Source organism: Erythrolamprus reginae, chromosome 7, assembly GCF_031021105.1.
Source record: "Erythrolamprus reginae isolate rEryReg1 chromosome 7, rEryReg1.hap1, whole genome shotgun sequence".
NCBI classification, from domain to species: Eukaryota; Metazoa; Chordata; class Lepidosauria; order Squamata; family Dipsadidae; genus Erythrolamprus; species Erythrolamprus reginae.
In genome coordinates this window covers 59,748,028-59,892,206 of record NC_091956.1, presented here as the reverse complement: position 1 = coordinate 59,892,206, position 144,179 = coordinate 59,748,028, and the positions used below count along the sequence as shown (strand labels likewise).

The 144,179-nt window shown below is 38.5% G+C and overlaps 5 protein-coding genes across 6 annotated transcripts in view; 4 read left to right on the top strand and 1 right to left on the bottom strand.

Moving 5' to 3' along the window:
• The window catches only part of TRPC3 (transient receptor potential cation channel subfamily C member 3), a 62,322-nt gene extending 16,270 nt beyond the window's left edge, over positions 1-46,052 (top strand). Inside the window, exons 2-12 of the mRNA XM_070756629.1 lie at positions 734-1,505; positions 16,914-17,099; positions 25,751-25,915; positions 28,415-28,631; positions 30,786-31,019; positions 31,990-32,254; positions 33,930-34,125; positions 34,749-34,958; positions 39,504-39,587; positions 42,531-42,606; positions 44,583-46,052. Of these exons, the coding sequence (XP_070612730.1) occupies positions 734-1,505; positions 16,914-17,099; positions 25,751-25,915; positions 28,415-28,631; positions 30,786-31,019; positions 31,990-32,254; positions 33,930-34,125; positions 34,749-34,958; positions 39,504-39,587; positions 42,531-42,606; positions 44,583-44,725 (2,548 nt within the window). The 3' untranslated portion in view covers positions 44,726-46,052. The remainder of the gene's footprint in view (positions 1-733; positions 1,506-16,913; positions 17,100-25,750; positions 25,916-28,414; positions 28,632-30,785; positions 31,020-31,989; positions 32,255-33,929; positions 34,126-34,748; positions 34,959-39,503; positions 39,588-42,530; positions 42,607-44,582) is intronic.
• A 3,814-nt stretch (positions 46,053-49,866) lies between these two features.
• Positions 49,867-78,190, top strand: BBS7 (Bardet-Biedl syndrome 7). Its single transcript, XM_070757659.1, has 19 exons — positions 49,867-50,046; positions 52,945-53,010; positions 53,807-53,869; positions 54,098-54,273; positions 54,690-54,876; positions 57,506-57,578; positions 63,949-64,065; positions 65,459-65,589; positions 66,803-66,887; positions 68,387-68,486; positions 69,700-69,892; positions 70,424-70,498; positions 70,833-70,898; positions 71,919-72,058; positions 72,384-72,548; positions 72,844-72,953; positions 73,097-73,200; positions 76,787-76,910; positions 77,932-78,190. The coding sequence occupies exons 1-19, from the start codon at positions 50,011-50,013 to the stop codon at positions 78,066-78,068; spliced, it is 2,148 nt and encodes a 715-aa protein (XP_070613760.1). The 5' UTR covers positions 49,867-50,010; the 3' UTR covers positions 78,069-78,190.
• Positions 78,191-79,457: 1,267 nt separating this feature from the next.
• On the top strand, positions 79,458-95,402 carry CCNA2 (cyclin A2). 2 transcript variants are annotated; one of them, XR_011559626.1, is made up of 9 exons: positions 79,458-79,918; positions 81,512-81,764; positions 83,779-83,885; positions 87,507-87,730; positions 88,652-88,856; positions 90,992-91,105; positions 93,125-93,258; positions 94,136-94,884; positions 95,028-95,402. XR_011559626.1 is itself a non-coding variant. In XM_070757658.1 (8 exons), exons 1-8 carry the CDS (start codon positions 79,772-79,774, stop codon positions 94,185-94,187), a joined length of 1,236 nt encoding a protein of 411 aa, XP_070613759.1. In that variant the 5' UTR covers positions 79,458-79,771; the 3' UTR covers positions 94,188-95,402. The 2 variants fall into 2 exon arrangements, 1 of the variants encoding a protein (XP_070613759.1); XM_070757658.1 differs by having other exon boundaries at positions 94,136-95,402.
• A 121-nt stretch (positions 95,403-95,523) lies between these two features.
• EXOSC9 (exosome component 9) lies at positions 95,524-116,808 on the bottom strand. The gene is made up of 12 exons (XM_070757657.1): positions 116,584-116,808; positions 114,010-114,104; positions 113,150-113,269; positions 110,864-110,966; positions 109,007-109,144; positions 107,919-108,001; positions 105,898-106,030; positions 104,820-104,908; positions 102,957-103,103; positions 101,768-101,949; positions 99,736-99,811; positions 95,524-96,151 (listed from the first exon to the last, which is right to left on the bottom strand). Exons 1-12 carry the CDS (start codon positions 116,647-116,649, stop codon positions 96,079-96,081), a joined length of 1,305 nt encoding a protein of 434 aa, XP_070613758.1. The 5' UTR covers positions 116,650-116,808; the 3' UTR covers positions 95,524-96,078.
• Positions 116,809-127,853: 11,045 nt separating this feature from the next.
• On the top strand, positions 127,854-128,039 carry SMIM43 (small integral membrane protein 43). The gene has a single exon (XM_070757656.1). It carries the CDS (start codon positions 127,854-127,856, stop codon positions 128,037-128,039), a length of 186 nt encoding a protein of 61 aa, XP_070613757.1.
• Positions 128,040-144,179: the final 16,140 nt, after the last annotated feature.

Genomic DNA, 144,179 nt, shown 5'->3' with positions numbered 1-144,179 from the left:
CTTCCTTCCTTCCTTCCTCTCACCGGCTTTCTTGGGGCAGCGCTGGCGGCAATGGCAATGGCTTCCTTCCCTCCTTCCCTCCCTCCTTCCCTCCCTCCTTCCCTCCTTCCTTCCCTCCCTCCTTCCCTCCCTCCTTCCCTTCTCTCCCTCCCTTCTCTCCCTCCTTTCTCAAAAAGCACTTAAATACTGTACTGTACTGTGTAATGACAGAATAAAACCCCCCAGCCCTCAGCTGTGTTTGATTTTCATTCACTCAGTCATTCATTCATTCATTCATTCTTCTTTCTTGGTCGAGATTTTGGCCAATCAGCAATGGCCAGTCAGTTTGGTGATGACGTATGACGTCATCGGGCGGGAAAACCGTGGTGTAGAAAAAAAACCCGTGGACTTATTTTTTAATTAATATTTTTTGAAAAACCGTGTTGTAGCGTTTCGCACTAATCGAGACCGTGCTAATCGAGGGATCACTGTAATTACATTTATGGACATCTTACATATTAATATTTTTGTCTTTTTAAGTAGTTTTTTGGACAATTATTTCCGGTAGATCTTTTATTCATACAAGATCTTAAAGTAATTACCATTACAATTAAATATTATTTAGAGGTGACCAAGTGTCAAAATAAAGTGTGAACAGTAGATAATTGAGTAAAGGATCTGGTTTTGGGAAGCTGGTTTAGATTCTGTAGAGATTCTGCCATTAAAAATTTCCATGACTGTTTTTGCTCGGTAGGTTCATTGATGGAAGCCCTTCTTCGAGACGAACGACTATGATGAGAGAAAAAGGAAGACGGCAAGCTATCAGAGGTCCAGCTTTTATGTTTAACGATAGAGGCACAAGCCTCACAGCTGAGGAAGAGCGTTTTCTGGATGCTGCAGAATATGGAAACATTCCTGTGGTGCGCAAAATGTTGGAAGAGTCAAAAACATTAAATGTGAATTGTGTTGACTATATGGGCCAAAATGCCTTGCAGCTTGCTGTAGGGAATGAACATCTTGAAGTGACAGAACTTTTGTTAAAAAAGGAGAATCTGGCACGAATTGGAGATGCTCTGTTACTTGCCATCAGCAAAGGATATATCCGGATTGTGGAAGCAATCTTGAATCATCCCGGGTTTGCAGCTAGTAAACGGCTGACTCTGAGCCCCTGTGAGCAGGAACTCCAAGACGATGACTTTTATTCTTATGATGAAGATGGCACTCGCTTCTCCCCAGACATCACACCCATCATTTTAGCTGCTCATTGTCAGAAGTATGAGGTGGTACACATGCTGCTAATGAAAGGGGCAAGGATAGAGAGGCCCCATGATTACTTCTGTAAGTGCAATGATTGCACTGAGAAACAGAAGATTGATTCTTTTAGTCATTCTAGATCAAGAATAAATGCATACAAAGGGTTGGCCAGTCCAGCCTATCTATCCTTGTCTAGCGAAGATCCAGTCCTCACTGCTCTAGAACTTAGCAATGAGCTCGCAAAACTGGCTAACATTGAAAAAGAATTCAAGGTAAGTCTCCTTTCATGCTATCTCTCTTTTTTTTTGGCTTTATACTATTCTGACTTTATATAATTTTTCTGCACTTTGTCTGAAGTCCGTTACTGTCTTTTGGTCAATTAGTATATTTGGAATTATGACAAACTTGTATAAAACAAGGTCTATGCTGGGTTTTCTGAACCAAACAGCTGCTCATTTACCAAATTTTAAGCTGGTACAATTGCTTCCTACTGATAGTTAAATTCTATTCTAGAGCACGGGTCTCCAATCTTGGCAACTTTAAGAGTTGTGAACTTCAACTCCCATAATTCAGGAACTCTGGGAGTTGAAGTTCATAAATCTTAAAGTTGCCAAGGTTGGAGAGCCCTGTTCTAGGGTGCTTGCACCAGACTTTTTTTTTTTTGCTCCGGCAAGTGGCTAGGTTTTTAAATCAAATAATGGTCTGAAGTTCCCAAACATTCTAATTTTCTAAGAATGTCCTTGAGGTACATGCAAGGAAAAAGCATTATTTTTAACCTGGACAGATGACTGGTATTTTGCTTTTTAGCATACTACTTGCAGTTATTTTGGGAGATTATGATTCCGCTATATAGAGTGCTGGTGAGACCACATTTGGAATACTGTGTTCAGTTCTGGAGACCTCACCTACAAAAAGATATTGACAAAATTGAACGGGTCCAAAGATGGGCTACAAGAATGGTGGAAGGTCTTAAGCATAAAACGTATCAGGAAAGACTTAATGAACTCAATCTGTATAGTCTGGAGGACAGAAGGAAAAGGGGGGACATGATCGAAACATTTAAATATATTAAAGGGTTAAATAAGGTCCAGGAGGGAAGTGTTTTTAATAGGAAAGTGAACACAAGAACAAGGGGACACAATCTGAAGTTAGTTGGGGGAAAGATCAAAAACAACATGAGAAAATATTATTTTACTGAAAGAGTAGTAGATCCTTGGAACAAACTTCCAGCAGACGTGGTAGATAAATCCACAGTAACTGAATTTAAACATGCCTGGGATAAACATATATCCATCCTAAGATAAAATACAGAAAATAGTATAAGGGCAGACTAGATGGACCATGAGGTCTTTTTCTGCCGTCAGACTTCTATGTTTCTATGTTTCTATTTTTGTTTAAAGTAAGGTGAAGAAGGATACACATTGCCACACAGTTGCCACACATCCAAGACTCGAGTCCTATCTAATGCTACTTGTGTTGCTATTATGAAAAATAGCTTTGCTTGAAATGAAAATAATGTGGTGCTTGACTTGGTAGGTACAAAATAAAATAATGAAAAATGAGCTGTCTGAACATCAAATGAGTATCCATATTTTAGGTCCTAAATGACTAATGATTGAAGTGTTGGACTTGGATACCCATAGTCCCAGATTCAAATCTATTTATAAAAGCCCCTGGATTTCTTTAGTCCAGCCCAAACTACATTGCAAGGTGGTTGTTGTAAGGGAAATAAGAGGAAATGCTTTGTTAGTTCTGTTGAGCTCTATTATGCAAATCCAGCAAACAAATGAGTTTTCTAATGTCCATTCTCAGTTTTTGAACATTGTGGTTTATATAATAAAATATTCTGAATGCTTTTATCATTTTCCCATCTAAATAATATTATGGTCTGTGGTATAATAGAAATATATTACAATTCCATGATTCTATTAAAATTTGTATAATTGTTTTACTTTTCATTTCCTCCCCAAGTTTATATATTTTAATATCACAAAATGCTGATTATACGATTTTTCTGGATTTGTTTATCTTCACTGTTTATTTGGCTCCTTTTTTGTAATGATTTGTTCTGATTACATATCAGTAGTATATAAAATAAGAATTCTACCCCCTGAAACTCTTCATTTACTGGGGGGGAAAATGGGTCAGAAGAGACAGATTGTGAACAAAATTAGTTATACAAATGACACATCTTTCCAACTGTAACAAACATTTCATTAGGGTGTTTCAGGGTCACTGTTAGATTACACTTTTTAAATTAACTTTCCCTTAAATTATTATGAGGCGGCAGAAGACACATTAATGTGTGAAACTGTTCCAAGCCTAGAGAACTGTGAAGAAAATACATGTTGATTTGTGTATGAGTATGTATTTGTGAGGTGATGTAGGAGCAAAAATTGGTGTCATTGCATATGTTTGTTGGATTGCCTTAAAACATAGAAATTAATCGGTCTATAGCCATAATATGCAGTTCAGTTCAGTTTCAAAGATATTTATTATTTGGATACAACTGCTGTAAAATTAAAACTTGACCTATTTGCCAATCTGATGTATTGTAAGATTGATGTTGTACAGTATTCAGATTTTTTGACGTTTAATCATTTTGTTATGTGTGAAATGATTAAAAATTTGTATGATTATACAAATTTTGTATATGATTTATATTATAATCTCATGGAACAATAGGTATATATGGATGACCTTTCTGCAATATTGTGAGTGAAGTACTATATTGTCAATTTATAGCAGCTTGGCAGTTTTTCTTATTATATATATTGTGCTAAAGTGATCCATTATTGTATGTATGTAGTTTAGAACTGCCTTTGCTGTTAGATAATTTATGTATCTGGATACTGTATAGTCTGGTAGCAGTTAGAATTACAAAAATGGTTTTGGAAGTGCTAAAAACCTGAAACCTAAAAACCTCAATCCTAGTGGAGAAAGGGAGTTAAAGACTCAAAGACGGAGGCCTTGCCCTTTCTTATGCATTGTTCTGCATAGTTATGATTGACCGAATCATGAACTATGTTGACTTTTTTTGACATCCCTGTAGATATTCCTGCTGACAGAGGTTGTCTCAGTGAGAGTGACACTTAGAACAAAGTTTCCTGAGATTAGGCTTTTAACCGACTAACAGAGTTGGAATGGACCTTGCTTGGAGGCCTTCCAGTCTAACCCCCTATTCAAGCAGGAGACCCTATACCTGCAATGACAAATCTATGGCACACATGCCATAGGTGGAATGCAGAGCAATATCTGAGGGCACACGGAGCTTTGCCCTCTGCCAGCTCCAGCATGAATATACATCCTAGCCAGCTGATTTTTGGCCTTGGGGAAGGCCATTTCACCCTCTGGAGTCTTCAGCTTCCTGAAGTCCCAGAGTCCAAAAACGGCCCAACGGTCAAACTGAAAGGTTTGAAAAAATGGACTTCTGGTTTCCCCGTTGTACTGTTTTTTGCACTCCGGAGCTTCAGGAAGCTTCCCTAAAGGCTGCGGAGTGTGATAAACCGCACAACGGGCAAAATGAAACTCAGCTTTTCCAAACTTCCAATTTGCCCGTTTGGCCATTTTTTTCAGCGCCCCATGCCCCTTTGGGCATGCAAACCAAAAAGGGTTCCCCATCACTGCCCTTTACCATTTCAGACAAATGACTGCCCAGTCTCTCTTTAAAAACCTCCAGTGATGGAGTACCCACAATGTATTGAGGAAAACCATTCCATTGATTAATTGTTGTTAGGAAATGTCTCCTTAGTTCTAGATTGCTTCTCTCCTTGATTAGTTTCCATTTATTGTTTCTCGGCTTGCTCTCAGTTGCTTTGCAAAATACCTCGACTCCCTCTTCTTTGTAGTAACCTTTTAAATACTGGAACACTGCTATCATGTCACCCTAGTCCAGGCTGGGGAATTCTGGGAGTTGAAGTCCAGATATCTTCAAGTTGCCAAGGTTGGGAAACACTGCCCTAGTCCTTCTTTTCATTCATACCCAATTCCTGCAACCATTCTTCATGTTTCAGCTTCCAATCCCCTAATATCTTCATTGCTCTTCTCTGCACTCTTTCTAGAGTCTCAACATCTTTTTTATATTGTGGCAACCATAACTGGATGCAGTATTCCAAGTGTGGCCTTGCCAAGGCATTATGAACTGATACTACATTTCCTGTGATTTTGATTATATCCTTCTATTAATTGGGGGGGGGGGTTTGGCAGCTGTTGCACAGTGCTGGCTTATATTTAAACAGTTGACCAGTAGCACTCCTAGATCCCTCTCGCAGTTACTACAATTGAGGCAGCAGTGTGCTGCAGCCACCAAAAAAGCCACCTATTCTATATCTATGCCTTTGTTTTTCTTGCCCCAGTATAATATCTTATTTTCATCAGCATTGCATTTCATTTTGTTAGGACCAATGTTCAATTCTGTTGAGATCCTTCTAGAACTTGAGTCTATCTTCTAGGGCAGGGGTCGGCAACATTAAAAAGTCAAAGGGCCATTTGGACCTGTTTCCCAGAGAAAACAAAACACTTGCTCTCTACATGGGGCTACCTCTCAAGAGTGTTCGGAAACTTCAGATCGTGCAGAATGCAGCTGCGAGAGCTATCATGGGCTTCCCCAGGTATGTCCATGTTACACCAACACTCCGCAGTCTGCATTGGTTGCCGATCGGTTTCCGGTCACAATTCAAAGTGTTGGTTATGACCAATTAAGCCCTTCATGGCATCAGACCAGAATATCTCCGGGATCGCCTTCTGCCGCACAAATCCCAGTGACCTGTTAGGTCCCACAGAGTTGGCCTTCTCTGGGTCCCGTCGACTAAACAATGTCGCTTGGCGGGACCCAGGGGAAGAGCCTTCTTTGTGGCGGCTCTGACCCTCTGAAATCAACTCCCCCCCCGGAGATTAGGACTGCCCCCACCCTCCTTGCCTTTCGCAAACTCCTCAAAACTCACCTCTGTCGTCAGGCATGGGGTAATTGATTCCCCTGGGCTGCTTTTGCTTTATGCATGGTCTGTATGAGATGTATGACTGTTTTTATATTAAGGGTTTTAAATTGTTTTAGTATTGGATTTGTATTGTTTTTGTTGTGAGCCGCTTCGAGGGGCGGCATACAAATCTAATTAATAAATGAATGAATGAATGAATGAATGAATGAATGAATGAATGAATCTCTCTCTCTCTCTCTCTATCTATCTGTCTCCCTTCCTCCTTGCCCATCTCTCTCCCTCTACCTCCCTCATCTCTCTCTTTCTCCCCCTCTCTCCCCTTCTCCCTCTGTGTGCTGAGGAACTATTGCCACTCCCGGCTTCTCTTTGGGTGACCCTCCTCCCCTTCTCACGATTCCCTGGCTGGCTGTGGCATATGCAGGGAGATCCTCCTCAAGACACAAAGGTGCATGCAGAGGACAGGGGTCTGCTTGCTTAAGGAGCTTCTTTCCTGTCTTATGGATCCGGCCATTACCTTGCCATGTCCTGTCCCATCTCCCCTGCAGTTCTTCGGTTGAGCAGGGAGAGTGTTGCCTCCAGCCTGAAGCAGCCTGAAGTGAAGGCTGCCTTATGCACACATTTGGCATGAAGGCAGCTACAGGGCTGATTCTCTCCTGACCTGGGGATCTGGCCATCGCCTTGCCATGCCCGTCTCCCCGCAGAGGAGGAAAAGGAGGGGGGAGAACCTTCGCTTCCTGCTGCTTTGAGCTGAAGCTTACGCCCACCCCACTCAGCCGAAGAGCTGCAGGGGACAGGGGAGACAGGACGGGACATTGCAATGGCCAGATCCTTAAGCCACATCCAATGACCTTCCTTAAGAAAGCAGTCCCCGCCACCTGCCCTCCAAATGTGCCTTTGCTGCATTTGGTGCTCACTTGAGGATCTTCCCATGCATGCACACACTGCAGCTCTGACCCCGTCACAGCTATCCAGGGAGTTATGAGATGGGGAGGACAGTCACCTGAAGGGAAGCTTCAGCCGGGATGGCTATGTTCCTCAACCAGTGCCAGAGAATCAGCCACAGCCGCTTCTCCATTCACGCCATCGTCCTTACCTTTTCAGGCCAGGTGAGGGAAGGAGGGCGAAGCCAGACAGTGATGGGACAGGGAGCCGCAGCAGGGGGTCAGTCCTGTGGCTCAGGAGCTGCGGGTTGCTGACCCCTCTTCTAGGGTGTTGTCTGCAAATTTGATGAATTTCCCTCTATTCTCTCTTCTAATTCATTAATGAAGATTTTGAAGAGTACTGGATCTAAGACAGAATCTTAGAGTACATTGCTGCACCTGTCCCGCCTCCATGTAGATGTAGCTCCATTAGGGGTTACATGTTGAGTGTGGATGTAGCTTCATTAGGGGTTACATGTTGAGTATGGTTTGTCAGCTGGTGGTGATGCTGTATATTCCTCATTTTTCTAACTTACCGTATTTAGAAATAGAGGTTTATTTTGTCAAATGCATTGTTGAAATACAAGTGTACTACCGGTATCTCCACAGCATTTAGCTAGTCCATTAATGTGGTCACTTTTTCAAAAAATGAGATAAGATTTGTTTGGCATGATCTGTTTTTGACAAACCCATATTTTAGTACTGCAGTTTAAATAAAGCAGGTTTTCCTCATTTGAAGAAATAAAAATGGATAATTTATGAAATGAAATTCAACAAAAAAATTTTTTTACAAGAAATATGGTATTTCTCATCTCATATTGGGATTTTTTTTAAAAAATGGGTTTAGACAAGGAATAATATGGTTTGTTTGTTATATATGAATCTGGCCATTCTTATTTGACATGAATGGATAGTCAATCCAACTATTTTAGTTGAATGAACAATCCATAGTTTAAATCAATGCTTAGATTATATGAATGTAGTAATTATTTACTCACAGACAATGGTATAGAAATGTCATATTTTTAATCCAGGAAATGTTCAGCCAAGTGCAGCTAATTATATTTACAAAGCCTTAATAAGTTTTCATCCTTTGTTGATCTAGTAACCTGCAAGTTGTTCTTACTTACTAGCATCAGGCATAGCAGTAACTGTCCATTAGGGTATTTCTTGTGATTATTAGATGTTAAATTTACGAGAGCTATAGAAAAGAGCAATTACTGAGAGAACACTGATTAAGAAGCAGAATCAATTAGTGATGGAGAGAATTTAATTTGCTTCATACTCTTGTACCAATTAACTGTACATTTTAATTGGCTTTTATCATTCCTTTCTCACCCTATATTGTGCTTAGCAAAGCTGTTTTTTAAAACTACAATGACTTTAAAGCAACAGCAGTTTTATATACTGCAGATGGTAACTGACATAGAAAGTTTGTTTTCAATCTTGTAAACTGCTCAGAGCCTAAATTAAGCTGTGTGAGATGGCTGTATAAATGATACAAACTAAAGAAATAAAATAAGGCTCTTGGCTAAGTTGAGGCCTTTTGCCGGAGAAAATAAAAAATAGGCACGCCAGTGGGTTGAGCATTACATTTTCTTCCTATGTTCTCTTTCTCTTGCTTGGGTGGATACAGCTTTCCTGTGTGCCATAAAATGCCTAGGTCTGATGCAATGGCTTTTTGTTGACCTGTTATACATTTTAGTTAAAGCAGATCCAACTCAGTGGCAGGCCCTTTGAATCCGCTTTCAAACCATTTCCTAAGTGAAGGAGAAGTGGTTGGTCTCAGTCTCTAGATCCATTGCTATAGGAACATGATAACATAACAGTTAGAAATAAATTGTCACTGTTGATAGCAATTTAACCAACCAGCTCTACATTTCTATAGGCCTTGTAGGTGAGCCTTCTCGGTATATTATTTGCAAAGTAATTTTAAAATGTATTAGCCATTTTACAAAGATCCTTGCTTTATGTAATTGCTCGATTGAGAGTTGATGTTAGGCTCCTATTGTGGAACATAGCAAGGTATGTATAGAATCTATGGTAATATATGTTATACATTCTGGCATCTTTATTGTGCTATAGTAATTTCTGGGCAGTTTAAATCGTGGCTTTGATTTAGCAGCTATGGTGTAAAGAAGCCTTTAGCTATAATGACATGTATGTAAGTAGGCGGAATTGTACGATCATACTCAAATGTTATTTCAGCGGCTTCAGATCTCCTACATACTTATTTGCTGCTGTGGCTATTATTAGAACTTTCCCATATGTACTGGAGAGCCAGGTTCGGCTCTGCTTTTTGGTATGTTCAAGAACACCATTCCTTTTCCATGTCTTTTTATTATCTCCATCTGTTTGGCATTCATTGGTGGGCTGGACTGAAAGTTACATCCTAATAGTTTCAGTGCTGGAATTGAAATTCCTGTTTGTTTCAGCACTGTGAAAATTTATTTATGTATTTATTGGATTTGTATGCCGCCCCTCTCCGTAGACTCAAGGCGGCTAACAACAATGATAAAAACAGCATGTAACAATTCAATCCAATACTAAAATAACTAAAAAAACACTTATTATAAAAACCAAACATACATACAGACATTCCATGCGTAAATTGTAAAGGCCTAGGGGGAAAGAATATCTCAGTTCCCCCATGCCTGATGGCAGAGGTGGGTTTTAAGAAGTTTACGAAAGGCGAGGAGGGTGGGGGCAATTCTAATCTCTGGGGGGAGTTGGTTCCAAAGGGCTGGGGCCAACACAGAGAAGGCTCTTCCCCTGGGTCCCGCCAAACGACATTGTTTAGTTGACGGGGCCCGGATCAGGCCCACTCTGTGGGACCTAACTGGTCGCTGGGATTTGTGCAGCAGAAGGCGGTCCCTGAGATAATATGGTCCGGTGCCATGAAGGGCTTTAAAGGTCATAACCAACACTTTGAAAATGTTTTCCTCATTCAGTGGGTGGGCTTTGACAGCTTCCTATATCAAAAGAAAGCAATTACATTGTTGAAAGTCTTAATGCAATATATAAACCAGACGTGGGTTCTTCCTGGTTCGGACTGGTTCTCCTGAACTAGTAGCAAACTGCTGGTGATGTCATGTTGATTTCACAGAACATGTTTAGTTGGTGTTAGTGAGGGTGCCGCCATCCTATTTTGGAAACTTTTTTGGATTTTTTCGGGGGGGAATCTGTCAGGAGTAAATACATCCTGAGATAATATTACAATGCAGGAAAATGGTCTGTAACCATTTGATAATAAGGTAAAGATTCTTAATACCATTTTTCGGGGAGGGGGATTGTTTTCTGGGTGCTTTTTCTTCTGCGCATGCACAGAAGTTGAGTTTCCGGCACTGTATAGGAATTGCCATCTTGGTTTTGGCTTTTGGGGGAGAATTCTTTTGGATTTTTTGCCACTATGTGTGCGTGGGAAGAACCAAACTGGAAACAAGGTAAATTAGAACCCACCCCTGATATAAATCCAATTATAATGGCTTATAAACCTCTAATATTATAGCTTATAAATACCCACTGCAATGTGCAGATAACTCACAGTTAAAACATGAATGGCAATATAGCATTAAAAGATTATTCGTTGAAATTTCAAAAAAAGGCATCTTTAAACAGTAAGTACAAAGGTGACTGCTGTATTGCTGTTTCTTTCCCCCTACTAATCACAGCAAAATTTGGGGGATTACTGTCCAGTAGCAACTACAATGAAATTCACTCCTGATTTGAATGGGATCTGGATTTTGCAAATATATTTTAAAAATAAAGTGTTTTAGGGCATGTTCAGAAACAAAATGCTGCAGGTTTCAGAGATGTCCGAAAGATTCTGAATGTGATTGAAATACTAAGCCAGGCATCCCCAAACTTTTTACACAGGGGGCCAGTTCACTGTCCCTCGGACTGTTGGAGGGCCGGACTATTTAAAAAAACTATGAACAAATCCCTATGCACACTGCACATACCTTATTTTAAAGTAAAAAACAAAATGGGAATGTACCATTTGGGGGGGGGGGAAGAAGTCTGAAATTCATATATGTTTAGGTTTTGTTTTTTAATTTTTTTTGTTAACATCTGATTGTAGGTTTTCTTGGTTTATAGAAAAATGTATAAAGAAAGAAGGAAGCACTTTGGCATAATGGTTAATAAGTTAGAAATATAATTGGTGTACTTTTTGAAGGAACATTAAGGAGGGAATTTAATTAAAAGAAAATGAATGTAACTGGATGACAAAATTAGAAAAAAAAATTTGCAACTTTTTTGATAATTGATATTAGTTACTAACAAAATACCGCATTTTATTCATAGAAAATTAGATGGAACACTGTGTTGTGTCACTCACCCGTGGGCCGGATAAATGGCCTCAGCGGGCCTCATGTGGCCCACGGGCCGTAGTTTGGGGACCGCTGTACTAAGCTGAGGCGATGCAGTGGTTAGAGTGCAGCACTGCAGATTACTAACTGCTAGCTGTAGCTCAGGAGTTCAAATCTCGTCACCGGCTTAAGGTTGATTCAGTCTTCCATCCTTCCAAGGTGGGTAAAATGAGGTCCCAGGTTGTTGGGGGCAATATACTGATTGTGTAAACCGCTTAGAAAGGGCCTTAAAAGCACTACGAAGTGGTATATAAGGCTAAATGCTACATGCTATTGCTAAATAATATAAAAAAGATAATATTTGCGTCTTCGTTTTATTTTATTTTTTTCGAATCTTATTTTCTTGGAAATAAGTCTAAATTATTTTGCTGCTATTAATTCTTTAGAAACAATGCATGGAATTGCAGTATTTTTCTCCCATTTAGAAGCTTGGATTCAAAGTTAGAAATGAAAAATATTTAAAAATGCAAGGTTTAATATAGCATCTTAAATTAAGTTACTAAGATTAAAATATTTTTAAAAGATTAAAACTCATTTGAAGACAGAGAGATTACATTCTTTAATCTAAAAAAGCTTCAGGTAATTTCATGATTATACATTAAAAGGAAAGCTGCAGGCTATATTCAGTTAAATAATATAAGTATAATTGTGAACAGTCCTTTGTTCTTTAAATAGTTTTTAAAGAATTGAGGAATTAAGGAATATGAAAGGAGAAATGTTAAAGAGAAATAATTTGTTTTGTTGGAAATAAAATGCTGCTGTTGCTAAGCCTAGCACATAATTCATTGTTTTTTCCATTTTATAAGGCTACCTCATAGCAAGTAATTCAAGGAGACGCTAAGCATAAAATCGTCATTATTTCAGACACAATTAAAAAAAATAAAATTTATAATTGACCTGGCCTAGACCTGCTAGAAAAACCAGGTTTAAAGCTATCATTAAAAAAAATGGCTGGAACTATTAGGATTTCCAAGAATGCTATCCAGAGGGCAAGAATAACAACAGAGAAGACATGCCTTTGGGGTCCCATAAGATTTTTGTTGAAGAGTCTGTATCAACCCATTTTACAGAATGGGAAGAAATGTTTAGAGAAAAATTTGATTTGATTGGATTGAATTGGATTGGATTTGTATGCCGCCCCTCTCCGTAGACTCGGGGCAGCTAACAACAGTAGTAAACAGCATATGACAATCCAATATAAACAGTTAAAAACCACTATTGTAAAACCAAACATACATACAGACATACCATGCATAACATTGTAAATGCCTAGGGGGAAAGAGTATCTCAATTCCCCCATTCCTGGCGGCAGAGGTGGGTTTTAAGAAGCTTACGAAAGGCAAGGAGGGTGGGAGCAATTCTAATGTCTGGGGGGAGTTGGTTCCAGAGGGTCGGGGCCACCACAGAGAAGGCTCTTCCCCTGGGTCCCGCCAAGCGACATTGTTTAGTTGATGGGACCCGGAGAAGACCCACAAATAGTCCTATGAATATCAATCACTGTAATCAATGAAATGCTTTATAACTGAGAATCAGCACCTTGTATCACCCCCTGGAAGACAATTGCCGCCCTTCTCCTTGGACTCAGGGTGGCTTACAACATGTTAGCAATAGCACTTTTTAAGAAAGCCAGCATATTGCCCCCACAATCCAGGTCCTCACCTCCAGGTCCTTCCACCTCGGAAGGATGGAAGGCTGAGTCAACCTTGAGCTGGTGATGAGATTTGAACCGCTGACCTACAGATCTACAGTCAGCTTCAGTGGCCTTCAGTACAGCACTCTACCTACTGCGCCACCCCGGCTCTTGCCTTACTGCATTCTGAACCAGTTGTATCTTCGAACATCAAGTGGATATTCTCTCTATCCAACACTGCTTTGAGAGTTTTCATTTATTTCATTTAAAGAATGAAAAGCCATGGTGGCACAGTGGTTAAAATGCAACATTGAATGCTAAATCTGCCCACATAGCCAGGAGTTCAATTCCTTTGATCCTGACAAGCTGAAGGTTGACTCAGCCTTCCATCCTTCCAAGCTCAGTAAAATGAGTACCAAGATTGTTGGAAGCATATGCTGACTTTGTAAACCGCTTAGAGAGGGCTGTAATGCACTGTGAAGCAATATATACAGTAAGTCAGTAGTGGATTCTAAAACCCTTTACTGCTGGATTGCACAAGCGCACACGCATGATGCTACTATGCATGTGCCAAAACATCCTGGGTGGGTGGGTGGAGCCTCCTGCTGCCTGCGCTACCAGTTCTAAGAACCAGTCCGAACCGGGAGCAACCCACCGCTGATATAAGTCTAACTGCTATTGCTATTTATCCATTTTATTTCTGTAACTTCATGCAACATTTGCGAAAATGATTTTTCCTCTAGCCAGAGTGACTGTAAATTATAAAAAGATCTAAAATGTATATTTGGGCAATATCTTAAACATCACCCGAAATGAAACAAAAGTGTAAATTGTCGAGTTTTACCAAACCTTTCTTTGGATGAGATATTATAGAATGCTGCAGATAGGGAACAAATTGGGGGCGGGGGTTTGTTTGTCAAAAAATTAAACCAGAACTGACAGCCATGAGTTTTCCTTAAAGACTCAGTTCCTGCAATCCATCAATTAGAGCTTTATAACTTATGACAAATAAGGCTATGTGGAGCTGACCACAGCACTTTAGTCTGAGATGAGTTTGCAAGCTGATTCATTGCCAGGTTTCTTCTCTTGCCAAGGGGATGAGATAATATTGGGGAATATAACTAAAGCAATGAGTGCATAAAGTGAAACAATTGTTGAACATAAAGTTATACTGGACACTTCGAACTGATCTGGATACAGTCTGCATACATTTTAATCTTTTTGGAGGAGGAGTGGTACTAATTTCTTCATCTTTAACCTTCTATAGACAGGAGCCCTTGCTATTCTGTGACCAAGCTTATAGTGAGTGATGCAATGGTTCAGCAGTTAAACATACTGAACCTTTCTGCTGAAAAACTGTCAGCCTGGGTTTAAGACCTGAATGCTGAGCGATGGGGCGAGCTCCTGTTACTTGTCCCTTCTCCTGCCACCTAGCAGTTTGAAAGCATCCAAATGCAAGTAGATAAATAGGTACCACTTTGTGGGAAGGTAACAGCACTTCATGTGCTTCAGCTTATAGCAGTACTTCTCAATTATTTTCTGTTATTCCCTCCCTCCCCAGGAAGAAGTAAACATTTTGCTCCTCCACAACTCTCCGATTTGGGCCCCGATGGAATTTTAGTGTTAATATTTATTATTTTCTTATTATTTTCTTAATATTGCAAGCAAACTATTGGCTGGGAAAGGCTGCTCTGCCCACTTATCTGGGAGTAAGCCACACTGAACTCAGTGGATCTGCTTTGCTTTGCTTTTTTTAAATATATTTTATTTGTGGTTTTTTACAAATATGACATACAAGACAAAAGAAAAAACATACATAAAAACATACACATACAACATTTGGGAAATGAAAGTTTCCCCACTTTTTGGATGTTTGATCAGAGAATTTCACTTCTTTTACATAATATTAATTTTTGAATTCTTTTATTTGACGTGTTGCTTCGCATACATTTTTATTTATTTCTTTATTGTTCTTTTCTTTAGCCAATCATAGAATTTTGCCCATGTTTTGTAATAATCTGATTCTTCTTTTCCCTCTAATCTTTTGGATAGCCTGTCCATCTCCGCACAGTCCGCTTTTCAGTTAGGCAGGCATAGGCTACCATGGTTAGGGCCCTCTTGACACTGGCCCCGGCCAGGCCAGCTTAATCAAGCCAATGTTTTGGGGTTGCTGGCATGGCTCATAAGCGGTGCCTCCGCCGAGCACTCACAACGAATGGTGTGGAAGGAGGCTTTAGAGTGCCATTTGAAGCTTTTGCCCAGCTGCAGAGGATGCTCCTTCTTGTCCAGCAGCAGGTTTGCCACTCTGCTTTTGGCTACCGTGGTACCCGCTGAGAACAACAAGAACCCACGCAGCCACCCCGCCCCACCTGACCACCTTCTCTTCTTGGCTTGGAGCAGAGTGCAACTGGGAAAACACTCCCTGTCTGGGGGAATTGATTGAGCGGGACCATGCATGTTCCCTGGGGTCACACTTACCCCCTGGTATTGCTCAGTGCCCCCCAGAGGGGAGCGCCCCATTATTTGAGAAGCACTGGCTTATAGTAATGCTGGCCGCATGATCATGGAAATGTCTTTGCTGGTTCCCATTGTTAAGAAATGGAGATGAGCACTACTTCCTAGAGTTGGATATAACTGGAAAGGAAAACCTTTATCTTTAACCAGGGTTTTTCCCACTGAACAGAATAACAGGGTTGGGGGTCTTCTAGTCCAACCCTCTGCTGAAGCAAAAAGTCCTATACCATTTCAGACAGATGGTTTATTTATTTATTATTTATTAATCGGATTTAGTTAATTGGTTGTCCAGTTTCTTCTTAAAAACCTCCAATATTGGAACACCCACAACTTCTGGAGGCAAACTGTTCCATTGATTGTTTTAACAGTGAGGAATTTTTTCTTTAGTTCTAGGTTGGTTTTCTCCTTGATAGTTTCATTGCTTCTTGTCCTGCCATCCAGTGTTTTGGAGAACAGGTTGATCCCCTCTTCTTTGTGACAGTCTCTTAGATATTGGAACACTGTTATCATATAGCTGTTACTTGTTTTCACTAGACATACCCAATTCCTACAGCTGTTCTTCATATGTTTTATCCTCCAGTCCAGTGATGGTTTTTAAACAATTTTGCTGCCAATTTGCCAATGTGCAGAAGTGTCTTGGGTGGCTGGGTGGAACTTCCCATTGCCAGTGCTACAGGTTCTAAGAACTGATCTGAACCGGGAGCAACCCACCGCTGTTCCAGTCCCATAATCATCTTTAACACATCTTTTAACACATAACTGTGGTACAGTTGAATTTATTAAAGTGTATTTCTGCTGTAAGCTGCTATTAAGAATCTTTACCTTGTTATCAAATATAGTGATTCATCATTGTAAATGCCTTACAATGGACATGATGAGCCTCTAATGCCTCCTTTACTTTCCTTAATATGTAGTCTACAATACTGTATAAACTTTTAAGCTAAAAATCCTTGCAGGGCTGAAGCCATGTTTATCTTTCCAAAATATCTTCCATCACTATATATACCATAATTTCTCACACCTACTGAGACATCATTCTTTTGCAATTGTTGAAAGTTTTTCACTAACAAATAATGTATTTTACCTGTAGATGTCTTTCTCAATTATCTCTCATAGGTATATGCTTTTCTGTGCAGTGTAAAATATCATTTAAATAACATGAAGTAGGCAGACATGGTATCATTTATAAACATGTAATCTAACTTGGACAAAATGTCCAAGTTAGGAAGATAGATAACCATGAAATTATTTAGGGCAATGCTTGTATGTGACTTAAGGGCTCAGAAGCTGTTTTATTTCTGTCTTCTAGAATGATTACCGTAAGTTGTCTATGCAATGCAAGGACTTTGTTGTTGGTGTTCTTGATCTCTGTCGGGATTCTGAAGAGGTGGAAGCCATTCTGAATGGAGATTTGGAAGCAGAGCCAGTTGAAATTCAGAGGCACAGAGCTTCACTGAGCCGTGTCAAACTGGCAATTAAATACGAAGTAAAAAAGGTAAAGAATTATCTTTCAAACAATGTATCTAGTGGACTCTGTCATAAACCTGCATGCATTAATAACCTTAAACATTTTAGTGTCAATTTTATCTTTGTGCTCTGTTGCAATAATATGCTGCTGCTAAACAGATGTCAAAGATAAGAGTGAAATTGGCCTTTTAAAAGATGATAGCACTGTCATACATAATCCAATTAATACTGTTCTGTATGTCTGTTTTTGGCTATTAAAACCTTTAAAGATAAGAAAGAACCATATTATGCTTCTACTTTCAGGATCTCTAACAGGATTTGTATTTTTTTTAATAAATAAGAGGATGTTGTATTCTTGTTTTGCTTTTAATTCCATTGCTTAAATTCAGATGTTAAGATTTGCATGTGATATAGGCAATGATTTGTACAATGATTTCTATTCCATTTAAATGCACAGATGTCAGAATAATACAAGTGCTAAATGTAAAATAAGATAGGTAAATGGCTATTTATCCTCAATTTTCCCCTATATATCTCTATATTTCTCCAGGTCTGGTTTTAGACTTTGGTTCCTTTGCATAATATGTCTCTCGGTTGTCTAATTTTTTTTCTTTCCAAAGGTTTTATTGTGATTTCCAGATTGGAATATTTTTACTGCCTTAACTGAAAGTGGAGAAGACAAGCTTATAGCTTTTTATCCTTACCATCCTTCTTTTTTCCTCCTCCTCCTGCTTCCTTTCCAGGATTATTAATTGTGGAATCATTAATGGAAATTCTTATCAATGAGGAACTTTCTTTAAATCCTTCCACTCACAAAACTACAAGGATCTTACAGTTTTATTCATTATTTATTTTTCATATCTGTATCTCTTTCTTCATCACACAGTAAAAATGATCAGGACAGCATTCATCACCAATACTCAATCAATAAAAACACATGATAAAATATAGATAAAATATAATCCCAAATAATAAAATACAAATACACACACACACACACACACACACACACACGCTTATATTGACATTTTGTCTATGTAAACTATGCTTAGATTTAACTATATATCATATAATAATAATAATAATAATAATAATAATAAGATATAACAACAATAATAAACAAACAACAACAACAACAATCTAATCTAATAAATTGAATAATAATAATATATTATTATAGGTTGACTCAGCCTTCTATCCTTCCGAGGTGGGTAAAATGAGGAGCCGGATTGGGGGACAATATGCTGGCTCTGTTTAAAAAGTGCTATTGCTAACATGTTGTAAGCCGCCCTGAGTCTAAGGAGAAGGGCAGCATAAAAATCAAATCAATCAATCAATCAATCCAAATTGGTGCTTGTCTTGAAAAATGCCCAATACTGTTATAGCAAGTATTGTGCCACAGTTTTCAGATTGGAATGCTGCATCATGCCCTTACTAAAATGCAGCTGTATTATTTCCACATTACTTCCAGAAAACAATTCAGGACTGAAATGATGGTGTAGATCAGTGTTTTCCAACCTTGGCAACTTGAAGATATTTGGACTTCAACTCCCAGAATTCCCCAGCCAGCGAATGCTGGCTGGGGAATTCTGGGAGTTGAAGTCCAGATATCTTCAAGTTGCCAAGGTTGGGAAACACTGGTGTAGATCATCTTGTATTTGTATCTGTTGTGATGAGATATATGGATTATTTCTAGATGAAAATTGAGAAACCAATCCTTGCTAAGGATAAGTTTCTATTTTTAGAAAAGGAACAGCTATATTTTAAAAAGTTGCCAATGCTTTCTGGATCACATCATTGATGGAAAATTACCTTGGATCACTACTCCTGATATTCTACTGGCCAATTATTACAGGATGAAACTACAATGACACTTAGATTTATTTTTACTTGAACGGGTTTGCATTCACCACTATAGTGTATTCTCAGAGTTTCATGGCTCCTGATATAAATCTCAATGTGTTAAAGCCTGTCACTTTCTGAGATGCCTAGCTTTGGTTAAATGATGTGGATAATGTCCTTAGACTCAATCATTAAAACAGCATTTGATGCATTTTTAAAATTCTTGATTATATATTATGATATTCAAGGACTTTCTGTTTTGAGAGGAAGTGTGCTAATGGAACACCTCTGATTCTTTGACTAACCATACTTTTTTCACCTCATCCTATACTGTTTCTTTCCTGCTCATATGTTTAGTAGAGTACAATGGTCTGTAGGAAGCCAAATTCAATGGTGCAAAAATGCTGATCATTTCTTAATGATTTGCATTTGGCAAAATAGGGTAAAATTAAGATGTTTAGGCAGCAGTAAGATAATATGAGTTAGTTCATAACATAATCACCCCTGCATGAGTTTGAAAGATACTATTGTTATTGCTAACATGTTGTAAGCCACCCTGTGTCTAAGGAGAAGGGCAGCATAAAAATCGAATAAATAAATAAATATATTAGGATTACACATATTTATTTGTATTGTTATTTTTAGCATTGTTTAAAAAAAGATTGTGGTCAGGAAAAGGGGGAGACATGATCGAAACATTTAAATATATTAAAGGGTTAAATAAGGTCCAGGAGGGAAGTGTTTTTAATAGGAAAGTGAACACAAGAACAAGGGGACACAATCTGAAGTTAGTTGGGGGAAAGATCAAAAGCAACATGAGAAAATATTATTTTACTGAAAGAGTAGTAGATCCTTGGAACAAACTTCCAGCAGACGTGGTAGATAAATCCACAGTAACTGAATTTAAACATGCCTGGGATAAACATATATCCATCCTAAGATAAAATACAGAAAATAGTATAAGGGCAGACTAGATGGACCATGAGGTCTTTTTCTGCCGTCAGACTTCTATGTTTCTATGTATGGAGTGAGAAGAAAACTGCAAATAAAACTAACTGGCATGTATGTATTTATGACAATTGCACTGATCTGGGTCATGTGATCACCATTGTAACCTTTTCTGCTGGCTTCTAAGAAGCAAAATCAGTGAGGCAAGCCAGAAAACAACCTCATGGTTTGCTTAACAATCATGGCAAAAAGTGAAAAACGGGGCAAAACTTAAAAACATCTGTGCTTAGCCATGGAAATTTTGGACTCAATTGTGGTTATAAAGTTAAGAAATACTTGCAGCTGAACCAAGTTTCACTCTCTTTTCTTGTCTAATTATCTCTTTCCCTCCTTTCATAGCTATCCAGCTCCCTTCCTTTTCTTTTCTACCCTGGGGCTGTTTTGAAAGGAAATACAGTACAAGTGTGTACTTGTGACATTCTATGTGTGACAGTGGTTTTGAATGATAGCAGTTAAAGGCATATTTGTGAAAAGACCAACAGCTGAAACCCTAATGATGTCCCTAGAACAGTGTTTTTCAACCAGTGTGCCGGGGCACACTAGTGTGCCGTGAGACATGGTCAGGTGTGCCGCGAAGCTCAGAGAGAGAAAGCAAAAGAGAGAAAGAGCGAGAGAGAGAAAGAGAACAAGAGAGAGAAAGCAAGAGAGAGAGAAAGTGAACAAGAGAAAGAAAGCAAGAGAGAGAAAGAAAGCAATAGAGAGAAAGAGAGGGAGGGAAGGAGAGAGAGAGAAAGACAGAGGGAGGGAGGGAGGGAGAAAGAAAGAAAGAGCAAAAAAGAGAGGAAGGAAGAGAAAGAAAGAGGGATGGAGAGAGAAAGAAGGAAGGGAGAGAAAGAGGGAGGGAGAGAAACATAGAGCGAAAGGGAGGAAGCGAGAGAGAATTTTTTTGTCCAAACTTTTTTTAGCCCCCATCCTCCCCCCGCTCAATGTGCCCCAGGGTTTCATAAATGTAAAAAATGTGCCGCGGCTCAAAAAAGGTTGAAAATCACTGCCCTAGAATAGGTGATAGATGGCATTAAAAAAAAAATAATGTAATAATTGCTGCTTAAAAATACAGGAGGAAAGAAGGAAGTTCCATTGTCAGAAATGAGAAAGCATTCTGATTTGTTTTAGATTGAGTTTGAATTGCTTTGAGAAGACAGGTTGAATCCATTGATTCTTTTTTCCTGTCTTTTCTGCTGATATTCTCTATTGAAGCCTATATTACGTGGCATGTTAATACAGGTCAAGGAGATGTTTTTCTTTTTCTTTTGCTAGTTTAAGCATAATTATTAGGATTGGGACAAGTCAGTGGAATTTTAAACCTATGTATGCTGGCTTAGAAAAGTTGACTCCTTGAAGTATGAGGAGGGAAAAGAAGGAAAAAAATCAAGAATTTTATCTTTATTTTAAAACTGCTTTTTAAGTGAAATGGAATTGGTTTTGCCATAGAAAGAGAGTGGAAAATTAATAGATTCAATTTGCTTCTTTCAGTGCTGTTCTTGACAAGGCTAGCCCTCTCCCAAAGAGTTTTGCTGCTTGTTTGAACATTTTAAAAAAGGTAGATATAGAGTAAATTGGGAGTGGATGAGAGATGGGTTCCTCCCGGTTTAGACTGGTTTGCACGAACTGGTAGTGACCTGCTGGTGATGTCATAATGACTTCACCGAACCAGATCATTCGGTGCTGGTCTGTGGGCATCACCAACTTTTTTTAAAAAAAATTGGAGTTTTAAAAAACTTGTGGACTTCAATTCCCAGAATTGTCCAGCCACAAGTCTTAAAGTTGCCAATTTGGGTACAATTTGGGTACAAGTACAGCTCCAGGGAACATATTTGAGAATTAATTCTTTTCATTTGCAAGATAATTTGAACTGTGCATGTGCAGAAGCACTTGTTTTTGACTTTAAAAAAAAACAGAAGGGTTTTTTTTTTGCCCTATGCATACGAATTAACTAAATTAAATGGAAAGCTGAGATTTTCTTGCAATGTTTGGACTGTGTGTATCTCTCTGTCTGTCTGTCTGTCTCGCTGTCTAATCATCTATTTATCAAGTTCATTTGCACAAACACACACATCTATGGAGTCCTTGGTTCTCTCTAAGCTTGGTTATTTGCCTGCAGATGTTTCATTACCAGACTAGATAACTATAACCAATGCTTCTTCTCTGACATTGGGGAAACTCTTCTACTGAACATGTGCAAAAAGGAACACACACACACACACACACACTTACTTGCCTGTCTGTAATAAGATTTCTTATAGAAAAGCCATCATAAAATGAAATATCATGGATAGGAGATTAAACAGGAATAGGGCACAGCTGTCTACAATGCTGAATTGCAACATTTTGTTTGAGGTCTCACCTGCTCTTTTGACATATGTTTCCTTGTTGCACATGAACCAATGTCATTAATTTATAGGCAATTACTGTCCCTTACATGAGAAAAAAAAATCACATAATGACTGATGACCAAAATAACAAATCTATTCGCACCCAAAGAAAGAACAACTTTATATTTTAGAGATTTCCAATCTCATTTTAGCTTTTTGAAGTGTTATTGTGATGCTAAATAAACGTATCTAATAATAGGATAGAATGGTACAACAATAAGAATTAATACAGTAGGAAGTCTTTAATAGCTTCAAATATGCCATTTGGACAACCTTATAATTTAATGCACTTTTCCTCAAAAAACTGTGTTAGATTTAAGTGGCAACATGCAGATTTATTAATGTATAGTTTTAGAAGCTAATAATCTTATAAAACCACCAACTTGTACTGGCAACATAATTAAAAAGACACAATTTTTCTTTCATACATAATTCTCAGTGACAACGTCAATATTACTTAATGTGAAGAGCATCAGGCTTGAAATCTTTCTAATTTTTATAGATGCCATGAGTTATAAATGTAATTTATGATGGAAATTAAAAATAATATCTGAACCTTGTTAGCTGTTTCATTATTGCTTTGATGGAAGATATTGTATTTACTGGACTTTTGTTTTAGTAAACAATCTATAACCAAACTTGGATTATGAATCTGTCAATATTATAATATCTAATGAGTTTCTCATTAGGCTGCTTCTATTCTTTCCGGATGTTTTTGCTAGTATTCTGAAAGAAGGACAAAATATTTTCTTTAGACTGTTAATTCAAACGGACGTAAATAGTTCTTATGCTACACGATATATTTGCTGAAATGAGATTGTATCCTCCAGCCAGCAGACAAATCTGCCTAGACAGCACCATACCGTGGACAGCTGTGCTACCATGTTCTACATTCAAAATATATACAGTGATACCTCGTCTTACAACTGCCTCATCATACAAACTTTTCAAGATACAAACCCGGGGTTTAAGATTTTTTTGCCTCTTCTTACAAACTATTTTCACCTTCTAAACCCACTGCCACTGCTGGGATGCCCCGCCTTTGGACTTTCGTTGCCAGCGAAGCACCTGTTTTTGCGCTGCTGGAAATTCCCCTGAGACTCCCCTCGCTGGGAAACCTCACCTCTAGACTTTCGTGTTTTGTGATGCTGCAGGGGAATCCCAGCAGCGCAAAAATGGGTGCTTCGCTGGCAACGGAAGTCCAGAGGTAGGGTTTCCCAGCGAGGGGAGCCTCAGTGAAATCACAGCATCGCAAAAACACAGAGGTCCGGAGGTGGGGTTTCGAGGACTTCGGTGTTTTTGTGATGCTGCGATTTCACTGAGGCTCCCCTCGCTGGGAAACCTCACCTCCAGACTTCCGTGTTTTGTGATGCTGCAGGGGAATCCCAGCAGTGCAAAAATGGGTGCTTCGCTGGCAACGGAAGTCTAGAGGTAGGGTTTCCCAGCGAGGGGAGCCTCAGTGAAATCACAGCATCGCAAAAACACAGAGGTCCGGAGGTGGGGTTTCGAGGACTTTGGTGTTTTTGCGATGCTGCGATTTCACTGAGGCTCCCCTCGCTGGGAAACCCCACCTCCGGACTTCCGTTGCCAGCGAAGCGCCCATTTTTGCGCTGCAAAAACACAGAAGTCTGGCGGTGGGGTTTCCCATGGAGGGGAGCCTCAGGGTAATCTCAGCAGTGCAAAAACGGGTGCTTCGGATGGCAAAAAGGGGTGAATTTTGGGCTTGCACGCATTAATCGCTTTTTCATTGATTCCTATGGGAAACATTGTTTCGTCTTACAAACTTTTCCCCTTAAGAACCTCATCTCGGAACCAATTAAGTTTGTAAGACAAGGCATTACTGTATTCTCTCACCCAGATACAGAATTTGAAACAAACCCTTTTATTGCTACATCAAACTTTATATCTTGCACCAGAGCTTTGATTTATGAAAATAGAATTTTAAAATTTTAAAATACTTTGACTTGTTTAGTAACAATGTATTCCTTTGTTTTTGTGTTAATGAAGTGTCTAGGCCACCCTAAATCTTTCCCTGTTATATCAGATATGTTATATTAGAGACTTAATGTATGCCTAAGCCAGTGGTGGGATTCAAATAATTTAACAACAGGTTCTGTGGGCATGGCTAGGTAGATGTGGCTAGGTGATCATGTGATCAGGTGGACATGGCTAAGTGATTGTGTGACTGGGTGGGTATGGCAACTCAATGTCACTTAAATGGAGGGACACCTCGTCTGGCTTCTCCTCGCCCCTCCCCTCCCAGCCAGTCTGTTCCTCATCTTGCATGTTATGGTGAGAGAAGAAACTTTTTAAAAGTCTTCTTCCCTTGATACTAACCAATAAGATGAGATTTTGTTATCAGAAGACCTGATGTACATTTCCAAGTATTGTTTATCAACATTCTCTTGGTAAGTCTGAATGGAAAGATTTATAAAGAATAATAGAGTTGGAAGAGACCTTGGAGGTTTTCTAGTCCAACCCTGCTCAAGCATGAGATTCTATACTATTATGGACACATTTCTTCTTAAAAACCTTCAGTAATGGTATACCCACAACTTCTGAAGACACCCCATTCCTCCGATTAATTGTTCTCACTGTCAGGGGTGATTGCGCCCAGTCCTGTGTTGCCCAGAAAGTCCAGGTCCAACAAAGGATCTGGGGGTGTGGTTTCCTCCCCTCCCTCTTTTGGGGAGATTTTTAAACAAAGGGCTGGGAACCACAACCAAGGTGTGTGTCTACCCTGCCAGAATCTCAGGGCTAGGCAACAGTTCAGCTTTCCCATCTGACTGTGACCTTACCTTCTCCCCACAGCTGGTGTATAGAGGGGAAGATGAGCTAGTCAGGGCTGAGCCATCACTGCTTGGCTCCCCGCCAGCCCACATCTCTTCTCCTGCTCTGATTCTCTGTAACTGCTGGGGTTCGCATGCTGGGGGCTTTGGGGGGCGACCAGGGAGCACCTGTATCGCCCCTCTGCCAGCTGCCCCTCCTTTGCCAGGCAAAGCACTTTGACCAAGCATGGGCCACTGCTGTGAGAATGGTGTGAACCCCATGGGCTGGAAAGTAAGGCTGGCGGCAGGGAAAGAAGATCTACTCTGGCAAGGCTTAACTGCCTTGCAGGGCCTTGCTTTGAGCTGCAGCTTGTTCAATCTCCGGTCCGCCTCTGGTCCCACATTCGTCCCACAACAAGGGAACATGCCGCTTTTAGGTCAGCCCAGCAGGCAGATGGGTGAGCGGGTGAGATTCACTTAATAACCATGATAACTTAACAACTGCAGTGATTCTCTTAAATGTGGAGGAAAAGGTTGTAAAATTCACAAATGTCTCACTTAGCGGCAGAAATGTTGGGCTCAATTGTGATCATAAGTCAAGAATTACTTGTATTTTCAAGAAATTTGTAGTGATGCGAAACACTAATTACAGTGCTGTGTAACTTGATTTTTCTTCTGTTTTCCCACAGTTTGTAGCCCATCCTAACTGTCAGCAACAGCTATTGACCATCTGGTATGAAAACCTTTCAGGATTACGGGAACAGACCATAGCTATTAAGTGTCTAGTTGTGCTGGTTGTTGCACTGGGCCTTCCATTTCTTGCCACAGGATACTGGATTGCACCATGTAGCAGGGTACAGAGGTTTTTTTTCCTTATATTTTTTCCTTAATTTTAAATTAATTAACTCCAGGGAAAATTCCTTTGTATGAAAGCTTCTCTTTAAAAATAATGTAATATTCTGATCACCAAATTACTGTTTTGTACAGCAGTGTAAAAACTATCATGATATTTATTATTATTGATTTATTTCACTTAGTATAGTGAACAGAATACGTTACTTTTCTTACCTTATCATTATTCTGTGCACAGATGATTCTGGAATATATATAGGCTTATTTATATTTATGCTTCTGCACATGGATAGAAATCTCTTCCATCTTCCACAGGGCTAAAGGCAATGAGTCACACTGTATTTACCTCAGCAGCACGTTTGTTCATAAAGGATGAAAGCAACTTTGCATTATTTTTAGTAATAATAAAAAGGTGGCACACCATGTACACACAAACTTGTTCTGCTGAACTTAGAGTTATTAATAGAGTTTTACTTCTGAGCAAGCTTGAGTTGAAACTTGGCTGATTGTAAGATATTCTGGGACTTTGTCCATACATGTTTGCCAGGCAAATAACTAAACGCCCCCTTTTTTTCTCCAGTGGACTAGAAAAGAGAGAAAGGAAACTCCTTTAATAATTAGAAGACCCATTGTTTGTACAATCTTGAGATGCTACAGTATCTTTAAATTTGGAAAAGAGAACTGATTGTAGACGTATCAAAGCCCTATAAATGATGCTTGCTAATGCTTTTTTCCTGTCCAGTAGGATATATTAATTTCCTTAATCCACCCAGTATGAATGGGTTACTGGTTTACCAGGGAATGCCTTAAAATCTCAAGTTCTCAGGGAGTGCTTGCAAAACCCTACCAGACCAACAGTATGGTTAAAGAAGGATAAGAAGATAAACAGAGGATTATAGATACATTGCAATGACAGTTTTGGCAGGAGCACATACAGTAGGTGACATTCCATATATTCAGGAGCACAACTTTACCTTGTATTCCATCTGTACTAGTTCTGTATCCGACCACCCCTGCTGAGAAACAGTAACCTACAGCAGTGATTTTCAACCTTTTTTGAGCCGCAGCACATTTTTTACATTTACAAATCCTGGGGCACACCACCAACCAAAATGACACATAATGACACTTTAACACAGTAGATATTATACATATAGTTAATAATATAGTTTCTAAATGCATTTATACTCAGTTAGTGTCAAACCTGGACCATAGTTCCCTCTAAGCTGAGCAGTGAGCAAAGGCTCACTTAAAAATCATCATCAACTCAGAGTTTTTCAAACCTGCCCAGAAGCCGAGAGGGAAAGAGTGAGAGGGAAAGAGTGCTGCCCAGTCCCGAAGGGACTGCCGCTCAGACACTATACTTTCCCGCCCCCCCCCCCCCAAAAAAAAATTAGAGGGAACACTGACCTGGACCTGTTTCGATGAACAGGCTTCATCTAGTGGTGGCAACATTTACCTCCAGTCCTGACCAGGATTAGAAATTGGGACCATGGGGAGGAGTAGCAGCTTCAACTACTCACCCCGGCCACACAATGACAAGTGCGTGGCAGCCCGAGCGGGGACCTTCCTGGGTGTGGATGAGAGGCGGCCTGCTATTGGTTCATCACTAGCGGTTGGGATGAATCCTAGTGAGCGTTCCCTGTGCCTCCACTCTTCCTGTCGCTGATAGATGGAGGGATTGTGAGGGGAATGTTTATGTTCAGATGGAGGCGGCTGGTGGCAGGCCGGATACAGCCCGTGGCCCGTAGTTTGGGGACCCATGTTTAATTTCCCCATGGCACACCTGACCATGTCTCACGGCACACTAGTGTGCCGCGGCACACTGGTTGAAAAACACTGACCTACAGAACCATATTTCTTATGCACTTCCCTCTTATAAAAAGTTTTTGTGCAGTGTATCTATCATTCTACTTAACTAAAGGACTAATCTACCTGTAAGATGTATTGTTTTATAAAATTAAAATGGAATGGTCAAAAACTTCTTTAAATGTTTGAAATCAAAATGGGTTCTTCCGACTTCATTAGAAGTATTCCATTTTTAATTCCTTACTCAGAAGATTCCCAAGTTTAGAAAAATGGCTGTTTTCAGTTGGATCCCTCCTGTTTAGGTGAGAAAATGCCATTTCAAACTGGAAAACATGGTTTAATTATATGTATGGACAAAATGAAAACGTTTGAAAATCCCAATGTAACTTATACCTTTAGACACAAAGGCCCCTGGTGGCAGTGGTTAGAATGCAATAGTGGTGCAGACTACTGCAGTTCGATTCTCACCAGCTAAAGGTTTACTCAGGCTTCCATCCTTTTGAGGTTAGGAAAATGAGGGTTTGGATTGTTGGGGGTGATATGTTGACTCTTTAAACTGCTTTGAGACAGCTGTAAAGCACTGTAAAATGGTATACTGTATTGTGCTGTTGCTATTGCTGTTCGCTGAAAATGAAAGCATGTATAGATGAAAAAAATCAAAGCAAAAACCACTCCTTTCCTTTGCTTTTTAGCTTGGGAAAATTCTCCGGAGTCCATTTATGAAATTTGTGGCACATGCGGCCTCCTTCATTATTTTCTTGGGACTACTAGTATTTAATGCTTCAGATAGATTTGAAGGCATCTCAGTATTACCAAATGAAACAGTTATTGATTACCCAAAACAGATCTTTCGAGTTAAGACAACTCAGTTCACTTGGACAGAAATGCTGATCATGATATGGGTACTTGGTATGTATATATTATTTCCTTTTTTTAAAAAAAACTTTATTGAGTTTCTATATATAAAAATAGAAGAAAAAGAACAAACAAACAAACAAAAGGAAACAAAAAACCATACAGATGAACACATAAATTTAAACAACGTATAAAACATATTCAATTACAGTATTTTTTTTAATATGGATATAGACATAGTTAATTATTTAGCATCAATTAAGATTTTCCTTCACTACATGCATATATTTATTTGTTATATAGAAGACATAATTTGTCAATTGTACTGTTGATCTCATGATGTAGCAACCTAATGGTAAGTATTAGTATCTGGTGTGTGGATTTGTAGGTTTATTTTCTTTAGTTCTGTATATTGTGTTGTATTCATTTTCCATAGTTGTGAGGAAGATACGGATTCGGTTTTAGGGGTTTTATTTTCCATCGATTTACGGTGCAATATTTCTATATTTTTATTTTATTTATGTGTGCAAGGAAGGAGTATCTAGTTTTGCTTTTCCTTTACATTTTTAATGTATTTTTTCTGTTTGAGCTATTTGTACCAATTTTCCCATATTTTGTAGAATTCAGATTTATCTTTTTCCTGCAATTCCAAAGTCATTTTGGTCATTTCTGCGCACTTGAGGGCCTTAATTATAAAGCTTAGAGTTGCAGGGGCTGTCTCTGCTTTCCCGGTCTATGCCTATAGCAGTCTTGCTGCTGTTATAATATGAAGGATTAAGTAGAAGGAAAAATTCAGGTTTAAAAGGATTGTTTGGGCCACAATTTGCTCTAGATAGCTTTTGATTTTGCGCCAAAACTTTTTTGCAATTGGACCAGAACACCATAGGTGGTAATAAGTCCCTATTTCTCTTTTACATTTCCAACATAGTGGTGAAACATTTGGATACATTTTGTTAAATTGTGCGGGGGGGGGGAGGTGCCAACAGTAAAACGTCTTATATAGGTTTTCCTTGTATGATTTTGCTAGCGTTAGTTTATAGTTTATGCTCCAGATTATTTTCCCATTCTGCCAAATTTTGAGACCAAGATATCATTGTGTGTATATATATTATTTCCTTATTGCTGTGTACAGTATATATATTTTAGACATCTTTGCATGATGCTATAATGATAAATACATCTCAGCAAGATTTTTAGAATAGGGATCCCCAACCCTTGGGTTGGGGCGCCTACCGGGCCGTGACCTATTCACAACAGAGCCATGGGCTGATGCAGATGCATACATGCATAGCTTGACTCACATGAATGTTGGGCCAGCACACATGTGAATACAGCTTGATTCATATGAGCAGTGGGCTGCCATCATAGTTCCCTCTAAGCTGAGCAGTGAGCAATGGCTCACTTAAAAATCATCATCAACTCAGAGTTTTTCAAACCTGCCCAGAAGCCGAGAGGGAAAGAGTGAGAGGGAAAGAGTGCCGCCCAGTCCCGAAGGGACTACCGCTCAGACACTATACTTTTCCGCCCACCCCCCCAAAAAATTAGAGGGAACACTGGCTGCCATGCATGCATGCACATCTCAACTTGAAGTTGAGTTGTGCATGTGCATGCACACACGTGCGTACCGACCTAGCACTCACATAGCTCTATTCTCCCTCCCCCCATTACCAAGCAGCAAAGGTTGGGGACTGCTGCTCTAGAACATGTGGAATTGTTAATATGGAAAGTATACAACAAAATTGTTTGCCCTTACCTTTTAGAGGGGTGATTCACCCAGAATTCTCAACTAAATTGCTTGTAACATTCAATGCAAAGTTGTACATTACAGTGGCCCCCACATATCATTAGATTTTTAGCTAATTGATCTTACAGTGGATTTAGCATAATATTTAAAGACCTTTTACTGTATTTCTTTAATAGTGTGGCTGCTGCTATTATATAATCCAATTCCAACTATTTTATGATGTAAGAAACCACATAATTTATAATAGTATGCAGTGGCATGTTATTCAATGTACAGTAAGTAGGTATAAAAACATCTGCATCATTCTGACTTACGTATGCTTTTTATTTCTGGTCTGAAAGTACAGTCATATACAGGTGTCTTTTTAAAAAGTCAAATTAATCATGTGACTTAATCTCAGATTGGTGTATTTGGGTTGCATCGTTAATTACATTTTTCCGGATTTCATTGCATTTCTTTTTCAGGTATGATGTGGTCTGAGTGTAAAGAGCTGTGGCTAGAAGGACCCCGTGAATATATTCTGCAGCTTTGGAATGTTCTTGATTTTGGAATGCTATCTATTTTTATTGCTGCTTTCACAGCTAGACTGCTGGCCTTTCTACAAGCTACAAAAGCACAAAACTATGTGGACAAATATATCCAGGAGACAGATCTTTCTGTAGTCACACTTCCACCAGATATAGAGTATTTTACCTATGGTAAGTTCAAACACGTTGCCCTGTATCTGGCATATTAAAATGGCTAATATTCTTTAAAGCACAGGTAGCTAACTCTCAGTTGGGCAGAGTCTGAACACATTTCATGTTTATCTCACATGGTAGATTTAGCAATACTTTATGAAAGAAAGTATTTCTGCGGCTGAATATTAGCCATGATAGACTATATACTCCTGCTATTGAATTGTGATTTCTTATAAAATATAGCTATATATTTCTTTACTATTAGGATGTTATTCATTAGTTTTTCTGACTAGTAATAGAATAACAGGATTGGAAGGGACTGATGAGGCAGGAAACCCTCTACAATTTCATACAAATGGTTGTCCAATCTCTTCCAAAAAACTTCCAGTGTTGGAGCATTCACAATTTCTGGAGGAAAGTTTGCTCCAGGGATTAATTGTTCTGTTAGGAAATTTCTTCTTAGTTCTAGGTTGCTTCTTTCTTTGGTTAGTTTCCATTTATTGCTCCTTGTCCTGCCCTCACATGCTTTGGAGAATAGCTTGACTCCCTCTTCTTTGTGGCAACCCTTTAGATATTGGAACACTGCTATCATGTCATCCCAGTCCTTCTTTTCATTAAACGAGACATACCTAATTCCAACAACGGTTCTTTATATGTTTTAGCCTCCCATTCATGTGATCTTCTGTCCCTCTAGATTGTAGTCAGTTTATAAAAAGAAAACTAGTTTGATTTGAAAAAGGACATTAAAGCAAAAATGTTATATATTTTGAATTTCTAAAGAAAATAATCATTGTTCAATTGGTCTGGAAGAAATATTGCTCAGAATATTTATTGACTACTAATTATTTGAAAATATTTACACCGATCTTTAAACCATATATGCATAATCACACAGCACATGCAGCATACAGAACAAAATAGACTAAAAAACTGCTAATTGTGTTCTTGTTTTGACAACGCTACTTGTTTATGTCATTTTTTTTTCTAGCTAGAGATAAATGGCTTCCATCTGATCCACAAATCATATCGGAAGGTCTTTATGCAATTGCTGTTGTGCTTAGTTTTTCTCGGATTGCTTATATTTTACCTGCAAATGAGAGTTTTGGACCACTACAGATTTCACTTGGAAGAACTGTTAAAGACATTTTCAAGTTTATGGTTCTTTTTATTATGGTATTTCTTGCTTTTATGATTGGGATGTTCATACTGTACTCTTACTATCTTGGAGCCAAAGTAAATGCAGCATTTACTACGTAAGTAGCAAGTGTAGAAACAATTATTACTGTATTATTTGTGATCAAATTTGCTGAAAGGTTTGATGATGACATACACAGGAAGGTTTGGAGTTTTCTTGCCAATGATACAGAAAGAGTTTGCAGGGAGGTGTTTGGGGGGTTTTGTTTTTGTTTTGCAAAGAGGTGTAAGGAAAAGAAAAGGAAATTAAAACTATTTGACAATGATTATATTAAGGAGGAAGGAAAAGAAACTATAGGTACAGACATGAGTAAAAAGCGTTAGAAACAATTGAGAAAGAGAGTGAAGAGATTAATTAGGAGCCACACAATGATTGATTCAAAGACACAATATCATATCTGCAGCTGCATGAAAAGGTGTTTATTATTATTATTATTATTATTATTATTATTATTTATTAGATTTGTATGCCGCCCCTCTCCGTAGACTCAGAGATTTATAGAAGAAGAAACAAAACAAAAATAAAAGAAAGAAATGAAAGAATTCGTAAAGGGTTTACCTATATAACTGGAATCTAGAAAACAGCTAACACTTGTCACTTTCATCAATTGAATCAGTCATTGCAAGACTAATTAACCTGGGATCCTTGAAATGTTTTGGACTTACACTCACATTAGATACAGATAGAATAGTTAATAGTAAGAAGTTGTTAAACTATCAAAAGGGCATTAGTTTGTTCACCTTGAATTGTAATGTAATAGAACTGAAAAACTGAGACTACTTTTAAATTGATATTTACCTTGCATTTACCAAATATTTTCTGTTAGGTTTATGTTATGTTTATGTTGTGTTGTGTTGTGTTGTGTTATGTTATGTTGTTATGTTATGTTATGTTATGTTATGTTGACCTGGATTGTGGGGACAATATGCTGGCTCTGTTAAAAAGTGCTATTGCTAACAAAATCAAATAAATAAATTAAAATAAATAAATAAATTTACTATAATTGTTTCTGAATTTCAACGTATAGTACAGTATAGTACTACTATAACATTACAGTTTGTTGGGTTAATGGGCTGACATTAATGTTGCGTTTAGATGGAAGTCTTCTATTAGCATATATCAATTATTATTGTTATAAATATAATAATAGTTATAAAATGACAGTACTTATATAGAAGTTGGTCAGTTAAGAACCTCTTTTTAGTTTCCAAACCATTTGGGAAAAGTCTACTTTTGTTGTTATTGGTAATTGCACTATATCTGTATATGCTCACGTGTAAACCCAGTTACTGTATTTTGGCTTGAAACTTTGGTTTACAACTGTATAAACTGCAGAATCCAACTAAATGATATTTAGTAAAGCATCAATTAATTCTGGTTTCATATAATGTCAAGCCAGATTGCTGCCTCCATTCATTCTTGTGGTACTTGTTGGTAATTTTTTAGAATCAGGAATTATTTTCTGTTTGACTGTGGATCAATATAAATTTTAAGGTATAATATTAATATAAATATCTAATATCTAAGTTATCAGAAATAGTGACTTACTATGTTTAACAATATAGTTCCACATCCACAAATTTAATTGTCCATATAAAATAAGGCATAGCATAATCAGTTTCAGTGAAAATATTTTATATTCTGTATATTAGGCACTCTATCACTTTGTTTATTAAGGCAATTAAACCACAAAATTTATAATCAGCTAATTCTTTTTTCCTCTTTTCATGCAGTGTTGAAGAAAGCTTTAAGACTTTATTTTGGTCAATATTTGGCTTATCAGAAGTTACATCAGTTGTCCTCAAATATGATCATAAGTTCATTGAAAATATTGGTTATGTGTTGTATGGAATATACAATGTAACAATGGTTGTGGTTTTACTCAACATGCTGATTGCAATGATTAACAGTTCATACCAAGAAATAGAGGTATGTCTCAATAGTGGTCATATATTTAGAACTAAGAAATCATTTTGATCTTGATAGTTTCCTCTGCTCAGTTATGAAAATGAATATAGCCTGGTAGTTCTCAACTTGAGGTCTGTGGATCTCTGGGAGGCGCACAATATTGTCACAGGGGATCCATGAAAGCTTGAAGAAATATGATTTAAATCTTGAGTTAAATTTTGGTGGTCTCCATGGCAGCAAGAAGTATTTAAAGGGGGTCCATTGTGAAGAAAAGGTTAAGAACCACTCATAAAATAAATTGATTTCCCTATATCTAATTTTTCTTGTTTTTTGTTTAGATGTATAATTTTTAATATGTACTACCCAGCAATCAGATTAAGATGTGGATTAATATTAGTAAATTTCTATTTTTATTATTTTATCAAAAGGAGTCAGTTGTTTAATGGAAGATAATAAAAAATAACTTGTTTTACCTAAACTTTGGAAATGCTTAGAATATATTTTTCTATAAGTAGGTTTTTCCCATAAAACAGTAGATCTATATATTTACGCTGACAAAATTCTGAAAAGATGAGAAAGTAGCAGCGTTTACTTGATAATAAAAAAAGGAAATTTATGAGTGGAATTTTTTTTTTCTGACATAGGATGACAGTGATGTGGAGTGGAAATTTGCTCGTTCCAAACTTTGGTTATCATACTTCGATGATGGAAAAACCCTACCACCCCCATTCAGTCTGGTACCAAGTCCCAAATCGTTCTTTTATTTGTTCATGAAGATCATTAAATTATTGAGGTGCAGAAGGAAAAGATTACAGAAAGACATGGAAATGGGAATAGGTAACTCAAAATCCATGGTAGGTTCACAATTTTTAAAAAATATAATAATGTTTTTAATTTTTGTCTAATTTGCTGAATTCTAAATTATGGTTTTCACGTAAAAGACATGTTTTCCTGGTTTAAATTCTACATATTTGCAATGTTAATATCTGAAGTCATATCCATTTACCCATCTAAATGAGTGCAAAAAGAGACAACAGGTAGTCCTCACCTAATGACATTTGGACCTGAAATTTTGGTCATAAGTTATTGCAGTCGTTAAATGTGTCACCATATTACCTGACTTGATTTTACGATTGTTTGTACAATGGTAGAAAAGCAAATCACCACGATTTTTAAGTGAATCACTCGGTTAAGCTTGTTAGTTAACCATGTGGTTACATGCTTGTTAAACCAATTATTCTTCCGAATGAGGATTTTCTGCTGGAAAACTAGCAGAAATGTTTTAAATTGTTGCCAAGTGTCAGAAATGCTATTCTGTGATGACAAGTGTGTGTGTGTGTGCGTGCAGCAGTTGTAACTTCAAGGATAGGTTGTAACTTTGGGGCAGAGGATTGTCCTGTTGAACTTCAAACAATTGGTAAGTGAAGACTATATGTAGTGGTACTTCAGTGGCTATGACTCTTCATCACCTTACAGTATAGTGAGCACAAGGGACAGTGAAGTATAGAGATTGAATTTTTCGGAGTATAAGACGCTTCAGAGTACTTACACTACTTACCAGAGCTTACAAAACTTTTGCCAGACCCATCCTCGAATACAGCTCATCTGTTTGGAACCCATATCGCATCTCAGACATTAACACCCTTGAAAATGTCCAAAGATACTTCACCCGAAGAGCCCTTCACTCCTCCACTCGAAATAGAATACCCTACGAGACTAGACTTTCAATCCTGGGCCTAAAAAGTTTAGAACTAAGACGCCTTAAACAAGATCTAAGTATTGCCCACAAGATCATATGCTGCAACGTCCTGCCTGTCGGTGACTACATCACCTTCAACCACAACAACACAAGAGCACACAACAGATTTAAACTTAATATTAACCGCTCCAAACTTGACTGTAAAAAATATGACTTCAGTAACCGAGTTGTCGAAGCGTGGAACTCATTACCGGACTCCATAGTGTCATCCCCAAACCCCCAACACTTTACCCTTAGATTATCTACAGTTGACCTATCCAGATTCCTAAGAGGTCAGTAAGGGGCGAGTACAAGTGCACTAGAGTGCCTTCCGTCCCCTGACCTATTGCTCTCCTATATCTCCTATACCTTTCTTCTATTCCTATATCTCTTCTTCTATTCTTTCATTGATATGTTCTATTACTATACCTTCTTTTCTATTATTTCTTAGATATATTTTACTATGAGTATCTCCTCTATAACCTTCATCATGTATTTTACTTTGTGTATATAGATATATACCCACTAAAACCCTCATTGTATATTGGACAAAATAAATAAATAAAATAAATAAAATAAAATATAGGATGTACCTTAGTTTTTAGGGAGGAAAATACGAAAAAAACCCTGTCTCTGCCTACCAACATCCATCTTATTCATCTGACTGGCGTCCTTAGCAAGTACCCTGGTTAGTTTTGGCATATTACCGTAGTCTGATTCACCACAAAGAGCTGATTGGTAGGGAGATCGGTCTCCAAGAATATCCCCAATCAGCTGTTCCAAGATGTGAACTTTAGCAATAGGTTCTGGGGCAGAAATGCCGCTTCAAAAATGCAGCTGATTGTCGCAGGCGCTCCAGTGAGTACAGCAGGCAAAGTGGGGAACCGGTCCCACAAGGCAGCAGCTGTTCCAGATTGCCATTTTGGCTTCTGCACTTTGCTTTTTCACCCTCCTAAAGTTCCATTTGGGAGGAGTTGCATTTTCAGCTTCCAAAAGCTCTGTTTTTGGGGCAATGATCTGAGGCAATCCCTGCAGCCTGGAACAGATACAAAACACGATGAGTGGAGGACAAAGGGTGGGGGGCGGCAGATAGGTAGGGCTACATTCAGTGTATAAGACACAGCCAAATTTTCACTCTCTGTTGGGGGGGTGGGGGGCATCTTCTACTACGAAAAATACGGTAAGATTTATAGTCTTTATCCTTGTCCTACTCTTTGTCTAATCTCTGTTATTTATAGTACAGGTAGTCTTTGAATTATCACAATTAAACCTAAAATTTATTTTGTTAAGTAAGACATTTGTTAAGCGAGTTTTGCCCCATTTTATCACCTTTTTTGTCTCAGTTCTTAAGTGAACCACTGCAGTTGATAAGATAGTAACCCGGTTGTTAATGAATCTGGTTTCCCCATTGACTTTGCTTGTCAGAAGGTCGTAAAAGGTATTCATATGACCTTGTGACACAGCAATGGTCATAAATATAAACCAATTGCCAAGCATTGTGATATGTGATCATGGAGATGCTGCAAAGAGCCGGAGTGGCGCAGCAGGTAGAGTGCTGTACTGCAGGCCACTGAAGCTGACTATAGATCTGTAGGTCAGCGGTTCAAATCTCATCACCGGCTCATGGTTGACTCAGCCTTCCATCCTTCCAAGGTGGGTAAAATGAGGACCCGGATTGTGGGGGCAATATGCTGGTTCTATTAGAAAAGTGCTATTGCTAACATGTTGTAAGCCGCTCTGAGTCTAAAGAGAAGGGCGGCATAAAAATTGAATGAATGAATGAATGAATGAATGAATGAATGAATGAATGAATGAATGAATAAAGGTTTCAAGTCACTTTTTCAGTGTTGTTATAACTTTGATCACTATATGAACTGTTGTAAGTCAAGGACTATCAGTACTTCTAGTTTATTTTCAGTAACAAGCACTTATTCTCTAATTCTCTTTCTTGTAATTACCGTAAATAGATGCTAAATTTTGTATACCCCTGTCATGTATTCACTTAAATACATTTATTATTAATGTTATAGTTATAAAATCTGATTCACTAATTACCGTAAGTGCTTAGATTCCTGCTAACATTCCAGAGAAAGAGGTACTTTTGTTATACCATAAAAGGATAGATTTGGTATCCTGCCTCCATATCTCTTCCAGAAGAGATATGAAGCTTTATGGCATTAGGAAATATTGCATTGTAAATATATTGCAGTGTAAGTGATACACTACATACGGTATATGGAATAGTATTTCTTCAGCGGATTATTTTTAGGCAGAAGACAAATGAAACTTGATGACAATAATGATCTTTTACTCTTTCTTTGTTTTCAAATGAGATTTCTAGAATAGTTGCGTCCTTTTAAATAAGTAGGTAAAATAATATGAAATACTGATTAATGCACTATCAAAAGTGTTCACTTGAAATAAGGATGAATTAGAAAACTTTGAATGAACATTTCATTGACAGGTATCTTTGGAATTTTCTATGTACCAGCAAGGGGAGTGAAACTCATGAACCTCTGTGTTTACTTCAAAATGTGCAAGATCTCTTTTCAATTCAGCTAAATAAATATAAATGCTCACATATTAGGAATGCTACCTTTATCTCAGGTCCCCATCAGCCACCCTGAGTCCACGGAGAGGGGCGGCATACAAATCATATATATATATATATATATATATATATATATATATATATATATATATATATATATGTATCTATTCCCAGATTTATTTATATACATACATACATGTATGTATGTATGTATGTATGTATGTATGTATGTATGTATGTATATAAATCTGGGAATAGATACGTATATATATATATATATATTCCTTTTTAGCATAGAAATGCTTATAAGTGTGCAAATCTTATGTCAGTTAATCAACCAAAAATATATGAAGGATATATTAAGACATAACCAGTATAAAGGACAAAGACTACATACTTTGTTCCTTATTTCATGCTTATGTTGCTATGTAATATCTTTTTTTTTAGAAAAAAGGATTTTGTTTTCGTTTTTTTTTATGCAACAGCTTGGTTTACTGGATGTCTGGAGAATCTGTCATCAATCAGTTTGAATTATACCTGACTTCATCCTTTATGCTGCCTCTTCTTTGTCTTGATTGAATCAATGGCTCCTATCTTAGCAGGCCCTTGCTATGCTGCAGTAGCTGAACCTCACTATTAATAATGAGGGTTTTTTATTATGCTATCGGAGGCATGAAAAATAACAGAAAATATAAGTTCTACTGCTGACAGTCTAATCACATTTTTCTCGTATTCATCACATTACTATTTATTTTACTATTATAAATATTATTCAGTTATAATGTCCTGTTCAGTACAAGCACAAGATACACATATGGGAGTTGTTAGGCTGTGCAAGATGTATACAGTCACAACTGTTTTTCATGAGTATGCATTCTTTTTATGTGCTTGGTTTAGGATATGGTTAAAATAATATATTTCTATTTAAATGCATTGTTCAATCTAGGAATAGATACGTATTTTAGTAATATGACAAATTGAAACTTGTTTCTTTCAGAATTTTATCCTGAATGGTACTAATATCTATAATCAATCATTAAATATTAGCACCTTATATAGTAGCTGCAAATATTATGGAATATATTTTAATTCATGTGTATTGTTTTTTAGCTAAATCTCTTTTCTCAGTCCAACTCAAGAGTTTTTGAATCACACAGCTTTAACAGCATTCTCAATCAACCTTCACGCTATCAGGTAAGCAGTTACTTGGATAATGTGCATTCATTATAAACTCATATGAAATGCATTAGGATTGTTTCCATTTATAGTAGAAGTCAGGCATATTACATACCTACAACTCCATATGTTTAACTGTAAGAGATTTTCTTCCATTCTCTTGGGAGATAAAATTCCAGTTTTCCATTATATTTCTGCTTGTTTAAAAACTGGTATTTGTTTCCTTCACTATATACTGTAATTACTAAAGCAGAGCACAACTTGGGACCACTCCAGACAATCCCTCTTCCTTATTGACATCACTTAAATGATGACCACTTCCTATAGACAATTCACTACAACTGTCTGCTGGAGGGAGAGTATGGGCATGCACCTGTAGCTGACTGCTATGGGAGTCATAACCCAGACGTTGAAGCCTATAAATCCTATAAAATCAACTTATCTTTTATCCTGAAGATACTGATGCAACTCAGCCACACATCTCCACCCTGTGTCAATTCAGTGAAGCAGTGGATGTGATCTGCCAGTGTCTGGAAGCTGTTAGGGTTTGGATGGGTGTTAACAGGTTCAGACTCAACCCCGACAAAACGGAGTGGCTGCGGGGTTTGCCTCTGAAGGACAATCCCATCTGTCTGTCCATTACTCTGGAGGAGGGACTTTTGACCCCCTCAGAGAGGGTCCACAACTTGGGAGTCCTCCTTGATCCACAGATGAATTTCAAACACCGTATTTCAGCTGTGGGAAGGGGGGATGTTTGCACAAGTTTGTTTGGTGCACCATTTGTGGCCCTCTTTGGACAGGGAGTCTCTTCTCACAGTCAGTCATGTCTTCATCGCCTCAAAGTTCGATTACTGCAATGCCCTCTACATGAAAGAACATTTAAAGAATGTTCAGAGACTGCGGTCATAGTTCCCTCTAAGCTGAGCAGTGAGCAATCGCTCACTTAAAAATCATCATCAACTCAGAGTTTTCCAAACCTGCCCAGAAGCCGAGAGGGAAATTTTATTATTATTTCTGTGCCGCCCAGTCCCAAAGGGACTGCCGCTCAGACACTATACTTTCCCGCCCACCCCAAAAGAATTTTAGAGAGAACACTGACTGCGGTTAGTGCAAAATGCAGCCGCGCAAGCTATTATTTATTTGATTTTTATGCTGCCCTTCTCCTTAGACTCAGGGCGGCTTACAACATGTTAGCAATAGCACTTTTTAACAGAACTAGGCTATTTCTCCCACAATCCGGGTCCTCATTTTACCCACCTTGGAAGGATGGAAGGCTGAGTCAACCTTGAGCCGGTGATGAGATGACTGAAATGGAATGAATGTGGATGATTGGTTTTTTAAAATATAAATTAGGGTTTTTTAGATTAGATTAGATTTTATGGGTTTTAAGGTTTGGATTTCTTCATATTCCATTGTATTTATTCTTGTTTTTTAAGCTGCCCTGAGTGTACGGAGAAGGGCAGCCTAGAAATGATGAATGAATGAATGAATGAATGAATGAATGAATGAATGATACCAGGAGTTAATTCAGAGTACCTTACTTATGTGTTTATACATTTTATTTAACATACTTCAATACGAAATAAATAGCCTAAGTTTAAAAGCTCTCTTGCTTTTATTAAACTGCAACTGCTTTAGAAATATTTAAAGAAGTGGAAAAATATTTCAAATAAGTATGGTGACTTCAGAAGTTTCTCTGTACTTCTCTAAGATGGTCTGGTATCAGTCCTTCTCCAAAGTTAATATAATACAAAATAAAATAATAAACGGGAAGACAGCAGAACAGAAATAGCCTTTGAGAAGAGAGGCTAATACTGCATGACTTTGCAATTAAATATCTTCTATAAAGTCATCTTCTGTACAGTGACTCCCCTTTCGTCAAGGAAAGAAGGGAAATGACTGACAATGACAAACACGGGGAATGGGCAAATTAACAACCAAAGCAATGAAGAAAACATTGGGTTTTCTTTGAAGCCCGCTGGTTCAATGGATTAGCACAGATGTGCCTTTTTTTGTCTAAAGGAAATACAGGTCTTCTATCATTTTTTTTTTGGTCTTATTGGCAGAGGGAAATTTGTGTCAAAAACAAATATAGGTCAGTAGGACAGGCATGGTTAGAACAAGCAAGCATCCCAAAAATTCCCAAACACTACTAGCGAGACATATTATAGTCACCTGACTTTGCCTCCAGACATTGAGTAGAAAACCAGAGGAGATTCTGCAAACTTAAGATTGCAATTATGTTAAGTAAGAAAATCTTGCTTTTATTCTAGTACCAATAGTACCAATTTAGGACTGCTGACTTGTAAATTATGAATAAGATAAATGTAATATAGTAGGAGCACATGGAAAATTAGTGGTGTTAAGTCATGTGCATGTATGCAAATGTGGACAAACCAACATTTCTTTTTGAATGAAATTTGGGGAGAGTTGGGGTATTCATATATCCATGGAGTCCTGTCCACAAGAACTGCTTAGATAAGTGTTTGTTAAACAGTAAGAATAGTTACCAGAGATACACAAATTGCCTTAGGGCAGATAGTTCATTCAAACTAAGCTGTTTTTTCTTGTTTTGCTTCCCCCCCCCCCCCCCCCGGCATATTGTTCTAATTTGTTTCATATAATGCCCTTAATTTTAAAACAGCTATACAAAAGTGCCCATGACTTCTGTTCTCTATTTTGCTAATTGATTTTTATACAAAAATGATTTTATAAAAATCATAATTTAAAAAGTATTTTATATAGTTGAATGTCTAGCTCTAATTATTGTGTAAAAACTTGAAAACAAATATTTTATTGCACTAAAATGGAAGTTACTTCAGAGGAATTAAATCCTGCAACTTGTATCCTATAGCCTTATTACAGATTCAGATATTTTTTGCAGGACTTTTTTGCAGGAGCATGTATTTAAAATTAGGATGGCAAATAAATAAATAAAGATTAAGTTTTTCCCTCCAATAGCAAATCATGAAGAGACTGATAAAACGTTATGTTTTGAAAGCCCAGGTAGACAAGGAAAATGATGAAGTCAATGAAGGTAAGAGCCTGTAGAGTTATTCATGCAGTATTATAAATGCAAAAGAAAAATAAAAGTGTTGGTGTCTGAGAAACCAATGGTTTCAATTATGGGAGGAAATATTCTGTCTTCTTTGGGCTTCAAATCAGATATTTAATACTGTAGATATGGGTAAATAAAATGAAGTGGGGGAAATAGTGTATCTAATATTATATGTATTTTTCTTAGTAAACTAAAGTAATTAATGATTTGTATTTGGATAAATTACTTTTATAAAAATAAACTTTAACTACCGTATTAGCCAAATTATAAAAATACTTGAAAATGACTAAAAATATTAAATCTTCAAAATGTAGTAGTCTTAACCTTTAGACATATCTACAAATTGGATTTACTTCTAAAATTAGCTGATTAAAAACATGACCTAAATTTCTCTAGGGTACTAATGTGCTTTAAGATATGAGAAGTTTGTACAACAGAAAATAATAAAAACAACAGTTAGTGGATATTTTGATAAACACATAAACATACACACAATATACATTTTATATTTGGAGGTGGATGGGTTCTTTTTAGTTCTTTTGTTACTTTTTCTATGTAAACCTAAATCCCTTCCCCATTAAAAACAAGATCCCAGGATTGTTTTGAATTCAGTTTCAAATAACTTACGGGTAATTTATTTTGTATTCAGAACAAAACTCAATTAGGAAAAATCTCAAATTTTGAAACTAATTCTTCTGTGCCATTTTAAAATTACTGATTTTTTTATTCAAATTGCATGCTCTTAAAATGAATGTCAGGATTTTTAGTATAGTTTTATAATGCATATTGAGTACACATTACACTGAAATCAAGCCAAGCTGCCTGCTGTTTACTTTTTAAATAAATATTATGAAGTCTTACTTAGTAAAAGTTCTTTGAACTCAGATTTTTGTCAAATAATTCATAGGACTGTGCAGCATACTGAATTAACAACTTTTTGTTCACATGAATTCCAAATCTGAAAAATCATATTAGAGAGATTGGATATTGCTGAGATTTGACTGGCTTGAATAAATCATATTCCAATAAACATTTATTATATTAAGAATATCTTCAAAACATGTAGAGTTCAAATAACTATATAGCTACAGTTTATAGGTTCATTTAGATGCCCATATCAAGAAATAAATGAGTACATGGAAATTAAACAAGGAGAGAAGGAACTTAGAACTAAGAAGAAATTTCCTGACAGTTAGAACAATTAATCAGTGGAACATATTGCTTCCAGAAGTTGTGAATGCTCCAATACTGGAGGTTTTTAAGAAGATGTTGGATAAACATTTGTCCGAAGTAGTGTAGGGTTTCCTGCCTAAGCAGTGGGTTGTACTAGAAGACCTCCAAGGTCTCTTCTAACTTTGTTGTGGTGGTGGTGGTTATTATTATTACTACCTTTATTAGTTTCTCCAAGTTATCACATTGTCTACTGGTTATTTTTATTAATATCACCCAACTTCCCCCAACTTGATGTTTTAGAAGTGATGGATCAAAACTCCAGAAAACCAGAGAAGAGTAATTTTTAATATGCTTAAACACAATGCAGACTTACATATTTCAAGATCAATACACCACCATATTTTTTTAAACATAACCGTACTTAAAATGGACTGGAGTGTGCCTTTTCTTTGTAATTCACTTATGTCTGTTTTTAAGATAATGAACTGGAGAGGAAATTATATTTGTTTGCTTTTTTGTTTGAGGAATTTTACCTCATGAAGAGACATATAATTTCCATGTCTGTAGGTTGTTAAAGATTCTGGAACGCCAACTTGTCGTGGTCAACTCTCCATGGCCAATTGCCAAAGTCACTGCAGGACAACTCACCATAGTACAAGAGTTACACTAATATCAAAGAGATAGTCAAATAGAATCATTATGAATTCTTATGAACCACTATGAACAATGTAGCAGATGATACTTTATCAAGTTATGTTAAAAATATTTTTATTTTTACACAGGTGAATTAAAGGAAATTAAACAGGATATTTCTAGTCTTCGTTATGAACTTTTGGAAGACAAATCTCAAGCAACAGAGGAATTAGCAATTCTCATACACAAATTAAGTGAAAAACTCAACCCAAATATATCAAGATGTGAATGATCCCAAATGACATTTTTAAGATTATTACCTGGATTTTGACTATAGCACAAGCATTGGCAATAATATTTCTGAATGATTCATACTTGAAAAATGTGTAGATTTTTAGTACTAAATGACTTTATGTACAGCTTCATTTGAAATACAGTCTTAGAAAATTTTATGAATTTACACACAAATAATTTAAGTTTATTTAAGGTATAAAACATATTTTGCATTTATTTAATACAGTACAATTGTATCTTAATAATTTTTCATTGCTAATAGTTCTATTAGTAAAATGAATAATATTTGTAGCAAATGAAAAAAAATTAATACTGTAGATTAAAACTTTAGGATTGTACTGCATGTCTATTCTCATTGTTGTGAACAATTTTTATGAGATACAATACCAAATGTTCAGCAAGCTCAGGAGGGATTACTTGAAATGAATTATCAAGAGTTAAGCATGATCATTTTAAAGATATAAGCTTTCTAAAATTAATGGATTGTTTCAGGAAGTAGTCGTGCCTAGAATAGATCCACTGAAATTAGCTAGAATTGCTTTGAATTTCACTGATTTCAGTGAGTTCATTGTAATGTCTGATCTTATGCATGCTTACTTAGAAGTAGGCCATTAGTAAGTTTAATAGTTTGTACTATTACGTACAGAACTGAAAACATTTTTACTACATCCAGGGATACTATGAAAGCTAGTTTGGTGTTAGTGATTAGGACATCAGGCTAGAAACTGGGAAACTAAATTTAGTCCCACGCTAGGCACAAAGCCTAGTGAACAATCTTGGGCCTATCACTTTCTCTGAGGCTTGGGAAGGATGTAAACAACCTCCAGGGAAACAATACTCCAGGGGAAACATGCCACTTGTGCAGGCCATTTCTCTGAGAATCAAACATTTCAAGGAAAGAAGGAGAAAAATCTGGGTTGCAAAAATATGAATGATTACCAGATGGCAAGAAAAAGACGTTGAAAATCTTAAGTGCTTACAGTCCAGATCTGGTACCTCTAGCTTAATTTCACTGAATCATGTCCACTTTCTTTTTTTGGAGAAAGCTCAAAGCCATGCCATGGGAACTGAATGTCTGACAGTGAAGATAAAATGTAATTATAATATTAATAATGCTTTTACATTTATCTCATATATTTTGTATCATATTTGCTTTCAGAATAGGAAACAAGTTGTTTTTTTTACTTCTAGTTAATGCAACCTACATACAAAACATGTATTTTTTTTTAAATCCCAGATCCTATGCAGGGCTGATGTTTTGTTACATTGTTCTAAATAATGTCTCTGATGCTTACTTGTTAAATAAAATATTCATACTTTCTGGACTTATATTGTTTTTGTACAATACAATCTATGGTTTTGGGGTAGGTAATAGAAGAGAAGTCCTGTTCATTCAAATAAGCAACAGACTACAGTTCCATATTCTAAAACTGTTATCCAAATTTGATACCCAGGATTTTATTTTATATACCATTATATTTATCCTTGGCAAAGCCAAGCAATATTTAATATTTACTAAACAGGCAAGCATATATATTAATAAATCACTATTAAACTGTAAAATGACTTTAAAGGAATTTTAAGAAATTGTTTCAGAGATTTTTCCTGAAAACTATTAAGAGGACACTATTGAGAGTCCTTGAGTTGGGCGGCATATAATTAGATAGATAGATAGATAGATAGATAGATAGATAGATAGATAGATAGATAGATAGATAGATAGATAAATAGATTTTGATAAATGTTTTTGTAGAGATAGTCCTCGATTATAACCATATCTGAGCCCAAAATTGATGTTGCCAAGTGAAACATTTAACAACTAAATTTTGCCCCGTTTTACAACCTTTCTTGCCATAAATTAAGTGAATCATTATTAAGTTAGTACCAGGGTTGCTCAGTGAATCTGGCTTTCCCATGGATTGCTTGTAAGAAGTTGCAAAAGATGATCACATGATTCTGGGACACTGCAACCATCTTAATTATGAATTAGTTCAATTAAATTCAATTTATTAGATTTGTATGCTGCCCTTCTCCGAAGATTAGTTGCCAAGTATCCAAATTTTGATCACATGACTATGAGTATGCTGCAATGGTCTTTTTTCAGTGCCTTTGTAACTTTGAACGACCACTAAATGAACTGTTGTAAGTGAAGGACTACCTGTATTTGTCCAGCTATAATTCCTCAGAGGGACTCATTTTTCATGAATAATGTTTCTTTTTTAAAAACATCTGTTATTGAAGACTGGAAAGATTATAGGAAGAAGGTTAGCGAAAAGTATATAGTTACGCCAGTGGAAAGTTACACAGTGACATACTGTAGGATTTTATAGTGGGAATGATTTGCTTTAAAACTAGAAATGGCATGCAATTGTACAACTGCAACCTTAATCTACATTCTCTCACTTTGAAAGAGATTATAAAATGTATTTAAGACTAAAATAGGCACCAGATCTAAAGAAGATCTTTAAAAAGGAGGATGCTATGAAGACAAAGTTTATGATTGAGTTTGTTCTAAAGGAATGAGATAAGAAGGCTGTTCCACTCTTGTTATGGGGAGGGGGAGACCCTAAAAATATATGGAATGCAGACTCTTGGAGTTTGTTGTATTTACATCCAAACCTCCAAGTTATCTATGGCATTTGCCCCAATTCCAATTTCAACTTTCATTTCTAGAATACTTTTTTCAGTACTACCCCGCTTTTCCCAAAATAAGACATCCCCTGATAATAAGCCCAATTGGGCTTTGAAGTGCATGGTGAAAAGGCCAAGTGCTTATTTCAGGTTTCAAAAGATATAAGATTATTTTTGGGGAAACACAGTGTGTAAGATTCAAATGAAGGGTATAAAATAGCTTGATCTGAACTGATTTACCGTAAGTATTATTTTAAAAGAAATGGTTGAATATTTCAGTTTTTCTGTTCTAATTTATTTTTGTTCTGAATTTAGCTGAAAAACTTCCTAGTGGCTAATATGAAATGATTAATATTCAAATCACCTCTACCCAAAAGGTTTACTATATGAAGATTAATGAGCATCAGCCAAGAAAAAAAGCATTAGAAAAGAAGCAAGCAATGAACTTCAAACATCACTGAATGTTCAATTAGCTGTGTTTGCATAATCTACTTCCAGTGGCCAACTTCCAGTGATTTATTCAATGCAGGTTTTTGGGTGCAGGTCACACAAGCTAACTATATGAGATCTTTGGCAGAAAAATATCTTCAACATACTTGCTGCTGAGAGGAATAGCTGAGAGAAGGAAGCTAAATGGCTCCCCCTATCTCTACTGCAGCCTGTTAAAAGGTGATTACAATATTTTAATTTATAAAATTCAGTACAGGTAATCTTTGAGTTATGACCACAAATTGAATCCAGAATTATGATCCTTAGCATTGCAGTGTTAGGCAGAATGTGGATTGCGCAGAATGTGGATTAGACAGAACGTGGAATGTGGTAGTGGTCCTAGACCAGTGATGGCAATGAAACAGACGTCCATGTGCCGCCTCTATGTTGGTTGAGGCAAGCAGGATTCCCTTGAGTACCATTTGTTGGGGGTCAAGGGAAAGGGAGGGCTTTGCCTTCTCTTTCTCCTCCAGATCCCCATGTACAATTTGTGGGCCACTGTGTGACACAGAATGCTGGACTCGATAGACTTTGGCCTGATTCAGCATGGCTCTTCTTATGTTCTTATGGCAAACCTTTTTTTCCTCAGGTATTGAAAGAGAGTGTGTACCCTATCACACATGCATGAGTGCCCACACCCATAATTCAATGCCTGGGGAGAGTGATAACACCTCCCAGGGGCCCTCTGGAGGCCAGAAACGGCCTGTTTCCCAACTTCTGGTGGGCCCAGTAGGCTCATGTTTATCCCTCCCCAGGCTCCAAATGCTTCCCTAGAGCCAGGGAAGGGTAAAAGAGCCCCCGGAGGCTCTCCGGAAACCAAAAATGTCCACCCAGAGCCTCTGTGTGAGCCAAAAATCAGCTGGCCAGCACACACATTCATGTTGAAGCTGAGCTAGGGCAATGGCTCATGTGCCAGCATATATGGCTCCACGTGCCACCAGTGGCACCAGTGCCATATGTTTGCCATCAGTGGCCTAGACTGCTGAATGCATGGTCATGACTCATAAGTCAAAGACTACCTGCATTCACAGATCTAAGGCTAAACAATGTGGAACCACTTGAATCTTAAATTTATTAGATACAAAAAGTGTACTATGCCTATTCACCAATTGTAGCATTTATGAAGCTGAAGCAGCTCTATTCAGAACTGAAGAAGGTTTTTGGATGAGAAACAAAACGTCTTCAAAGGAAAGCCAGAAAGTCCAGTTGCCTCTTGAAAAAAAAGCATCTTTGGGACATAGCATTTATGGTCACTCTGCTTTTTCTATTCAAAATTCAACTCAATTGTCACAATATTTTTGTATGTTACTGTTTTGAATCTATTCACATTTTTTCTCTATGCACCTTCAATTAAAATACTGTATACAGTACACCTATTATTTTGCCTAGTAGGATGAATCACAAACTAGGACTAACACTAGCAGACATGCTGTATCAGGGGTAGGCAAAGTTGGCCCGTCTATGACATGTGGACTTCAACTCCCAGAATTCCTGAGCTAACATGATTGGCTCAGGAATTCTGGGAGTTGAAGTCCTCAAGTCATAGAAGAGCCAACTGTGCTATACCAATTTATTAATCGCATTGTAGTGAATTGGATAAACCGTAAATTGAGTAAATAACGTTTTTGGGCTAACTACATACAACACGTGTCAATTAACAGGCGCCCGCCTGAACACACGGTTTGAATTATTATTATTTTGTGAAAATAAAATGTCTTTGTCTAACACGGTGTTTCTCAAACTTGACAAGTCTGAAATGTGTGCTTTCCAGTCCCCTCAGAATCCCCCAGCCAGCCTCGTTCCCCTGCTAAATCCAAGACTCCGCTTGGGAAAATTCCTCTCTTCCTTGGCATCCACCAGATTTCAGATGCTCTTTTGAGTTTTTATCCCTAGCTGGGGATTTATTCATTTCACTTGAGTGACAGCTCCTTCTTCAATCACGAGGCGCGTTTAAAGCAAAGCGTCCTGCCCATGAGCGCACCTCCTCCAATAAAAAAAAAACAGGGCATTGTCGGTTTTACGCAAAATCTGCCTCGTCGCCATAGTAACGAGAGAGGGCCGGAGATAGTTTTAGGCCCTAAGCTTTCGCGATACTGATGCCCGCGGAGTACTGCAAAGAGAACGCCGAAGCCGGCCTTGGTAACTTGCCGATTGTCCATTGCCATGGAACTGATTCTGAATCGGATGGATTACCTGCAGGTACAGCGGGCGGACGCGATGCCTATGACGGCGAACGAATGTCGGCTGTTTTGCGCCCCCTCCCCTGGAAGCATCGGGTTTTTAAAAATTCTTCCTTCTCTACGCGGTTGTTACTGCAGACCACCCCTATTCGGACATCTATGGCAGCCTACCCACAAAAAGCCCCGCAAAAGGATTACCTGTGGACAGTATTGGCCGGGAGGTGGAGTTGTAGCCCAATCCATCCAGATGGCACCGTTTTAACAGTGCCTGGCTTGGGAATTAGCAATTTTACCAATGATCGGAGGAAGACAAGTCAGTTCATTTTTTGAATAGTTTGATAATCTTGTGGGGTGAAAAAATGATATGCGAATATCATTGTGGGGCTTTCAGTCTTTTGGATATAAAAGTATCTTATGACCTACACAGTTACCTTTTATCCTTTTGGTTAGTTAAACTTTAATAATTGGAGTTTTTTTTATTAGTAAGGAAGCTTTGAGGGAAATTTCTGAGAGGGCTGATTTGAGAGAGAAGTAATTATCTCATTTTAATTGTTTCTAACTTCAAATTAAAACAAAAAGAAACTATTGTATTGCAAAATAGGGAAGGCATAGCTTATACACCCAAGAATGCATCTGGTCCAATGTAGGCCCTACTAGAGGCATCATTATAAAATGAAATAATGTGTAGCTTCAGTCAAAAAATCACAATAGGTGGTGGGTGGCTCAAAAGATCAAGTTAATGGCTTATAATGAAAGCCCTGCCCATTTTATCATGTATCAGTTGTGCACACATACACACACACACGCATTGAAATTTGGATTGCACAGCCATGCTCACCTTCCCAACTGCTTTGATCCCAGGGATACCTTGGCTTCAGTCCAGTACTTTACTTGCTTGGGATATAGATTCTTGGCACAAACCCCATGTATTAAACAAGTACATTTAAATTCTTATTTTCAGAATCTGGGTCCCACAGAGGAATACAGGAAAATATGGGGTATTGTATCTCTGTTGATCACGGGGGCTAAAAAGAAATCTAGGCTACAAAAGATTAGATGACCACTAATAAGAAACAGATCTTTTTCTTGCCATCTCCTGGGTGTCCATATTTCTGCAACTCTGATCTGGTAAACCTATCATCGTAAAACTATTAGCAGACTTCTTAAAATAGACCTTATATAAAAAATTCATTGCTACTTCATATTTCAATATTTCTATACGTACTTCATTCTTAGCTCCTGTTTTTGGCCTGTTCCCTTGAGCAGCATTTCCTCACTTAAACCCAGTTCACAACTGAGGATAGTTCTCTGGGATATGCAACTCCTCAAGGAACAAGTGATAACTGTGACTAATCCTAGTGTGCTGATAGTGACCATTGCTGAAATAGGACGCGCTGCTTGTAATCACTTATGCTGTAGTCACCAACACAGTTGGATTACTGCAAATGCTTATGTGGGGTTGCCTTTAAAGACCATTAAGAGCACAGGTGAAAAGCTCACGGAGTCACGTTGCCATCATGTGACTTTTGTGACATTTTCTCCTTTGCGGACCAGGGTGGGCATGGCCTACACGTGATGCATCCAACCCACGGGCCGCCAGTTTGACACCTCTGATATAGAGGCTGTAATTCGTGCAAATTGTAACAGAATGAATAATTATAAGGGAACCTCAGTATGTCCATTTAACAGCCCTATATGAGTGTACATACTTGCAGTGGGATTCCTTCAAGGTACTTGTAAAGCTCTTTAGCACATAGGACTGATTTAGTTGTTGTATTCCATGTTGTCTAGTAGAAGAGGCATATTTTTTTGGATGTGGTGCCTGACTTATGGCATGATCTCCCTCAAAATTTGGTTGGCTTTTTTGTTCTTGTTACTTTTTTGTTAGGGTTTGCTTCCTCTTGTGCCACATGCGTACAAGCGCAATGCTGTTTTAATTTTTTTTTTAAAAGCCCAAACCAACATGGCAACACATGCACAGTGCCAAAAACTTGGCTTCTGCTCATGCGTTAAAAAAAATCCTGAGAACCCCCCCCCCCTCCAAAAAAAGAGTGCCATCCATAGACTGGCATCAACAAAACCGTTTTCATGATGTCATTGTGACATCCCCAGCAAGTTTCTACAGGTTCAGGAGAAACCCACCTCTGGTGTAGTGGTTAAGGCATCAAGCTAAAAACTGGGATACCTTGAGTTCTAATCCTACGTTAGGCACAATGTCAGTTGAGCGACTTTGGGCAATCACCTTCTCTCAGACTTGGGATGGAAGCAATGGCCTCCTTCCCAGGAAAGCTGCATGCTTACAATTGAATCATAGTCTCTTACTCTTCTACCCAGTATCATAGTGTCCTCAATTTACAACAACAATTGGGAGCAGATTTTCTGTTGCTAAATAAGGCAATTTTAAGTGAGTTTTTCCCATTTTATGACCTTTCTTGCCTTAGTTATGTATATCACTGCAGTTGTTAAGTTAGTAACACAGTTATTAAGTGAATCTGATTTTTCCATTGCTTGCCAGAAATTCGTAAAAGGTGATCACATGACCTTGGGACACTGCAACTGCCAAAAATATATGCCAGTAGCAAATGTCCAAATTTTGATCATGTGACCGCAAGGATTATGCAAAGTCATAAATGTTGAAGATGGTCATAAGTCACTTTTGTTTAGCGCCATTGTAACTCAAACTGTCACTAAATGAATGGTTTTAAGGACTACCAGTATACATATAAAAAAGCGAAAGCATATGCATACGTACCCAATGATACGTTGGAAAGACAATATCATTTTGGAAAGCATTCATTTTAATCATTAAATATTTGTTTTTCTCTGTAACTTTAATGTACTGATATTTTAATCAATGAAATTTGATTTTAAAATGGATGATTCAAATTTAAGTATTAACATTTTTATTTGAAACTAGGTGGGTGTGACATCTCAGAAAACCATGAAGTTGCTCCCTGCATCAGGACGCAAAGCTATACAGAAGGTATTTATTTATTTGATTCAAATTCCATATTTTGTTCTGGAGCTAAAGGCCATATACAAATGTATTTATTAAAATAATTATATGTAATAAAGATCAGACTTTAAAATTGTGCTTTTTTCTTAAAAAGAAAAATAGTATAGAAAAATATTTATATCTACTTTATGTGTGTACGATCCTAAAATACAAATAATTATATTGTTATTTAATCTCATGTTGTTTATTTTAAAAACTATTAAGCTTACCTCTTAATTTTCTTATATTTTCAACATATAATTTGGCATCACGTCATCTTATTTTTACAATGTATTTGTTTTTTTCCTCATATATCCTTTGACAAGTATCTAATCAATTTACATTTAATTTCATTAATTTCATTGTGGCTTCTTCTACAATATCCATCCTGACTATACAGTATTCCTCTGGTTTCTATATAAACTACTTGTCCTTTTTCCCCCCAATCTCTATCTTTTCTTTTTTATCCTTTGAGTACAATTATAACTCTTCTGCCCATGAGTTAATTCTCAGAGGTTTAGTATATTAAATTGACTATTTACTGTAATTCCCTCCTTGAATATTTGCCTGTGATACTTTCTGTTGCTACCCATTTCACAAAATTTATTTTTTCACAAGATAGCCATTTCGAAGTATCACACAGCATTTTAAAAGGAAGAATTAAATAGAAGAGAAAAATAATCTAGATCAGTGTATAATTTATACATCCACAAAAAGGATTTGTTTTCCTTTCTACTCTTAAAACAATAGTAAATACATATCTTTTTTTTTTTTTACTTTAAAGATTGTTACTGGAGACCATGATGGTGTGATTACCTGCTTTGGAATTAAAAAAGGAGAGGCTATTGTAAGTTTATTGATTTATATAGATAAACAATTAGATTAACAATTAGATTAGATTAATAAAGTAACTTACTATTGTAAAATGTCAAGTAATTTTAAAGATAACCATTTTGAAGGATCACATTTTCAAATGCACTATGACGGTAGAAAGAACTTATATTTTCAGTCATTCAAATCCTATTAACCTTTATTTTGTAATGACACAGAATATACTTTATTTTTTGTATTTTAGCCAGTATTCAAGACTTTGCCAGGAGAAAAGATTGCAAGACTAGAACTGGGAGGTGCTCTTAATACTCTTCAGGAGAAAATTTTTGTGGCTGCTGGTTCCGAGGTTCGAGGGTTCACAAAAAAAGGGAAACAGTTTCTTTCGTTTAACACCAACCTCACAGAAAACATCAAAGCTATGTGCGTAAATTAAACATTGACTTAACAGTGCTTAGTTACTTACTATATTGAGATCCTCTTTCCCCCTAGGCCTTTACAATTCTATGCATGGTATGTATGAATGTATGTATGTTTGGTTTTTATATTAATGGATTTTTAATCATTTCTAATACCAAATTACTATTGTATACTGCCTTATTGTTGCTGTTAGCCGCCCCGAGTCTCCGGAGAGGGGCGGCATACAAATCCAATAAATAAATAAATAAATAAATAAATAAATAAATAAATATTTAACTTTAAAATGACTGAAACTCACATATAGGCAAAAAGAAAATCCATATAATTAAACCATCCTGATGCAAACTTCAGTTGCATATTATAAAAAACCCTCTTAGTTAAATCTGAAAGATTTAATTACAATGCTGTTATTATTATAGGTATATATCTGGATCAGATCTCTTTCTTGGTGCAAGCTACATTTATAACCATTACTGTGACTGTAAAGATCAGCACTATTATCTATCGGGGGATAAAATCAACGATGTTCTCTGTCTTCCACCAGATAAACAGTCTTGCATTATACCAGTATTAGCATGTCAAGATAGAGTTCTTAGAGTTTTGCAGGTAAACCTTTTTTTGTTTGTTGCCATTATTGAAGCCTGATTCATTAGTACTAACCATTATTTATTACAATTAATGTGAAGAGTCAGTAAATATTTTTCCCACCCTCTTTTTGCCTCGTGCAGTATACAAGTCCTCAATGGAAGGCAGGTTGGCAGAAATTGTTTTTTCTGCAGTTCTGATGATCCTCTGAAGTCTGTGTCGGTCCTGTTGGGTTGCAGCACCAAACCAGATAGTTATAGAGATGCAGATGACAGACTCAATGATTCCTCTGTAGAACTGTATCAGCAACTCCTTGGGCAGTTTGAGCTTCCTGAGCTGGCGGAGAAAGAACATTCTTTGTTGTGCTTTTTTGATGATGTTTTTGATGTTAGGTGACCATTTTAGATCTTGAGATATGATAGAACCTAGAAATTTGAAGATCTATACTGTTGATACTGTGTTGTCTAGTATTGTGAGAGGTGGAAGGGTTTCTCCTAAAGTCTACCACCATTTCTACGGTTTTGAGTGTATTCAGTTCTAGATTGTTCTGGTCACACCACAAGGATAGTTGTTCAACCTCCCGTCTGTATGTGGATTCATCATTGTCTCGAATGAGTCCGATCACTGTTGTATCGTCTGCAAACTTCAGTAGTTTAACAGATGGATCATTTGAGATGCAGTGATTAGTGTACAGAGAGAAGAGAAATGGTGAGAGTACACAGCCTTGGGGGGCACCAATGCTAATTGTACATGTATCTAATGTGATTTTTCCTAGCTTAACCTGCTGCTTCCTGTCTGTTAGGAAGCTTGTGATCCACTTACAAGTGTGTTCAGGTACCGCTAGCTGATTTAGTTTGGTTAAGAGAATGTCCGGTACGATGGTATTGAATGCTGAACTGAAGTCTACAAAGAGGACCCTAGCTTAGGTCATTGGAGATTCCAGATGTTGAAGGATGTAGTGTAGAGCCATATTAACAGCATCATCTGTTGATCTATTTGCTTGGTATGCAATTTGCAGGGAGTCTAACAGTGGATCCGTGATGGTTTTCGAGTGGAACATCACTAGCCTTTCAATAACTACAGATGTTAGAGCGACTAGTCTGTAGTCATTCAGTTCCTTGATGGAGGGCTTCTTCGGCACTGGGATGATAGTCGAGCGTTTGAAGCAGGAAGGAACATAGCACAACTTTAGTGATTTGTTGAAGATCATTTGTTTTTTGATTGGGTCTGCAGTCTAGTTAGGAATAAATGTATGTGTTGGGATGAATTAAGCTAATTTTGGATAATTTGATTGTTTAGATAGTTCATTGATTAGTCTTACAATCATATTAAAAATAAAGGTACAATACAAAGTCTTATTTCCAGAAAATTAATAGGCAAAAAATATAGTACAGTGGAACCCCGACATAAGAGCTGCTCTACTTAAGAGCAACTCGAGATAAGAGCTGGGAGGGGAGAGATATTTTTGTTCTACTTACAAGCCCAAATTCGAGATACAAGCGCCAAGGAGCTGTCTCCTGAAGCCAAACGCTAACTTCCGCGTTCGGCTTCAGGAGACAGCTGCGAAGCGGCGCGCGTGTTTTAAAAGGTTGCAGCCGGCCTGGGGGGCTCGGGGGGGGGGTGCTTGCAGCTTTCTTTCTTGCTCTTTTTCTTTCTCTCTTTTACCTTCCCTTCCTCTATTTCTTCTTTTCTTTCTTCTTCCCACCTTCTTCCCTCCCTCCCTCCCTTCACTCATTCCTCTCTTACTCTCCCCTTTCATAAGTTTCCTTGCTTCCTTCCTCTGTTCCTGTCCCTTCCCCCTTTCTTTCTTTCTTTCTTTCTTTCTTTCTTTCTTTCTTTCTTTCTTTCTTTCTTGCTCTTTTTCTTTCTCTCTTTTACCTTCCCTTCCTCTATTTCTTCTTTTCTTTCTCCTTCCCACCTTCTTCCCTCCCTCCCTCCCTTCACTCATTCCTCTCTTACTCTCCCCTTTCATAAGTTTCCTTGCTTCCTTCCTCTGTTCCTGTCCCTTCCCTCTTTCCTTCCTTCCTTCCCGCCCTCCGTCCATTCATTCACCCATTCCTCTCTTGATCGCTTAAAGCCGGTCCCTGGTGCAAAAAGGGTTGGGGACCTCTGTCCTACAGGATTGGGTGGCAGAGAAGTTGAACATATGTAAATTTAAAAGTTTAAGAAAGTTTACAAGTTAAGTGAAAGAAACTTCATTATTCATTTATATGTACATGTACATTTCTTCATTAAAAACATGTCTTTCTGCATAATTTAGACTAACTTTGTGAGTTTTTTGAGGGCTGGAACCAATTAAAATTATTTACATTAATTCCTATGGGGAAAAGTCGTTCGAGATAAGAGCTGCTCGACTTAAGAGCCCAGGTCCGGAACGAATTAAACTCGTATCTCGAGGTACCACTGTAGTATAAATACATATTTGTTAAATACAAAGAACCAACATTCAAATAAACGTATTACCTTTCCCCAATATTCTGATCTCTTCAAAATAATGGATTCTTAAATGTACTGCTTATCTATCAATTTAGCAGTTCTGCTAGTAATGTATACATCAGAGCCCAGGAGAAAATAGGACAGTTTATACTTCTACATTAAAATTAAATGTTAGAGTTTGCAAGTAACAGTATCTCCATTTCATTTTTTTGAGGGTTCAGATTTACTGTATGAAATGGAAGTTCCAGGTCCACCTGCTGTTCTGGCCTTAAACAATGGAAATGGTGGTAAGTAGAATATTTGGAAGTCTTAAATGTTATTAAAATGATTTATTTATTTATTTATTTATTACTTAGATTTATATGCCGCCCCTCTCCTGTTCTGTCTGGGTTTTCCCAGACCTCCACACCCACTGAAAAAACAGCCAGACACTCTGGTAAAATCCCAAAAGTATTTTATAGCAGGAAAAAATAAGCACAAAGGAAAACCTGTCTTCACAGCAGACAGGTTACAATACGTTACAACAGGGTCCTGATGTCCAGTCAATTTCACAAGCTTCTTGCTGGCACCCCCCCCCCAAGGTTTCAATAGTCCAAGGCACAAACCAGGATTGTAGCCACCAAAGTTCACAGACAGGTCTCACGAATCTCCAAGATAAAACTCCACAAGCCAGGAAGGGTGGGGCCGCCTTTTATCCTTTCCCAAGCACCACACCCAAACCCAGCTGTGACCTCTAATGCTGGAAATACCTAGCCAATTGAGTTCGTCTCTGATTAGCTCTCCTTTGTCGCATATCTATGATGTCATGAGCATCTTCCCCCAGGGAATCCAGGCTGCTTGCTGGGGAGAGCTCCCCCTGGTGGAACTCTGGCTGTCCTTCTTCTTCAGCCTGGGATTCCGCTTCCTCGTCAGTCTGCACCTCCTGGTCCTCAGCCTCTCCCTCTGAGCTGGAAGCCGACAGCAAATCAGCCATTCCCGGAGGGGTCCCAGGCTGAACCACAACACCATCCCCCCGCGGAAGGCCCCTCCCCACCTGCCAGCGGAGAGGACGCGGTTTCTGAGGGAACTGGGCGTGAAAAGCCCGAAGAAGATCGGGAGCGTCCAACAACGCCGCTTCCACCCAGGAGCAATCATCCGGATCCCCCTCTACCCATTGCACCTTGTACTGGAAACACCCATCCACCCAACGGGAATCCACAACGTCATGTACCATAGCTTCAGGGAGGTGATCACGAACACACGGGGCAGGAAACACGGGAACATTGGGACGGAGCGGACAATCGGGAGGGACAGGGACTAGCAGCGAACGGTGAAACACAGGGTGAACCCGCAAGTTGTCCGGCAGGGTGAGCCGGTAAGCCACCGGATTAATCACCCGCTCAACGGGAAAAGGACCCAGGAACCGGGGATCTAGTTTGTGCCGGGGTAATTCAGAGGCTACATATTTCGTGGACAACCACACCTGATCCCCCACCACCAAGGGGGGCACATCCCGTCTGGAGCGATCAGCCACCCTCTTGTAGTCCTCCTTGGCTTTATTCAGGTATCTCTTCACCATCTCGTGAACCGCCTGCAGCTCTGAGAGAAAGTCCTCAGCAGCAGGCACCGGGGAATCTAGGAGGGTCAAGGGAAAGAAGCGAGGGTGAAATCCATAATTTGCGAAAAAGGGCGTGAGCCGGGTCGATGAGTGACGGGAATTGTTGAAAGCGAACTCCGCTACAGGGATAAACCGGGACCAATCCGTCTGGCGATCCGCCACTACACACCGCAGGTATTGTTCCAATATCCCGATCACTTTTTCTGTACCGCCATCGGTCTGGGGGTGCTGCGTCGAGGCGAGGCACACGGACACATTCAGGGCCGACATCAATTCCCGCCAAAACCGGGCTGTGAATTGTGTGCCCCTATCAGAGACCACTCGATCCGGAAGCCCATGTAACCGAAACACGTGACTAATAAACATTTGAGCCGTGAGTTGGGCAGTGGGCACCCTAGTGCAAGGGACAAAATGCACCATCTTGGTGAGCATGTCCATCACCACCATGACTACCGTGAAACGAGCAGAGGAAGGCAAATGAGTGACAAAGTCAATGGACACGGCACCCCAGGGTCTCTCAGGCGTGGGCAAAGGTTGCAGTAATCCCGGTGGGGCTCCAGTCACCCCCTTGGCCGTACGACACTGGACACAGGTGGCCACATAGGAACGCACATCATCTTGGAGGCGTGGCCACCAGAATGTCCGAGAGACTAGCTCCAATGTTTTAAACAGACCAAAATGCCCCGCCACTGGACAGTCATGACACTGGGTCATAATCAACCCTCTCACTGGGCCGGCGGGAACATACAGCTGCCCCCGGTACCGAAGCAGACCGTCTTGAAACGTCCATGGGGAATTGGGTGTTAACTCCCGCACTCTCTGCGCTACAAACCCATCCTCACGCTGCGCCTCCCGTAAACGGTGACGCAAGTCTACTGGGTCCTGAGTGGCAGCCAAAGCTGCAGGGGGTAACATTGTCTGCAGAGGGGCCAGCTCCTTCGGGTGCGTGTATTCTGGCTTGCGCGACAAGGCATCCGCTCGGGGGTTCTGGGCACTGGGAGTGTACCTGATGCGGAAATTGAACCGCGCGAAAAAGAAAGACCAGCGGATCTGTCTCTGGTTTAATTTCCGGGCCGTCTGCAAATACTCAAGGTTCCGGTGATCCGTCCGTACCTCGATTTGATGACGGGCCCCCTCCAGGTAATGCCGCCAATGCTCAAAGGCGGCCTTCACCGCTAAAAGTTCCTTCTCCCAAATAGTATAGTTCCTTTCCGAGGGAGACAGCTTCCGGGAGAAGTAGGCACACGGAAACAACATGTCACCGGGCCGATGGGCTTGGAGAAGCACTGCGCCAACCGCTACATCTGAAGTGTCGGTTTCTAACACAAACGGCTGAGCGGGATCAGGATGGCGCAGAAGCGGTTCCGCCATGAACGCCGCTTTCAGGGCATCAAAAGCCCGCTGTTCCGCCTCCCCCCAACCAAATGGGACTTGTTTTTGTAACAACCGAGTCAAGGGCGTGGTTAACGTGGCATACCCCGGAACAAAAGCCCGATAGTAGTTTGCAAACCCCAAAAGACGTTGTACGTCTTTCACCCGTCGTGGAGGTTGCCAAGACTGAAGTGCGGCCACTTTATTCGGGTCCATGGAAATGCCACCTGGAGATAAAATGTGCCCCAGGAATTCGACGGTAGTCTGGAAGAATTGGCACTTCTCCAGCTTGGCATACAACTGCTGCTCCCGCAACCGGAGCAGGACCCGGCGCAAATGGGTCAAATGCAAGGCATGGTTTGGGGAATACACTAAAATGTCATCAAGGTAAATCACCACAAAATGGTCCAACATGTCCCGGAACACGTCGTTCATCAGATGTTGAAACACGGCCGGGGCGTTGGTGAGGCCAAATGGCATCACTGTATATTCAAAGTGGCCGTAATGCGTGCCAAACGCTGTCTTCCACTCATCCCCGGCCCGCATCCAGACCAAATTATACGCACTGCGCAAATCGATTTTGGTGAATACCGTTGCCGTCCGCAACCGGTCCATGAGTTCAGGGATCAAGGGCAAGGCGTACCTATTCCGCACTGTGATGGCGTTAAGGCGGCGATAGTCACAGCAGAGGCGAAGATCGCCTGTTTTCTTTTTCACGAACAAAACAGGGGCAGACAAAGGGGACTTGGATGGCCGAATAAATCCCTTGGCCAGATTCTTTTCCACAAACTCCTTGAGAGCCACAAGCTCCGGCTCGGACATGGAGTACAAACGACCAGCCGGGAGCTTGGCGTCAGGGAGCAGGTCAATGGCACAGTCATACGTCCGATGTGGTGGTAGCCGATCCGCCTCTTTTTCGTTGAACACATCGGCGAATTCCTCGAGGCAACGGGGTAATTGAATCGCGGGAACTACTGGGCCGTGGGCTGCGCACACATGTCGGTGATGGTCCACGCACTGCAAACTGGAGAAGGTGACCAAGTTCTGAGACCACACCACCTGTGGGTCATGTGCACGCAGCCATGACAACCCCAACACGAGGGGAAAATGAAGCCCCTTGGTAACATAAAACTGTAGGGCCTCCTCATGAGTTCCGATGCACATCCGCACCAGCAGGGTCTGGAAAAGGATGGGACCAGCCAACAAAACCCGCCCATCGATAGTCTCCACAGTTAATGGCGGGGTAACAGGACAAAGGGGCAAGGAATGACGTTGGGCAAAGGCTTCGTCTAAGAAGTTCGTCGTCGCCCCCGAATCCACAAGGGCCAACGCGGGGTAAGTCCGAGTCCGTTGCGCGATATGCAAGGTCACCGCAAGCGTCAGGTGTCGAAACGGTCCAAATTCGGGAGTCGTGGAGTCAGACGAAAGTGGGATCCCCGCCCGACCTAGTGTTGCCACCAAGCCGGGCCCCCCTCGTTTCCCGATCGTTCCGGCGACGGAGGACATCCAGACGAAGGCCCCGCCATCGGAGAGTTCAGGGCAGGAACGGGGACACCAGGGGTTGTCTCCTGTAACTGCACAGGGGACGCCATGGGAAGCACGGGAGGGCTGTAGGGTACAGGAACGACAGCAGCCACGGTGCTCCGCCTCTTGTGGGGACAAACGACAGCAAAATGTCCCGGGGCCCCACAATAGAAGCACAACCCAGCTGCCCGCCGACGCCCTCGTTCCTCCGGGGTCTGTCGGGGTCGGGCGTAACTTACGTCCATCGGCTCCCCGGCAGCAACACGATCCATCAAGCGTGGAGGCAGCGCTGGTGAAAAACGTCGGGGCGCAGGGACCGGAGCCGGGGTGCTTACGGTTGACAACCCCCGCCGCGAAACAGGTGTCGGCGGGACGCCTGATGCACGGGGGTTGGACCGTCCCGCTCGACGGACTTCCCTGGCCAACAGCCTGGCCTCTATTGCCAAGCAATGCCGCTCCAAACCGTCCAACGTGCCGGGCATCACCTCATGCACTAAGGCGTCCAACATCGTGTCGGATAGTCCATCTTGAAAGGCCTCGATCAGGGCAGCCTCATTCCACTGGACTTGCCCGGCCAGAGACCTAAAGTCAGCCATATAGTCCACCAGGGGGCGCGAACCCTGGCGTAATTGCTTCAGCGCCCACGTGGCCGTTTGTTCCTGCACCGGGTCCGCAAATTGGTGACGCAGCAAGTCACAAAAAGCATTGTAGTCCTGGAGTAGCGGATCATCCCGGGCCAGGTAAGGTGCCACCCACGACGCTGCAGGGCCAGCCAATAAACTGCACAGAAACGCCACCTTGTGGTCATCCCCTGGGAAGTGCATCATCTGCGCGTTGATAAAAAGCTGCACCTGGCTCTGGAACGCAGAAAACAGCCGCCGGTCCCCCCAGAACTTTTCCGGCATCGCCACAAAACATTTCCTTCTGGGCAAAGGTGCTGGAGGTGGTACCACAGGTGCCGCCTGGGGTGGGGCCGCCTGGGACAAAACCTCCACTTGACGTTGTAATAACAAGACTGTCTGGGTCAAGTGAGCAATGTCCCCTCGCAACTCTGCAAAGACAGCCTGCATGTCAGCTGCAGAAACATCCATGGTGACAGGCAAAAACAGGAAGCCGACAAACAAAAGAAGTCCAACCAGGAACCAGCAGCAAAGAGCAAGGAACAAAACAACCAAACCACCCCTCCAAAATGAGCACCAGGTGTCTGGTGGTTGGTGGAGTTTTATTCTGTTCTGTCTGGGTTTTCCCAGACCTCCACACCCACTGAAAAAACAGCCAGACACTCTGGTAAAATCCCAAAAGTATTTTATAGCAGGAAAAAATAAGCACAAAGGAAAACCTGTCTTCACAGCAGACAGGTTACAATACGTTACAACAGGGTCCTGATGTCCAGTCAATTTCACAAGCTTCTTGCTGGCACAGGTTTCAATAGTCCAAGGCACAAACCAGGATTGTAGCCACCAAAGTTCACAGACAGGTCTCACGAATCTCCAAGATAAAACTCCACAAGCCAGGAAGGGTGGGGCCGCCTTTTATCCTTTCCCAAGCACCACACCCAAACCCAGCTGTGACCTCTAATGCTGGAAATACCTAGCCAATTGAGTTCGTCTCTGATTAGCTCTCCTTTGTCGCATATCTATGATGTCATGAGCATCTTCCCCCAGGGAATCCAGGCTGCTTGCTGGGGAGAGCTCCCCCTGGTGGAACTCTGGCTGTCCTTCTTCTTCAGCCTGGGATTCCGCTTCCTCGTCAGTCTGCACCTCCTGGTCCTCAGCCTCTCCCTCTGAGCTGGAAGCCGACAGCAAATCAGCCATTCCCGGAGGGGTCCCAGGCTGAACCACAACACCTCCGAAGACTCGGGGCGGCTCACAACACGTGGAAACAAATCATAAATAATCTGACAAATTTAAAATATTTAAAGATTTAAAAAATGATGAATCTGATTTTCATAAATTACTGTTTAATAAATCCACATACTATCATGGGTATCTTATATAACATAGAATTATTCTGATCCTTTTTATATAAAGTGATGGAAATGAAGCAGTTTTTTTTTTATTTCCTAAAACTGAAATTAAAAAATTAAAATTTTTAGAATCCACTGAATAGGTAGTAGAATTCTACTCAATACTTATTCTAATAATAGTTTTAACTTATATTTCTAGGTGACTCTGGTGAAGATATTTTGTTTGGGACATCTGATGGCAAAATTGGCTTGATACAGATTACTGGTGTTTCTCCAGTAGAAAAGTGGAAAATTGGAAATGAGAAAAAAAGAGGTGGTAAGTGTTTTTTTTTGTCCTGTAACAGTTTTTAGAACAATTTGGTAAAAAAATTATTATTTAAAAATAGGAATAAAAACAGTAAATACAATATATAACAGTGATATATAACTGTGTTCAGTTCTGGAGACCTCACCTACAAAAAGATATTGACAAAATTGAACGGGTCCAAAGACGGGCTACAAGAATGGTGGAAGGTCTTAAGCATAAAACGTATCAGGAAAGACTTAATGAACTCAATCTGTATAGTCTGGAGGACAGAAGGAAAAGGGGGGACATGATCGAAACATTTAAATATATTAAAGGGTTAAATAAGGTCCAGGAGGGAAGTGTTTTTAATAGGAAAGTGAACACAAGAACAAGGGGACACAATCTGAAGTTAGTTGGGGAAAAGATCAAAAGCAACATGAGAAAATATTATTTTACTGAAAGAGTAGTAGATCCTTGGAACAAACTTCCAGCAGACGTGGTAGATAAATCCACAGTAACTGAATTTAAACATGCCTGGGATAAACACATATTCATCCTAAGATAAAATACAGAAAATAGTATAAGGGCAGACTAGATGGACCAGGAGGTCTTTTTCTGCCGTCAGACTTCTATGTTTCTATGTTTCTATGTGATGGTGCACCTATGGCATGGGTGCCACAGGTGGCACACAGCCATATCTGCTGGCACTCGAGCCGTTGCCCTAGCTCAGCTCCAACATACATGTGTGTGCCAGCCAGCTGATTTTTGGCTGGCATAGAGGCTCTGGGAGGGTGTTTTTGGCTTCCAGAGAGCCTCCGGGGGATGGGGGAGGACGTTTTTATCCTACTCCGGCTCCATGGAAGCATTTGGAGCCTGGGGAGGGCGAAACACGAGTCTACTGGGCCCAACAGAATTTGGGAAACAGGCTGTTTTCAGCCTCCAGAGGGCCTCGGAGGGGGGGGGGGCAGGAGAAATTGTTTTCACCTTCCCCAGGCATTGAATTATGGATGTGGGTACTTGTGCATGCGTGATAGTGCACACCTAAGCTTTTTCGGCGCCTGAGGAAAAAATGGTTCGCCATCACTGGTATATAAGATTCTACTATTTTTCATTACTATTTTTGTAAAAATTTCAATCAAATTTATTTGAAATTTAAGCCATTCAATACCTAATATAATATAACTTATTATGATAAATATAAAGAACTATTTTCTATGAAATTGATGTTTAAAGATTGTATAATGGTGGAACTTATGCTATTTATAACTTGATTAAAATATAACTCCTGTGAGGAATTATTTCATTCCAGAGCCAGGTAGATAGCTATTATATGTATAAAAATAAACCTTTTTAAAATGCTAGTTAAATATAAAAATGAAATTATAAATGTTTGATATAGATACCTGTTTATTCTTTTTGTCAGGCATCTTATGTATGGATAGTTTTGACATTTTGGGAGATGGGGTTAAAGAATTGCTCATTGGTAGAGATGATGGACTAATAGAAATCTATAAATTTGAAAATGAAAAGAGCCCTGTTTTTAAATATGAATATGTAAGTATGTTGTGTAAATCTATTGTTTCCAATTCTAGTAAAACTATGTTTATTTTCCTAAATAATTTGCGCTCTCTCTCTCTCTCTCTCTCTCCCGTCCAATAAATAGGGAAGGGAAGGGAAAGAAAGAAAGAAAGAAAGAAAGAAAGAAAGAAAGAAAACTATTTAGTTTTAGCAAAGGGGGCTGCTTTATCTGAATTTAGAATAATAAAAATATACTGTACCTCTGTTGGATCTTGAGTGTATTTTCGAATTGTGTTGGTCATATCCTCCTTCAAATATCTTTTTTTTCTTTTCTCAAATATCCTCAATGTTTAAAAACCTCAGACCTTTTGACTGCCTACTTTTGCACCTTTTCAGATTCTGTTACAGGTAGTTCTCCGCTTACAACAGTTCATTTAGTGACTGTTCAAAGATACAACAGTAACTCATGACCGTTTTTCATACTTGCATCTCTGTGGTCACATGATAAAAATTCAGATGCTGGAAAACTGACTCATACTTATGATGGTTGCATGTCCTGTGATCACCTTTTCTGATCTTCTGATAAGCAAAGCCAATGGGCAAGACAGATTCATTTAAAACTGTGTTACTAACACCTGCACTGATTCACTTAAGAACAGTGTTGTAAAATGGGTTTTACAAGGTTGTAAAATGGGGCACAACTCACTTAACAAATGTCTCAGTCAGCAACAGTAATTAAGGGCTCAATTAGGGTCATAAATCGATGACTACCTGTATATCATTTTTTAAATGTGGTAACCAAAATTGTACTGTCTGGAGCAGGGGGCGTCAAGCTTGCATTGTCAGGTGAGGTATTGTGACTTTCCTCCCCCTTCGCTAAACCAGGATGGGCGTGGCCAGCACATGACACATCCAGCCCACAGGCCACAAATTTGACAACCCTGGTCTAGAGGCAGAAGTGCCATAGATAGACTTAATATAAGAGAAATTCAAGAAAGAATATACAATGAAGAAAATATAACAAAATAATACCTATTTATGCAATCCTTTTCAAATGTTAGTGATTAAAATCGTGTTTTCAATTTTATTCAATTAACCTTTCATTTTTATAAATATTTTGTAAGTAATTACAAGTGTTTTGTGTTAGGTAGACTTTCTTGCTAACTGCTTTTTCATTTTTTTATTTTGTAAGATTTTAAGCAACAGGGAAAAGTAAATACATATTAAAAGTTCTTGTGTGTTGTTTTAGGCCTTGTCGGAGAGTGTCACATCCATCCAAGGTGGCTGTGTTGGAAAAGAGGGCTATGATGAGATTGTAACGTCAACATTTTCAGGTTAATTTTACTTTTACTTTCAGAGCTTTTCAGGTTAATTTCAAATTAACAAGAATAAAATATTTTTTTTAAACAATCAGTTGCTACATATATTGCCTAATTCTTTTTTGGACACCTATTCAGTCAGTTTGTTGTAAATTCATTTTGGATATGTTTAGACCAGATTCTTTGGGAATTTTTCTTTCACTCTATAACTTCTATAGTTGAGAAATATTTTTAGGTCTCCCTGTATTTACTAAAGACATTTATTTATTTATTTATTTATTTATTACTTGGATTTGTATGCCGCCCCTCTCCGAAGACTCGGGGCGGCTCACAACATGTAAAAAGACAAATCATAAGTAATCAACAATTTAAAATTTTAAAGATTTAAAAAAAACCAACCCCCCCCCCCCCCAAACTAACAGACTCACACACAAGCATACCATATATAAATTCAACGTAAGATATCCCCACAGGTCCTGAAAAATATTTCAGTCTGACTACTTGGAAAGCCATTTCAAAATCTTGTTTTTCTTTTCTCCATTGTTTTGCCAGTATATTAAGTCGCTATTTTGCTTAAATGTCTAATCTCTTTTCAGCTTCAATTTCTTCAGTGACTTGGCGCATTAACTTTTATATGGCTTAAAAGTTCAATTTTTATATGTTTCATCAGTCCAGAACACTTTGTTCTCATAGTTTCAGGCTTACAAAGCTTTTCTTTTGCATATTTTAGATCACAGATCACCAACCACTGGTGGTCCACGAGAAAAATTTGGTGGTCCATGGAGAAATCTTGGCAAGGAAGGAAAGGAAAGGAAAGGAAAGGAAAGAAGGAGGGAAGGGAAGGGAAGGAAAGAAGGAAGGAAGGAAGGAAGGTTGTATGACAATTGAGCACAAAATTTTGCTTGCTAAGCGACAGAGTTGCCATTCCTACCTGAAGCTACACCCACCTGACTTCCAAGCCATCCCCACAGAAACAGTAGGGAAATTTTTTAGATTTCATCACTGGTCTGCAGGATTTAAAATTATAAATTAGGGTCCATGAGATTTAGAAATATGAATTTGGTGGTGCGCGGGATTTAAAATTATGACCTTGGTGGTCCCTGAGGTCCAAAAGGTTGGGGACCCCTGCTTTAGATGACTTTCATAGAAATCAGGAAAAAAAATTATTCTAGCAACTATGCCATGCTGATCATTGTTATAATACTGTATAAGCAATACTACACGATGGACCTTTTCTGAAGGCTGTTTTCAGTAATGTGAGTTTGTAGAGATTTGGGGAACAGTTCTAGCACTTTTCTTCATCTTCCAGTCTTGAACTTCTACAGTTCCATGTAACTTTCAATTCTTAACAATGCGGCGAGCAGCAAATAATTTAATAAATAAATAAAATATTGTTAGCTGGCAAAATGTAGACAGTTTTTTTTAATTTATGAATTCATAGAGTTTGAATAGAAACACCTAAAATTTTGCCTAACAATAGAAATATGAAATCTAAAAATATATTAATCTTTTAGGATGGGTGTCTGGATTAACTACAGAACCTATTCATGGAGAATGTGGATTAGATGAATTAAAGATGACTCATGAAATTCAGAATAAAGTTTTGTCCTTAAGGTAATGTAATGATTTTGTAAAACTGCAAAAATGATACTGGGATAATAATTTTGCCTTAATGTGGCACACATTTTGAGTTGTTTTATATCAGTACACCTTAATTATATACTTGTTACTTAATTGCCTTGAAACGGCCAGGCAAATGTTTGTGATAATTTATTATTAAACTTTCAATAATTGTTTTGCATCAATTAATTTTTTTGTAAACTCTCCTGCAAGACACTTTTTATGCTTTTTGAGATTTTATAACACACTTTATCTATTTGGTAATATTTAATGGTCAACATAATCAATACAAGTTAAATTAACAAAGTTATGAAATTATTATGCATATCATAACCAGATTTGCTTCATGTCATATATCTGATTTAATTTCCTAGTTTAACATTAGATCAGAGTTCCTCAGTTTAAATATAGTGCAAACACTGCCTAGTGCAGTGATGGTGAATCTTTTTTGACTCGTGTGGCAAAAGGGTGTGCATGTGTGTGCTAGCGGGCGTGCATGTACTCACATCCATGCCCTCCCCCATGCATGCACACAACCCCTGTGCTTCCCCCCCACATGCACACAACACTCCACACTTTCCCCCCTTCAATGTTATAGTTGGAATTGCTGAAATTACCGTAAGATCAGTTTGTGGTTTAAAATAAAGCTACTACAAGAAGTTATGAGAGATTTTTAGTAGGCTACTGAATTAAACAGATGATTTTTAATAGAACTTTTATTTGTATACATCCTTTTGAGCATTACATATAATTTAATACTAGTTTGACATAATATTAGGAATAATAATTTAATGATGATGATGATGATAATGATAATTTATTAGATTTGGATGCCGCCCCTCTCCGAGGACTCGGAGCGGCTAAAACTCTAAATCTATTATATATTTCCAGACAGAATTCTACTGCTTACAATTTTAATATTAATTTATTTATTTTACTGTTATGTTCACCCAGATGTTCAGACTGGATTTGGTATTTTTTCTACCTACTGAGTCCTTTCCAAGGGACCTGGGAAAGGCAGATGTGGATGTTTGATGATGTTATTATTTGTTAAATAATAACTCTTCATGGAACTATTCTAGGCAGTTTATACTAAGTGGCGCCACTGTACCTTGTCTCTCTTTTTTTTGTCCCATTCTCATGTACATAAATATGCATACATACACATATAGTAATTTTATGATTGCTAATATTTGTGTTGTCATAGAAATGAATTGGAACAGTTACAGATGAAAGTACTTCAAGAACGTGAAAAATACCAGCAGTCTTCTCAGTCTAGCACTGCTATTTCAACAGTTCCAACATTCAGTATAAATGATAAATTTGCGTTAAACAAAGATGATGCCAGCTACAGCCTTGTTTTAGAAGTCCAGGCAGCGATTGATATTGTCTTGTTACAGGTGAGACTCTGTTTATAGAAACTCAGTAAATCTTGATAACTGGATACTTGTTCATCTTTAAAATAAATGAATTCCTAAATGAATAAAATAAAAATTCCTAAATAAAACTTGCACCAAGGATTAGTCAATCACATATAACTAATTTCTAATTACTAATTTCTAATTTTTTTTAAAAAAAATCTGACAATTTGTCATGCTCTTGTATTAATATATATATATATATATATATATATATATATATATATAATATTACAATATGTATAAATGTTGAGTCACATCAGATACTAATTACTTCATGGGATCAATATCTATTAATCTATCTAATATCTATTTTAATGAATTGAAATATTTGACTGAAATAATTTCAAAGAAAGCAAAGTATGAAACAAGCTTAGGAGCAGCTCCTTTTTAAGGCAATTATATTTTTAGTGTAAGGTTTTACATCATCTTAATTACTATATAAAGAGACAATTGAACTACCATACCTGTATATTCAGCTGTCCTTTAATTTGATACTATTTGTCACCATAGTGTGATGTTCCTATAGACCTAAAGGATGTGGATAAAAATTCAGCTGTGGTCAGTTTTACCGACTGTGAATCTGAGGTATGTGCAATTGCTATAATTCAGTTTAATTCAGTGTATTTTGGCTTTCAAACCTACTTGAAAGTAAAGTTGTTGATCAATTTGAATATTTTGTTTTTAACAAAAATGCTTTTAAGGCACATAACATTTGAGTTATTATTGACTTATTAAATTTCTTCTTTTAAAAAGAAAATTGGTGTTGCTAATTGTCAAGTTCTTTGACAGTTAAGAAATTTTAAATTGACTTTTATATTTTATATTTACATTATATTAAATGTTTATGTTCATACTAGATCAAATTTGAGTCTCTCTTCTAGCTTCTAAATTTACTGTTCCAACTGTATTTTTTCCACAGCCAAATGGTAACTTTCTCCTTGCTACTTATCGGTGTCAAGTACATACTACACGAATAGAACTTAAGGTAATGATTTAAACAAGATAACTGACTCTATTACAAAACAAAGCATATTGAGAAGAGCAGCAGTAATCCTGTAAATTATAGATGGAAAGTTATATTTTTGTTTTAGAATGTATGCACTAATTCAGGTAGATGCTGTGTATAAAAATGAGCTGTAAGTTGATCTTTGAAAGTTAATTAACCCTATTTTATTCAGATGGAATTGCCATCTTCCAGTTTTCAAAGAACTACTTGCTTAATACAAGCTGCTGGGAATTCTGTTGTTCTCAGATCTTTTTGTATACCTAAATGAAATATTTTTCAAAAAGGCAGTTGTGTTGATATCAGTTTCAATATATAATCAGTAACGAATTAGATGAAAACTAGTTGAATGGCATAATTATTTCATTTAAAGAAAATAATAGGCAAAGTTTAAAACTATTGAAATAGGGCTTAATGAATTTACAAATTCATGAAATAGTGAATTATAATTGTATCTAAATATCATATTTTTTTCACATTTTAGTAAAAATATAAATTATAAAAATCTCTTTGTAAATAGTATAACATTATATGTTTGCACTTTGTCAATCTAATACTGTAGTGTAACTAGAGGAGATCTATGTATCAGTATAGTTTCAGACATTTTTTTTATCATAGGCACAATATATAAAAATATACAAGGAATTTTTCACATATTAATTTAATAGAGCAGTTGAAATGCTCTCTAAACATGACATAGTAATGTTTAATAATGTTTAATGGAATCTTAAATTAGGGTTAATATAATTTCCAATGAATTCATTGAGATTTCTAATTTCTAAATAAATAGAATTGTTATCCTTGGTTACAAGTTTTAAAATATAATGAATATTATCTATCTATCTATCTATCTATCTATCTATCTATCTATCTATCTATCTATCTATCTATCTATTTATTTAGATTTACCTCTAATCTCTTTTAGATTGATTTTTATATAGAACTAGAAGTTTTATATATTAATCTAAATTCAGATACATTTATACTGTGCTCCTTGAACAGATTCTGTCAATTGAAGGTCGCTATGGAACTCTGCAAGCATATGTCATTCCAAGAATTGAACCCAAAACTTGTCAAGTTCGGCAGTATCAGATTAAGCCTTTGTCCCTTCATCAGAGGACACATTGCCTTGACCATGATAGGTACTGTTTTAGAGTTCTTGCACACTGAATCTAAATTGCAAGCTAGTATTGAAATGAAGACATTTGAAAGATGTTATAATTTCAAATCTTTACTAAAAAAAAAAGCTGTATTGATTTTAATTTAAGTTATTCTGCATAAATATGCTTAGCTTCCAAATGTGAAAATTACAAGCACCATCCTTATCTCATTCTGGCACTGACAGCAATTTTCTGAGACAATGACTTGAATGACTTCTTAGATCTATGTCCTTGTGAATGAAACAGACTTTCTTTTAAAGATTTTAAAGAACTTAATCTGAATTTGTTTTATTTTCTTGTTATCCAGGCCCATGAATACATTGACTCTCAAAGGACAGTTCAGTTTTTCTGAAGTTCATTCCTGGATTGTATTTTGTTTGCCTGAAGTTCCTGAAAAGACACCAGTGGGGGACAGCGTCAGCTTCTACTTTCAGAACACTTTTCTGGATACTCAGCTTGAATGTACTTATAGGTAAAATGAAACAACTATTGAAACACACTATATTTTTAAAAGAAAGTATGCTTCAGTCCTAAACAGATGAATGAAAACTGATGTTTAATCAAACTTCTTTGAAAAGTTATAACATTTTGAAATTTATCTAAAACTTCTCAATTGGGAAATATTTAAATTAGAGACCAAGCTACTTAATTAATGTTAATCACCTCAAAAATATTTTAAATAATTGTGCTGCTTAGAATTACAATAATTCTCCAAGAATCTTTATTTCAAATTAATATTTAAATTAAATATAACATTGTTTGTTTAGGAAAGGTGAGGGTTACTTCAAATCTGACAATATATCCACAATATCCATTCTCAAGGATGTACTCTCTAAAGAAGCCACTAAAAGAAAAATTAATCTCAACATATCATGTGGTAAGGATTCTTTTTTACATTTTATGATTTCATTCTGCACATAATATATATACATACACACACAAACAAACACACACACACACACACACACACACACATATATCAGTAGCTGTTGAATTATTTCTTTTTGGGTCTTCTTTTAGATATGGATGAAGTATCTGTGAGTCATACATTAAACCTTATCCATCCAAAATTAGAGTACCAGTTGATGTTGGCTAAAAAAGTTGAACTAATAGATGCTTTAAAAGTAAGTCTTTAATAGATTAGTTGAAAATTTTCATTGCTTGTTATGTAACCTTTTTTGTTGTATTTACATGTTCATTAATTGTTTTCAAAAGTATAGGAATTATTTAATAGATTTATATGCCACTCAGTAGCTTTGGACAACTTACAAAAATTTTAATCAGATAATATACTAAACATTATGGTTGATAAGGTATAATATGATCATTCCTTAAACTGGAATATCAAATGGGTCTATTCAGTTTCAGCATCAGATTGTTTCAGGATAGTTGTTCTCCTGGGGAAAAACCATTAATATGCAGCTAGTCTTGATATCTGAGAATTCAAAAAATTAGAATTCAGCAATGCAGTGACAATAAGTAATAGGTATGTGCTTTTATAGACAGAAAATTCCAAATTGTCCTTGCAATTAAAATTATCTATAGGTGGAGCTATTTTTACCTGGAGAACTGCTTCAAATCAGAACAGACAATATTGTGGTCACTGGGCAAACATTCAGAATTAATACTGTATATTCCAGTTTAAAATATTACTACCATAGTTGTTTTCTGACTAGTAACTAGCAAAAGATAGTTATTAGCAAAGAATAATATTGGATTACAAGTAGAAATGTACTGTGTTTACCTCTCTTACATTTTTTTGAACCCCGAAATAAGTGCTTGGCCTTATTTTTAGGGAGGTCTTATAATTTTGGAGCACATGGAGCAAGATGGGGCTTCTCTTGTTGTCTTACCTGATTTCCAGCTCTGTCTCCTTAACCTTAGCCAGAGGAAATGGTGTTTTCAGGGAGGGTTTATTTTCTGGGAAACAAGGTCTTTGCAATTGAAAGAGATTCCAGCACCTCTACATCAGTAATCAGCACTCAGATCAGCATAGATTAACTCCAAGGTTAACTTCAGAAAAAACAATCAAGTAAGCAATACCCCAATCAAGAAACTGCCAAAGAGCAAACAGCACTCCTTACTAGCAATGATGTTATCTCTATCTGCATGATGTTATCTGAAATATCTGCAAGAAAACAAGCAGGCTCAGACAGCGCTGAGGACCCACTCTCCATATTTGCAGTTGTTTGATTGTGGTATTTTAATCCATTCATCTTCATCTTGTGGTATTTTAATCCATTCATCTTCTCCTTCAATCCATTCATCTTCATTTTAAAATATATTAAATATATATTTTATGGCTCTTCTATTTGTTTACTTGTAATCTTCTGAGAATATTTTGGCTGTTGGGAAATTTAGAAGTATTTGAAACATATAAATATCCCAGAATGCTGTGTTTCTAGTGGAAGCCTTGCAAACTATATAAACATGGTTTAAAAATTTATATGAAATAAATTTATATATGAATCAAACAATAAGGTGTTATTTTAATTTATATAGCTGGAAAAAAACAAAACTTTTTTCAAACAGGTTTTCCTGGGATTATGCTGCAGCTATAAAGTGCAGATTAGGGACACTGATTGCAGCTGTTCTAAGGAATTGCTAACAGGTTCAATGTTGTGTAGCACATCTATAGTATAGATGAAATACTGCACAACAGTACTGTATTAATAATTAAACAACAGCTTACATCTGTCTTTTGAGTTTTAACTTTTAAAAATGGGGGAACCTTCAGGTTATAGTCTTAGAAAATTGTGAATTGATTAAAAAGCAATAGCACTTAGACTTATATACTGCTTTACAGCCCTCTCTAAGCAGTTTAGTCAGAAGATTGGCTTGAACAATCTGGGTCCTCATTTTACTGATCTAGGAAGGATGGAAGATTGAGTCAACCTTGAGCTGGTGAGCCTCGAAATGCTGAACTGTTGGCAGTTATCTATAATCTACAGCAGGAGTCTCCAACCGTGGCAACTTTAAGCCTGGTGGACTTCAACTCCCAGAATTTTCCAGCTAGTTTTACTTTGCTGGCTGGAGAATTCTGGGAGTTGAAGTCCAAATATCTTCAAGTTGCAAGGTTGGGAAACACTGATCTACAGTATGTCACAGAAGTAAGTACATTCCCTCACATTTTGTAAATATTTAAGTATATATTTCGAAGTGACAACACTGAAGAAATGACACTTGGCTATAATGTCCAAGTGGGGCCCAATGTGTCAATATTTTGTGTGGCCACTATTATTTTCCAGCACTGCCTTATGGGCATAGAGTTCACTAGATCTTCATAGGTTGTCACTGGAGTCCTCTTCTACTCCACCATGACGGCATCATGGAGCTGCTTGATGATAGAAACCTTGTGCACTCCCACCTTCCATTTTAGAATGCTCCACAGATGCTTGGTCGGCTTTACGTCTAAAGACATGTTTGGCCAGTTCATCATCTTTACACTTAGCTTCTTTAGCAAGGCAGTGGTCATTTTGTAGATGTATTTGAGGTCGTCATGTTGGAATACTGCCCTGTGGCCCAGTTTCCAAAGGGAGAGGATCATGCTCTGTTTCAGTATGTCACAGTACATGTTGGCCTTCATGGTTCCCTCAATGAACTGTAGCTCCCCAGTGCTGGTAGCATTCGACCATGACGGGGCCTGTTCTGAGCGGACCTTGTCCGGTTAAACTGCTGTGTGGTCTTGGCCAGGTGCTGCAGCTCAGTTTCAGGATCTTGGCAATCTTATTATAGCCTAGGCCCATGATGGCAAACCTATGGCATGAGTGCTACTGAAGGCACGTGAGGCATTGCCCTATGTCAGTTCCAGTGCCCATGTGTGCACTGGCCAGCTGATTTTCAGCCTTTTTGAGGCCAGGGGAGAAGTTGTTTCGCCTTCCTCAGGCTTCAGGAAAGCCTCTTGAGCCTTTGGATGGTAAAAAACAGACCCAACAGGCCTACCAGAAGTTTGGAAATGTGAAATCCATTTTTTGTCATCCACAGGCTCCGGAGGCTTCATTGAGCCCTGTACACATGCGCAGGGGGGAAGGTGGGGGATAGGGCATTGCATTATGGGTGTGGGCACGCACACACGCACTATCGTACACATGTGTGTCCTTTTGGCAACCAAACAAAAAAAGGTTTGCCATCCCTGGCCTAGGCCATTTTTATGTAGAGCAACAATTCATTTTTTCAGATCCTCAGAGAGTTCATTGCCTTGGAATGCCATGGTGAACTTCCAATGACCAGTATAAGAGAATGAGAGCAATAACACCAAATGTAACATACTTGCTCCCCCTTCATATCTGAACCCCTGTATTACTAACCAGTCACATGATTCCAGGGAGGGAAAATGGCTACTTCAGCACCTTTTGGACATTATCACTTAAGGGTGTACTCAATTTTGTTGCCAGCAGTGTAGACATTAATGGTCTTGTGTTGTGTTATTTTGAGGGTGCAACATATTTACACTGTTATACAAGCTGTATACTCACTACTTTGCATTGTAGCCAGGTGTCATTTTTCAGTGTTGTCACATCAAAAGATATAAATATTTACAAAATGTGAAGGGGTATACTCACGTCTGTGACATAACTGTATATTATAATGTACATTATATATAATGCATTTATCTGTTTTATTAATTGCATCTATGTGTGTATAACCTTCCAACTATTGCATATTTTAGTTGAACTTCTTTAACTGGCATTTTATTATTATCTGATTAAGGAATTGCAGGCTCATGAAGGTCACATGGATTTTCTGATTCCAGAATACCGCAATATTTTGGAAGAGTCCGAACAGCTGCTCACAGAACACAAGAAACAGCCAACATCTCTTGAAAGACTTTATGGTTGGTTCATTAACCCTTTTCTACTATTACTTCTTATTCTAGCAGTGATGGCCTCTGGGAAAACAAATGTGTTATTCTTATTGAATATTTGTTCTTTGATGAAAGATGTTTTAGCCTTTAAAAATGAAAAACACACAATACAAATGTTTTATGTTAAAGACAAGGCCGGAAATAGTTAAGTGGTGGATATTAGATATGGAAGTGCTTTATATTTAATAGAAAAAAAATAGTTATTATTTATTTATTTATTAATCAGATTTGTATGCCGCCCCTCTCCGCAGACTCGGGGCGGCTCACAGCAATAATACAATATAAACAAATCTAATATTTAAGTTAATTTAAAACCCCAATTTAGAAACCAATCATACATACTAGCATACCATGCATAAATTCTATAAGCCTACGGGGAGGGAAAGTATCAATTCCCCCATGCCTGATGACAGAGGTGGGTTTTAAGGAGCTTGCGAAAGGCTAGGAGGGTGGGGGCAACTCTGATAACTGGGGGGAGTTGGTTCCAAAGGGTCAGGGCCACCACAGAGAAGGCTCTTCCCCTATTGTAATTATAATTTAATGCATTCAAATTAACATAAATACTTGTCTGAAATATCTCAGATCCAGAGATCAGTGGTCGTTTCTATGTTTGGAACAGGTCTTCCTAATGTCTTTGGACATATTTAATACTGCAAGTAGAAGATACATATGAGCTAGTTATATATTCAATATAAATATACATGAAAACTGACTACATAGTAAAACACAGACATGTGAAAATATTGGCTAGAATATGCTGAAGAAAATAAAAACCCTACCACAGATTTCTTTCAGTCTACAGTATATTCTGTTTGTTAAGATTTCTGATCTGCAACTATATTTCATTCAAATTATTCTACATGACCTATATTTATAGACCATTCATAAAATTAATACTTCCCATGGATTCTGTTCTTTATTAAACATTTGTAGTAGTACTTGAAATATTCTGATTTTGATCAATTAATGTTTTCTATATTTTATTTTTCAGGTATGATTACTGATTTGTTCATAGACAAGTTTAAGTTCAAAGGTACAAATGTGAAAACCAAAGTTCCTCTGCTCCTGGAAATTTTAGGAAGCTATGATCAAAATACATTACTTGCATTTTTTGATAGTGCTTCGTGAACTACAAGAACGGAAAAAGCGATGAACTTTCTTTAAGGAGAAGATATCAAGATGCAAATGAAGAAAACTGGTGTTTCATTTATATAGTTCATATATATTACAGTACTTTTATTTCTATTAAATGGTTGTGTTGTGTTGTGTGATACCATGTAGGAGGAAGGGAGGGAGAGGTAGTTCTAAAGTGCCGGTTGCCATCATGAGGCTTGAAGAGATAATGACATATTTATAAATATTCTTTACTTTTAGTGCATAAAGTAACATATAAAGTGGTTGTTCTGCTCTCATGCTTTATAAAGTGGATTGCCTCTGAATTATTTTCCATGCAATTTACTGTTAAATACCAAACTTCTAGGAAAGGATTTTGGTGAGATTATAAAATCTGGCATGTGTGATCATTATTGACAGTCCTTGGCTTTAGAGAGTCAGAGCCCACTGGGATACCTTAGCCATTGTGAAGCCATTTTACATTTTCTCCTTCAGCCCAATTTATAACAGTTCATAAAACCATTTTTGTGGAAGCTGCTAAGGATTCAATTAGGTACAGATGGAAATTGGATAAATTTAAAGTAAGCAACATAAACACTAGTCCAGACTTTTCCAGATCATACTACAATGTGATGATAAAAAAAAATAATTCCCAACGATGGCCAAGTCATATCTGGAGGTAATAATTATTTTCTTGTGTGTGGCAGAAACTCCACAAAGCCCCAGCCACCACAAATTTGTAAGTTTTTTATGATTGGAGAATAAATTGCTCAGATTGTTAAATATCTGGTTTTCAATATTTATGTAGAAAATCAGAGTAATATGATGATTCTGACTGTACCTGACAGAGTAATGATGATTCTGACTGACAGGTACAGTCAGCAGGTACATGTCCATTTAATACTGGACATGTTACAGTTAACAAATAACATGATTAACATTCATTTATAGTCATCCAACGTAAATGGACTTCCAGTAGTCAAAGGAATTCGGCTAAAACATATTCAATATAAACTATATTATATACCAAGAACAGAGTGAGCCATTGGGCGGCACAGAAATCAAATTAATCAAATTAAACTAAATGGATTTAACTGATTTATTTCTCCGTTGAGCCAAGGATTGAATAAACCAGCCTTTCCCTACACGTGATTGATCCAGCAAAGCTAAACAACGTCAGTATGGCCAAACTAGATTCAAAGGTTGGGCAAGACACTCGGAAAGTAACGCTAAACCACGCACATATCATTATCCCCAAATGCAACTATCGTGACAAAAAGTTGAGTCCACCCACACCTCCCCCCAGTTCCGTTTGGTAGTCCAACCGCGCCGAATAGGAAATAGGGATGTTTGAACTCTCCCGCCTAACTGAGCCTTACGAATTGCGATTTCTCGAGGCGGGACTTTTTTTTTTTTGGCCCCAAAATAACAAGGACGGAGCACCACAAAACCCAAGAGACGCGCGATCTCTCCCCCACCCCGCCTCTTCTCGCTCACTCTCGCTGTCTTTCTTTTTGATTCTCAAACTCGACAGTGACGTTTCCGGTGACGTAGAACAGTCGCTTTCCCATTGGTGGATTCAATAGTCGCGGGCTACTTGAACGGAGTAGAGCGGAGCGGGCCGCAGCGCCAGCGAGCGGGTGTATTTTTTTCTCTCCCTCTTTTGCCCCCTTTCCCTCCAGCTCACTTTGTGGGGTCCCACTGTCAGCGCGGCCATCATGCTGACGGACAGCACGGTGGACCTGGAGAACCAGGAAAATGTGCCTCCGGGAGCAAAAGAGGTTCCCAAAGTGGCGGGGGCTGCTGGACACCGACCGGCGCTGGGGCTTCTGCACGCTAACCAACGCCGCTGCGCCCAGCCCCAGGTAAGGCGCTTCTGCCCTTCCCGCCCCACCGGGACGGGGGATGCCCGTCTCCTTGGTCGAAACCGAGACGCCCTTTCTCCCGCCCTCCACCCCTGTACCCGCCATTTTGGAGCTCTCTTACTCGGCTCTTCCTGAGCTGCTGTTGCTTTTTTGGCACTCGGGGCAGGAGCAGCCAGCGTGGTCCTCTCAGGCTTCGGGGCCTTTTCGAAAAAGGAAGAAAAAGACTTATCTGCGTGTTGGCTTGGCTACCGGACCGGGTCGCCTTCCGCAGGCAGGGAGAGACCAGTTAGGCTGCTCGCGCGACCCCAGAAGACCTTCTTCCCGGTTGTGGTTGATCCAGATGGACAGATTCCTGGGCCGCTGCTTGCTGCTGGGCAAAGCGCTTTTTTCCCTTAGCAAAGAAAAGTCTCCAGCGTGGGGATACCTCACGCTGAAAGGCCGTAAAAAAGCCCTTCTTGGGCTTGAGGTTGGATGAGAAGGCCTTTCTTGAAAATCTAGGATTGTAAGGATGGGTGTTCTCATCCTTGTCCCTCACAAAAACTCTGAATTCTTGGGCCACAGGCTAGGCCACAGCCAAGCAAGCCAGTACCATAAATGTCTTCAAACGTGGCAACTTTAAGACTTGTGGACATCAACTCCCAGAATTCCCTAGCCAGCATATTATAGCTGGCTGGAGAATTCTGGGAGCTGAAGTCTGCAAGTCTTAAAGTTGCCAAGTTTGAAGACCCCTGGATCAGGGCCGGATTGCTCCTACCACTGCTACTGGTGCGCAGTTTTGGGTGTCTTCCATGCGTGTGCACATCCAGTGTGTTTTTGCTTCTGTGCATGTGTGAAAGCATAAAAAAAAGCTTTAAATCTCACATATGCACATGTCCCCTTGTGAGATTTGGTTCCTGGTGGGCCACTGTGTGTCATAGAATGGTGGACTCTGATGGGCTTTGGCCTGATTCAGCATGGCTCTTCTTATATTCTTATGGAGTCATCCAGACCATGGCTGTCCCAAAGGTGCTTTTTCTCAAGAGACAACTGAAGTTCCTTGTTTTTCTTTTAAAGACATTTTGCTTTTCGTATTGAGAATAGCATACATTTATTATTTCTTCTGAAGCTTGAGATAAGGTTTGATGCCATCCATTTTTATGAATTCCATAGCTGATGGTGGATTATGGATTATTCAATGTGGGAATGTTGAGCAATGTGTTAATAGTAATCATCAGAACACTGAGCCTTCTAAAGAGCTTCAAAGAAATGTGATCCATTTCATGCAACATGCCAAGCCATATTCTGTGCTCACCCAGCCACTGTGGCTTCCAAAGCAAAGTTTGTGGCATGTTGCTTGTGAACCCAGTTTGGTTTGTGGTGGTATGTAATTCCAACCATTCTTATAACATCTTTTCCTCACCTGGTATTGCATATTCCCATTATCTTCACTTAGAATGGGCGATTTCAATTATATTTTGTAATATATGGACCACATTGTATTCCAACGCAATATCTTTGCTTAGAAAGATTACCTCCCAAAGTTTGGGCAAAAACATTTAGGGGAGCGAAGTACTGTACTAGGTGACTGACTGGTATATTTTTTTCTTCTAACAGGTTCCCCGTAATCAAATACCTTGGAGTACAAATGATGAGAATTATCTTGGTGTCCAAAATGGTAAAATGGGAAACAAACAGGCAGCTTTTACTATCCACTTGGATGAGCCTGATAACAGGAGACAAAAGAAGCACATGTCCAGCAAAAAGACCTCACCCAGTGAAGAGGCTATAGGCTTGAAGGCAGTTGTTGCTGCAATGGGAACCAGAAAACCTCTTACTCCTATAGATAATCCAATGGATCTTAGTTCTGGTGAGGTTAACATTCTATCTTGATCCCTATGACAATCATTAAGCATTGTACCACATAATTCTTGACAAATGTATTTTTTTCTTTTATGTACGCTGAGGGCATATGCACCAAGACAAATTCCTTGTGTGTCCAATCACATTTAGCCAATAAAATTCTATTCTATATTTTAAAACAGATGTATATTGGAGTGATTGATTCTGATTATACTTAAAGCATTTGCTAAATACAGTAGTACCTCTAGATATGAGTTTAATTCGTTCCAGAAGGGAGCTTGTATGTACAGTGTTCCCTCGATTTTCGCTGGTTCGAACTTCGCAAATAGCCTATACCACGGTTTTAAAAAAAATATTAATTAAAAAATACTTGGCGGTTTTTTTCCGATACCACGGTTTTTCCCACCCAATGACATCATATGTCATCGGCAGACTAATACTTTTTGCAAATAAATAACAAAAAAATAATTATTGTTAATCAATAATTATGTTTATAAATATCAGGATCACTAAGTGTCTTATTCCATGGTGAGTACCAGTAGTAATGGTGAGTAAATGGTTGTTAAGGGAATGGGAAATGGTAATTTAGGGGTTTAAAGTGTTAAGGGATGGCTTGTGATACTGTCCATAGCCAAAAATGGTGTATTTACTTCCACATCTCTACTTCGCGGAAATTCGACTTTCGCGGGCGGTCTCGGAACGCATCCCCCGCGGAAATCGAGGGAACACTGTAGTATCTGGAACAAATGGCTTTAGACTTTGCTTTTCCCCTCCGAGATAACCAGAAGCAAGGATTCTTGCGCCACCTAGTGGACGCTCGGCTCGTATCCCGAATTTGAACTCGGGTCTCGAAAAGAAATTTCTCTCCCTTCGTGGCTCGTATCTTGGAATACTCGCATGTGGAGCAGCTCGTATCTAGAGGTACTACTGTACTATATATTGTCTTTGCAGCTTTTTGAACCTGTTGATAGTGGGATTTTTTTGTCACTAATTTTTAAGATTGAGTGTGTCAGTTGCATTCTACCTGCAGTAATCTGCACTCTGTTGATATTTCAGATTTTACTAATATATCTTTGGAGTAGAAAAGTGTTTCAAAAATACTTTTAATATGGTAGTACCGTTTTTGTCACAGGGATTGTGAATGTGGAGGGTTTCTTCTATAGAATCTGTTACTTAATGGATTTACGAAGTAAAATAAGTGTTTTCTATATTTTGCTGCTCTAGTATCATCTGTTCCTTCATACGTCTAATCCTTATTTCCATATTTCCATCCTTTGTAAATCTAATCCTTATTTCCATATCTTCACTACTGAGGGCCATTTTAAATTTCAACCTATTTCCTGGGATATTGTTATCCAAAAGATCAGGAAGCTTAGTTGAAACTCATGGCCCTTCAAGTGTGATCCATTCCTTGCTATTTTCTGAATTCAAATCGAGAAGATGAATACAGGATTTTACATTATATGAACCAAAATTTGATTCTGCAGAAAACTCATTAAAGTTTGCATCAAAATTGGTGATAAATACTCATCCTATTTTGCAGTGAAGAAAATTACCAGTGTTGATATCATTGTGGAAACTGCTAATTAATGTGATTAGAATGTCTGATGGATGGGATCAGGCTCTGTAGACCTGGATTTTAAAAAGCCTGATAAATGGACAGATATAAACTAGGTTGGCATGTAATGCTTAGTTATAATGTAGGTTGCTTGATTTTGACTATAGATTTGCATGAACAAGGCTTTGAGATTAGGAGATAATTCTGGATTATATTGCAAGCACCAGTTATCGTAATTTTAAAAACCATGATAAAACAACAAGATTTGAGTCAGTGTGTATGAAACAAAGTAAAGCTTCTCTAATCTGTTTATCTGTTGATGTCACTCAAATGGCTTTTGACCAGCAATCAAGCAATTTTGGATTTGAAAGAACTTATGGTTGTTTTTTTTATAGTATTCATTGCTTGCCTTATATTTGAGGCTCCATAAGCTTAAACATTTTGCCTGTGACTTTCATTTTAGGGTCACTGAGTATTATGGATATGTCAATAGAAGCAGAACATAAAATTAACGTTAACCATGTCCCAGACTATATTGAGGATATCTATAAGTATCTTAGAGAAATGGAGGTAAGAACTGATTATGCTTATATAATTACCATATTTTTCAGGGTATAAGACGCATCAGAGTATAAGACAAACCTTAGTTTTTGAGGAGGAAAGTAGGGAAATGAATCTGCTTACCAGATACTCATCTGGCTAGCATCCTTAGCCTGGTCAGTTTCAGCACATTATTTTATCCCCTGGTTAGGGCTTTAAAAAAACCTTATTCAGAGAGAGTAACAATGAAAAGAGCTGGGAACATTGTTAGCACCTGGTTAGGGCTGGAAAGAAACTTACTCGGAGCAAGTTAGAATAATGACAAAAACCCTGCAAAGACTTAGGCTTGGAAAACATTCTTAGCAGACAATGGTTTAACAATGAAAGAACCTGCAAGGTAACAGCAGGGAGGATTGTTAGCACCTAGTTAGGGCTGGGGGAAAAAACTTGAGGAAAAAAGCTACATTCAGAGTATAAGACACACCTGAATTCCAGCCTCTTGGGGAGGAAAAGGATGCGTCATACTCTGAAAAAATACAGTAGTGGGGGGAGTGGGATTATCTAGTTGAACTTTAAATATGTGACTATGTCTAGTCTATTCCGAATTTGAGAAATCTTGGGCAAGGATATCTGAGATTGTTGCCCTTTTGTTTGGTCAGTAGAAGTGATACTATAATGTAACTACAGTGTTCCCTCAATTTTCGCGGGTTCGAACTTTGCAAATAGCCTATACCACGATTTTTCAAAAAATATTAATTAAAAAATACTTCGTGGGTTTTTTCCTATACAGTGTTCCCTCAATTTCCGCTGGGGATGCGTTCCGAGACCGCCCGCGAAAGTCGAATTTCCGCGAAGTAGAGATGCGGAAGTAAATACACCATTTTTGGCTATGGACCGTATCACAAGCCTTCCCTTAACACTTTAAACTCCTAAATTACCATTTCCCATTCCCTTAACACCCATTTCCTCACCATTATTACTGGTACTCACCATTGAATAAGACACTTAGTGATCCTGATATTTATAAACATAATTATTTATTAACAATAATTATTTTTTTTGTTATTTATTTGCAAAAATTATTAGTTTGGCGATGACATATGACGTCATCGGGTGGAAAAAAAGGTGTTATAGGGAAAAAACCGTGAAATATTTTTTAATTAATATTTTTTGAAAAACCGTGGTATAGGCTATCCGCGAAGTTTGAACCCGCGAAAATCGAGGGAACACTGTACTATGGTTTTTACTGCCCGATGACGTCATACATCATCGCCAAACTAATAATTTTTGCAAATAAATAACAAAAAAAATAATTATTTTTAATAAATAATTATGTTTACAAATATCAGGATCACTAAGTGTCTTATTCAATGGTGAGCACCAGTAATAAGGGTGAGTAAATGGTTGTTAAGGGAATGGGAAATTGTAATTTAGGGGTTTAAAGTGTTAAGGGATGGCTTGTGATAATGTCCATAGCCAAAAATGGTGTATTTACTTCCGCATCTCTACTTCGCGGAAATTCGACTTTTGCGGGTGGTCTCGGAACACATCCCCCGCGGAAATCGAGGGAACACTGTATTTCTAACTGCTACCTGGAGCATATTGAGAGCTTACAGGACTATTTGCATGCAACAAAGGAAAAGTCTTTATCTTCCAGAAAAGATGTTCACTCAACCTTTTAGGAGTAATAAGAGTAATAATGTGTTCAAGTACAATATATTAAAGGTCCAGAGAAACTGAAGAAAATAATTATTTAGAACAGTGTTTCCCAACCTTGGCAATTTGAAGAGATCTGGACTTCAACTCCCAGAATTCCCCAGTCACCGTTCGCTGCATTCTGGGAGTTGGAGTACAGAGATCTCTTCAAGCTGCCAAGGTTGGGAAACACTGCTTTAGAAGACCAGATTACTTGCTTTGTATATGTGATGGGCTCCCTTGTAGAATGGGTTAAATGTCAACTAGAAAGCTTGCCTATGCAATTCAATTCTGTACAGGTTCATATCAGTTCTTATTCCTTTTATTTATTTTAAATTGCCTTATATCATTCTTTGACTTGATTGAACAACTGTTTTCCCAGTTTGAAAAAGTGTATGCAAGCACTCATTAGCACTCTATACAATGAAACGGGACAAAATAAATGGCTACCATTAAATAAGGACTCAATTCTCTTGCTGCCTTCAATCCAAGAATGGCTAAATTGAGGATGTGCACCTGGTTGGTTTAGATTGGACAAGAGTCTAGTCTAATTCATTTTCTATATACAGTGTATTACTTTATTCCAATATGACTTCTAGTTATTGGACAATGAAAACACTCCTTAGCATCCATTTTAAGTAATTATCAGATTTTATTTTGAAGCAAGGTAGGCAGCAAATAAATTATTATTATTATTATTATTATTATTTATTAGATTTGTATGCCGCCCCTCTCCGTAGACTCAGGGCGGCTCACAACAATAACAAAGACAATGTAACAAATCTAATAATTTAAAATACACTAAAAACCCCATTATTAAAAGCAAGTATACACACAAACATACCATGTATAAACCATATAGGCCCAGGGGAGATGTCTCAGTTCTCCTATGCCTGACGGCAGAGATGGGTCTTAAGAGCTTTACGAAAGGCAAGGAGGGTGGGGGCAGTTCTGATCTCCGGGGGGAGCTAGTTCCAGAGGGTCGGGGCCGACACAGAGAAGGCTCTTCTCCTGGGTCCCGCCAAACAACATTGTTAAGTCGATGGGACCCGGAGAAGGCCAACTCTGTGGGACCTAATCGGTCGCTGGGATTCGTGCTGCAGAAGGCGGTCCCGGAGATAAATGTCAGTTCAATACAATTTCCCAGACCCTACTTAAGGGCATCAGGGTTTCTGCAATGTACTGGAGAAAGGTTATTCCAAAAGGAAGAGGGAGTAATATACACAATCTGGGTTTCATTTTGGTAACATTTGAACATCCAGGGTAGATTTAAGCTCCCCTCCTGAGAAGAGTGTGCAAGGAGGGAGTCCTGGAGATATTTGGAAATCAATCCATCTGGAGTTTTGTAAGCATTGGAATTGTACCTGAGAAACCCATCAGAAGTCCACACAGGGTTCCCAAAACTAGTTGTGTATGGCTACAGTAGAGTTCAGTTGGGCTGTTGCCTTAGTTGAATTTGTCAGGAGGCATCAAAGGCAGCCATTTATAAATCACATCGCCATAGTCTAGATTTACTGTGATAATGACCCTGTCCCAAAGCCGCCTGCTCTAAATAATGGTAATGGAGAAAGTTGGAGCCTACTATTTTCAGTTGATCAAAAATAAAGCTTGTTTTGACTTCCTTGTCTATACATTGTAGTTCTTATACGGATAGTGTGTAATCCAATATTTTTTTCTTCCTATATCAGCAAGCAATTTTATCATGAATATTTTAAACATGTTAATGTTTTCAGCCTTAAGTGTATGTACATTGGCTGGCTGCCACTAACGCAGAGAAAGTAGACTGAATTTCATTTTAAATTAAGTGTAATATGGTAATAGAGTAGAAGTACCAATTAGGATAAATCTTTAAAAGCTTGATAGCATTTTTGCAATTGGGTAGTAAGTTAATTGTAAATCAGTTTTATTACATATAAGACTTTGAAAGTAACAAGGTAATTGCTAATCTTTTTACAGGTGAAATGCAAACCCAAAGTGGGTTATATGAAGAAACAGCCTGATATTACATATAATATGCGGGCTATTCTTGTGGATTGGCTGGTGGAAGTTGGTGAAGAATACAAACTACAAAATGAAACCTTGCATTTGGCTGTTAATTATATTGATAGGTTTCTCTCTTCAATGTCAGTCCTACGAGGAAAACTTCAGCTTGTGGGAACTGCAGCTATGCTCCTTGCATCGTAAGTAGATGAAAAGTTTGGAGTATTAAATTTACTATCATGCCTTTAATGTGTTTACATTAAATACACGTGCAAGTTCTATTCTGCTTGGGAGTATTTTATGAGATACGAGGGTTGCCCAGAAAGTAATGCACCACATTTTTTTCTTCAACAATTATTTATTGAACACAATGAAACTTACACACAAGAAAGAATGATGTTTTTTCAACACTCCCTATTTTTCCATGTAATCTCCGTCCCGTTCTATGGCCTACCACCATCGAGACACAAGGGTGTGTATGCCCTTTCGGTACCACTCCTAGGGGCCTCGCCCTCTGTGACCAGCAACTAAACATACTTCTGTCGACTGCAGATTCTCCATAAACTGTACACAAATGTTTGTGAGTGTTCCCAACAGTTTCCTTCTCCCCAGTGAGAAATTCAATGACGATACACTGCTTGTAAAATACATCACTTACAGACGCTATTTTGAAACACTGCTGCAGCTACGCTATCTGCCTGAAGAAACGCAAAATTTACATACGTACTCCTGACAATTCAAATAATGTATATCTAAAGTTTCGCATTCGTACCATTACTGTAGGTTGAGAAAAATGTGGTGCATTACTTTCTGGGCAACCCTCGTACAACTATAGAGATGCTTCATATAAATCCTGAAGAGCATATGGACTATAGATATTTAAAAATATTAGGTTCATAGTTAAATAAACTTAAACATCCACCACAAACGGATGATTTTCACTTCTAACATTTTCCCCAGCTAAAATCTGCACATAAGCATTTGGGAATAAGAACCTACAATGTAGGATAAAGGCTAACACTAGCTACTATGATCAAATACCTGTATGAACCTAAATAGTTGTGGAATAAGGTTGGTGAGAGTTAGTTGATTATATAACAGTGCTTTTCATCCCACTGTAGAAAGTTTGAAGAAATCTACCCTCCAGAAGTGGCAGAATTTGTTTATATCACAGATGACACTTATACAAAGAAACAAGTTCTCAGAATGGAGCACTTAGTCCTGAAAGTTTTGTCATTTGATCTGGCAGCTCCTACAATAAATCAATTCCTTTCTCAATACTTTTTACATCAGCCAGCCTGCTCCCTAGTGGAAAACTTGGCAATGGTAAGTGCTGGGATTTTTAATTGTTTTTTTTAAAAAGGCAAAAACTGAATATCTCAGCAGTTTTTTAAAAGAATATTTATCTATTGCAATTAGTATCTTTTGAGAATATACTGCTTTTAAAAATAGTTCTAAAGAAAGAAAGACTTTTAAAATAATCCCAGAGAAGTGAAGACTCAGCATGTTGTCAAATTCTTCATGTTCCTATATGCAGAATATAGGTAGTCTTTGACTTAAGATCACAATTGGGACTGGGATTGACACTGTAAGTGCAGTCATAAAACAAGCCATCATGTAACCACACTGACTTACAATAGCAGTCTTAGCACTCCAGACATAATTCTGGGATTGCTCGTTGCCTGCAAAGCAGAGTGCAAAGTGACCAAAAGGGGATACAGGGGAGGTAGGAGTAGGAGACATTTACATGCTCAGCAAATAGGCAAATCTTCCCTACCAAAGCTTCCCCTATGTGGGTGACATAGGGGAAGGTTTGGTAGAGAAGGTTTGCCTATTTGCCGATGACTCTGTGTGCAATAAGGTTGATATTCCTGGAGGCATCTGTAATATGGCAAATGATTTAGCTTTACTAGATAAGTGGTCAAAGTAATGGAAACTGCAGTTTAATGTTTCCAAATGTAAAATACAGTAGTCCCTCGCTATACCGCTCTTCACCTACTGCGGCTTCACTTCATCGCGGGTTTTCAAGAAATATTAATGAGAAAAATCATTCGCGGATCTTCGCTGGTTCGCGGGTTTCTGAGGAAGTCGATCGGCAGATTTAAACAGCCCGCGGAACTCGATCGGCAGGTTTTTCAAAAAATATATATCTCAAATTGTAAATACTGTATTTAAATACTGTATCTAAAATAAATACTGTGTGGGAAGGGTTTATAAACACTTAAAACAATGAAAACTTACCAAACAATTACAATATAAATACTTAAATAAGTACTATCAGTTGATAAATTCCCCATTGCGGATTTCACCTATCGCGGCCGGGTCTGGAACGTAACACCAGCGATAGGTGAGGTCTTACTGTAATGCACTTGGGGGAATCTTCAATCTGAGTATTGTATTGGCAGTTCTGTATTAGCAAAAACTTCAGAAGAGAAGGATTTAGGGGTAGTGATTTCTGACTGTCTCAAAATGGGTGAACTGCAGTCAGGTGGTAGGGAAAGCAAGTAGCATGGTTGGCTGCATAGCTAGAGATATAACAAGCAGGAAGAGGGAAATTGTGATCCCACTGTATAGAGCGCTGTTAAGACCACATTTGGAATGCTGTGTTCAGTTCTGGAGACTTCGCCTACAAAAAGATATTGATAAAATTGAACGGGTCCAAAGACGGGCTACAAAAATGGTGGAAGGTCTTAAGCATAAAACTTATCAGGAAAGACTTAATGAACTCAATCTGTATAGTCTGGAGGACAGAAGGGAAAGGGGAGACATGATTGAAACATTTAAATATTTTAACGGGTTAAATAAGGTTCAGGAGGGAAGTGTTTTTAACAGGAAAGTGAACACAAGAACAAGGGGGCACAATCTGAGGTTAGTTGGGGGGAAGGTCAGAAGCAACGTGATAAAATATTATTTTACTGAAAGAGTAGTAGATGCTTGGAACAAACTTCCAGCAGAGGTGGTTGGTAAATCCACAGTAACTGAATTTAAACATGCCTGGGATGAACATATATCCATCCTAAGATAAAATACAGGAAATGGTATGGGGCAGACTAAATGGACCATGAGGTCTTTTTCTGCCATTAATCTTCTATAATTCTATGTTATAATAAGTATAGGTAGGCACCCAAATTTTGATCATGTGTCAGTGGGAGAACTGCAACAGCCATAAGTTCGGGCACTAGTCATAAGTGCATTTTTTCAAGGCCATTGTAACTCTGAATGGTTGCTGAACCACGGGTTGTAAATCAAGGACTGTGGGTATTTTCCTACCTTTACACTGTAGTTTTCATCAGTAACAAAACATTGGGGCAGGCTTTTAACTTTTATCAATAATAAAACTTCACAATGAACTCTTTTACTTAAAAATAGCTTTATAACATTTTTTTACATTTTGACCTTGCATTGTTAGAAAATTTACAAGAACATTAAAAATGAATATTATGTTTTCTATTTTTTTACAGTACTTGGGTGAACTAAGTTTAATTGATGCAGACACGTATCTGAAATACTTGCCATCACTAATAGCTGCTGCAGCATTTCACATAGCAAACTTTGCAATTTCTGGAAAAACTTGGGTACGTATAGAAGCAATCCCTTCCCTTCCAACTTGTCTGTCAAATTTGCATTAACACAGGACTGTTTACTCCTGCCTATAGTGTAGATAGCAATAGTACTTAGACTTATATACTGCTCCGCAGTGCTTTACAGCATCCCCTGAGAGATTATTGCCTCTGGTTCCTCATTTTATCAATCTCAGAAGGATGGAAGGCTTGAGCTGGTTGGGATTGAACTTGTTGCTATGGGCAGAGTTAGCCTGCCATAATCCATTCTAACCACTGCACCACCAAGTATCATTTCAAAGCTATTGGTTAGAAGCAAAGGATAGCTGCAGACAGTCTCTTTATATATGTCTCCTTCTACATGCAGTGTATTATTTGGTACAATCCATTTTAAGAAATAATAAAAATAAGTTAATAATAATTTATCACTACGTGATTATGAATGAAACATGTAACAGTGATACCCATTGTCATCGGGGCACTTGGTACCTTGTGCAAGAATTTAGAATAAAATAGAATTCTTTATATAGGCCAAGTATGATTGGACACACAAGGAATTTGTCTTTTTTATAAAATACATCAAGAAATTGCAGATTCCTGCAATAACACCAGTGGAACTGCAAAAAAACTATGCTAGTCGGAACATCATATATCTTAAGAAGGTACTTGGTTGACACCCAGGGTGCTGGCAGCAACCCGTATCAACCATTAGCACCAGTCAATGGTATTTGTGGTGCATTTTTGAATGTTCAGTTGACTGAGTTTCATGTTTAATAATAATAACCCCTCTCCCCCCCCTTCCTCATCCTGTCTTCTTTCACCAAGAGGGAATTAGGCTGCTCCCCCCCATTTCTGATTCTGCCTTCTGTCACCAACAGGCAGGTAGGCTGCTTCCCCATCTCATTCCTGATCTTGCCTTTTGCCACTAAAAAGCAGGTAAGCTGCTCCACTCCCATTCTTGATCCTGCCTTCTGCCACCAAACAGGCAAGTACAGGATGTCCAGCAAACCTGGAAAACAGTCACTCTTTGTTGGTCGGTGTTCTGTCTGGGTCACTCCGGAAGCTATGACCCACCCAAAAAGATAAGCCAGACACACCGGTAAAATTCAAATACAGTTTTATAATGTTCAAGAGAAACGAAGCTAACAGGAAATGTCCTTACAAAGCAGGAAAACACTGGAACTCCAAATATATACACGAAGGCAATTGTCCATGCATCAATATAGGATTCTTGCTGCCAAGATGAGGCTGTAGATAACAGACATACACCTCCCACGATTCTTCAAGACTGCTGGGCCACGAGCCAGGAACAAAAACACCGAGAAAACAATGCAGGTTACAGCAACTCCAAACTGATAACACTCCACATGGCTTCAAGAGTTTGCCTGCCTTATAAACCCTTCCCTGCTAATGAGGACCACACCCAAGCCCTGGTGTTCCTTATTCAATGCTGATAATATTTCTTCAATTGATCCTTCCTTTGATCTAAACGTCTCTGTCGCATGTCAATGACAACTTGTGCTTCGTCACCTAATGACTCCAAAGACTCCAAGCTACTGGCTGGGGAGAGCCCCTCCCCGGGGCTCCCATGCTGTTCTTCCTCGTCACATTCCTGACTGGACTCTCCCCCGTCCGACTGCCCAGCCCCCTCCTCTTCGCTGTCAGCCTCCTCCGGGCATGGAGCCAGCAGAGACACAGCTGGTCTTTGATCTGCCTCAGGCTGAACCACAACAGTCGGGAGGATGCCTCAGATCAAACAGAAGAGCTGCCACTCTCCCGAGGGACCCCTCCTTTTTTCGTCACCACTCCAGGGTAATTTTAGCCTCTTAGGGGCCCCCCAACGATGAAGCAACCAGGATTTGCGGAGCTTCGCTCTCCATTAACCATACTGTCGTGATGCCAAACTGGAAGCCCACAGACTTTATTTTCATTAGATCCAGCCTGAATGGTCTCTTCTACCTGGGCAATTGTAATGACAATTGAACATCAGGAACAGAATTACTTAGGTTTTAAATATTTTATTTTCCTTTACAGACAGATTCTCTGGCTGCAATGACAGGATATACAATTGAAAGTATCAAGCCTTGCCTCCTAGACCTCCACAAGACCTACTGCGGAGCAGCACAGCATACACAACAGTCTATCAGAGAAAAATACAAGACCATAAAGTAAGTCTCACCCTTGAATGCAAGTTATGTAACTCAGCCATAGGGGTATGTTCAGAGGTGGGCTACTAAGGTGGAACGGTGATGTGTGCTTGCCCTGTGGCTCTGAGTGCTAGCAGACTCCAGCGCAATTACCCTGCTGCATCTGGGCAGGTAGCAAAATCACACATGGATACGCAGGGGCGCCCAGATGCAGTAGTCACAATTCAAAGTGTTGGTCATGACCTTTAAAGCCCTACATGGTATTGAACCAGATTACCTCTGGAACTGCCTGCTACCGCACGAATCCCAGCAACTGATAAGGTCCCACAGAGTGGATCTTCTCCGGGTCCCGTCGACTAAACAATGTCGTTTGGCAGGCCCCAGGGGAAGAGCCTTCTCTGTGGCGGCCTCGGCCCTCTGGAACCAATTCCCCCCGGAGATTAGAACTGCCCCCACCCTCCCTGTCTTTCATAAACTACTCAAGACTCACTTATACCGCCAGGCATGAGGGAGTTGAGATATTCCTTCCCCCTAGGCCATTACAATTTATGCATGGTATGTTTGTGTGTATGTTTGGTTTTATAATAAGGGTTTTTAGTTGTTTTAGTATTGGATTGTTACATGCTGTTTTTATCACTGTTGTCAGCCGCCCCGAGTCTACTGAGAGGGGCGGCATACAAATCCAATTATTATTATTATTATTAATAATAATAATAATAATAATAATAATAGCGCTGGACTCCGCTAGCACTCAGAGCCATGGGGGCAAGTACATGTCACCGTTCCATCTGAGCAGCCCACCTCTGGATATGTTAGACTAATTTGTGTCTAGAAAAAGCCAAACATATACTTTGTCAGATATCAAAAATAATATTTGTGTCACTTTTATATTTTTCAGATACCAGGCGGTGTCGCTCATGGAGCCCCCAGAGACACTAGATTTATTATAACAATATAAGTGAGATTTCAAACCTATATATTGTCCATTGTAAATGTACAGTTTTAAATGTATTTAGATTTCAATCAATCTGGTATATTACCATAGCTAATTATGAGGTTTTATACTTTTGTAACGTTTTAATGTAAACTTCTGTACATGCAAATCTTGTTCGATGTGCTTAGATGGCGCCCTTTTAAAGCTGTGCAGAAAAAAAGACTTTAAACCCTGCAGGTATAAATGCTGAGTGGCACTGTTCAACTTTTTTAAATAGTATGACCAGTGTGAGGATTTTCACTTTAAAAATTGCAAATCAAGATAGTTCAATAGAATATCTGCACATAATAAAGCTACCACAGTGTATTTCAGATTGTCAACAAGTTCTCAATAGCTGAACTTGAGAACTGCAGTGACACTTTTTGCTAACAAGACCCCCTCCACTTTACTTGAAGGCTGTATCAGCTATTAAGGATCGTGATTTTTCTTTTCTTTTTTTTTAAAAAACGCCACTTAAGTAGCTTTATAAACCGAATTAATAGCTTTTATTCAAACGAGTGAGTCTGTAAAGGAAGAGCCTCCAAACAAGGAGGGGTAAAAGTAGTTCTTACCATTTAAAAAAATCTGCTTAAATTAAAAACCTGCTTTCTGCTAACCTAGTTCATGAATCAGACTAATGTGTTTGCAATTGAACGATTTCCTGACCCTTAAAGGCAGGGGTCTCCAAACTCGTCCATTTTAAGACTTGTGGACTTCAACTCCCAGAATTCCCCAGGCAGCACAGCTGGCTGAGGAATTCTGGGAGTTGAAGTCCCCAAGTCTTAAAGTGGGTGAGTTTGGAGACCCTTGCTTAAAGGAAACAGCCATGCCCTCAGTAGGGTGGTGCAGAGTTCCTACTGCTACATGGCAATTCCAGCTAAGTTGCTGGAGCAGCGCACTGCTCTGCATCCTGGCTTCAGGTAGTTAGGATCCTTAGGTTGAGTACCTTTTCTACTCTTGGTATAATCTTGACATTCAAATAAAGGATTGAAGCAGTGCGTTGGGCAAATACCAGATTTTCTATGTTACAAGGGTTAAATTTTATCGATGGAAGAGACTTTTATAATCATATTTGAGAAAAATTAAATTCCTATAAGCAACTAATGCTTGAGATGCACTCCCAGTAAATAAATGCATGGAAAGACCTAAGTGTAACCACCTAAAAGCTGGTAAATAAAATCCTCCAAAAGGATCTTGGCAGTAACTTGGTTTATAAAATTTATTTTGTATATTGAAAAGTCAGCTTGCTACCTATGTACTGTGGAACATCGGTCCTTATATATGATTAGATAAAACAGCAGCAAAGAGGAGTCAAATACAACTTAGTTTTATTTTAAGGGAGGGGGGAATCGATGGTCAAACAACAAAAAAAGGCATATATGGTCAACCTACTTCATTGAGAAGTTGCAATAAGAACATTTAATGTCAAAGAATGGAATGAAAGATGTCGCCCAGTTCAGCTTATTATTGTAGAAGGAATGGCCAATTAGCTGATGTTCATTTTCCTGTTTTCTCACCTTCTGAAAAATGTCTGTTTCCTCTTACTCTTTTCCAAATTACTTTTTCACCAGTGATTAAAAAAAAGTCATAGATATTATCTATTTGAGAGACATGAGAGGGAAGGAAGATAAAATATTCCACCTCTTACAGCAAAATGTTTTGAATGATCCAAATGTAAGATTTTGTTTATTAAGTAGCAATCACAAAGACAATTTGCAAAATCTTTACCCCAGCATTATAAAGTTTATTAGAAAAGTATTCATATATACAAAGACACATACAGTATTCCTATGAATTGCATAATACAAATGTTTCTTTTAAGCAGGAAAAGTTTAACAGAATACACAAAAAATAAGATTTCATTACTTTTAACAAACTGTTCGTTTTTTCTTATTTTTGCCAGCTGTTTTTTTCTTTGTGGTTTCTGATTTCTGCTTTGTTCTGCGGAAATTAAGTAAAACAATTATTTCCATTCATACACTTGAGCTCATAAAAACAGTGTCATACAAGACTGAAATTTTGTGTGTGTGCTCTAGGCACCTTTAGCTGTAAAGTTGGCTCCAGTAATGGCTACCGAGACATTTTATACGTAATACAAAGTACAGATTCTATAATGGCAAACAATTGCAGCTTTGCTTACAATTTAACAACAGGAACAAGATTAAGCTAGAAAGTTGGTCCCAAAACTTACATTTGGTTAAGTATCCTGAAATGATTCAATGTGATTTGTCTCAAATGCCACCAAAATCTCTCACACAGCCATTCCCCATTTAGTGACAATTTGAAAATACAAATTATAATAAAGGTCTAGTCAATTTCAGGTACAGTAGCATTGCTAGCCCTTGGAAGGTTATAATGAGGTTACAGAGGTGACTTTTTAAACTTTCATGGTAATTAGTATTTTTTGGGAAACTGCTGTGTAGAAAGATATAGCTTGTTTACCCAACATTTCTACTTTGGGGGATAAAAAGGAAACAGGGCAGGCACAGGACACCGCACAAGATAATTTTTATCTGAATATGATGGCAGCATTAATCTGCAGCATTTCCATCATGCTTAATGACTATTTAGTTGGGATTTGCAATTGCAAATGAAAGAGTGTATATATACTCATGTAGATATGATTATTGTATTCATTTTTCCATTCATGGAATTTCCTGTAAAAATATCTTTTAATAATTGAATAATTTAGTCCTGAATATAACTGCCCTAATTCCCACATTAAATCTATTAATGATCATTTATTAATTGGAAATATTTATTTGTTTTTCATCTGAAAGAGCTTAGTTTGTTTTAAAATGGGAATTTAGATTCCCAGTTCACTTAATACAATTTTGAAAGATTATCTATTGGAGGAAGCTCAGTAATCCTAAACCAGCAAATCTACGGATTCCAATCTCTTCCAAGCTCACACTGCACAGAGTTCAAAACAAACTTGGGACCGTATGCGATTACTGCCTTAAATTTTGTCTGTCATCGTCTCAACAATATTAACTTAGAGAAGATCCACATCCATTAATTGTTCCTTGTTACATTCTATGAACATGTTTTCTTTCTATCCCATCAGAATAAAAACAATTGGCTATGGCCTTCTGGACTACAGGTAGGTTCAGAAATTGGTCTGGCCTACTTGTCAACCTTTGCTTATTTCCTCCCCAGTCTTGCTCATTTTATACTTTATTTATTTATAAATTTGTTGGACAATCTTGAAGCTATGGATATACAGTACAGTGGTACCTCGTCTTACAAACACCTCTTCCAACAAACTTTTTGAGATATAAACCCAGTGTTTTAAGATTTTTTGCCTCTTCCGAACTATTTTCACCTTATGAACTCAAGCCGCTGGGATGCCCTGCCTCTGGACTTCCGTTGCCAGCCGGAGCACTGGGATTCCCCTGAGCCTCCTTTGGCTGGGAATCCCCGCCTCCGGACTTCCGCTGCCAGCCGGAGCGCCCATTCTTGCACTGCTGGGATTTCCCTGAGGCTCCCCTCGCTGGGATTCCCTTCATTTTTGCCAGCACTGCTTTGAATCCCAGCGAGGGGAGCCTCAGGGAAATCCCAGCAGCGCAAGAATGGGCGCTTCGGCTGGCAACGGAAGTCCGGAGGTGCGGATTCCCAGTGACACAAGGCAAAAGGGGTGAGTTTTGGGATTGCACGCATTATTTGCTTTAACATTGATTCCTATGATACATTGTTTCATCTTACGAACCTCATCGCGGAACAAATTAAGTTCGTAAGACTTACCGCTGTATATCCATTTTTACTTGCTTTTCATACAAAGGTTTATGCATATAGTCTAGTCTTCCTAGACTCACAACTGATCAAGAAGCAGATGGGAGTTATGGTGTAGGTGGGCCTAGACTGGTGTACCAACTACATGTTCCTGGATGGGCAGTTCCTGCTTAGTCACTCATGCTCTAGTTGCCTCCACACTGGAATAATATACTCTACATGGACTACTTGAAGAGTATCCCAAAGTGTCAGCTGGCACAGAAAGCAGCAATGTGGAGCAATTGTGTACATTCCTAGAGCAACACATATTACACCTTTACAAGGTGCATTGGTTGTCGTTTTGCTTCGGAGTCCAATTCAAAGTACTGTTTTTAACCTTTAAAACCTTTCATGGCTTGGAACTGGGTCATCTGATGGATTGGCAGAGTATATTAACAAAACATTTTTATTGTACAGTTTTTGTTCTTATTGATTCTCTGCCCAGAGTTGCCTTTTCATGAGATCATTAGCTATATACAGTAAATTTGATTAATAAAATAATATTTTGTCACAAAATGTTCTAATTACGCTTTTTTTAAAAAACCAAAATACTCTTCTCCATCACTTCCAATTTTGACCTTTTAAAAAATAACTTTGGTCAACTTTATATGAAGGTTTGCCCTTAAATTTGATAGAAATGACATGCATTCTTCGGTTTATGAGAACTATCGTCAAACTACTGTACAGTGGAACCTCGACATACGAGCAGCTCTACTTACGAGCTACTCGAGATAAGAGCTGGGAGGGGAGCGACATTTTTGTTCGCCTCCCGAGCTCACATTCGGGATACGAGCGCCAAGAAGATGTCTCCTGAAGCCGAACACTAACTTCCGCTTTCGGCTTCAGGAGACAGCTCCTTGGCGCTCGTATCCCGCGTGTTTTAAAAGGTTGCAGCCGGCCTGGGGGGCTCTGGGGGGTGCTGGCAAGCCCCCCAGGCCGGCTGCAACCTTTTAAAACACGCGCGCCGCTTCGCAGCTCTCTGCTGAATCCGGAACGCTAACTTCCGCGTTCGGATTCAGCAGACAGCTGTGAAGCAGCGCGCGTTTTAAAACGTGGCAGCCGGCCTGGGGGGCTCGGGGGGAAGCCCCCGAGCCCCCCAGGCCGGCTGTGACGTTTTAAAACACGCGCGCTGCTTCGCAGCTCTCTGCTGAATCCGGAATGCTAACTTCCGCGTTCGGCTTCAGCAGACAGCTGCGAAGCAGCGCGCGTTTTAAAACGTGGCAGCCGGCCTGGGGGGCTCGGGGGCTTCCCCCCGAGCCCCCCAGGCCGGCTGCCACGTTTTAAAACACGCGCGCTGCTTCGCAGCTGTCTCTGAACGCTAACTTCCGCGTTCGGCGGCAGCGGGTTTTTTTGTTGTTGCACGGATTAATTGACTTTATATTGTTTCCTATGGGAAACAATGTTTCGTCATACGAGCGTTCCGACTTACGAGCCTCCTTCCGGAACCAATTAGTCTCGTAAGTCGGGGTTCTACTGTATTTATGTCTAGCAATTTGGTATAATTTAATACAAAATATTACAAATTATTCCACTACCCCTTTTTCTTAAATTTCAAGAAAAAAACTTCTTAGAAACATTTTTTCTATTGAGTTAAGAAACAGTATTAACTTCTTTTGCTCCCCCCTCCCCCTCAAAGAGATCGGGCTTGATCAACATGTTCTAGGATAAAAGTGCAACATTTGGGAGATTCTATAACATTTCATTTCCACAGTCCTGAGTTCACTCCCATCTTTTGTAAAGCGAAGTTCCCCTACCTGTTCTTTGGTGTTACTTCAGGTTCTAGAATAACAACATCCTCTTCTTCACTGTCCGATAATACAATTGCCTCTTCTTCAAGACAGAAGAAAATTATTGGTATACAGTATTATTTTTAAATCCTACCCAGCTCCTAAATCTGTCATAGATGACAATTATATGGCTTCTACGGATTGACACCAATTTGATGATACATAATTAATACAGTGGCACCTCAAGATACGAACCCCTCGTCTTACGAACAACTCGTGATATGAACCCGGGGTTCACAAAAATTTTGCCTCTTCTTACGAACTTTTTTCGAGTTACGAACCGGCGTTCGGAGACTGCTGGGAAGCCGCGCGGCTGTTTTAAAAGGTGACAGCCGGGCGGCGGGGCTTCCCAGAAGCCTCCCGAATGCCAGTTCGTGACTCGAACAAAGTTCGTAAGAAGAGGCAAAATTTTTCTGAACCCCGGGTTCGGTTCGGGAGGTTGCTGGGAAGCCCCCCAGCCCGGCTGTCACCTTTTAAAACAGCCGCGCCGCTTCCCAGCTGTCTCCCGAAGCCAAACGGCAAAGCCGAACTTCCGCGTTCGGCTTCGGGAGACAGCTGGGAAGTGGCGCGGCTCTTTTAAAAGGTCGCAGCCGGCCTGGGGGGCTTCCCAGCACTCCCCCGAACCCGGGGGGTGCTGGGAAGCCCCCCAGGCTGGCTGTCACCTTTTAAAACAGCCGCGCGGCTTCCCAGCAGTCGCCGAAAGCCGTTTTTTTGCGGGGGGTTTTTTGGTTGCACGGATTAATTGACTTTACATTGTTTCCTATGGGAAACAATGTTTCGTCTTAAGAACCTTTCGTCTTACGAACCTCCTCCTTGCACCAATTAAGTTCGTATCATGAGGTATTACTGTACATGCAAATCTGGATAAGATCAAACCTAACCAACAGCTGAGCAGATTCTGAAACACATTTTAATACGCTACGTCTACAGAATACATTTCTGAGAGATGGAAAATGCTTTTATGTATAGGAACTGAAGGAAAGAAACGTTGAAACAAGATTTTATGCCATAACAACTGCTCATTTTTATACTGGCAGCAAAGTTTATAATTGTTACAGAGTTTTGTTTACCAGATTAATACAACAGGCTTTACATGGAAAGGACTAATTTTGCACACCAATTAATATTATTACGTATTGTATATGAATTGTCACAGAGTGACAATTCAAAAATGATTGTGAAGAACAGATAATCACCATTAATCAGTTAAAGTTTCACTATATTAATAAAATAAATGCTACACATTTTTCACCAGAAAAGACTGCATATGCACTAATTTGCTAGTGTATTGATATCCTTTAACATTACAGGTAGTGCTTGACTTGTAATCACAATTGGGCCCAAAATTTCTGTTGCTGACAGTTAAGTGAGCTTTGCCCCATTTTACAGCTTTTCTTGCCACAGTTATTAAGTGAAACACTGCAGTTAAGTTAGTAACAGTTGTTAAGTGAATCTCGCTTCTCCACTGATTGTCAGGTGGTTGCCAAAGATGATCACACGACCCTAACCATCATAAATATGAGCAATTGCCAAGTTTCTAAATTATGATCATGTGACTATGGATATGCTGCAATGGTCATAAGTGTGAAAAACAGTCATAAGTCACTTTTTTTAAAGAATCGTAGCAAATTGTCATTAAATGAACTGTAAGGTTAGAAGTAGAATAGTTTTGTCACATTTAGTCTTCGGAGAGGGGCGGCATACAAATCCAAATAATAAATAAATAAATAAATAAATAAAATAAACTATTCTGCATTCTTAAGAAAGTTTAATTTCTACATTGAAAGTGTGGATACACATCCAAGAAAGCATCCTTTCTTGTCTTAGCTCCCCTAATGTGATGCCTTTGCATTGGAATAGTTATTTGCAGAAGTAACCTGGAGTTTTGAGAACTTTTATCTATATAGAAGCCCAGAAAGGAAACTGAAAACAAAATGACTTCAACTTGAATGCAATTTTTTACTTCATGTATATACATTTTTTAAAAAAGTATTCTAACCTTTTTGATTTTTAGCTCCAATATGAACATCGGCCATTTCTATATTTTGGTCTTCTGCTGTTAGAGATTCATCCTGGCCATCTTCTTCTTCCATCTCAGATTCCTCAAAATCTGCCCATGAGTTCTGAAGTCCTTCACCAATCTGAGCTGTGCCTGATGCCCATAATACAGGCTTGGACAAGCTAATTTCATTAAGGAAAAACCAGGTCTTATCTAAAATGTATTGTAGCATGATAAAGAATGATTCTCCTATTTTGGGGAAATAATCTTGTAAATTTGTCTTGTAATTCTTTTTGAGAAACGATACAAGAGAGAGAAAGATGTTATTTAATTTGTAACAAAAGAATATAGTGAACTTACTGAACAGCTGACCCCATGCATATGAAGTGTCTATTTCTCGCAAATATTACACAGAAAAATATTAAGTAAAGTGATCAACAAAAAAATTATTTTATTGTTATTTATCTGCTACCAGACAACAGACCTGAATGTCTACTATATATTGGGACTTATCTACAAGGTTAAAAGCCACATAGAATGTGGGATGATTCTAATTATATGTCTGGAATATAACATGAACAAATGAATGGCTGAAATATGTTTTTCATTGTCTGAAAATGTGACCAATTTAACATCCTTAATGTTTAAGATTTTCCTCCATATTTACTGGATATCTCAAACAAAATCGGCTCATTCAACTATTTCTTAAGTTTAGTTTAATCTTAATTTTTATATCAAATGTATTTTATATCCCATCCTATCCAAAGCAAAAATGTTGCAAAGATCAATGCAGTTTAAAAATGTGAATGTACTTTTGAATTCTACATCAAAAGATTAGATATCTCTGATGAAAAGTTATAGAATTATTAACATAGTTAGCAGCAAAAGTATTACTCTTCAGTATTGCAAGATATACAATCGTGGATCATCAATATATTGTTTTCTATTTATCAACTGGCTTTCTAACAAAACAATGGAAAGCTGATCAATATTAGGCTATGTAAACAAGGTGTAATGATGAATTTAAAAATCATCCTGAATTTTACATGCAACATATTTGTTTCCTTTCCTAATTTATTTTCTCTTTTCTGAATACTGTCTGAAACAATAAGTTTTTTTAATAAATTAAGATGATCCTGAGCATAGAAGGCCCAACCATCTGATTTTGTTACGATGCAACGAAAGATACACTTCTGGAGGAGGAAATGCTTTGGCAATTATTTCTTCAGCTTGCTCTTGTACATCATTAGTATTGACTGGGGCATGTTCTATTTTAAAGGCAGTTATTCTTTCACTAGGAATAGATTCTGCAAATCCATATTTTCCACCTTCTTTCCTATTAAAAGAAAAAAATTCCTTTAGAAGTTCACATTTGTATGGAAACATAGACTAAGAACCAAAAGATACTATTTCTTTATGAACCATAAAGATAATATACTCCATTTTAATTTTTCTCTAAATGTCTCAGTAGATAATTAAAGTCAGAGTAAGTTTAAAATGCCTTAATTCAATTCAAGAAACTAAATGAATGTGTTCTCAGCATATTCACAACAGAAACTGTTCTATTACTTCTTCTTTCTGATATAAGTTTAAGGTAGGGACGTGATGATGAAAGAAGAAAAGAATCAGAATTTTGCACTAAAAGGCCAAGATTTCTGCCTACATACAGAATCATCAGAATTGTTTTAATTAGCACATTGAACCTTTTCATTAAAAAACCCCCACAAACTAATAAACATGTATTTACAAATATGTGATAGCCAGTAATCTGGCAGGAATAAGCAATTACTATGAAGTGGTAATGCCACTGAGACTAACGTAGCCATGAAATTATAAAAAACAAGACTGCTCCAAATCTCTCAAGGATCCTCAAACTTTTTGTCACTGTATAATTTGAAATTTTGGTATCATATTACATTTGCTCTCACAAAATGGTTGCCATTGTGAATGCAGTCACTTACAAGGCAAACTATAGAATATAAATTATGTGTTACTACTTTTTTCTCTAAAGAATTCCTCTGGAATGTGGGTTCCAGAAATATTGTGGGAAATAATAAATTTTTATGCCCAATACTTTGCAGTGGCCTTCTAGTTTAGATTATTAAATTTATTTTTACTTCAATTTTTTTAAAAATACCATATTTTTCGGAGTATAAGATGCACCTTTTTCCACTAAGAGGCTGAAATTTTGGGTGCATCTTATACTCTGAATGTAGTTTTCCAAAGCTTTTTTTTTAACCCTAACTAGGTGCTAACGATCTTCCCAGCTTACCTTACAAGCTCTATCATTGTTACTCTCTGGAAAGAATGTTTTCCCAGCTCTAAGTCTTTGCAGGTTTTTTTTCATTGCTCTATTTGCTCCAAATGTTTCTTTCCAGCCCTAACAAGGTGCTAATGATGTTCCCAGCTCTTACCGGCTTGCAAGCTCTTTCATAGTTACTCTCTCTGAATAAAGTTTTTTTTAAAGCCCTAACCAGGGGATAGAATAATGTGCTGAAGCTGATCAGACTAAGGACACTAGCCAGATCCCCTCCCCCCACATTTTCCTTCCAAAAAACTAAAGTGCGTCTTATACTCCGGTGCGCCTTATACTCCGAAAAATATGGTATGCAATTCTCTGAAATTCATGGGAATAGGGCATATTTTTATTCAAAACTTTTTTTCAAAAACAGGGAAGAGGGTATTTTGAAAAATGGGAAATATTCCAACAGAGAGAACTAAAAGGCGTCTAACAATCCCTACAGTGGTAAACACCCTTTTCCCTTCCTTGCTCCAGAAAAGATAATTTTTTGAAGCTTCCCTTGTTTTCTTATTAATATTGTCTTCATGAGCCTTGCTTGCAGATGTTTCATTGTCTGACTAGGTAGAATCATCTGTTCACAGTTGGATAATGAAATGTTTGGAAGAAAACAATCAAGCTCAGAAAGCACCACTGATTCAATTCAAAATCTGTTTTATAATCTACCAGACTGGCATTATACAAATATGGATATATCAATTTATAATAGACCATATTAATAGGCATTAGTCTGCAGTATTAAAAAAACCTCACCTAGCTTTTTGATCATTTTCCAAAGCTTTTTGAATTAGTTCAGTGATTTCTGCTACTTTGACTCCTGTTATTTTGCTGCATCTCAAAACCTGTGGAAAATTATAATGCACGTTTAAATTATTTCATCATGGAATGTGTTTTTCCTATGAGTATTTGCAAGTAAGTAATCCAAAAGTTTTGGATTACACATTGAAAAACAATTCACAAATAAAGAGAAAATTAAGATAACAGGAATTCAGACTATGATAGAAGACCCTTCATTATTAATTTTTAGGATTTACTTTGCTTTTCAACTGCCAACAATTTAATCTTCTACATTTAACATGGAAGTTTAATTAAAGAATTATAAACTGATAAGTTTGTGAAGGTCAGAATTTTGAAATAAAAATGTATTATATTTAATTAAACTGGATTAATTTATTCTTTATACAGAATCAAAGAATGAAAGAGCTGGGACCAGTTAGGTCCCACAGAGTTGGACTTCTCCGGGTCCCGTTGACTAAACAATGTCGTTTGGCGGGACCCAGGGGAAGAGCCTTCTCTGTGGTGGCCCCGACCCTATGGAACCAACTCCCCCCCAGATATCAGAGTTGCCCCCATTCTCCTTGCCTTTCGTAAGCTCTTAAAAACCCACCTCTGTCATCAGGCATGGGGGAATTGAAATATTCCCTTCCCCTAGGCTTATAAAATTTATGTATGGTATGACTGTATGTATGACTGATCTCTTAAATTGGGGTTTTTAGATTTTTTAATATTACATTTGTTTACATTGTCTTTTTACTGTTGTTAGCTGCCCCGAGTCTACGGAGAGGGGCGGCATACAAATCTAATAAATACAAATACAAGTACAAATATAGATATTCAGATTACGCTCCCTGGCTCAGGGCAAGAAACCAAATGAAACCATCTTTGAAACAATGAATGAATCTTGAACAAATCCAGTGAATATAGAGCATGCTATCTCTCTGGATTATTGATCTGCCGTCAAACTGATCTTACTGTACTATATTTTTTTCCTAAAAAAAAAAGAAGTAAAATACCAAAGGTAATATTCCAGTTTTAAAAGCTTCCATGTTACCTGTTCTTTTAGTAGCATAATTCCACCACTGGATTGAATGGTGCAGATTTCACGGTGTTTGTTCATGGCTATTACAAGGAGGCCATCCATTACACGTTCCTCTTGTTCACTGGGATCTACTAGTAAGTAAGTCCTGTACCATTTCAGAACAAGCCATAAGATTTTATATTAAAATGGAAAATAAATTAGTAAAGGAAAGAACATAGTAGATAAAACAGTAGTCTTAGCCATACTAGAAATACTTAACTATATCCCCAAAAGTGGCTTTAATCCCATTCATTCCAAAGAGTTAATGCATTCTAGATTCCTAAACTAAACAATGCCATCTATATTGGCACTGGTATTTGTTTGTTTCTTTGTCAATCAAGTATAGGATAGTAATTTATACAAACATAAAATAGAAAATAATGATAAAAGAAGACAACAGGGCAGTACGACAGGGGTGGTAGGCACAATAGTGAGTTTATGCACACCCCTTACAGACTTCTTAGAAAAGGGGAGAGGTCAACTGTAGACAACCTAAGGTTGAAGATTTGGGGGTTTGGGGTAATCAGGAAGCATGTCTTCTATGTAGCTGTGACTGCCCCCTAGAATGAGGTTCCCCCTAGATTCAGATGGTTCCCAACTTTCTGGAGAATCCTTTGGATAAAGTGGGTTTGCTTTCTTGTTCAGTTTGTGCCAGCTTTGGTTCATTTCCTGTCATCCCTTCAAGGAGACAAGTCTAGAAAAGTAAAGTAATCTAGGCTAATACTGTTGTTATTATTATTATTATTATTATTATTATTATTATTATTATTATTAATAATAATAATAATAATAATAGTAACAACAACAATTTATTAGATTTGTATGCCACCCTTCTCCAAAGACTCGGGGCGGCTCACAACAATAATAAAAACAATATTATAGTAGAACAAATCTAATATTAAAAAACATATAAAACCCTATCATTATTTAAAAAAACCAAACAACACATTCATACCAAACATAAAACAAAGTATAAAAGAGCCTGGGGGATAGGTGTCTCAACTCCTCCATGCCTGGCGGTATAAGTGAGTCTTGAGTAGTTTATGAAAGACAGGGAGGGTGGGGGCAATTCTAATCTCTGGGGGGAGTTGATTCCAGAGGGCCGGGGCCGCCACAGAGAAGGCTCTTCCCCTGGGGCCCGCCAAACGACATTGTTTAGTCGACGGGACCCGGAGAAGGCCAACTCTGTGGGACCTTATCGGTCGCTGGGATTCGTGCGGTAGCAGGCGGTTCCGGAGTTACTCTGGTCCAATGCCATGAAGGGCTTTAAAGGTCATAACCAACACTTTGAATTGTGACCGGAAACTGATCGGCAGCCAATGCAAGCCACGGAGTGTTGTGGAAATGTGGGAGAGTCTTGGAAGCCCCACGATGGCTCTCGCGGCTGCGTTCTGCACGATCTGAAGTTTCCGAACACTTTTCAAAGGTAGCCCCATGTAGAGAGCATTGCAGTAATCGAACCTCGAGGTGATGAGGGCATGAGCGACTGTGAGCAATGACTCCCTGTCCAAATATTTCTGTTAGTTATTGTAACAGAATTTTGCAAGTTTGAATACACTTCACTCTTCTCTCCCTTTAGCTTCATAAGATTATTCCTTCTGCCCATTACAAATTACTGTTTGTTCTGTGTTTTTATCTGTTATAGTTTTGCAGTTCTCTCTCTCTTAATATCTGTTACTTTATTGTTCTCTGTGTTTTTATCTATTATTTTATTGTTCCATGTTTTTTCTCTGAAGCACCATTAATCAGCTCAAATGTTTAAAAAAATTAATACAATAATAGAAATAATAATCAAATCCATTCGCTTTAAAGGTGAAATGTTGGTCTTTCAGCATTTTTCATTGTATAACATTTTCTGACTTTAAAAAAAGACCGCTCATGTCAGTAAGGAGAGACAATCAACTTTGTGTACTATCACATTTTAAAGATATGTACATATTAGAATATTCTTATTGGTACGCAATAATAGAAAACAGAAAGTAATGTTAACTTACCCTTGCTGGAAAAAAGCAAAGCTTACACAAATAGGCATGTGGTGGATACTCAGAGGGACAGGATCCCTTTCTTCAGGTGTATACTAAAGAACCAAACACAACAGTATTTTTCTTAGCCAATTGTAAGCCTAAATATACTGTACATACACAGACTATATGGATAATCAGTGCCTAAATGTTAAAGATATACAGTGGTGCCTCTACTTAAGAACGCCTCTACTTAAGAATTTTTCTAGATAAGAACCGGCTGTTCAAGATTTTTTTGCCTCTTCTTAAGAACCATTTTTCTACTTAAGAACCCGAGCCCGGAAAAATTTCCCAGGAAATTTGAGAGTGGCACAAAGGCCCGGCCAATTTACTGATGTTCCCCCTTGGTTTCTCTCTCGGCGCAGTGTATGGAAGGCGCATGGCTCCTCCTAGCCGCCTCAGAGTCCCTCTTTTTTTTTTTTAAGCCTCCTTAAAGTTTTGGATTTTTTTTGATTCCCCTACCTCACCTTCTTTCTTCTTCTTCAGCAGCGACTGTCCTCCCCCCCTCCCATCCAAATTCCGAGGTTTTATTTCCTTCCTAATGGGTTTGCACGCATTATTTGCTTTTACATTGATTCCTATGGGAAAAATTGCTGCTACTTACAAACTTTTCTACTTAAGAACCTAGCCATGGAACAAATTAAGTTCTTAAGTAGAGGTACCACTGTACTTGTTTTCTAAAACAAAGCAAGGGGCTATACTGATTTATGATTATAATAGGACTTTGCACCTTTCAAGAAATGAAAAGCATTTCACCTATTATATATTAAGCAATTTTGATTAAATAGTTACATTTATGTATGATTTTCCGACAGGAGTCTTATTTGTAATTTTAAAAAGGCTTACTATGTTATACATAGGCATCTTGCTTTGATCCTGTTGATTTTATTGACATAATTCTTTGGTTCCAAAGGGAAATAATGTAATAGATTTAGAAAATCTGAAAATACGGTATTGTTTATGTTAATACACATTTATAGACTGTTCCCATTCCAATTTTAGAAAAAGTAAAACATGCAAGAGGGAGATCATTTTAAATTCCCACTTTCGAAGAAAATTACCAATGTTACTTCTTCTCCTTGTACTGACACGTCAGGCCTCCGAAAGTGGCACAGGGCCACTATTGCTGCTATGCTTGCAGCATCAATAATGTTTCCATTATGATTCAGCAAATGCAGGTCCACACGTATTTGCCACACCTCGGGGGGGGGGGGGGAAATAAACAATTAATTTTAATTCTCTATTTTAATTCATTGTCCATACATTTAGGAGGTATCTTAATGAAAAGGGAAAGCTAGAAAAATATGCCACAATAAAACTGTCAGAGGGCATGTAATACCATGCATATAGAAATCTTTAGTTCTTGCTGATTTCCCAAAGATGTATGAAATGTTTCGTGGGGGAGGAAATTCTAAACGGGCAGCCAATGCTGCTTTCTAACACTAGTTAATAGATTTCACACTACTTAAAGTCTATACCAGTGTTTCCCAACCTTGGCAACTTGAAGATATCTGGGCTTCAACTCCCAGAACTCCCCAGCCAGCATTCGCTGGCTGGGGAATTCTGGGAGTTGAAGTCCAAATATCTTCAAGTTGCCAAGGTTGGGAAACACTGGTCTATACAGACAAAAGAAAAATCTTATTTGCAATTCCATCAACAATATTTTGCTACCAAAATACTTATCGTAGCAATAGTTATATAATTGTTCAAATGCAATCTAAATCCATTTTACCTAATACTATGTACACTATCTTATGCTGAAATTTTATTTATTTATTTATTGATTCAATTTTTTATGCCGCCCTTCTCCTTAGACTCAGGGTGGCTTACAACATGTTAGCAATAGCACTTTTTAACAAAGCCAGCATATTGCCCCCACAATCCAGGTCCTCATTTTACCCACCTCGGAAGGATGGAAGGCTGAGTCAACCTTGAGCAGGGGATGAGATTTGAACCACTGACCTGCAGATCTAGCAGTCAGCTTTAGTGGCTTGCTGTACTTCACTCTACCCACTGTGCCACCTCGGCTCATTATTGTCGTATGACTTAATGAAATTACTGTCATATAAATTTATGAAAAGGATTGAGTTACTAAAACTAAAAAGTCCTTGTAAATCTTTTTTATAGCCAGTTTAATCTAGTTGAAACGTACTTGAGTATTATTAGTAGCTTGGGTTGGTAGCAGGGCTGTTGGTTTTGAGTTCCGAGTTTGGCAATTTGGTTGCAAATGTTTCATCACCATTCGAGGAGACATCTTCAGTGCACTTCAAAGCTCAAACCAACAGCCCAGTTTGATCTTCTGGTTAAGGTACCAAGCTAGACAGGAGATTGTGAGTTCAAGTTCTGTCTTAACTAGTGATGGGCGAACTGAACCCGCACGATTCGGGTCCATACCAAATTTTACGGTTTTCGGTATGCCGAACACGAACCCAGAATTTTTTCAAAGTTCGGGCAAAGTTCGGGGTCGTGTTCGGCGTTTGGAGCTTTGACGTCACTGGCAGGTTGCTAACAACGCCAAGGTGATAACTTCCTGGATTTCATGGAATCCAGGAAGTGATCACCTTGGCATCCTTAGCAACCTGCTGGTGACGTTAAAGCTCCGCCCCGGAATCTCTTCGTGGGAGGGATTCCCCAGCTCCTTCAAAGGGAGGTCTTCACATAAAAATAAGCAGTTACTTTTACGAAAAAGGACGCCACAGCAGCGCTGCAAGCAAAGGGCAGTCCTTTCACGTAAAAATGGGAGGGATTCCCTGTTCGGGTTCGGGTTCGGCCGAATTTTGCGTAAAGTTCATCCGAACTTGCCGAACCTGAACACCGTTGGGTTCGCCCATCACTACTCTTAACCTTTAATGCCAGCCAATTCTAAAAAAAGTCACTAGATGTTTCAATGCTTGTCTGGAATTCATATAATTACACACCTTTTCACCAGCAACAACACAAAGAGATTCAGTATCTACACACTTAGAGTTCCTTAGGCATCTTTCTAATAGACGATTCAGTTTTACAAGCAATTCAGATTGCCTAGAGTAAAAAAAAAAATCATACAATTTTATGTCCAGAAAATATTTTCAAAATATTTTTCAGTACATTTTTTTAAGAATATCTTTGAAAAGAAATCCATTGTCAGATAAAGATGGGAAATCAAATTTTCCAATACTTGATTTTGCATCTTGTATACTTTATCACTAGTACCAAATTCAAACATTTCAGTGTAAATTTTCCTTCCTGGACTCTTGAGATATTTATAATGAAAATCTTCAGTTAATTGATTGTTTTGGTTTAAAACATAATATATTTGCTATGATTAATATTATATAAATTCAAAAACTAGAACATTATTTTCAGAAAAAATGTATTGTGACCTTTTTTTCAAACTAAATTGAAATTATGAAGTAAACCAGCTCTCAAAATTGGTTTAAAATGTTTTGGGGGAAGATCTGAATGGACACTGGGATCTTTACATTATATCAATTAGTAGATGATAACAATGAGTTTTTAAAAATCATTTTCTATGTTAAAAATAAAAAAAACTGTTTGTAAGTTGTCACCACTAGCAATATTTATAATTTCAACATTTATTGAGATATCATTTTGGATCAGATACATTTTCAGTCTCAAAAATATTCAGGTTGTTAGAAAGCAAGTATTGCATTTTATCAAATAAAAAGCTCACAGTGAAACTTTAATAATATTTGTTGTTAATAAATCAATTTAATATGCAAATGTTAAAGACAACTAAATGGAGAAAGGAATCAAGGAGACTCACTTTATTGAAACAATGAGAAAATATTTTGACTTCAATACCAAAAACTTTACTAGATCTCAAATTACAGTAAATAATTCCAACTTCTAAGATGTCTATACAGAAAAGAAATGCTGCTGGAAATGTGAGCAGAATAACATTTCATTAAAAGGCATGTTTTGCATATTACAAACATACTATGTTCTGGGAAGAAGTATTTATTTATTTAATTGGATTTGTATGCCGCCCTTCTCTAAGGACTCGGGGCAGCTCACAGCATATGCAAAGACACAATAGTTAATCCAATTACATAAAAATAATCTTTAAAAATTCTAACTTTAAAACTTTAATCAACATTCATTCAATAAATCATACTAAAAGCATTTGTTGGTCAGGGGGTAGATCTAATAACCACAGACCTGGCAATAAAGATGAGTTTTTAAACTCTTTCGGAAGGCAAGGAGTATGGGGGCAGGGGGAGCTGATTCCAGATTTCCATACAATAGTTTGTGGATTCCAGTAGTTTCATACAAATGTCTGTAATATGGTAAATGATTTAGCTTTACTAGATAAATGGTCAAAGCAATGGAAACTTCAGTTTAATGTTTCCAAATGTAAAATAATGCACTTGGGGAAAAGGAATTCTCAATCTGAGTATTGCATTGGCAGTTCTGTGTTAGCAAAATCTTCAGAAGAGAAGGATTTAGGGGTAGTGATTTCTGACAGTCTCAAAATGGGTGAACAGTGTGGTCGGGCGGTAGGAAAAGCAAGTAGGATGCTTGGCTGCATAGCTAGAGGTATAACAAGCAGGAAGAGGACAGAAGGAAAAGGGGGGACATGATCGAAACATTTAAATATGTCAAAGGGTTAAATAAGGTTCAGGAGGGAAGTGTTTTTAATAGGAAAGTGAACACAAGAACAAGGGGACACAATCTGAAGTTAGTTGGGGGAAAGATCAAAAGCAACATAAGAAAATATTATTTTACTGAAAGAGTAGTAGATTCTTGGAACAAACTTCCAGTAGACGTGGTTGGTAAATCCACAGTAACTGAATTTAAACGTGCCTGGGATAAACATATATCCATCCTAAGATAAAATACAAAAAATAGTATAAGGGCAGACTAGATGGATCATGAGGTCTTTTTCTGCCGTCAGTCTTCTATGTTTCTATAATTTATGGACATAAACTGTTGAGTAAAGTTTAATATTTTCAGATACATACATTCTTTTGAGCTACATACACAGTGCATAGAAATAGATAGATGGACTAAGGAATGGATTCTCTGTGTCCTGATAACTGCCAAAATATTAACTCTTCAACATTTGAAAGAGAAATTTATGCTATTTATGCAATTTCTAGTTACCCTGTAGAAAATTTAATATTTTGGCAATTATCAGGGCATGGAGAGAAATGTTTTACACAAATGCTTCTTTGGTTACTGCAGAGGGGGGGAACACATACCTTCCAGGTTCAAAAGCAGGTGATGCCATTGGTGACAGCTCTAGATTAAAGAAAAGTATGCCTTCTGTTGCACGATTTGGCTTTGGGGAGACAAGTTCACATGACACTTGCCCAAGAACTCTGCAAGAAGAAGGCAGTTTTTAGAATCAAACTTTAGTCACTTAATAGAAATAATGGCAAGGATATACTTTAAAATTCTACACTAATATAGAAGTATAATATATCTGGAATCTATTCACTGGATACCTAGTTAAATGGCATAATGCCTTTATAAATTATATCAAGTAGAAGCTAAGGTAGATGTGGAATAGCTGTTTGATACAAATCAAAGCAAAAGCTTATTTTTTTCATTTATTTTTCTCCATAAGCAATATTTATGTTGTTTCCAAAATTTCAGGGGATTCTTTCTAGCCGTTACCAGAGATATTAAGAGAGTTAGATTTTTCTTACATACCCAAGTTTTGCACGAACCTGATTTTGAGTGTTAGTATGAATAATATTGATATCTGTTGCATCACTGAGAACTATGGGAACAATATGTATGAAGGATATGGTTTTTATTTAATGATCTAGTGTGCAATTTCATCTTCTGGGAAGGAAATATGGACCTTTCTGATAATCATTGTAATTTCATTTCAGTCAACACTGTGTTTATTTTTAAAAAATATGCTTTTAACCGAAATACCATTTAATATTGCTAATTGTTATTTACTAAGTAATGTACTGAACAACCTGCATGATTTCATCATCTCTTGTAATTTATACTGCATTAAATTTTGCTTTGTAAAGATCCCCCCCTCCTGAAAACCAGTCTGCAAGTTTATTAAATACAATACACAGAATTATAAAACACTGCATACCTTGTTTTTCCGAGCTCCACAATACAGCAGCCATAGTCAACACCAAAAGAAATGCGGAGGTTTCTATAATCGTAGCACTGTCGCCCATCCAGACGCTATAAATACCAAGCAAGAGTCATTTAACAGCAAGAATGAAAAATGGAGAAAAGACTGCCCAAATTTGAGAGTGCAGTCAATTTTGTGCAAGGATCTTGCATACTTCAACTCTATAGTGTTACCTTTTTCAAAAAATAAACTTTATTTATAATTTACAAAACATAAACAACAAAAGCACCTACACCTGTACCAAGGGGTCCTAAATATGAGACCCCCCCCAAAAAAACCCCACCAAGCTGTTTGTAGTAAATCAGTGCTTCTTAATTATTTTCTGTTACGCCTCCCCTTCCTTGAAGAAGTAAACATTTTGTTCCCCAATGGAATTTTAGTGTTAATATTTATTATTTTATAATAAGGTTTTTTTTTAGTTATTTTAGTATTGGATTGTTACATGCTGTTTTTATCATTGTTGTTAGCCGCCCCGAGTCTACGGAGAGGGGCGGCATACAAACAAACAAACAAACAAATAAATAAATAAAAGACATTTTAAAAAAGTTGGACAATTTGTGAGGTGCCTGTAATATAACTCTAACCGTGCTTATTTTCTATTACACGGATAATATTTACATAATATACATCAAATCTTAGTAATGATCTTATTCAGATATGTCTTTTTCTTTTTTCCTTTCAGGACTGATCCCCTGACATTTACTTTCCAACTTTTCTAGCATTTATTAATTCTCTGTTTTTACTTTTTTCCATTCAATCATAGAACTCATCCCAACAGTTAGTATACTCTCACTCATCTATATTTTTTAACTCTTTAGTTAGATTATCCATTTCTGCACACATTGTTGTTTTTTCAATTATATCTTCCTCAATGGGCATAATTTCATTTTTCCAATATTGTGCAAGCACTATTCTCACTGCTGTCGTTATATGAAGGATTAAATACAATCGGTTTTTGTCAAAGTTTTCACTAGCTACTATAGTGATACCTTTTAAACTTCAGAGAAAAAAGGGAAGCAGAAATCAACAGGACATCTTTGTATCTCAAAGATTTTTTTCAAAATGCTTCGGATGTTGATGCTCATTTTGAACATTTCTGCAATTTTAAAACATATAAATGCTACCTATTAGAGTTAAAACAATCCGAAGGTTACACTGTGATGAGCCCAGAGTACAGCTAGTCCTCAATGTACCACCATAACTGAGTCAAAAATTTCTGTTGTTCAGTGAGACATTTGTTAAGTGAGTTTTGCCCCATTTTATGACTTTTCTTGCCACAGCTGTTAAGTGAATCACTGCAGCTCATAAATTAATAACCCAATTGTTGAGTGAAAATTTGTCAAAAGGTTTCCAAAAGTTGATAATCTGACATTGGGACACAGCAATGGTCACAAGTATGAACCAGTTGCCAAGCATCTGAATTTTGATCATGTGATCATGGGAAATGCTACAAGCGTTATAACTGTGAAAAATGGTCACAAGTCACTTTTTTCAGTGCCGTTCAAACGGTCACTAAATGAACTGTGGTTAAGTCGAGGACAACTTCCCTGCCCTTCTAACAGTATGGCTAGTTTAATGAAAAGACAGACCAGGGGAGATATGATAGCAGTGTTCCAATATCTCAGGGGTTGCCACAAAGAAGAGGGAGTCAGGCTATTCTCCAAAGCACCCGAGGGTAGAACAAGAAGCAATGGGTGGAAACTAAACAAGGAGAGAAGTAACTAAGGAGAAATTTCCTGACAGAACAATTAATCAGTGGAACAGCTTGTCTCCAGAAGATGTGAATGCTCCAGTATTGGAAGTTTTTAAGAAGATATTGGATATCCATTTGTCTGAAGAGGTGTAAGGTCTCCTGCCCAAGCACAGGGTTGGACTAGAAAACCTCCATATCTTCCAACTGTTGTTGTTGTTATTATTATTATTCAACAAAAAACACAGCAAATGAGATTGATAAGCTGGATTTCGTATCACAGTATCACAAGTGGAACACTTCCCAAACATCTAGGACTGTGTGATGTATTTTCATATGATACGTGCAGATCCAAGTATCATCACTACCACCACCACCATCATCATCTTGTATCTAAAGCTCCTGAGATATCTGTCCAAGGAAAGACTCTCCAGGTCAGGAGTAGGCAAATTTGGCTCTTCTATGACATGTGGACTTTAACTCCCAGAATTCTTGAGCTAGCAAGATTGGCTCAGGAATTATGGGATTTGAAGTCCACAAGTCATAGAAGAACCAACTTTGCCTACTCCTGCTCCAGGTGACTGAAGAACACCAGGATCTCTTGTCACTCCGCTTGGAAGATTATATGCCTAAAGCCTTACACAGAAAACGTTTGCAATTTCTAGGACATCATTCTCAAGCAAAGATTTCAACAACAACAAAAAGTGGCAAAGGGCAGTTGGTTCTCATTTTTCTAAGAAGCCGCTCTCACCCCACCACGCACATGCGCAGACCGATACGTCCCTCAGGCGCCTCAACGCACGCGAGTTTGAAGCGCACGTGATATCATTCCCCCTTACCTTCCTTTCCTCGATAGCTCGCAGAAGGAACCGCTTCTCGCAATTAGAGAGCGGGGTTTCCTTCATAGCGGCGGTCGCTTCGCCCCGTCTTCAAACGGCCGCGTTCTTTCTTTAGCTGTCTTGTGTTTTTTGCAGACGTCATAAAAGGGCGCCGCTTAGCGAAAGCCCGCAACTTGAAAAAGCGTCGCCAGGCCGGCTTTCGATTTCTGGTTGGCAACCAGCCGTAAAATAGAAGGGATGTAACGTAAAAAAAAAAAAGGTTTATTAGGTGCGCATGCGCGGGGATAAGCTTAACCCCTGAGTGACTGAATTGCAGCCGTTAGAAGGGCAGGAAAGACACTTGGAACATCGGTGGGGACTCCCTAAATGTTTTTTTCGTTATCCGCGGCTGACGACGTGGAGTATTTGAGTCGAGATTCCCCCACTATAGAGCCAGTCCATAATAAAAACACCTTTTTTTACATTGCCTGTGCATCCAAGCGCGAAAGTTTTTCACAACTGTTAAGACGGATAGGCAGCATCCAAGACCTGTTGAAACTCATCGACACAGCTGCACCTTTTTATTGTCACTTTTTGCCAGTTGGGAGGGATTTCAGAAATCCGTGTACAGTTGCATTTTGATCATTTGATCATTACTCCACTATTCCTTCATTAATGTTAATTAGCTTTTTTTTCTAGCCAGTCATTGTGTACAGGTGAAATTTAATGTGCCTAAGAATATAGGTGTGGAAGGGTCCTGTTGTGAGATTTCAGGAAAATTGGACTGACAGATGTGGAAGACCTCTTCTGCTAGCCTTGACTTGAATACTTCTGATGAAGACAGCCATTTGTTATACTATTACTGTTTAGGATTGCTTTTTCAAACGCTCTACTATCATCCCGGTGCCAAAGAAGCCCTCCATCAAGGAACTGAATGACTACAGACCAGTTGCTCTAACATCTGTAGTTATTGAAAGGCTAGTGATGTTCCACTTGAAAACCATCACCGATCCACTGTTAGACCCCCTACAATTTGCATACCGAGCAAATAGATCAACAGATGATGCTGTTAACATGGCTCTACACTACATCCTTCAACATCTTGAATCTCCAATGTCCTACGCTAGGGACCTCTTTGTACACTTCAGTTCAGCATTCAATACCATCATACCAGACATTCTCTTAACCAAACTAAATCAGCTAGGCACCTTACAAGTGGATCACAAGCTTCCTAACAGACAGGAAGTAGCAGGTGAAGCTAGGAAAAATCACATTAGATACATGTACAATTAGCACAGGTGCCCCCCAAGGTTGTGTACTCTCACCATTTCTCTTCTCTCTATACACTAATGACTGCATCTCAAACGATCTATCTGTTAAACTACTGAAGTTTGCAGACGAAACAACAGTGATCGGACTCATTCAAGACAATGATGAATCCGCATACAGATGGGAGGTTGAACAACTATCCTTGTGGTGTGACCAGAACAATCTAGAACTGAACACACTCAAAACTGTAGAAATGGTAGTAGACTTTAGGAGAAACCCTTCCACCCTTCCACCTCTCACAATAATAGACAACACAGTATTAACAGTAGAGACCTTCAAATTTCTAGGTTCTATCGTATCTCAAGACCTAAAATGGTCACCTAAAATTAAAAACATCATCAAAAAAGCACAACAAAGAATGTTCTTTCTGCGTCAGCTCAGGAAGCTCAAACTGCCCAAGGAGCTGCTGATACAGTTCTACAGAGGATTCGTTGAGTCTGTCATCTGCACCTCTATAACTGTCTGGTTTGGTGCTGCAACCCAACAGGACCGACACAGACTTCAGAGGATAATGAGAACTGCAGAAAAAACAATTGCTGCCAACCTGCCTTCCATTGAGGACCTGTATACTGCAGGAGTCAAAAAGAGGGCGGGGAAAATATTTACTGACCTCTCGCATCCTGGACACAAACTGTTTCAACTCCTGCCCTCAAAACGTCGCTACAGAGCACTGCACACCAAGACAGCTCCATTCAGAGGGAGAAAGCACTGCAGACTACAGCCTGTTCACAACACAAGGATTGCCAACTGCAAATTTCACAAGAAGCCAAAGGTTAAAGGGATTAAAACAAAGAATTTAATCTACATTTCCCCAGAAAGCAAAATCTGACATTTCTGCCTGCTCGTAGAGTAAGCCCTGAATTCAACTTCCAACATCTCATTGGTAGTAAATATTTTCATTTATTTGCATATTTTGTGTTACGTTGCATAGGGACTTAATATTTTCACACTGTCCTTGAATTTGTTTTACATTATTCAAAGTCATAAAATTGAGGGAGTTAATAAATATAGCAAATAAATACAGTCTTACTTTACTTTAATAGTTTACTTTAAAATTAATCATTATGACATACAGTAATTCATTTTCTGTCCATTTTCTTGCTACTGCATTTCTTCAACTGTTTTCTCATAGCAATTAGTGTCAAATCACATATAAATAATATTATCCACCTCAGAAGGATGAAGTTGAAAACTAAGTATAGAATTTCTTGAAAAGGCTTGACAGAATATAGAATAGATATTCTCAGCCACCCTAAGTTGTTTGAGAAGGGCGGCATAGAAATCTAATAAATAAATAAACAAATAAATAAATTCTATATGCGTATTACTAAGTCTGGACCTTTTAAACCATAATTGCTTGTTTCTCATAGAATCCCCAGATGCAGTGAGTTATGGTAGTTCACAAGTCATATACGCACATAGCCTATTGTCTTAGAAACCAGTTTCTTTTAAAAAAATGAATCCAAAATTTCTACAAACAGAAAAGAGTCTTGCCTCAAGTTTACAATTTTTAAAATAAAACTAAACAGTTTCATAAACAGAGGGAAGTAAAAAGTTGAGAACCAAAAAGGATTAGGGGGAAAAAAACAATTGGATTGAGAGTTGCTTGAGGTATATGAAATTATGCATAATACAGTGGTACCTCGAGATACGAGTTTAATTCGTTCCGGACCTGGGCTCTTAAGTCGAGCAGCTCTTATCTCGAACGACTTTTCCCCATAGGAATTAATGTAAATAATTTTAATTGGTTCCAGCCCTCAAAAAACTCACAAAGTTAGTCTAAATTATGCAGAAAGACATGTTTTTAATGAAGAAATGTACATGTACATATAAATGAATAATGAAGTTTCTTTCACTTAACTTGTAAACTTTCTTAAACTTTTAAATTTACATATGTTCAACTTCTCTGCCACCCAATCCTGTAGGACAGAGGTCCCCAACCCTTTTTGCATCAGGGACCGGCTTTAAGCGATCAAGAGAGGAATGGGTGAATGAATGGACGGAGGGTGGGAAGGAAGGAAGGAAAGAGGGAAGGGACAGGAACAGAGGAAGGAAGCAAGGAAACTTATGAAAGGGGAGAGTAAGAGAGGAATGAGTGAAGGGAGGGAGGGAGGGAAGAAGGTGGGAAGGAGAAAGAAAAGAAGAAATAGAGGAAGGGAAGGTAAAAGAGAGAAAGAAAAAGAGCAAGAAAGAAAGAAAGAAAGAAAGAAAGGGGGAAGGGACAGGAACAGAGGAAGGAAGCAAGGAAACTTATGAAAGGGGAGAGTAAGAGAGGAATGAGTGAAGGGAGGGAGGGAGGGAAGAAGGTGGGAAGGAGAAAGAAAAGAAGAAATAGAGGAAGGGAAGGTAAAAGAGAGAAAGAAAAAGAGCAAGAAAGAAAGCTGCAAGCACCCCCCCGAGCCCCCCAGGCCGGCTGCAACCTTTTAAAACACGCGCGCCGCTTCGCAGCTGTCTCCTGAAGCCGAACGCGGAAGTTAGCGTTTGGCTTCAGGAGACAGCTCCTTGGCGCTTGTATCTCGAATTTGGGCTTGTAAGTAGAACAAAAATATCTCTCCCCTCCCAGCTCTTATCTCGAGTTGCTCTTAAGTAGAGCAGCTCTTATGTCGGGGTTCCACTGTATTGAGAAAGTAGAGAGGTTATTCTACCTTTCTCTAAATGCCCAGTGAAGGAATCCATCCAGTGAAGTTGCTAAGAAAGAAATTTAGAAACTAGATTAAAAGGTACCTTGTTATGGAATTCCTTTATAGAACATGTGGTGATGAATTACTTTAACTCCAGGGGGCGTGGGAAGTGGAACTGAAGGATAAATTAAGGAAGATCACATTTACCTTGTAAGGTCACATCAACCGACCCATCAGAGCAGGGAGGCAGGGAATGTTGTGGTCCCATCCCCAAGCGAGATACAGAACATATAATGGGATTCAGAAGAAGGGCCTTCTCCGTGATGGCTACCTCTCTCTGGAATATCATTCCCACAGGAATTAGCCTGGCCCCTACTTTAATACTCCTCCGGAAGGCACTAAGACCAAGTTCTGCTAGTGGGTCTGGGAACCCAGAGGGGGATGGAGCCCATTAAATGGCTCGTGTGATTTATCACCAGGTGGGAGGTGATTTTGTTATATTGTACTGTATTAATTTATTTGATTCTTTAAAAAAATAAATAAATAAATAAATAACTTTTTATTATTTTATTTTATTATTTATTATTTTATTATAATAATAATATTATTTATTATTTTAAATGTGATCTTTTATTTTATATGCTGCCTTGAGTTACCATGGGCAAATAGGCGGCAATGTAAATGCAATAAATAAATAAATAAGATAGGGTGATTGCTATGAAATAAAATGCAGGACTGAAAATGATATTTATTCTTTTTAATTTAATTTACACTACCAACCTCCTAGTGAACACCTGGCTTTTCAGGGCAATGTAAGGAATAATAACTTGTTGACTTAGCAACAGACAAATGTTTTTCTGCCTTCTGCAGAAGATGAAGTGGTGCACACCTGTCAGATTCAAAACAACAATCTGGACTGACAATTGAAGCTGCTACCCTGTTTCCCCAAAAATAACACATCTCCTTAATAATAAGCCCAATCGGGCTTTTGAGTGCATGGCAATAAGGCCAAAGGGTTCAAAAAAATATAAGACGGGGTCTTATTTTCGGGAAAACACAATATGTCTTCTAGAGACTTGGTAAACTAATTACATAGTTAATTTAGGAGTTTTAGGACTGAATGAGATGTACAATGTTGTCATCCAATCCAGAAAATGTGACCATCTGGGCAGTGGTGGGATTCACATTTTTTAAAACTAATGGTTCTGTGGGCATGGCTTGGTGGGTGTGACTCGGTGGGCATGACAGGGGGAAAAGACTATAAAATCTTTATTCCCACCCTGCTCCTGGGGATGGTTACTGTAAAATTTCCATTTCTCCCAATCAGCTGGAAGGAAGGGAGGCAAAGAATAGATAAGGGTGGGACCAGTCAGAGATGGTATTTACCAGTTCTCTCTAAACTACTCAAAATTTCTACTGCTAGTTCTCCAGAATTGGCCACCTCTGCACCTGGGCTGAAGGCCACAGATGTGGACTGCTATGATATTTGCTTCCTGAAGCACTTGCCTTTCTCTCCAATAACAAGCCTGGCTCTACTGAAAGCCTGGGACTAATTTAGTTCTCATTTATCTAAATACTGTAGTTAGTTTCTGTTCCATCAGAGACAGGATGAGAAAGGTCTCCATAATAAATGATTTCAGCATCAGCAAGCACTTTTGCTTGATTGCCTGCAGAACATTTTTTTCCAACTTCACATAAAATAATTTCATTTTGGTTTTGGTGTAATCAAGAAGCCACACTTCAAGTTGTTGAAAGAGAAGCAGCTTTAAGCAAATCAAGTAAATTTCCTTTGGTTGTCTCAAGATTGAGAGTTACATATAACATTCTAAATAACAGGCTCAGCAATCAAATGGAACGACAACATTCAACTTAAAAAAACATGCAGTGATTATTTAAATTTTAACACTATTGTAAGAATACAGTTGACAGAGTAAAATTAGAAATAAACTTTTAGATTTACTCCTGTGCCAGACAGTATGGCTGAAAATAGTTTTTAGAAACATTGGCAAATTCTTGGCCATTCTCATAGGCCTGAAGATGCAAATCAGTGCAATGAGTAAAGAACCATACATTTTTAAAACAAAATATGAACTTAGTTAATAATAATTAATAATAATAATTTATTAGATTTGTAAGCCACCCCTCGCAAAAGATGATAACTGAATTAAAGTTATTCTGTTCAATACCTCCTGCCCTTTTTAAATGACTTTTTTAAGGGCAGTTTTTATGTGCAAGTTTTTATGTACAAGTTCCATGTAAACAAATTAGATTGTCATTACCTGATACCAAAATTCCAGCCAGATGGGATATCTGTCCAATCCAACAATCAATCCCTTGATGATCATGTCTATAATCTAATGCAGTGTTTTTCAACCCGTGTGCCGCGAGACATGGTCAGGTGTGCCGCGAAGAAGGAAGCTCAGGTTCCGGTCTCGCAACTTTTTGCTGTGAGAGTGAGAAAGAGAGAGAAAGAAAGCAAGAGAGAGAGAGAGAAAGAGAGAGAGAAAGCAAGAGAGAAAGAAAAGAGAGAAAGAGAAAGCAAGAGTGAGAAAGAAAGCAAGAGAGAGAGAAAAGGAGAGGAAGGGAGAGCGAGAGAAATGAGCAAAAAGGGGAGAAAAAAAAGAGAAATGAGAAAATGATTGAGACAGAGAATGAGAGGAAATAGAGAGAAACAAAAGAGAGAGAGAAGGGACTCTTGATTTAAAGCATATGATAAAAAGCACCCAAAGAATAAGAGAGAAAAACCCCCAGCCCTCACCTGTTTTTGGAAATGGTTCAAGAGTGTGTATACACACACACACACACACAAGGGTGGGGAGGAGACAGGGATGGAAAAAGAGAGGAGAGTGTCTTAGGGTGTCATTTTGGTTGGTGGTGTGCCCCAGGATTTTGTAAATGTAAAAAATGTGCCGCGGCTCAAAAAAGGTTGAAAATCACTGATCTAACGGACAACAAGACAGGCAGCTTGTGAGCTAGATGACAAGTCTTCAGAGAGGGGCGGCATACAAATCTAATAAATTATTATTATTATTATTAAATTTGACAGTCTTACCTTTTAGTGTCTCAAGGCAGCCCACACACTACTCCCATAAGGTACAAACTACAGCAGTGGTTCTCAACCTGGGGGTGGGGACCCCTTTGGGGTTCAAATTACTGTTTCACAAGGGTCACCTAAAACCATGGGAAAAGACAAATTTCACATGTTGTTAGGAACTAAAGCTTCTATTCTGGTGCCTTGGAACATATTTTTAAAACCCGACCAATCAGGCATTTACAGTGGGAATGTCCCTCTCACCTTCCTGCCGATCATCTTAAAGCTCTGTTGGGAGAATTGGCGCTAGACTTATGGTTGGGGTCACCACAACATGAGGAACTGTATTAAGGGGTTGCGGCAATTAGAAAGGTTGAGAACCACTGCACTACAGTGTAAGTTGTGGTAATGTAGCAGACAATTAATTTAATGTTGTAATATTCTTACATTTGAAATTCATGTACTTTTCCTAGCAAAGGAAAAGAACACAGCAAAACAAACTACTGTGACCATTATGACATTATCAATGGAAAAATGGGTGAATCCCTGAACCCAGAGGAGAGACTGATAACAGCTTTACAAAGGCTCAGTTGCTCGCCAACCATCTCATATCAGGACAAAGGCTGCAGACTCCATACTCTTGGAAACTTTATTCCTACAGAAGGAATGGCTTTTTAAATCTGTTTTGTCACTGGAAAACTAGAGTTTCTGAATGATTTATTGTGCAAAATAAGATAATTTGTAGGATTGCTAAATAGAATCCATAGGACTGTTTGTTATTGGTGGAAATGTGCAAGATTTCACTGTTTAAATGTGAATGCAATCTCAGAAATTTTGTATGAATTGATTAAAAATTGGAATGCAGTAACTTTTTCATTTGCATTTCATAAAATGTAAAATATGCAGATGCTTTCACTTATACAGTATGCTGAATTGTGTTTAGATAGAACTGCTTATGAAAATGTCACTGATGTGCAGGGAGAACTGCACAATTGATAACAGGAACAATGTAAAATAAATGAAATCAAGATTAAGATACCATTTAAAATTTACCGACATACTGTATGTTATCAAAACATCTCATTAAGAGGTTATAAGCATCAAGTTACTCCAGCTGAATATGGGAATTTTGAACACAAACACAACATAGCCAAACTCAAAAATCTGGCTATGTTCCATCTTTCTATAGTCAGTTTCCTAGTCTTATAATTAAATCATCATATGTTAAAGAGAAATAAATTTATTATGGCTCCAACACCCGAAAGCTGTCTTTATTATTATTGTCTTTACATAGCCAACCCACCCACCCCTTTATGTAAGCAGTTTTCCACTAAATTTTGTACAAAAGTGGCTGTTTAAAGCATTATGGATTAATTTCTAGAATAAATAATCTACTGTAACTGTTATGGCACCTATTGTTTAACTGAAGTGTTGCATTATGTTTTCCTCATTTCCTTTGCTGATCTTCCTATTGACAATCTTTGATTTGCAAGCTCTTTGAATTAACACCTGTACGTTAATTCTAGGGAAAAAATGCTATGTAAACAGACACCATTATATTCATAATTTCACAAACTCCTGCCAGCTGGCCTCACTGCCCATGCACTATGTGATTGGAATGATCTTGCTATTACAGCACCTTGTGGAATAATAGAGGGTAGTTGTTTTGACTTTCTTCAATCACTGAAAGATAATTTGTATGCAGAAAGAGTGAACTAGAAGTTAACAGATGTCTGAACTGAAAGAAATGAGTCTTTTTTGAGTCCAGATTGTTTTTCCAGTGGTATCAAATAAACTCAGATTTTGAAAGCCAAGTTAGTCAAAAGTGCAGCAAATGATGGAGGGTGGAACTCTAAACATGCTAGGATTGTTATTTTTCACAGCACAAAAAATTACTTTATTTTTTACTTTTATAAAGATGGCATAATCAGGTGCAGTTGATATGTACCCAAATATAAATATCCATTTTATTATTGGCACCGTATTGTGCATACTTTCCTATAACATAGTGCTTATAATTAAGCAAATGGGTTTAGAATCAGGGGAGCAGAACCAATTCAATGAAAGCAATACACAGAATTTAATCTTTAGCATTACTGTAAGACAAATGAATCACAACATCTGAATTTCATAATGTGGTTAAGGCGATGGACAAGAAAACAGGGACTACTAGTCCTTCCTCATCATGAACACCAGCCAAAAAACTTTTGGCTGCTCACTGTGCTTTGGCCAAATCCACCTTTCAGGATTGTTGTTGGAGAAAAATAGGAGACTGAGAACTGGAAAACTACCTTGAGTTGTGCAAAGGAAGATAGCTTATAAATCTAATAATAAGTAATAAATAATTATCTTCTATCCTTCATAGCATGTGGTATGGATAGGAAAATATAAAGACTTCCTCTTTGTTGTTTTACTCATCTATGGCTGTGCAGTACGCATACGCCATTCAATGGATTTCTCTATTAGTGGGCACAAGCCAAAAAAAAACAAAGGCAGCTGGAACAAGAAGCTTATAGTGGATTTTATTTATTACATTTTTATTCCCCTTTTATTACTTTATAGATAAACTCAAGGTGAACATACCTAATACTACAGATAGTCCTTGACTTACCACAGTTCATTTCGTGACTGTTCAATGTTACAATGGCACTGAAAGCTTACACTTGTTTTTCAGTTACCACCTTTCCAGCATCCCCATGATCATGTGATCGAAATTGAGATGCTTGGCAACTGGATCAGCTTTATGACCGTCGTTGTGTTCCAAGGTCATGCGAGCCCTTTGGTGATCCATCCGACAAACATTTGTCATGGCCAAATTGCATTGAATGGTATGTCTGTGTGTTGATTGAGTTGTGGGTTTTATAACCCGGGTTTATCGTTTTAATATTTATATTTGATGTCTTTATTATTGTACTTTGTATTTTTTACATTGTTGTAAGCCGCCCTGAGTCCTTTGGGATTGGGCGGCATAGAAGTCGAATAAAATGAAATGAAATGAAATAAGAAAGCAAGGAAGGAAGGAAGGAAGGAAAGAAGGAAGGCAGGAAGGAAGGCAGGAAGGAAGGAAGGAAGGAAGGAAGGAAGGAAGAAAGAAAGAAAGAAAGAAAGAAAGCCAGACCATGGGAAAGCCAGATTCACTTAACAAATGGGGTTACTAACTTATGAACAGCAATGATACACTTAACAACTGTGGCAAGCAAAGTCGTAAAATGGGGCAAAACTCCACTAATGTCTCATTTAACAAGAGAAAAGTTGGGCTTAATTGTGATGGTAAGTCAAGAACTCCTTGTAGTACAAAACAGTGCATGGGGTGATGGGGCTGCTGGAGCCTGTTAGAAATGTAATTTCTTTTAGCCTGAATAGCAACCCCCCCCCCCCAAACAAACAAAAAAACCCTTCACCGCTTTCTGAAAGGACAGCAGTTGCCTGTTTATCTAGGCCAGTGTTTCCCAACCGTGGCAACTTGAAGATATTTGGACTTCAACTCCCAGAATTCCCCAGCCAGCATTCGCTGGCTGGGGAATTCTGGGAGTTGAAGTCCAAATATCTTCAAGTTGCCACGGTTGGGAAACACTGATCTAGGCAGCCTCGCTTTCCCTCAGAAAAGCCCGCTCTCCCTCTGCGGCTTGCTTTAGCAGAGGCTCCCGATTTGATGCCCTCCAGATGTCCCCAGCGCCCATTGGGACGGTGTTGATTGGAGTCCATTCCCTCCGCAGAACGTGACGGGACTCGGTCCGTTGCCCCTACAATGCCGCCCTTTTCTTCTCATTTGTTTGCTCCACAAACACATGCACACACACACGGGTAATTTAGGTTCCTCAAAAGCGGCGGCCGCCGTCTTGCCGGACTCTCTCGCCCGGGATGCTGCCATTTTAATGTGGATTTTCTGCCTCCTCCGACGTCTCTCTCCCCTTCCCGGCTCCCCCCACCCCCAACCAGGCTACGGAGAACCGAAGAGGCGGAACGTTCACCTGTTGCATCCCGACTTTGCTAAGCGAATGCGTTCAAGCGCGGCGTGCGCGCGCGCGTGTTCCTTTTTTGGCGGCACCCGCGAGTGCAAATAACTCGTGCGAGCTTCCAGCCCTTGACGGAGACGAACGGGTTTGTTTGCTGTTGTTGTTCTCGCCTTCTGGGAGGTCCTTCCCGCGTCTCCTTCGTTTGGCTCCCAAACCTAGGCGGAGAAAGGAGTGGAGGGAGAGAGAGAGAGACGGGGACCGCGAAGAGTTGTCGGGGGCGGCTGAACGCCCCGCTTTCGCCCCTTCCCTGGAACAGTGGGGCAGTCCGTGAGGGATGGCCTCACGCCCGGCGCCATGGAGTGGCAATTCAACCTGCTCCTCTACCTCGCGCTTTTCTTCCTTCTGCTCTTCCTGCTCGTCCTACTCCTCTTCGGGGTCATTAAGCAGCTGAAAAATTCCGTCGCCAGCGCCGGCGCCCTCCAACCCGGCCGCCCTTCTTTGAGGGAGCCCTGGGGCTTCTGCCGCGAGCAAACCTTGTGAGGCGAGGCGCCCCCACCTGGACCGAAAGGCGAAGTGTTGCCCGCTGCTTCTGCGGAGTAGCCACAGGTGCGTCTCTGGGTAGGTCGAATAAAGTTTGTGGAAGTGGTTTGGCCTTGACTGCTTCCTAGAACTGAGAGAAAGTGACTGGCCCAAGATCACCCAGGTGTCTTTGTACCTAAGGTGAAACTCAAACTTACAGTCTCCTGATTTCTAGCCTGGTGCCTCAGTGCACAAATCTGTCTCTCCTTCACCTAAATTTCTTAGGTGCAAATGTGATTCAGTTAGTTTAATGAGAAGTGTCCTATGTCAGTGTTTCCCAACCATGGCAACTTGGAGATATCTGGACTTCAACTCCCACAATTCCCCAGCCAGCGAATGCTGGCTGGGGAATTCTGGGAGTTGAAGTCCAGATATCTCCAAGTTGCCAAGGTTGGGAAACACTGCCCTATGTGACTACATTGCACCATCCCTCTTATTGTGAGAATCTCACTTAACTGTAGATGTATATGATAGCACAGTGCTACCAACAGTAAAAACAACTGTTATCTCTGTTGTACATACTCTTGATCAGTTGGAGGATGATGAAGATATTGAGGATTCAGATTCAGATAGTGTTTATGAGGTAGTGGGGCGCCCGGGGTTACAGGTAGTAGAACAGGTGGGAGGCCAGCCACAGGATGGGGCTATGAGTTCAGGATCTAGTGAGGGAGAATCAGACGCGCACTGGGTTAATCCTAAATTCAGAAGGATTCAGAAACGTAGAGAGCAAAGGTCTGGAAGAAGATATTAAGGAGAGGAATGGGTTAAATATTGTAGTGAGGTATTTGGCACGTCAGCGGGCTGATGGAGAAGAAAGGTGGAGTTTCAACGTTGCTAAAAAGAAATATGGAGGTGTTTTTCGACACGCTAAAGTAAGTCAAGTATTTTGTATTGTATTTAGTCAGTGCTGCTGTCTTTTTTTAAAGCTATGTAGTTAGGAAATAAATCTTGTCTAAGTGACGCAGGAAAAAGAATGTGAGAAATGCAGCTAAGAGAGAGATAACGGACTGAGTGATGTCTGGAATGTGTTGAAAATACAGGAGAGCGGTGAAATAAACGGAGTTGCTTTATTCATGAAATGATGCATTAAATGAGAGTTATTTGTAATTCATTACTAAACTTCTACCAGAAACCAGAACAATCTCTACATGTAATAGACTTGGTTTTAATGATTGCCTTGAATAAGTGTTCCATTTATCAAGGAATTCTTGTTATCTTATCTCAAAGGCATTGGGTTTTTGCACAGCCTAGCAATTCATATTCTGTATCATCCATGTGACTTTTTTACATGCTATCTCAAGCCTTCTATTTCTTCTTAGTCCAGTGATGGCGAACCTATGGCACATGTACCACTAGTGGCACATGAACCATATCTGGAGAGCATGCGAGACATTTTATTTATTTATTTATTTATTTATTACTTAGATTTGTATGCCGCCCCTCTCCGAAGACTCGGGGCGGCTTACAACACGTGGAAACAAATCATAAATAATCTGACAATTTAAAATATCAAAGATTTAAAAAAGACCCCATATACTAACAGACATACACACAAGCATACCATATATAAATTAAACATGCCCAGGGGAAGATGTTTCAGTTCCCCCATGCCTGACGGCAAAGGTGGGTTTTAAGGAGTTTACGGAAGGCAGGAAGAGTAGGGGCAGTTCTAATCTCCGGGGGGAGTTGGTTCCAGAGGGCCGGTGCCGCCACAGAGAAGGCTCTTCCCCTGGGGCCCGCCAACCGACATTGTTTAGTTGACGGGACCCGGAGAAGGCCCACTCTGTGGGACCTAATCGGTGCCCTGTGTCAGCTCCAGCATGCATGTGCGCCCCAACTAGCTGATTTTTGGTCTTCTTTTCAGCCTTTTTTCACCATCCCAAGGGTTTAGGAAAGCCTCCTGAAGCCTGCGGATGGTGAAAAACAGCCAAGTGGGCCTACTGGAAGTCCGGAGGCTTCATTGAGGCCTATGCATATGCGGGATGTAGTGGTGGCAGCAGGGGGTTTGTGTGTATGTGGGAGGGAGAGCATTGCATTATGAGTGTGGGCATGCACACGCACACTATCGTATGCACTTGCATCCTTTTTGCACCCGAACCAAAAAAGATTCGCCATCACTGTCCTAGTCTGTAGAATGTAAGGAAGCTAGCTGGCTGGAATATTCTGGGATTTTGACATCACATCTCTGGAAGCTGCCAAGATTGAGAAATTCATATACCAAATGTTGTTGGAATCTTCTTTATTGAAATACAGTGATCCCTCGAGTTTCGCGATCTCGATCTTCGCGAAACGCTATATCGCGATTTTTTAAAAAAAATTAATTAAAAAAAAAACCACTTCCGCGTTTGGCTTCGGGAGTCAGCTGGGAAGCGGCACGTCTGTTTTAAAAGGTCGCAGCCAGCCTGGGGGGCTTCCCAGCACCCCCCCGAACCCCCAACCCAGGTTCGGGGGGGTGCTGGGAAGCCCCCCAGGCTGGCTGCGACCTTTTAAAACAGCCGCGCCGCTTCCCAGCTGAGTCCTGAAGCCAAACGCCAAAGGCGAACTTCCGCGTTTGGCTTCAGGACTCAGCTGGGAAGCGGCGCGGCTGTTTTAAAAGGTCGCAGCCGGCCTGGGGGGCTTCCCAGCACCCCCCCGAACCCACAACCTGGGTCTTCCCGGCCGCCCACGCAAAGGGGAAACCCCGGCTCCTCGCTGATGCCCGCCGCTCGCCCGCCCGCCAGCAAGAGGGGGAAGACCCAGGGAAGGTTCCTTCGGCCGCCCAGCAGCTGATCTGCTTGGTAGTGCAGCAGCAGCGAGGAGCCGAATCGGGGTTTCCCCTTTGCGTGGGCGGCGGGGAACGCAAACTCCACCATCTACGCATGCGCAGCCATAGAAAAAAAGGGCGCGCATGCGCAGATGGTGTTTTTACTTCCGCAACCCTACATCGCGAAAAATCGATTATCGCGAGGGGTCTTGGAACGGAACCCTCGCGATAATAGAGGGATCACTGTACACTTACTGTATCAAGGATTAGCATATGTCAGGGCCAATCAAGCTATAACCTCTTTTAACTTTATGATTCCTTATCACTTTTTTATCACTTTTTGCCATTTTACCATCTCTTCCTTATGCTGCCCTACAGTGTTGTGAACTGAGTCAATTTGCCTTTCTGTTACTGTACACCATAAATCAAACTCATTGTACTTGCTATAAAGCAATAAAAGTTATAACAGACATTAAGAAAATCTTAGAATCATATGAGCTTAATGTTACCTGATTAAGGTAATTCTAAATCCCTATTCTCATGAGATCCAAATATTCACAAGCCGTGGAGTATATTTTGGATCTTATTCGGTAGGGATACTGTCTTATGATCTCTCATTTCAGGATTGTACAGTAACAAAGCTGGACCTGGAAGGTATTAAAAATACTAGTTTGAAACTGATTTACTTGCTTGGACTGTGGATTCCATCTTGCCTAACTTATTAACCATACGTGTCGGTTTAAAACATTAGACACTATTGTCTTATCTCTATCCTTTCCCTATCTAATTTGTTTTGATATCAATAAAGCAGGAGTAAAAAGCTGTTTGCACATCACTTATTCACAATGTGGTTAATTTGTTGGAATACTAACTTAACAATAATGTACAAAAATGAGTTTCTCCTAGTCTGTACATTTGTACCATATTACTTTTACCAGCAATATAATAATTTATGTAAATTATGTATTTACTTCTGTGGCCAAATTTATTTGATTATGCACACTAATTAAAAGCAACAGAACTAAAGGATACAATAGAATTAAAGGAATAAAACAAAAACAGCCATTAATAAATGGTATAGTAATTTAGAACATAGAATAATAGGGCTGAAGGCATGCAGCCCTCCCCCAGTGGGTCGACCTCTAGGGAGGCACAGCATGCCATAATTGCCACACCAGAATGAAGCGACAGAGAAAGTTTTCTCGATGAGACGACCTCGGTTAAATCAAGATCGCTCCTTTTATTGTATTTCACTTTTCCTGACATGTGGTATAGAATAACCAATTCGCGAACGCCACATACATTAAGCCATCGCCCTACTACCATTCACTCATGCACCATATAAGGCAATCTCCTTGTGACTTCCCTATAGTTAATTAACAGAAGCTCCATTCTTTGCCTTTTCCTGCATTGTGTGTTTACTGGTGATTAGCAAAGGAATGAGAGTAAGGCATATATTCCCTTATATGGAAGTTAGCTATAGGTTTTCTTCATGCTGTATATCAAGTTAATTATTTTCCACATGGTCATGGATTCTGCAACTTGCTTGCTCAGCCTGGATTTTGCTGCCCCTTCTATAGAGGAAGAATAAGGTTTTATTCAGCACCCAATTAGGCTAAAACATCACTCTCCAGCAATATTCCATTCCAAATTTCAGTGCCTAAAAACCTATGATTACAACATAGGGCTGAAAGGGGCCTTGAATGTTTTCTAGTCCAAACCCCTGCTCAATTAGGTATCCAGACAAATGGCTGGCCAGTCTCATCCTGAAAGTCTCCACTGATGAAGCTCTAGTAAGCCATTCTACTGCTTCATTGTTCTCATTGTCATGAAAGGTCCCCTTAGTTCTAGGTTGGATCTTTATTTAATGATGTCTGACCTGCTATTTCTTGTCTTGCCCTAGAAATTCTACAATAAACTTCAAAAACTTCGACCTGTATTGCTTGAAAGTAATTTAATTTTTCTAATTCAAATGCTGATAAATATATTGCTGCATACCAAGTGTAAATATCTTGTGTTTTAACTTAAGACAAACCCTATGCATGCAGAATCCATAGTTTCTAATTTCTTGATAAATGATCAAAACTAGGATGTAACCATGAAGATCATTTCTATCCTTAACATATGGCGGATGTTCCAGGAATATATTCGCAATCATATTGATGTTGGCCTAATTTGCAAAAATAATAAGACAAGTCCAAACCATAAGGCTTTAGCATCTACAGTATAACAGTATAAAAAAGAGCCGGGGTGGCGCAGCAGGTAGAGTGCTGTACTGCAGGCCACTGAAGCTGACTGTAGATCTGAAGGTTAGCGGTTCAAATCTCATCACCGGCTCAAGGTTGACTCAGCCTTCCATCCTTCCGAGGTGGGTAAAATGAGGACCCGGATTGTGGGGGCAATAGCCTGGCTCTGTTAAAAAGTGCTATTGCTAACATGTTGTAAGCTGCCCTGAGTCTAAGAAGAAGGGCGGCATAAAAATTGAATAAATAAATAAATAAATAACCACAGGATATTGTAACCAAGTCTTATTAAACATTTTCTGAGGTATTTGTACAACCTGAGAATATAACCAGTTTAGATCTACAAGGCTATTAACAAAAAATGAAGCCCATATGAGAATCCAGTGTAAAATTAATGCAGGGATAATGCACAGCACATTTGTATACAGAGTTATGGGGTTCAACCAAGAACCTTAATGTTTAGTCTTGTTTTCACAATGACCTAACAATTAATGGCTGGGATATGAAAATAAAAGAGAATTGATGATTATGTAGCTATTAATGTAACTTTTTTAAGGCAAATGCCTGTTTACCTACTTAGGATCTCCATACTATGAGATAGTCAACCTGAACTACAATTTCATATTAATGGATATGGAATATATATATTCTCCCCCAGAAATACTGTCCTTCCTTCTTTCAACCCCTCCCTTCCTCATTAAAAATACGATGTTCTTATTTTTATTATTTGGATTTGTATTTACTAAGTAGATACTGTTAGGAAGACTCAGAACAACTTTTTAATTACTATTTTACATCTATGAATTGTAGAACATGTGTATGTATACATATGTATATCTATTTGTGTGTGGTTTATATTATGTATTTTAAAGGCAACAAATAAGTTAAGGTAAAATACAGTTAGCTTAGCATGGTAAATTTCCAATAAAATGTGTTAATATAATAATTTGTATCAATCAATATCAATATAGATCCTTTAAAAAAGATTAAAAGAGCAACTTTGAATAATGCCTACCAGTATGGCAGGTGAAATAACTTCTGATTTGATAAAGGGACCAAAAGAACATCTGATGATTGTTTTGAAAGAATATGCTTTCCCATAATTAAGGTGGCATATGTTTTGCCTGCTACATGAAATAACAAATATAGTTTTGCAACCACAGACCTTTTTCAAAAAAACGAATGAATAGAACAATAATCTGGAGAAGACAATGATAACAAAGAATCAGTGCTGGTTTATGGTAAATGAGATAATAGGTGCATTTCAGCTCTAACCAAAAGTTGCCAAAAAAAATAATAATTTAGTTGGTTTTTTTATTAGCTCTAATGTCCTCACACTAAGGGCTGCTACTTATCATTAACGGCAACTAATGACTTGAAAAATATTGACCAAATTCAGGAGAATGACAAAAAACAGTATAAATTACAAGATAGAATAGGTAGAACGATGGCTTACTTGATTAATTGATAATTAAAGGGAACTCAAAAAATGAGGACTACTTTTTTTAAAAGCAAGAGATTAGCTAATTTTATTTATATTAAGTTAAGATGAAATGGAGTGAGCTTAATTATTTAAAACCTGTATCTTGACTTGTCCTGCTAACATTACCTTGAAACTGGCTTTCAAAATGAATTTGAAATATTAATAGTCAAAACAAAAAGGAAATGAATTCACCCATTCCCTTTATATTTTCAAAATACTATATAACGTATAACCTTTTATTTATTTGCTTATTTCTTTACTTTATTACTTACTCAATTAGACTTGTTTGCTCCCCGTCTCACTCTCACCTAGAGGTGATTCTGCATGGCTTACAAGCATTAAAAGCCAATAAAACATTGAAACAATGAATACTCATAATAATAGTAATAATTTACAATTAAAAAGATGGGGAGGAAGGAGCAGGAGACACAAAGTGGGAGGTGTGGTCTTGCCTTAATCCATCAGTTGCTTCCAGGGTGATGCATTGATGGACTGTTGAAACTTCAGGCTAACTGACAAAGCCAAGTCTTCAAGCCTTTATGGAAGGTCCAAATGGTGGGTGCATTGTAGGACATATGTTTCAAAGAGCAGCAGCCATGGCAGAGAAGATTCTTCTCTTGGACTCCATTAGCAGAAATTCCTTGACAAATGGGGTCCACAGCAAATAGATATTTTAACTATCTTTCACCAAGCACTGATTTTCAGATAGATTGGACTTCTACTTTCATAATTCGAGTCGGCCTTCTCCAGGTCCCATCAGAGTCGGCGTTTTCCAGGTCCCGTCAACTAGACTGTCATTTGGTGGGACCTAGGGGAAGAGCCTTCTCTGCGGGGGGGCCAGCCCTCTGGAATCAGCTCCCCCCAGAGATTCGTACTGCCCCCACCCTCCTTGCCTTCGATTAAAGCTTAAAGACCTATATGTTCCACCAAGCTTGGGGCCATATTAGACCCTTGCCCCCTGGCCGACAAATGTAGTATGTTTTAGGTGTGAATGGGAATGAATGATTTTAAATGTTAGTAGAGTTTTAAAGTTTTTTCTAGTGAAATTAATTGGATTTTTAGATTTGTACATTGTATATTGTTTGCTATGTTGTGAGCCGCCCCGGGTCCTCGGAAAGGGGTGGCATACAAATCCAATTAATAATAAATTCTCTAATATTATAGTGAATGAAGGCAATGTAAGTTTAGAGACATTCTGTAACACTTAATCTCCAGAAGACTTCTTTCCTCTTGGAAGGTTATGATCACCAAAGCATTAGGAAATAAGTGAAATAACTATGTTTTATTCAAATGTATTAATTCTTACTGCATATACTGTAAATGCCAACTAAACTAAATTAATTTTAGTTTATACCATGATTCCACTAGAGTGCAACACTGCACTGCAGGCTGCTTCAGCTAACTGCTAGCTGTAGTTCAGCATTTCAAATCCGGCTCAAGGTTGATTCAGCTTTCCATCCTTCCAAGGTGGGTAAAATGAGGACCCAGATTGTTAGGGGCAATATGCTGGTTCTATAAACTGCTTAAGGAGGACTGTAAAAGCACTATATAAGTCTAAATGCTATTGCTATTGCTACTTGCAATTTAAAGTGCAGTTCCTGGCATGTTCCCCATGATGAAATGCAAACATAGTCTTGGCTCAAAAATATTTATATACAAATGTCCTGCTGTAAACTAGTCTTCAGGAAATACAGTACAGTATTTGGACTCCATGAATAACTCATTTGTATAATTAATTGGTTGCATCTTTGCCCCATGTTTTCAAATATAGGAATGTTGCAAAAGGGGATTTTTCTTTTTTTAAATATTGAGTTAGCTGCAAGATTGAAATTGAGGTTTCATCCCACCTCAGCACCAGCTCCTTAGCTCACAACTGTTTGAAAGAGAGCTGCCTGGACAACCTCAATAGAGAATTCAGATTTGATTATTTGAGACCCAGACGAAATTTGGGGCTTACCCTCTCTTTATATCTTCAGTTTGGGGAATGCCTGTATTAATTTTAAAAGGCAAATAGTGGAGTTGGAGGGTGGAGAATAAGGTGGATCCTTCCAAAGGCAATTGTTAACAGCCATTGTCCTCTATGGAGGACAGAACATTTTGAGTTCAGGTGTTTCCCAAATTAGCTATCTATCTATCTATCTATCTATCTATCTATCTATCTATCTATCTATCTATCTATCTATCTATCTATTTATTTAATTTATTAGATTTGTATGCCGCTCCTCTCCGAAGACTTGGGGCAGCTCACAACAGCAATAAAAACAATATTTCCAAGTACAGTGTTCCCTCGATTTCCGCGGGGGATGAGTTCCGAGACCGCCCGCGAAAGTCGAATTTCCGCGAAGTAGAGATGCGGAAGTAAATACAGAATTTTTGGCTATGGACAGTATCACAAGCCTTCCCTTAATACTTTAAACCCCTAAATTACCATTTCCCATTCCCTTAACAACCATTTACTCACCATTATTACTGGTACTCACCATTGAATAAGGCACTTAGTGATCCTGATATTTATAAACATAATTATTTATTAACAATAAATTTTTTTTTGTTATTTATTTGCAAAAATTATTAGTTTGGCGATGACATATGACATCATCAGATGGGAAAAACCGTGGTATAGGAAAAAAACCCCAAAGTATTTTTTAATTAATATTTTTTGAAAAACCGTGGTATAGGCTATTCGCGAAGTTCGAACCCGCGAAAATCGAGGGAACACTATAGTGCCCTGTATAATCCACCTACTAATCTGGTTGCCTTTTGTATATGGAATGCAATTTAATCTGGCTTCAGTATAAAGTCTTCTCCAAGCCATCAATTAATTTTCTGCGGACAGAAACACTTGGTTCAACTCTTTTAGTACCTTCTCTATTAATCATTTAACCCAATTCAAAGCTGCCAAATGTTGTTATCAACTCTGCCAGATGTTGTTATCAACTCTGAATATAATTTAGGGATGGGAGGAGAGAGAAATAATTTCACTGCTTCTCTTTATTTAGCAACTGGAGTATGATATGCATGGTGCCTGTGCCGATGAAATTTGCCTAGTTTTATCTATCTGCTAATTTACACAAGATATACTAATGCTTTTGCTCAGTGAGATTATTTTTTCTTTATACATGGATCTCTGAAAGCTTTGTCCTTGAAACAAAGCAAACAAAAATATAACGTGACTGCTTATTTTGAGGGGTGGACAAAAAAGACAACCTGGTTAAAAAGATAGCTGTCTTTGGAGAATAGGCAAGTGATGGAATAATCTAATGGTTGTGAATATGACTGTATAATAAACAATATCAACTAAAATTTACATATAAATAAAAGTATCCTACTATAAATCTGATCAGGATATAACCGTATATATAAACCAACAGTGCCTGAATGGCAGATATTGTTTTAGAGTGATTTAAATGAAAATGAAATTTCAGATAGCAATGTCTTTATTAATTCATGTCCTTCCTTTGCTTTTATAAATAAAATCTGTACTCTATTATGATTTGTGTATTTATCTTTCTACAAACTCTGTGGCTGAAATAAGAACAACTAAATTAAAAAACACTAATAATAAAGAGAACAGAATGTTTTATTTAGTCATTATTCCAAAAGACCCTTCAAGTTTTTAAAAAACACTGCAGAGCTTTCAATGCTTATTCAGTTTGAACTTCATAATTGCACTAGTACATAGCTATACTGTTAGTAACAACAACAATAATGTTAATCTCTGAGAAAAAGTCACTTTTTATCAAATTCAAGAATAGCCTTTTTCTGCTGGGAATATATGGAAAGATATCCCAGAGTTTGCATACATAGATATAGTTTTTTCCTCTCATTTGAGTAAAACATGTTAAGGGGAGATATAAATAATTTAAGCATACTTACTTTTGTTTCTAAAACAAAATGTATACTAAATGAAGATAGCCTATTTTTATTACATAATAATAAATGACCAGCACTTATTGAATCTATTCTTCACTTTCTGCAAATCCCTTTTTGGCCAAAATAATAATATCCGTGAATGGAAAAATAGGTAAAATGATGTCAGCATGAAAATGCTGATATTTGAAACTTACATTTTAATATATGATGCAAGTTATTTCGCTGTCCCTAGACACTTTACATGTCATCATTAAAATATATGTTGCCATGCTGTTGCCCCAATTTTAATTATCATAGCAACTCTTTATGAGTCTATTTGCAGTTGTAAATATCTCAGTTACAACATAACCTTTTTCTGAATGGAGGCACTTGATGGAACAATGTTATCTGGTATCTACATTTCTACAATTTCTACATTTTGAATATTGATATTAAACTTGTGTATCATTTGAATTATCCACATAAAAATGGGTCAAAACAAAGCGCAGACAATGGAAGACACCAAACAAAAGTATGCATATATTGTTGCAAGAATGCATTTGAATATCATTGATAATCATTCTTCCCAGTACGCAAAATATACTATGTTAATCAATAAATTATCTACCAACTTTCATTAATATCTCTTCTCAACATATCCAGCTTATGGACTTTGATCTCAGATGCAATCTAACATTTAAGTCTCATATATTTATACGGACTTCATGTGTTGTCTTTTTTAAAAAAGGCAATTATATATATATATTCGGGGGAAGAACAACAAATCCTTGTCATCTTGGTTGATTTTAGAAAAGCTAAGGACAGTTGGACATGATTAGTATTGTATTGATAAACTATCATAAAATCTGAAGACTAAACTGGGAAGGAGAAAAATTATCCCTGAAGAATTCAATGACAATTGACTTCTTTATTGTTCCAAGCAAATAACATGACAGCTAAATATCACCAGCTAAATACACTGAACATTGCTTCACACAATCCAGTACTTGAAGGTAAACTGGAAGTTTAAAACAAGGAGCAAGACAGCTTCAGTTGTGGCCTACAGTTGATCTTGATGCTAGTTCCATTGACTCACAGAAAGCTTCATAATTCCACTGCTAGGGTGAGGTTGTGAAGAAGGTTGGGAGCCTCTCCATCAGCTGACAATTATTGCAGCTGATCATGATGCTATACAGGAATAGCTATGTGCAGGTTAGACATGCTGCTACCGAAGTCTCTGGCAGTTACTTTCATGTAGGATGTCAAGCTATGACATACTCTATCAAAAAAGCATCTCTCAATTTAGGTAATAATTCTGTCTTATCTACTTTATGATGGTGGTGCAGTTACTGTTTCACAAACCCGGTTTGATGTTGGGTGATACTTGCGAGGATTTGCAACATTTTATCATAAAAAATAAGTTGGAATTAATTATTATAGAAATACAGTAAAGGTTTTCTGTTTGCTAAGTTTGCAAATTGCCACATATGGCAAATAAATGGCTTTCAAATCAAACATATCAAGTTTTTTTTTTTTAAATGGGATGTTATTTAAAATCTAGTGCATCATTGTATCAGTTCCATGATATTTCACTCCATTCCTAGGAGGTTCCTATTATTCTAAGTAATTTTGTTAATAATTTTGTTCCAACAGCTACAACAATGCTGGGCTCTCATGCTTTGCATATTTTGTCTTCGTTGCTTCAAAAATTGGAATGCTTTAGACACTGTATACAGTCCAAATTTCTAAGAAACTGATACACATTTCTTTATATGTAGACAACACTTTCCTGAGTTTGAAGGTATCTTTCACAGAGATCTATATGAGAATTTTCAAATTAAAATTCTGGAAGAAATTAGTCTTTTGGGTAGCTCCAGATAGAGTCCATCCTTACTGATAGATCTAAGGCATTTTTGAAGAAAGCTGTAACAAAGAACTAGTCCTTGCAGTCTCTCAGATCCATTCTTGCCTGGGTCTGAAAAAGCCCTCTTTAATTGTGAATGTGTTAAAAACAATCTAAAGGCCTTAAACAATCACAGTAGAGACCATTTTATTGAGTTTCTCCTCATACCTGAATACTTTTTAAAAAAAAAAACCCTAATCTTTTCCTACAGAAAAGCTTCTATTCTAATTAGACCAGCACGTTGCTATTAGGAATAACTGAGGGAAGATATAGCAATATCTCATCATTTATATTTCTGGATAAACTCTTGAAACAATTGTCTGTGATTATTGTGCTATTCTTTTTATGCCATCTGGCATTCTGAACTAATAATTATTCTTTACTGCCCTGCCCGATTCGATTTAATGTTTATTGCCGCCAATATATACTGTGCCAAGCTTAATACAGTGATGGGTAACTAAGAGCAGAAAGTATGCTCTGAGTAATTCCATACTGCAGCCTGAGCTGCTGGTGACTCTTGGGCTCCCACCTGCTTTGTAAGGCAAGTTTAGGAAATCCACTTTTGACTGTGGTGGGTTGGCAAATGGCCAGGGTGGTCCTCACCATGTTGGTGGTGCTCAGTCAGAACTATGGCCGCTGCAGGACCTGATCAGTCATTCTCCAGTTATTTGTCTTTCTCAACAACATAGAGAATAAGGGGTCCTTGGTGTTCTCTGAGCTTGTTCGTTTACTTGCAGAGTTTCATTACACTAACTAGGTAACATCATTAGTGTTAGTGACTAGCACAAATAATGTTATTTAATTAGGGTGATGAAACATCTGCAAGAAAACAAACTCAGAGAGCGCCAAGGACACCTTACTTTGACCCTGATGTACAAATATTTCCTTTAGAAAAATTAATAAACCTTGCTTGGCTGGCTCTTGTGTGAACCAACTTGCCAGTGCTTGCCATTGAGGTATTGTTCTCCCTCCACTTATTCTAGGCTTTTGCCATTACCTTCCCAGATGTTTGAGTGCCTGGAATTCATTGAATTTCACTGTTGTGCAATTTTTTAATTTTTATTTATTTATAATACATTAAAAAAACATAACAAATACATAACAATATGTTGTGATTCAGCCTGAGGCTCCTCAGGGACCGGCTGGATCTCTGCCGGATCCATGCCCAGAGGAGGAGGACAGTGAACAGGAGGGGGAGGACCAGACAGACGGGGGAGAGGAACGTCAGGAAGAGGAGGAGGGAGAGCAGCCTGAGACCCCCGGGGGGGGCTCTCCCCAGCTAGTAGCCAGGATTCATTGGATGAAGACGCACAGGCTATAATAGACATGAGGCAGCGACGTGCAGCTCAAAGACGGGGCCAATTAGAAAGGTATTTCCATCCCTGAATTGGCAACAGCTGGGTTTGGGTGTGGTTCTCCTCAGCAGGGTTGAAAAGGCAGGCCCGCCCTTACAGTCTTGTGGAGAGTTATCAACTGGGAGTCCTGTGACCTTGCTTTGATTCTCGGCGTCTCTGATCTTGGCTTGTGGCCTAGAAGTCTGGAAGACTTGGGGGAGGCGTGGGTTTTATTATCTCCAGCGTTGTTTTTGCCAGCAAGAATCCTGTTTTATTGCCTGGCCTTCGTGAAACCTCTGTGAAGCTTCATAGTGTTCCTGTCTGTAAGAACAGTTTTTGTTACCTGTGTTTGCTTTGAATTATATAAACTGCCTTTGCTTTTTACCAGTGTGTCTGGCTACTCTTTTTGGTTGGTGTTGGCGTCTGGGGGGACCCAGACAGAACACAATATAACACAATACAGACAGAAAACAAAAATAAAAAAGAAAAGATACATGACAGTCCTTTCTGTATATACATTGGTTATTCCCTTCCCCCACTATTAATTTTCCAATATCTGTTTAAGTTTCAATTGATTTAGAACTTCTCCATCATACTTTCTAGACTTTAGTCTTGGTTTTCCTCTCTATTGAATTATATAACTTATTCCAGGTTTCAAAATAATCTATATCCAATTTGTCCTTTAACTCTAACGTCAGTTTATCCATCTCTGTGCATGTTAAAATTTTAAATAATATTTCTTCTTCTGTAGGAGCATCTTTATTTCTTCCATTTCTGGGCATATGCTATTCTTGCCGCAGTTAAAATATGTAACATTAAGTATACTTTATTTTTCTCGTATTTGTCGATGATTATTCTTAACAAAACTAATAAACAATTATTGTGCAAATTATTTTTGATAGTAACAGTGACCTTCCCCTGTAATATGGTCCTTGCTCTGCCAGCTCAGAGATGTCAGCAACAGGAGATAAAGTTCCCTGCCCCATTTTCTATAGGTGTATGGAAACTTTGTAGCAAGGAGGAACATCACGGAAACAAAATAGCAGCATCCCTATTGTCATTTGAAGATGTGAAAGAAAAGGAAAAAGAAGGGAAGAACAGAGGGTAGAGGAGCATCCAACCTGAACAGAATCCAAAAGTGTGCTCACTGGTAGTGATGGGCGAACTGAACCCGCACAATTCGGGTCCGTACCAAATTTTGCGGTGTTCGGTATGCCAAACACGAACCCGAAATTTTTCCAAAGTTCGGGGTCGTGTTCGGTGTTCAGAGCTTTGACGTCACCGGCAGGTTGCTAAGGACGCCAAGGTGATAACTTCCTGGATTCCATGGATTTATTTTTACGTGAAAGGACCGCCCTTTGCTTGCAGCGCCGCTGCGGTGTCCTTTTTCGTAAAAATAACAATGTTTATTTTTACGTGAAGACCTCCCTTTGAAGGAGCTGGTGAATCCCTCCCATGAAGAGGTTCTGGGGGTGGAGCTTTGACGTCACCAGCAGGTTGCTAAGGACGCCAAAGTGATCACTTCCTGGATTCCTGGTTCGGGTTCGGTTAGGGTTCGGCCGAATTTTGCATAAAATTTGGCCGAATTTGCCGAACCCGAACACCGTTGGGTTCGCCCATCACTACTCACTGGCAGATACAAGGATTGAAGCATGCCTTTCAAGTGGTGAAGATAGGTCCTTTAACAGAATATTGTTAAATCAAGATTATGGGGAAATGACAGCTGCCAACCAGCGGAGAACATAGCAGTCCAGGATGAAATGATTGCATGGGACAGCGCCCATTGTTGAAGTCCGTCTAGTGTAAAGGACTCATATTAACAGGGATAGAAAAATAACAATTTTGAATGGAAGTTGAAAAGCTTGGATAAGCGGATGCAGGACTGTGAAGAACCTACCTGTTCCTGCACTCAGGAAGGGGATGGTGGTAATGCCCAAGAATGCCATGGTATGTGCTTGTTTACTCACAACAACCTTTCCCAAACGAATCCTCTACACTAACTAATGCAAATACTATGTGCAAACATCTGGAAAACCAGGAGAAGAATGTAACAATTCCCAAAAAGGGAAAGGGGAACTCTGATAGACACACCCGCACCAGTTTAAGATGGATGGGACAGTCAAGAATGGAGCTAAGGGCTAATCAAGGTCTGCAATATCCCCTCTGCCCTGAGCATTAGATTGGCCCCTTTACCAATACATCTTTATTTAGACTAAATGTTTTAAAAGTTTTTTTTCCAGTGTAGCTGGAAACAGAACAAAACTTCAGATGGCATGTGGAAATTTTCTTTGGTTCTGTCTTAAAGGATTTTAAAAGTATTTAAGTTGATTCATCTTAGTTTCTGCAGCACGGAGATTTCTGTTTTGTACTACCAAAAGGCTCACAAAGGAATTCCAAGGTCTTGAATCTAAAAAGATTAAGGCTAGTTCTTAGCTGTCTTAATTTTTATTACATGGTTTACATTCATTTTTATTTTAAAATGGCAATTTAAAAAACTTGGAATATTTCTGTTGACAGATTATTCTTTTTTTCACACATAAAAT

What these genes read in the sequence shown, in the direction of transcription:
- BBS7 (XM_070757659.1), top strand. Translation starts at nt 50,011, where the DNA reads ATGGAACTGATTCTGAATCGGATGGATTACCTGCAG. An exon ending in TTAAAAAAGGAGAGGCTATT is followed by an intron (nt 53,870 to 54,097) that starts GTAAGTTTATTG and finishes TTTGTATTTTAG; the next exon opens with CCAGTATTCAAGACTTTGCC. An exon ending in AAATGAGAAAAAAAGAGGTG is followed by an intron (nt 64,066 to 65,458) that starts GTAAGTGTTTTT and finishes TCTTTTTGTCAG; the next exon opens with GCATCTTATGTATGGATAGT.
- SMIM43 (XM_070757656.1), top strand. Translation starts at nt 127,854, where the DNA reads ATGGAGTGGCAATTCAACCTGCTCCTCTACCTCGCGCTTTTCTTCCTT.
- EXOSC9 (XM_070757657.1), bottom strand. Translation starts at nt 116,649, where the DNA reads ATGAAGGAAACCCCGCTCTCTAATTGCGAGAAGCGGTTCCTTCTGCGA. An exon ending in AAGGAGAAGAAGTAACATTG is followed by an intron (nt 108,002 to 109,006) that starts GTAATTTTCTTC and finishes TTGGTTCTTTAG; the next exon opens with TATACACCTGAAGAAAGGGA. An exon ending in TTTGCTTTTTTCCAGCAAGG is followed by an intron (nt 106,031 to 107,918) that starts GTAAGTTAACAT and finishes GAAATGGTACAG; the next exon opens with GACTTACTTACTAGTAGATC.
- CCNA2 (XM_070757658.1), top strand. Translation starts at nt 79,772, where the DNA reads ATGCTGACGGACAGCACGGTGGACCTGGAGAACCAGGAAAATGTGCCT. An exon ending in AGTATCTTAGAGAAATGGAG is followed by an intron (nt 83,886 to 87,506) that starts GTAAGAACTGAT and finishes ATCTTTTTACAG; the next exon opens with GTGAAATGCAAACCCAAAGT. An exon ending in CAATTTCTGGAAAAACTTGG is followed by an intron (nt 91,106 to 93,124) that starts GTACGTATAGAA and finishes TTTCCTTTACAG; the next exon opens with ACAGATTCTCTGGCTGCAAT.